Below are 128,062 nucleotides of genomic sequence, written 5' to 3' on the forward strand. Positions count from 1 at the left end.
TTTGCCTATATGGTTGCAGCTTCAACAGAACCCAATCATCGGCATTGAACAATTTCTCTCAACGATGACTATCAGCCAGGCGTTTCATTCGGTTCTATGCTTGTTGGAGGGCGAAACTTCAGTTCCATATAAAGAGACTCTGTTAGGGATTTGGGTATTATGAGTGCTCAAAGTCCCACATCGAGTAGTATGGGATGCTTGATGTTGTATATAAAGAGAGTAGTTCTTTCCCCTTAACAGCTAGCTTTTAAGGTGTGGTTTCCCACTTTCCTTAGATACCTAACAATGGTATCAGAGCGTAGTCGTTGGCGCTATGGAAAGGGCTACCTATAGGCACTGATAGACCGTAGCAAAGTGGCCCGTTGGGTCAGTGTCGATAGAGTGAAGCCGCCGTGGATGTCGGCTCTCAGGGCTGGTGTATTGTTAGGGACTTGGGTATTATGGGTGCTCAAAGTACCACATCAAGTAGTATGGAATGCTTGATGTTGTATATAAGGAGAGTGGTTCTTCCCCCTTAACAGCTAACTTTTAAAGTGTGGTTTCCCACTTTGCACATACCCCGGAATGGTCCGAGCTAGAAACCCATATAATGCTTCATGGACCACATTTGCGCCTTTGTGGTCCAGTACATAAGGCTGCGTTTGGTTTTGAGAACAGAACAAGACAAGACACAAAGGATAGAGACAGAAAAATTAGTATTCTTATATTTTGTTTGGTGATAAACTAGAACAAACTATGAAAGTCTAATTTATTCTCATTTTTTTCATTCAAAAAATTTTGGAAGAAAAATATAATAATAATAAAAAATATAATTATGAAAAACTAACCAGAATAATGAAAGAAAAAATGAAAAATAAGTTGTCTCTTGTTAATGTCTCTGTGTCCTTCCTGCCAGGATAGACACAAAATACACTAATTTAGTGTCTCTGGACACAATGTCTCTGTCCATGTCTCATCAGCCAAACACGATTTTGTGTCTCTGTGTCTCTATGTTAGTATCCCATGCCTGTAAACAAACACAACCTAAGTGTCCACGGAGAAGTTATACCCTTACACCAATAATGAAAAATCTTGGCATTTAGCAGCACAATTAATGGAGTCGCCATTGTCCACCATTGAAGTGTTGGTGTGGGGGTAAGAGGAAAATTGAGCTTCCTGGCAATTGAGTGAATTGACCCTTTAATGAAGTTGTGGGTGCTGCCGCCGTCAATCAAAATCAGCAGGGGTCGGTTGGCGTGTGTCCCTTTCACCTGCAGTCTCAGGGTGAAGCTCCCCGGCAAGGGCGTTGAGACTGATTCGTGGAGGTTGTTCCTCCTCGTCATGTCCCTCATCTTCCAAATCAGAGTCATTCTCCTCTTCAAGTGTTCCGGCAGTGCCATGTAAGAGCTCTTGGAGTTCCTCTTCACCTACGAGAAGCTGATAAGAAGCCTTGCAGCGATACCCCTGGCTGTAACGTTAATCGCAATAATAAGAGGGTGTGTTAAATGCCGGTGGGGTTGTTTATGGTGTTGGGAAAGAAGAGGGTGTGTTAGCGGAGGCTATGGAGCTCGTGGAAGGGGTAGTCGTTGGGTGAGAACTCTTGAGTCTAAGGTTCTGTTAGGAGCAAACCGGGGCAGGTTCTGGGCTACTGTGGCCTTATTGCTACCGACCCGAGATAAGCCCAGCATTGTCGCGTTCTTCTGCTCATGGAGTTTAGCGATGGAAACGGCCTGGACATAAGATGTGGGTTGGGCTAGGAGCAATTCACATTTGAGCTGGTCCTGAAGCCCAACAACAAAGAGGGAGATGATCCACTCCTCATTCAGCCCATTGATCCTGTTGGTCAACTCTACAAATTGGCTCTCGTACTCCTCCACCGATCCACTCTGCTTCAATTCTTTAATGGCGGTGCAAGGGTCATAGAAGAGATTCTTCCCAAATCTGACTACTAGCGCCTCCAGAAATGTGTCCCAGGTGTAGGTGTAGGTGATGCTGTTGTTAATGCCCATCAATACCATGCATACCCACCAAATGAAACGATAACACCCGAATTCTCTGCTCCACGGGTATCTCGAACGTCTCCAAGTGCTGACGGCATGGAAGACCCAATCTTCCACTCTTTCGCCGTCAAACATGGAGAGATCGGCGACTTTCACCCTTAGCCAGGCCACGGCTGTTTAGTGCACATGCTTACTGATCCAACACCGGAACAGCCATCTGCGGCATCGTCACCAATGGGGCCATAATCAGCGGCCTTCATTTTCAGCTTCAAGTTTTCACGTAGCAACTTCTCAATAGATCGCAGTAAGGAGTCCATGTTTGTGAGTTGAATTTGCGTATCGGTGATCCTCTCATTTGCCTCCACCAACCCGCGGCTAAGAGTGGTTACCTCCTGTTTGTTGGACAAGGTGAGTTCCTCCAGTCGGGTCAAATGGATTCCGTCGGCCATGGCTCCATTTCCTCTCAATGAAAGCACTAATTAATAGGCACTATAAACATTCACAGCAATTCACAACAATCACAGTAGCAATATGACAAAGGAGAATAAGTGTACTCAATTGACATATAAAGTACTCAATTGATATACAAGGCAAAAATCAATGAAACAGTATACTAATACCACCCTGAGCTCAAGGGAGGTCTGCAATATCAAATAGCAACATAATACCTATCATTCCTTTTCTTACCCTATAATTTCCTTTTTATATCACAACCCATTTCCCAATCTGTTGTAACTAACTCTAACCTCAGCACAAGCTAATAATTTTTTGTGACGCACTCATACTTACTTCTTGTAGTCATTTATCCATATGGGAGGTTTCCTCACCCTTTTGCTACTTGGGTTATTCTGCATAATTGCTTCATTAGTCCCATCCTCTTGTTTCTTTTGGGCCTCAGCATTGGCATTACTATTACTATTCGCCTCAGACCCCATGGGAACTAAAAGTAATTAAAGGAATTGGATGGGGGACTCAAATATATACTATTTATTCTTCTAGTTAATTCAATTTTTTCAACATGTAACGCCTTGTTACCATAATGCCAACCTTTTCCATAGACACTTACTTTAGGTCGTTTTAGTGGCTGCAAAAAGTGACTCGAATATTTAAGTATCCACAACTTTGTTAACAACAAAAAAAACCTTATCCCACCAAAAAAGAAGAGAAATTTGCTAGAACTTAAAAACAGACATGTTGGACCGAAGAAAAATGACATGTTTGTCACAAGATGATGAATTACTTGTCTGTTTCTCACTTGGTGAGGACATCCTGCTGGAATGAAGACAGCCTCCCCAAGGTGTTGCTCAAAGGTCCATGGTTCAACATCTGCATAAAAAAGGAGGATCTTTAATGTGGAGTGGTATTACGTTTCAACCAAGTCTAAACTAAGAAAACTAATTGAAAAACTTACCGAACTCCTTTTTCAGCTGTTTCTTATGCCTCTCATTTAAAAACAGAGTTTGATCATGAATAGGATGTATAACCTGTAAAAAAAACAGTATATTAAAAAACTGACTTAGCCCTTTCCAGATATGGGAGAGAGCATCAACAATGACTGGCAAAGCTACTCACAGAATCTACAGGATGATTTTTTATATGACGGAATTCATTCTTGTGCTTTCTTAAGTACTCAATTAGCTTAGGGACATCTTGCCGGCGGAAGATGTCCCAAACAGCACCACCGAGGGCAACCTCAGCTCCATCTTCAGTTTGCAAAGTATCTTTCTCCAGGCCTTGTTTTGACTCTCTCAGCTCAGGACCAGCAGGCTCCTTATCATCTAAAAAATCAATCCTCATTCTGTCTTCCTTATTGCTCATATTATTAGCTAAGCTACTTGCAGATAGATCATGTGTTTCTAACTTCTGACTCTTGCCTTCTTCACATATAGATGGAATGCACTGATCCACGTGGCTAGTTGGTGAAATATTACCAATTCCAATGTCTGCCTTCGGATCATGGCTCAATGCTTCAGATTTAGGTCTTTCATCAGCATCTCCTAAAGCTTCACATAAAAGTTCACGAGAGTCTTCTTCGGCATATTTTTTCTGCAATTCTTTTATTATTTTTCTCCGACAAGGATCTATCTTCACTTTGGTTGTATGCATCAACACATTGACCTAAATCACAAATTTATGTTACATTATCTATAGTATTATAAGGTACACAATACACCTAGTTAAAACAATGTCAAAAAAGGAGGCTAGGAGTTTTAACATTGATTAGACTCCATTCATAAACCAAATTCCTCCCGTCCAAATGAACTCAGAAAGACAATAACTATAAACACAAATTCAATAGAAGTATTAGAGGTTTCATTTTGAAACAAGAACAAATTCAATAGAATTATCATGCAGGGAAGATCATAAAGAGTAAGTAAAGAAAAGAAAATAAGTTTTATTTTACCAATCTCCAAGAGGAAAACTTGGAGATAGAAATGGACAAGATTATCAAATGTCTAATAGTTGGAAAATTTTGTAATTATAAATATCACATGATTAACCTAAACCTTTCCATAATATGTGTAAGCAATAAAAGAGGGTACAATTTACAAATAACATTTTTTTAATAAGAAAAATGGCAATATTCAGAAAATAAAATTGAAAGGAGTCCCTAGAGAAGAAATTACTGCATCAGACACATCACAGTGCAGCTTTGTCACAGAATCTCCTCTACCAAGCTCATCAGAAAATCCATAAGCAATATATGTTTTGGGTCCTAAATCCGGCTTTAGTGAGTCATCAGGAAGTTTAGAGGCAAAATTCAAAGTCCCAGATTTTGGATTAGTGTAATCCCTGTAGGGGAGTGCCATGAGGAACTCCGTGCCATGCCTAGGCAAGCGCTCTTCAAAAGTGGTGGATGTGGGCCAATCTTTCAATTTCAGCATTTCTGGCCACCCATTTTTATACATTCGACCTTCTAGGTAGCCTTGGAAAAATTGGTGAATATTGATCTCAACCTGTGAAACTGAACCATGTAAATAAAATAAATTTTCATTGCAATAGATCAAATTCTTTGAAATGATTAACTTGCATGACTTACCCCACACCAATCAAAGCAATCAATAGCTTCTACACTTCGAGTTTCGTCTTTAAACCTCACTTTGGAGCCTGTTTCTCTTAAAGCCCTCCACATAACCATTGGCTCCCAGCTAAGACCCGATGTCTTATCTAGAATGTTTCTCACAACAACAGGTTCTCCCCTCATCCAGTGCCTCTGGAAATGCTCAATTTCATCATCAGAAATATCACGGGCATTTGAGCTATATATGAAATTATCATTATCATCATCTCTGAATGCTGCCCTACGGGCTTCAAGATTGGTTTTTCCTTCAATAGTATTTTTCTGACATAAAGAGCACTTTTCAGTAATATCAACATCAGGCGGTGTGTAGTCTCTGGTGAGGTCCTCAGCATTATTTAGCAATTTCACTACCCAGTTACATTTGAAAGTACGTCTCAATTCTAGCAATGTGGTACCACATCCTCCACGCTGTTTTGGTGGACATGGAATGTTACCATCTGTATTAGCGTTCCATTCAGGGAAGGGGGTGGACATGTCAGCTTGAAAATCAAAATTCGTAGGCACAAGCTGGCTCTCCCATCCATATCTTTTATTTTGTTTTTTACTCTTAGTTCTTGATGAATCATGATTATGAGCTCTCTCAGAAAATTGTTCCTGGGATGTTTCAGCTTCTATGCCTCCAGGTTGGCAACCCTCCCTAAGCTCTTGACAACACATGAGACATAGATCATAAGAGCAACTGGGATTGGGGCAGCTCCGGTAAAACCCAATTATAGACGTATTGCAATTGTCACTGCCATTTATAATGGAGGCAGTCAGTTCAAGACCAACATAGGACTGACACAATTATAGATGGAAGTAATCCAACCCTTGCAGCTACAAAACCTTGTCGCAACGAATTTATACCAAGTGCATCATTCTATACACAAAAGTCCTAGATAGAGTGATAGATCAAAGGCAAATATGATGGAACATAATGGTTACGAAACTCAGAAAACGTACCAGTATAAGCGCTCACGTTTGTCTAGCTCTGTTCTTGCTATGCCTTTTTCTTGCAGTTGCTCACCTAATACCCAGAATCATTAAAGCAAGTAAATTAAAGACAGTATTCAAAGAAACTAAATTTCTATAGACTGGCCCATAACATAATACCTCTTATTTTAGATTCAATCTCTAGTTCTAAGCTTTGCTCCCTGTGAATATGCCTCAGAACAGGCAAGGCTTTATAGAGTAAGTAGCGCAGTCGATGTAATTTGACACTGGAATTTACCTCTCGGTCCTGTTAAAACAAAGAAGATAGTTAAACAAGGACATAAGGTAAGCAAGTTTCAAAAGTTTCCAAGTTTCATCATATGCCATCTACCATAAGCACTGGAACCTCCCGCAAGCAGGCTTTGCAATTGCAATTGCCTGAACAGAATGGACATGCATTCTCAACTTCCTTCTGGGTTTTACCTGGGTACCTAATTCAAGACAATCAGTGAGAGGCTGGAAACTCTAAAGTAGTAAAGGTAAAAGGCTATTCACCTTATATCAAAATGGGAAGATTATTAATTCCTTCAAGATGACTGCATATAACAGTTTTCAAGTTCTCAAAATATTAACATCAGGAAGAGCAAAGCTTACCACCTCTCAAGGCATTCATAACAGTAGCGTTTTCTGTTGCACTTTGAGCAAAAGACAACTCCACTCTTATCATTCCTCTGGCACTGATGACACATCAAACTTCCACCCTCCTTGCTTTTGCTACCCTGAGGAGCCAACATTGTAGTGAAAATAAAAGTTAAGCCTTCATCATTAAAATCAAAAATAATGATCATGAAGATTAATAAATGTGAATTTTCTAAAAAATTAAACACCACCAGTCGCAATTCATAAATGATCACGACATAGCAGTTTCCTCACCATTTGTTTCTTATCTTCAATTCCCCTGTCAGAGTCCTCGTGAATACCACACTCATTTACACTCTCCTGAAAATGCAAACGACTCAACACTGTTGGAAACAACGATGCTACATTTCCAGTTCTAGAGCTTAACAAAATTAAACCAAAATTACAGTAGCAGTCATTTAAAAAAAAAATCAAGCTGAGCTAACTTGATCAAGCAGTTTCTTCTTCTTCGTCACGTTCTTTTTTTTCTTTCTGACGGAGTTTTCAATCAATTCGGACACGGAAACTTCCAATTCGGATCCGGCACTGACGTCATCGGCGGTCGATAGCCTCCTCTTGGTCTTGTTGGACCTGCGCTCCGATTCGTTCCCTTCGTTCCTCTTAATTCTGCGTTTCTGGTCTTGAAGCGCACGCTGCTGCAAGTGTTTCTCGCAGAACGATTTTCCCAGCGACGCCACCCCGCTGCACCGGCAATTTGGGCCGGCGTTGCGCTTACACCGCCTATCCGACGGTGACTCCGTCATCTGATCGGACGGCTACGAGCTGCAGGAGGAGGTGAATTGTGGATTCTGTTGTATATGAATTTCGCCTCTAACCTTACCCCTTGCGTTATCGGTAGAAGAGAATTCATTATAATAAATAAGAGAGATTCTATTATTCTATATAATTAAAGTAATTATTATTTACTATAAAAAACAGTAATTATTATTTTTATTTATTTAATTAGAGTTAAATTTTAATGTATTTTATAATCATTTAATCAGATCTATAATTTTTTTAGTATATATTGGAATAGGTCTCTATAAAATTTTGCGTCGCACGTTTTTGTAAATTTTAATAGGTTAAGATCCGTAAATTTTATAAAAATAAGATATATCGGTTATATTTTTGAGGATTTATTTATCCAAGTGAAAACAATAAATTTAGTTAAAATAGTAATTTATATATCTTACTTTTGTAAAATTCAAAAACTTCAATGTAATAAAAAAATTTTACAGACGAAAACATCCGATACAAAATTTTTCAAGAATCTATTTAAACATATACTCATAATCTTTTAAACAATAAATTTAAAAATTATATTTTTATTAATATAATGATATATAATTTATTTTTACATAAACAACACATAAAATTTAATTCATCTTTAGTTATTTAGTATTGTTAATAAATTATTTTTTCTTTTGCTTGGAAGCACTCTAATAGGCTACACATTTGCCTAATACTATACAATAACTTTTGATATGACTAATTCTCAAGTGTAAAAAGATAATTTGCAAAATTTGCTTTGGATAAATCAAAGGCGTTAAGAGTGGCTAACATAAAAAATATAAGTTAAGAAAAAAAATTAAAAATTAAAAAGAAGCCAAACTAAAAAATTAAAAATTTATACATACAATTTATTGATTTTTAGGGATTATTATTCTCCTTTTCTCTATCGTAACTTTATCATTAGATGAGTTTTTTAAATGACAATTATTTTTTATAGAGAATAAAAACGGTCAAAAATCGTCAAATTAACAATGTAATTTCTACGAAATGGTTAGACACTTTTATAACTTTAGGATTAATAATGACCATTATTAAGACTAATTGGTAGGTTGATTATTTTTTATTTTTTTGTTGGACTTGTTCTCATTTATGTCTTTTTTTTTTTTTCAGGGATATAAACTACAAATTATTTTCTGTAAAAAAAAAGTTTTTTAAATACAAGATTGGGTAAATATTAGTGATGTTATTTAATTATTGAGTCTTATTCGACTATTGATATGAGTCTGTTTAAGACTTTTGTGTTTTTATAAATTCTTCTTATTGAAGTTTGAACTCCTTTATTTATTAAAAAATGTCTAAATAAATGTGGTAGTAATACTTTTAATAATATCTGCCATCTAGTACGTATAGAAAAATAAAATATTTTGCTTCAATAAAAAATACAAATTTTTTAAACAAAAAATATCATTAATAATGGGACTATGATTTTGAAGGATAGTATAATTAAGGTAGTATAAATGTGTATCTTATAACATGAGTTTCTTTTTTATACCGCTCCAATCTTTTTTGCATTAGTGTTAAGCAAGAGGGAAAAATGTTATAATATATTGTATGAAAATGATTGATTGAACCTTGTGGACTGGAATTAAGAGATTAACAATAGTTTAATTATAGCATATTGTCGTTGTTAATATTGATAGGTTATTTTCGAATTGTTGTGTGGCTATTGTTGGTTTAGTTAGTATTCACTTGTTAAATGAAGTTGAGTTTGGTTCGAATTTGGTAGATGGAATATAATTTTCGAATGGAAAAAATAATGGAAATGTCATATGAAGAAAGTGATTCGGGAAAACAATAATCTAGTCAACAAGCAGGAATTCCAGAATGGTGACTTATATTCCGATGAGGATGGCTTTGAGTACAAAAAGGTGATAGAGTTAAACTTAGAGGACATAATGAAGAAGGTATTCGAAGCAAGGAGCGTGCGTATGAATTTTATTTTAAGTGTTGGGAGATGCTATGGATTTAAAGTATCCAAGAGAGGCTATGCGAGGGATGAAGATAGAATTATTGTAAGACAAAAGTTCTTTTGTAATAGGTCCTACTTAAGGGATGAAAAGCATTACAACAGATTAGATAGGAAAAAAGCCCACAAACTTTAAACTTGCACAAATTCTCGGACTTTGATGTCCATATATTTTGACAAAAAAAAAAACGGTATTTGAAAGGTTCGAAAAGTTACACTTGAGCATAACTATAACCTAACACCTAAGAAAATAGTTTACATGATTCTGAAATTTCGTGTGATCTCTCTAAGTTTGCTAAGGCCCACATTGATAGCATGCATCCAAACAGATTGCCGACATCTAAGATACTTAATTATATGGTAGACATTGCATGTGGTTATTTTTTATTGAGATTTATGAAAATGGATGCGTACAACTATGTTAATCATGTTAGACGTGTAAAAGTTATAGATGACGATATGAACACTCCAACTAAATGTCTATTGTTTACTAACCAACCCAAAAATATTTGTCAACTCCAAAAACTCTTGCAACAAAACTAAAAGTTCTTACAAAAATTCTAAAAAAATTTGACAATATGATTTTAGATTTTTCGTACTTTCACAGACCCAATAAAAACATCTAGGAATAAATGACCATTTGTACCCATGAGAGATGAAAACGCTGATATTTGTACCCATGAAAGTTCGAAACTAATCTTGTACCCATGATAGATGCTGTCCGTATGACAAAAGTACCCTGGCTTGGATCTGAGCTTGGTTCGTGGGTTTCCGAACCTACGTGGCACTCCCAACCTCCCCCCCCCCCAAAAATCTGAGCCAACCATTCATCATCTTCATCTTCTTCACCATCACCATCACCATAACCTCCATAACCTCCATCACCGTCACCTCAGCACCGCCACAGCCACCTCCCTTCACCACAACCTCCAGAGACAACCCACACCGCTGCGCCCCTTTCTCTTCTTCTTTCCCTCTTCTCACTCCTCCTCTCCACCAAACAGCCGCGACACCCAACCTTCTCCGCAGCGTCTGTCCGAACCCTACCTCCCCCAAAGCTCCCAGTAGCATCAGACAAGCCAAATTTTTCAAACAGAATTTTCAAACACCAGCATGAATCAAAACAAACCTAAATCCACTAACATGCATTTCTAACTAACCAAATTAAGCAAAATGAACTAAAAGCAATACAATGAAAGAAACAGAACTCAGGGGAAAACGCAGGGGATGGAAGACACAGGGGAAAACGGAGGGGATGGAAGACACAGGGGCTGCACCCTGTTCTGGTCGTTCCATGGGAGAACGGGAAATGGCGCTGGAATCGCAACGGTGCTAGGCTGGTTCGCGATGGTGAGATGGGATGACAGAGAAGGAAGAAGAAAGGGGAAAAGGGGCTCATCGTCGGTGTTGCTGTGGCTCGTCGACGGCGCGGTGGTTCGGCCAGTGTGAGAGAGGGAGGAGAAGGTGGCCGGTTTGTTGGTGTGGCTGAGGAAGACAGAGAACACGCAAAGGGAAGAAAAGGGAAGAGGGTTGCGGTGGCTCGTAGAGGCCAACGGTGATGGTTGGCGGAGCTAGGGTTCGGACAGAGGAGTGGTGACGGGTTGAAATGCCGTAAGGACGCTGCGGAGAAGGTTGGGTGTCGCAGCTGTTTGGTGGCAGACGAGAGGAGACCCAGGAATGGAGAAGATGGCCGCTGCCGCTCTGGGCTTTGGTGGAGAGGAGGAGCTAGCGCGGTGGTTTCTGGGCTCAGCGGAGGTGAGAAGCGGGAAAGAAGAAGAGAAAGGGGCGCAGCGGTGTGGGTTGTCGCCGGAGGTTGTGGTGAAGGGAGGTGGCTGTGGCGGTGCTGAGGTGATGGTGATGGAGGTTATGGACTTATGGTGATGGTGAAGAAGATGAAGATGATGATGGTGAATGGTTGGCTCATATTTGGGGGGGGAGGGGAGGTTGGGAGTGCCACGTAGGTTCGGAAACCCACGAACCAAGCTCAGATCCAAGCCAGGGTACTTTTGTCACACGGATAGCATCTATCATGGGTACAAGATTAGTTTCAAGCTTTCATGGGTACAAATGTCAGTATTTTCATCTCTCATGAGTATAAATGGTCATTTATTCAAACATCTAGGCCATAAATCATCTTAAGGGCACATACTACTATATAATTGCACATTACTTAATTAATGTTAACACATTTTCTTAATCACGAATCACAACGACACATATGGTAGTAGTATGAACTCATCTTTAAACAATAATATTTAGTAATAGATTAGGCAGTATAATTTATTTTTTTTGGGTTAATTATTATCATAAAAAATATTAAATCATAATATTAACAACATGAATAATATTATTTATCTTTTAAGTATTATTATTATTATTATTATTATTATTATTATTATTATTATTATTATTATTATTATTATTATTATTATTATTATTATTAGAGTTGTTATGAATTTTGTTATTTGTACTATTATTAAAATTATGATAAAATATATTTTTTGTTCCTGAAATTTGACAAAAATTTTAAAAATACCCCTAAGTTTTATTTTATTTCAATTTTGTCCTAAAAGTTTTTTATTTACATCAAATATACTCCTACGGCTAATTTTTCAAAAAATTTAAGACCGATTCAACAACAATTTCATAAGAATAACCCTCAACACAAGCAAATTAAGCATAATTTCCATGCATTATTGTTAGATTGGTTTTAAATTTTTGAAAATTTAGCTGTCGATGGTATATTTGATGCAAATTGAAAACTTTTAGGACAAAATCGAAACAAAATAAAACTTAGAAGTATTTTTGAAACTTTTGTCAAATTTCAGAGACAAAAAATATAATTTACCTTTAAAATTATTATCAAAGTACTAATATTTATAATTATTGTTAATATTATAAGTATTAGTAATAAATATTATTATCGCTGTGAATATCATTAGTAGTGGTAGTAATTTATCAAGAACTATCATATGTAACTCGATGTCTAGATCATCTTTGTATTCAAAAAATTTTTTTTACACAAAATTATTTGTGTGTGCATTTATTCATCTTGATCCCAAAAAAAGATATAAATAAGAACAAGCCAAAACAAAAACAAAAACAAAAAATAATCAACCTACTAATTAATCTTGATAATGGTCATCAACAATTTTAAAGTTATAAAGATGTCTGACCACTATCAAAATAGGGACGGAGCTAAAATATAATTTGAGGATGCCAAAATTTAATTTTTTTTAATATAAAAATTAAAATAAAAATTTTAAGAGAGCTAAACCAAATTTTATACATAATTTATTAAAAAAAAATTGAAATTTAGGGAAGGTCATTGCCCCTCCTTAATTTATGAGAAATTTTGTCCCTGTATCAAGGAATTACGTTATCAATTCTGTGGTTTTGACCGTCTTTGTCCCTTACAAAAGCCAGCTGTCATTCAATGACTCATCTATTGCAAATCTATTTATTTACATATATAGATATTTCTAGACAATTTACATTTAATAATTGATCATCTTGTATTTAATCTTTTAATTATCTTGGAACTTGGATATCAATTGTAACAAGGAGTTGATCTTATAAATGATATTTTTAGGCTTAGTCAAGTACTTTTAAGAGATTTTTTCTTTTTTTTTTTTTTATATTTGAAGTTATTTGGATTTGGTCATGATTTTGTGTTTTAGATATAGCATCGGATAATGGAGAGTAAACAAATATCTGGTTTATGAATCATTTATTTTCCTTTTAATAGGGTCTAAACAAACAATAACAATTTAAAAAGAAAATCTTCTTCTTTCTCAGGTTTTTTATTTAAATAAAAATCTTTATTTAACCAAATAAAAATAATACAAAAATATATTATTTTGTGCATTTAATTGCTTATTATTTCACGAGAATGAAAAACAAAGATTTGTATAATAAAGGGGTGATATTTTTACCCCGTAAAAATCCGTATAATACCTGTATGTATGAAATAACTGAAATATCCTTATTATATATATAATACTATATATTGAATTTTGATTATTTTTTATGATTAATTCTCAAGTGTAAAAAGATAATCTGCATACATAGATTTGCTTTGGATGAGTCTTTTAAATAATAACTGCCTTTTATAAGGGACAAAAACTGTCAGAAATCGCAGAATTAACAGTGTGATTTCTGCGAAAGTAGTCAAACGCCTTTATAACTTTAGGATTATTAATGATCATTATTAACACTAATTGGTAAGCTGATTATTTTTTATTTTTTTTATTGGACTTATTTTCACTTATGTCTTTTTTTAGGTATCAAAATGGATAAATGAACCACAATTATTTTGTGTAGAAAAAAGTTTTTTGAATGTATAGTATAAATATTAGTGATGTTATTTAATTATTGGGTCTTATTCGACTATTAGTATGAATTTATTTAAAATTTTTGTGTTTTTATAAATTTTTTTTGTTGAAGTTTGAACTCCTTTATTTATTAAAAAATACAGAAAAATCCTAAAACATGGGCATTTAATATGTTTCATGTAAGGTGCAGAATACATTACGTGATAAAGTGTATAAATGAATGTGGTAGTAATACTTCTAATAATATTTGCCATCTAGTATGTGTAGGAAAACAAGATATTTTGCTTCAATAAGAAATACAAGTTTTTTAAACAAAAAAAATCATATAACAATGGGACTATGATTTTGAAAGATAGTATAATTAAGGCAATATAAACGTGTATCTTATGACATGAGTTTTTCTTTATACCCCTCCAATCTTTTTTGTATTAGTGTTAAGTAAGAGGGAAAAATATTGTAATATATTCTATGAAAATGGTTGATTGAACATTCTGGATCAAAATTAAGAGATTAGCAATAGTTTAAATATAGTAGATTGTTGTTGTTAATATTGATAGGTTATTCTTGAATTGTTGTGTGGCTATTGTTGGTTTAGTTAGTATTTACTTGTTAAATGAAGTTCAGTTTGGTTTGAATTTGGCAGATAGAGTGCGATTTTCGGATGGAAAAAACAATGGAAATGTCATCTGAAGAAAGTGATTCGTGAGAAGAATTTCCAAACAATGATCCAGCCAACAAACATGAATTTGGTGGCTCATATTTTGATGAGGATAGCTTTCAGTACAAAGAGGTGATGGGATTAAACTTAGAGGACATAATGAAAAAGGTATTTCGAAGTGAGGAGTGTGCGTATGAGTTTTATTTAAGTGTTGGGAGATGTTATGGATTTGGGTACGCAAGAGAGACTATGCGAAGGATAAAGATAAGATTATTGTAAGACAGGTTCTTTTGTAACGGGCCGACTTAAGGGATGAAAAGAATTACAATAGATTAGATAGGAAGAAAGCCCACAGACCCTAGACTAGCATGAATTGCCAGACTTTGATATCCATATATTTTGACAAGAAAATGTGCATTTGGAAGGTTCGAAAAGTTACACTTGAGCATAACCATGACCTGATACCCAAGGAAATAGTTCACATGATTTTGAATTCATGCGATCTCTGGGTTTGCTAAGGCCCACATTGATGGCATGCATCCAAATGGATTGCCGACGTCTAATGTACTTAATTACATGGTAGACATTGCATGTGGTTATTCTTTATTGAGATTTACAGAGAAGGATGCGCACAACTATGTTAAGCATGCTAAGCGTGTAAAAGTTGTAAATCACAACATAAACGCTCCAACTAAATGTCTACTATTTACTAACCAACCAAAAACTATTTGTCAATTCCAAAACGTCTTGCAATAAAGCTGAAGGTTCTTACAAAAATTTGACAAAATGGCTTTAGATTTTTTGTACGATCACTAGCCCAAAAAAAACATCTAGGCCATAAACCACCTTGAGAGTCCATACTACTATGCAATTGCATATGACTTAATTAATGTTAATACATTTTTTTAATCACAATTCACAACGTATTCAGTAGCATAATGCTGACACATATGGTAGTAGTATGAATTTATCTTAAAACAATAATATTTATTAGTAGATTAGGCAGCATAATTTAATTTTTTGGATTAATTATTTTCATAAAAAAGTACTAAATTATAATGTTAACAATATGAATAATATTATTTATCTTTTAAGTATTATTATCATTATTATTATTAAGATTGTTATGAATTTGTTATCTATACTATTATTAAAATTATTATCAAACTAGTAATATTTATAATTATTGTTAATATTATAAGTACTATTAATAAGTATTATTATTACTATGAATATCATTAATAGTGGTAGTAGTTATATCAGGAACTATCATATGAAATTGGATGCTTGGATCATTTTTGTATTCAAAAAGTTTTTTTTACACAAAATTATTTGTAAGCGCGTTTATTCATCTTGGTCCCAAAAAAAGACACAAGTAAGAACAAGCTCAACAAAAAGAAAAAAACAAAAAATAATCAACCTACTAATTAGTCTTAATAATGGTCATCAACAATTATAAGGTTATAAAGACGTCTGACCACTATCAAGGCAGGGACGGAGCTAGAATATAATTTGGAGAGGCCAAAATTTAATTTTTTAATATAAAAAATTAGAATAAAATTTTAAAAGAGCTAAACCAAAATTTATACATAATTTATAAGAAAAAATTGAAATTTAGAAAAGGTCATTCCCCCCTTAACTTATGAAAAGTTTTGCCCCTGTATCGAGGAATCACGCCACCAATTCTGTGGTTTTGGCAGTCTTTATCCCTTACAGCGGACATTTGTCATTCATGAGCTCATCCAATGTAAATCTATTGAAGGTTCTTGATGGCCTAGAGAAGGGGGTTGAAACTATGGCCTTCTTTTAAGTTGATTGATTAACCCTTAAAACCAAAAAATGAAACTTTGCTTCTGTATGTCTGCGTGATGGATTATGTAGGAGACAATTTAGTTTTGTCTCATAAATGGCAGAGAGACAAAAATAGTGCAGAGAAGAAGAAGATGGCACCAACATATATCCTGGTTCAGTTGCTTTGTGCAATGCAACTTACATCCAGTCTCCACAACAATGTTGGTAGAATTTTTACTATACTTTCAAGTGTTACAGACACCAATTTTCTAGGACTCAACATAATCCTATCTTGGACAAACCAAACTTCAATATAAGCTTGATTTGGTCAGGAAACATCCTAGACTCTCAATACACTAAGTGTTTACTCAACTTAGTAAGGGATACAACAGATACAAGATGCAAAATAGAAATACAAACAAATACAAATCAAAAATCAACTTTGGCTTTTCTCTCCAGGCTTCTCTCTTTGCCTTTTCTCTCTATTTGGCTTTTTCAAATGCCTCACTTTTATGCCTTTTTTCACTCAAGAGAAAACAAAAAAAAATAAACATTAAAACAGAATAATAAAACAATAAACCATGAAGGAGATGATGATTCATAGCCTTGAACCCTATAAGCAAAACCAACTTCAGTACCCTCTAAGGAAGCTCTCCATCTTAGTTGAATGTTTCTTTGATATAGAAACACTATCCAAAACTTGAACTCTCACAGGAAATGCATTCAATACAACTTAGATTCAGGTTCTCCCTCCTTTTTTTCACTTTGAAGAGTTCTTTCCTTTTTGTATGAGTTTAATTACCACACCTAAGACTTGCTTCACACAGTTGACTTCTTTTTCTCACAAAATCAGAGTAGCAGCGACGTAGAAGAGAGATGGGACTGCAGCAGAGCTTTCAGATTTCATGCATTCATACCTTCCATCTTCTCTTTTATCCTTTTTCTAATATTTTCAAAGATCTGAACCATTTATTCTTGCTTTATCTCTAAGTTCCTTTCTTGACCGTTGATCCATAATAGAACTTAATTTTCTTTATTTTTTCAGAAATGTGTATGAGGGAAAGGAAGTTTTAGCAAGCTACTTTGGGATACCTCAAGTGGAAAGATTTTTCTGATTTTGCCTAAGATAATTTGTACTTTTGTGCCTTAGCTTCTGATTTCTTCTTCTTTCTTCTTTATAGCTAACAACTATTTCTTCTAGGATGTAAACCCTAACAGAGCTATCTTGTTATGCTTTCTTTCTTGGAAGAGATTTATGTGGTTGAGAGAAGAGAAGAGAGAAACAAAGAGAAGAGAGAGAATGGTTTGGTTACTTTGTATTTTAGTTCAGATGGAAAGTGAAGTTCCATTTCTTAGTTAGCAAAAATATGTATGAATGAGTTTGGATCTCCATTATCTCTTCTGGGCCCGAACCAATCAAAGGATTTTACTTGATATTTAAACATTTGTGTCTTGGTCTGATGCTTGCTTTTGTTTTTGATTGGGAAGTTGTTGGTGTAATAAGGGTTTTCTTGAGCCATGACTGTATGTGGCCTTATTATTGGGCTTGTTTTGGTTGCTTTGAGTTTCTACACCATTAACAAACCAAACTCACACCTAATTGGATTTTTAACCTATAATAATAATGTTTGGCTATCATCCAATAATTGTTATTGTTTTCTTAAACTCAACAACTACTTATTTATATATGTAGATATTTTTAGACAATCTACATCTAATAATTGGTCATCTTGTATTTAATCTTTTAATTATTTTGGAACATGGATATCAATTATTACAAAGTGTTCACCTTGTAAATGATATTTTTAGGCTTAGTCAAGCACTTTTAAGAGATTTTTTCTTCTTTTTCATATTCGGAGTTATTTGGATTTGGTCATGGTTTTGTGTTTTAGACATAGCATCGGATAATGAAGAGTAAACAAATATTTAGTTTGTAGACCATTTATTTTCTTTTTAATAGGGCCTAAACAAACAATAACAATTAAAAAAAAATCTCCCTCTTTCTCAAGTTTTTTATTTAAATAAAAATCTTTATTTAATCAAATAAAAATAATACAAAAATATATTATTTTATGCATTTAATTGTGTCTTCGTAATATAAAAAATAGAAAAATAAAAAGGTGTATTTTGCATTTTGTGCCTGCTAAAACGAGACAAAATGTTACTCATTTTCATGCTCCATACCCACGAGGAAGGAGGACAGGGACCCGTATAATCTGTAACTGCAATCACTTATTCTCTTCTCATATTCAACAAAATTCAAATGTTCTCCTCTCAGCAATCACCATCGCTGTCTGCCACTTCCTACCCCCTCACCGCCAACCTCCACCCCTATCATTGCTTTCCTTTTTCACTCTCGAGGTCACCTACTCATTGCAACATTTGTTGAGTTAAGAAATTAACCAAATTAATTAGTGATGACAAATATTATTTTTGGGCATAATAAATAATTAGTGTTGATTAATTATAATTACTTATTACTAATTGTTTATTATTGCAGGCCAGAATTCAATAGCCTAAATGGAATGAAAAGCAATTAGCAAGGATGGTAGGCTGAAAGCAAAATTGAGAGCCCAAGGAAAAGCAAAAAAAGCCAAAGAAATCAAAACGGGCTGAACTTGAGAAGAACCCGATCCAAGCCCGAATTGAATTTCAATTCCCTCTCACTTGCTTTCACCAAATAAACATTCCTTTCTTTTCTGTCTCAGTCAAATCAGAAAATCAGAAAAGTGAGAAAGAGAGAGTGAGAAAGAGAGAAAGAGCTTCTTCCCTAAACTAGTCACCAAAGAAGCAAGAGAGAGAAGGATTAAGCTTAAAACACAGAAGTCTAATCAGAAAATTCAAACCAAATCAAGCTTAGGTTAAAGGTAACCCATTTCCTCGTGCATGCATCAGATCTTCTTCTCTTCTTCCCAACTCTCTACTCTATCCGAAATGGGATACAAAGGAAAGATGATTTCTGTTCTTCTCTGCTGTGTATCCACGGTCTTAAACATGACTTGGGGACCAAGTTGGCTTTCAAGGGCTAAGATCAAGTTGACCATGGGAAGATTTCTATGGTTGCTACTATATGGCTTTCGGTCAAGATAAGGAAGTTAGAAGGAGAGTTTCTACTCTGGGGATTAAGGAGAAAAAGTGTATCTGTGGGTTGGTGAAGCTCAAGGCTCAAGGTGTTGACCTTGGAAGAAGAACCCAGCAACATGCAAGGAGATAAAAGAGGTTTGATGTTCATTCAGAAACCAAGAAGAGAAAACTAGTGAATAGAGGTTTTGTTCTGAGAAAGCTCTTTGAAGAAGTTCAACTAACTGGATAGTGTAACCTAATCAAAGGTGCATTCCGCCAGTATGAAGAACTGAATCAGAGGCTTGCCAATCTAGTTTTTCGCATAGCACAGAGGCTGTTGATAAAATCAAACTCCTTCATGTTTTACTGATTGTAATGTACTTTTCTAAGTTTATCTTTCTGTAATTTCTTGTGAGAAAAGGCATTGTGAGAAAGCTTAAGAAAAAGCCATGAGTGGAAAAAGGCTAAGAGAAACACTTGAGAAAAAAGCCTAGAGTTATTTTCTGATTTCTTTAGGTTGGTTAAGTGTCTTGTATCTTGTACCTGTAAGGTATCCCTTTCTTAGTTGGGTTAGCACTAAGAGTGAATAGTTAGGTATTAGCATAGCTAATGTCAAGTTAGGTTAGAACTTGAGTGTGAAAGGATTGGGTCAATCCTGTGAAATTGGTGTATGTAATACTGTTAACTATAGTGAAATTCTTCCACTGTTGTGGAGGAGACTGGACGTAGGTTGCATAGCACAAGGCAACCGAACCAGGATACATGTTGGTGTTAGCTTTTCTCTTCTCTGCTGTGTTTTGTTTTCTGATATTCATGAGACAAAAATAAATTGTCTCATAAATTTTCGCTGCTTAGTTTAAACAGAATCAGAATTGTAATTTTGTTTAAAAGGGTCATAACAGCAACAAAAAGGAAGGCATAGATTCAACCTCCCTTCTCTAAGCCTACCACAACCTTCAATTGGTATCAGGAGCTAAGGTCTCAAGAATCAAGCTTAACCGCTTGGAGCAAAGATCCAATGGCGAACAACTTGGGCACAACCACAGTTGCCTACACCCTCACTGAAGGCCAGTCAAACAACCGGCCACCTTTCTTCAACGGGAAGAACTACTCCTACTGGAAAGAAAGGATAAGGATTTTCATCCAATCCATTGACTACAACATATGGAAGATTGTTGTGAATGGTCCCAAGATCCCAACAAAAACAAGTGCTGATGGAGTGGTGACTTCAAAAGAAGAAGCTGAATGGAATGAAGATGATAAGAAGAAGATAGAGCTGAATGCTATAGCAATCAACCTTCTTCATTGTGCTATCAGCTTTGAAGAGTACTGGAAGGTGTCTAGATGCAAGACAGCCAAAGAAATCTGGAAAAAACTCCAGGTTACACATGAAGGCACTAAACAAGTCAAAGAAACAAGGATTGATATGCTGCGAAAAGAGTACGAGATGTTTAGCATGAAGGATGGAGAAAGCATTGATGAAGCGTTTGAGAGATTCTCAATCATAATCAACAACCTTGATGCTATGGGTACAAACTATGCAGAACAAACCTTGGTGAGAAAACTCCTTAGAAGCCTCACAAAAGAATGGGAAAATACTACCACTGTCCTAACCGAGAGTAACAACATAAGTCCCATAATCTATGATGAGCTGAGAGGAAAACTCCTTACCTATGAAGTCACACACACAAACACAGACTCAAAGAAAAAGGGAATAGCCCTCAAGTCACAAATAGAACCGAAAGAGAGTAAGTCTAGTGATGGTATTTCAGATGACGAGCTTTTGTTTTTTGCTAGGAGATTTAGAAGGATGATGAAGAACAAGGGCAAATACAAGGGTTCAAGTTCAAAGGAGCACAAGATCGACTTGAGCAAAGTGACGTGCCATCACTGCAAGGAGGCTGGACACTTCAAGCTAAACTGTCCAAAGCTCAAAAAGGAGGACAAAGGAAAGAAGGAAAGGAAGAGAGTACTCATGGCAGCTTGGGAGGATCTTGAGAACGACTCAAATGAAGAAGAAGAATCTGAAGGAGATGACAAAGACTGCTTCATGGCTGGAAACAACAATCTTGATGAGGTAAATTACTATGATTTGACCATTGAGGACTTACATGCTATTATTGATGATCTCACTTTAAACACCTCAAAACTGCTTGACAAGTACAATGAATGCAGATTTGAAAGAGATGTGTTAAGAGCTGAAAATGATTTTTTAAAAGAAAAAGTGAAGGAAACTGAATGTGCTTTGGACATCATTGAAGAAAATATATTTCTAAAATCTGAACTTGAAAAATTAAAAGGAAAGCACATTGTGGATCCTTCTCATGATTTAATTGCTGAAAATGAAAGATTAAATGATATGATTAAAAGGCTGAATGGTGACTTAGCAAAATTTTCTCAAGGTTCTAGTTACTTAGACAAATTACTTGCAAGTCAAAGACCATTGTTTGAAAAATCTGGTTTAGGCTACATAGCCAAGGAAGATGCAGTTTCCAATACTTCCTCTATAAAATTTGTGACTTCTTCATCAAATACCAAATCTATACCAAACAAATTGGGTATTGGATATGTTTCAACTTTTGAAGAAAAATTTGATGAAGTGTACACAAGTGAAACTGAGCCTTCACCAAGAACTGATCCGAGTTCAAACGGGTCAGGTTTGGGTTACATTTCGAAAAATGAGGCTGCTTTCAAGAAACTACCATTTTACAACAAAATCTCATTTTCGAAAGGTAAAAATGTTCAAAGAAATTCTGGTGAAAATGCTTTTGCAAAGAGGAATAACTTTAATAAAAATCAGTTTGTCAAAAGAAATGCATCTCCTCCAAAAACCAGAAAATTTCAACACTTTAATCATTTCAAGCAATATAACTCACCTCAATTTCAACGACACACATCAGAAAATCATTGTGTCAATTGCAAGAAATTTGGTCACTCATATGCACAATGTTTCATTGAAAAGAGAGTTGTAGGAAACAAAGTTTATAATGTTGTTTGTGATTTCAATGCACTTGGACAACCAAGATGGATTAACTTCAAAGGATCCAAATTAATTTGGATACCTAAGGCTACTTGAAACTCTTCATGCAGATTTGCCTACCATCCAAGAACAAAAAGGACATGTGGTACATGGATAGTGGATGTTCAAGGCACATGACTGGAAGGTCAACTTACTTCATCAAACTAAATAAGTATGATGGAGGTTTTGTGACCTTTGGAGATGATGGTAAAGGTAAAATCATTGCTGTTAGAAAAGTAGGTAATGAACAATCTACTTTCATTGATGATGTACTTTTGGTATGTGGTTTGAAGCACAATCTTTTGAGTATAAGTCAGCTGTGTGACTTAGGATATTTAGTAATTTTCAAAAGACTTGAATGCTGTGTTGTTAATGAAAGAACAAATGAAGTGATGTTTGTTGCCAAGCGTTTTAATAATATGTATGGACTTACTCTTGATGAACTAAAGGATCAAAATGTAGCTTGTCTTCACTCTAAAGAATATGAAAAGTGGTTATGGCACAAGAGATTGGGCCATGCAAGTATGTTTCAAATAAACAAACTTGTAAAGAAAGAATTAGTAAGAGGTCTTCCTTTGATAAAGTTTGATAAAGACATCACTTGTGATGCTTGCCAAATGGGAAAACAAACCAAAAGTTCTTTTTAACCAAAGGAAGACATCTCTACTAAAAGACCACTTGAATTGCTACACATTGATTTATTTGGTCCAACAAGAACTCAAAGCCTAGGTGGTAAACATTATGGGCTAGTAATTGTGGATGACTATACTAGGTTTGGTTGGGTTTTGTTTCTTGCACACAAAAATGAAGCCTTTTCGGCCTTTGAACCTTTTTGCAAGAAAATTCAAAATGAAAAGGATTTAAAAATCTCTTCTATAAGAAGTGATCATGGAATTGAATTTGAAAATAATTTATTTGAATCCATTTGTGAGGAATTTGGAATATCTCACAACTTCTCTTGTCCAAGAACACCACAATAAAATGGTGTTGTGGAAAGAAGAAATAGAATCATACAAGAAATGACAAGAGCTATGCTTTGTGAGAGTAATGTTCCAAAATTCCTTTGGGCTGAAGCGGTTAACACAGCTTGCCACATTTTGAATAGAACAATCATAAGGAAATTTTTGAAGAAAACCCCTTATGAACTTTGGAAAGGCTACCCACCAAACTTAGATTACTTACACATCTTTGGATGCAAATATTTTGTTTTGAATAACAAAGAGAATTTGGGTAAGTTTGATCCAAAGGCGTATGAGTGTTTGTTTGTAGGATATTCCACAACTAGTAAAGCCTATAGGGTTTATCATCAAGATGCTAGGATTATTGAAGAGTCCATACATGTTACATTTTGTGATACTAACTTGGTGCAAAGCATTTTGGAAGATTGTGATGTAGGAAATCAAGCTCAAAAGGAAGTTGAAACTGTGCAAAATCAAGAAAATGGAAATTCTATTCAAGCTGAACCAGAAACTGCTGTTGCTGAAAATTTAAGAGACAATTCCATTTTGTCTCATGAATCTGAAGGAAACCCTAAAGCTAACAGCACCCAGATTCCCTTGGTATCTGAATCTGCCTCCAAATCCACTAGACCTCATGAATGGAGATTCTTGAAGAATTATCCTGAGAAATTTGTCATTGGGGATGTTTCTCATGGAGTGCAAACACGGTCTTCCACTAGAAAGGCAAATGAAGGATCAAACATTGCTCTTCTTTCACAAATAGAGCCTCAAAATGTCAAGGAAGCCCTTAGTGATCCATCTTGGGTTAAAGCTATGGAGGATGAGCTTCTTGAGTTTCAAAAGAATCAAGTGTGGACTTTGGTTCCAAGGCCAAATGGAAAAAAAGTGACTGGCACCAAGTGGATATTCCGGAACAAGTTGGGAGAAGATGGTAGCATTGCAAGAAACAAGGCTAGGCTAGTGGCACAAGGATATGACCAAGAAGAAGGAATAGACTTTGATGAATCTTTTGCCCCTGTTGCCCGAATGGAAGCCATAAGACTTCTCTTAGCTTATGCTGCATTTTGTGGTTTTAAATTATATCAAATGGATGTGAAATGTGCATTTTTGAATGGTGTGATAGATAGAGAAGTATATGTGGAGCAGCCTCCTGGTTTTGAAAATAAAGAGCATCCTAATCATGTTTTCAAATTATCTAAAGCTCTCTATGGCTTAAGACAAGCTCCTAGAGCTTGGTATGAGAGACTTAGCTCTTTTCTTTTGAAAAATGGTTTTCAAAGAGGCACCACTGACACAACTCTATTTATCAAGAATTCTAATGATTTCTTTATTCTAGTCCAAATATATGTTGATGACATTATTTTTGGATCAGCTAATGAATCCCTTTGTTCTGAATTTGGAAAGCTCATGACAAGTGAATTTGACATGAGTATGATGGGTGAACTTAATTTTTTTCCTTGGGCTACAAATTAAACAAACTGAAAATGGTATTTTCATTCATCAAGAGAAGTATGCCAAGGAATTAGTTAAGAAATTTGGTATGGAAAATGCCAAACCCATGGGTACTCCCATGCATCCTAATTCAAAATTAGATAAGGGAGAAACTGAAAAAGATATTGATGAGACTAGGTATAGAGGAATGATTGGTTCTCTTATGTACTTAACTTCCTCTAGACCCGATATTGTGCAAAGTGTTGGATTGTGTTCTAGGTTCCAATCCAAACCAAAAGAGTCACATCTTTCTGCAGTTAAGATGATCATTAGATATGTTCATGGCACATCCAATTTTGGTCTTTGGTATCCTAAGATTGATGATTTTTCTGCAGTTGGTTATTGCGATGTAGATTTTGCTGGTGATAGAGTTGATAGAAGGAGTACTTCAGGTCTATGTTGCTTCTTTGGAAAGTCATTGAATGTCTGGTCAAGTAAAAAGCAACCAACAGTGGCCTTATCCACTGCTGAGGCTGAGTATATTGCTGCTTCTTCTTGTTGTTCTCAGCTTTTATGGTTAAAAACACAGCTTGTCGATTACAAATTAAATGCTGAAAATATTCCCTTGATGTGTGATAATATAAGTGCCATTAATATTTCTAAAAATCCAGTTTTGCACTCTAGGACTAAGCATATTGAAGTGAAATTTCACTCAATAAGAGAACATGTCCAAAAGGGGGATATTAGTATTCAATTTGTTAAATCAGAGGAGCAATTAGTAGATATTTTCACAAAACCATTAGCTGAGGATAGATTCTGCATGCTTAGGACTTGTCTAGAAATTTTGAGTTATGATTCTTTATTTGAAAAATGCTGATGTATTTGCTGGAGATTTTTGTCTCATAAACAGGTATGAGACAATTCTGGGCAGGTGATGAACGTTTCCTTCAAATTAGCGTGTTCTGGGCTTGTTTCAAGTGAAAGTTAATCTGGGCCAACCTTAAGTCAGATCTGGGTAGCCCTATGTGTTTCCTTTGTTCAAACCACCTATGGGCCCAACATGAATGTTACAATTTTGTTTGTTATTTTTGATGGCTTGTGTGTTTAAGTTTTCATAAAGGGTTTTCATTTAATGTTTTGTGGCCCAAAAAGGTTTTCAAGTGGATTTAATTTTTTGGTCCAAAAAGTGTTTCAGTTTAATTTTGTTGTCTTTCAAAATTTAAAATTAATTTCCTGTTTTATTTTTAAATCAAATAAAATCTTTCTTGTATGAGGTCATGTCTTTTCAAGTCTTTTCAATAGATGATGCAGTTGCATGGTTTGAGAAACTTTCTTTTGGGTACGGTTACCAACACTCCCTCTCTTTCCTCCATAACTCTTCGGTTTCTTCCCACTCACTTTACTGCTTATCTTCCCTCAAAAGACAGAAACCAACTAAATGAGAAAGAAAACCATTGCTAAAAGGCCTCCTCGTGAAAAAGTGTACAAACTTCCCACAAAGCCTTCCACTCGCTCCCAAGACCGGACCTTTACTCCATCTCCTTCTCCTCCTACCTCTCCTCCTCGCACTACTCCCATGGCACGAACTAAGACCACGCCAAGGTACCCTGCCTCTGCCAAGCCAACACCACCACCGAAGGTCACACCTTCCAAGCCAGGCTCCTCAAAACCTGGTTTTGCGAAGCCTAGCTCCTCCAAGGGCAAACGTCCGACGGCTGAGGAACCTGTTCCCGAACCAACACAACCCAAATCCAGGTCGGTTCCTGTGTGCTCTCAACGAGGTAACTCTCGAGTTCCTCTCAAAAATGTTAAAGAACCAGACATTGGACCTTTTGATCACAATGCCCATTTTCTGACCTCTCATTCGAACTATAATCCCTATAGATTCAAATCTGCCATGAATAATGACTTTTATGATGGGGTTATCAAGTACTGTACCTTGTGTCCCTCTTTCCTCGCTGATCTGCCATCTTTGAAAAGAAAAGATTTTCCATTTGTTGATAACTTGATTTTTTTGGACTGGAATCATCTTTTTGATATCAAAAAGCCTGTTTATCCCTTATTGGTCAAAGAATTTTATGCAAACATGACTTATCATGAAGGTACTGCTCATTCATATGTAAAGGGCCGAGACATAGTTTTAAACAATGAAACTATCAGTGATGCTTTGAAGTATACTGATGTTGGGCCTTGTGCTTACACTTCGGTTAAGTGGGATGAAAGTGTTGGAATTTCTTATCATGATGCATTGGCACACATCTGTGAACATGTTTCTTTAATTGATGGCATTACACCCACTCACAAAGCCCTAGGGTATGAGCGTGCTCAGTTGCACCGAATGGTCAACCACATTATTCTTCCTCAAAGTGGCTCATATCAAAGAGTTTCCTACACTGATACTCTTGTTTTATATGCCCTTATCACCAAAACTGAAATTTCATTTGCATACTTGATGGTTAGATATATGTTTGATACTGTTAGGAGTGAAAAGGACAAAGCACTTCTTTATGGCATGTTTCTAACTTGCATATTTGAGTATTTTGGTGTTGACTTGATCAATGAGGAATATCAAAATAGACATTCATACCTAAAAGGGGGTGGTTCAGTGAAACAGCAAAAAGGACCTACTAGATCTGAAAGAGTTGTCCTAGATGATGAAGATGATGACTTTGTCCCTGAGGATTCTCCTGCTCCTTCCACTGAGGGTACATCCATCTCTACTGGGAAGAAATCTACCTTGCTAAATGTGGTCAAAGATGTTGTTCAGGAGTTTGTTTCTCAATCAAATCACTTGATTGCTATGAGCAAAGAGCAAAGGAAGCTGGCTAGCAAGCATGAGAAATTCCTAAAGAAATCAAGGGATAGAGTGGCTGTGTTCATGTCCTTCATCGATAACCTTCAAGAAGATGAAGACCCTGTCACTGATGTTGAGGAGGAAGCTAATTCGGAAGGGAATGGTTCTGATGCCTAGAAATTGTCTCATGAAAACTGCTGCTGCTCTCTTTTTGTCTCATGAATTCTGTTTCTTTTGCTACTATTGAACTATTTCTTTTTTTCTTTTTTCCTTGGATGACTGTAATAACTCTATATACTGCTGCACTTTTGTCAGTTTAGTTAGAACTTTGGACTGTGATCTAACCTTTTCTTGCAGGTTTTGTATTGGTGTTTTTGTTGATCATGCTTATTATTCGCCCTTGATGACAAAAGAGGAAGTAATAGCACTAGGATAATAGGATGGTAAATGTGTCCTAGGAATTTTTTGGCAATGCTACAGCTACTAGTACTTCTTTTGGGATTTTTGTCCAATTGCTGCATTAAAACTTGATTTCACAGGCTGAATCCTTTTGCTGCTGATATTAGCTTGATGTTGGGATGATTATGTGATGTTGCTTATTTGATATCCCTTAGCCAAGATAAATATATGTAGCTCTTTATTGTGCTCTATTTAAGAACAATGAAAAACAGGAACAAAGAGGAAAGCATAAATCTAGGGGGAGCTAATCTTGAAAAGGGAAGGGGGAGCAACATAAAAGCAAATGACAAAAATCAAAGGGAGTTTCTATACCTTACTTAAATTCATTTCCTTTTTAATTTTTGCTTAAATCATGTTTGTCATCAAGGGAAAAATTGTTGAGTTAAGAAATTAACCAAATTAATTAGTGATGACAAACATTATTTTTGGACAAAATAAATAATTAGTGTTGATTAATTATAATTACTTATTACTAATTATTTATTATTGCAGGCCAGAATTCAATAGCCCAAATGGAATGAAAAGCAATTAGCAAGGATGGTGGGCTGAAAGCAAAATTGAGAGCCCAAAGAAAAGCAAAAAAAGCCAAAGAAATCAAAACGGGCTGAACTTGAGAAGAACCCGATCTAAGCCCGAATTGAATTTCAATTCCCTCTCACTTGCTTTCACCAAATCAACGTTCCTTTCTTCTCTGTTTCAGTCAAATCAGAAAATCCAAACCAAATCAAGCTTAGGTTAAAGGTAACCCATTTTCTCTTGCATGCATCAGATCTTCTTCTCTTCTTCCCAACTCTCTGCTCTATCCAAAATAGGATACAAAGGAAAGATGGTTTATGTTCTTCTCTGCTGTGTATCCACGGTCTTAAACATGACTTGGGGACCAAGTTGGCTTTCAAGGGCTAAGATTAAGTTGACCATGGGAAGATTTCTATGGTTACTGCTATATGGCTTTCGGTCAAGATAAGGAAGTCAGAAGGAGAGTTTCTACTCTGGGGATTAAGGAGAAAAAGTGTATCTGTGGGTTAGTGAAGCTCAAGGCTCAAGGTGTTGACCTTGGAAGAAGAACCCAGCAACATGCAAGGAGATAAAAGAGGTTTGATGTTCATTCAGAAACCAAGGAGAGAAAACCAGTGAATAGAGGTTTTGTTTTGAGAAAGCTCTTTGAAGAAGTTCAACTAACTGGATAGTGTAACCTAATCAAAGGTGCATTCCGCCAGTATGAAAAACTGAATTAGAGGCTTGCCAATCTGGTTTTTCGCATAGCACAGAGGCTGTTGATGAAATCAAACTCCTTCATGTTTTACTGATTGTAATGTACTTTTCTAAGTTTATCTTTCTGTAATTTCTTGTGAGAAAAGACATTGTGAGAAAGCTTAAGAAAAAGCCATGAGTGGAAAAAGGCTGAGAGAAACACTTGAGAAAAAAGCCTAGAGTTATTTTCTAATTTCTTTAGGTTGGTTAAGTGTCTTGTATCTTGTACCTGTAAGGTATCCCTTTCTTAGTTGGGTTAGCACTAAGAGTGAATAGTTAGGTATTAGCATAGCCAATATCAAGTTAGGTTAGAACTTGAGTGTGAAAGAATTGGGTCAATCCTGTGAAATTGGTGTATGTAATACTGTTAACTATAGTGAAATTCTTCCACTGTTGTGGAGGAGACTGGACGTAGGTTGCATAGCACAAGGCAACCGAACCAGGATACATGCTGGTGTTAGCTTTTCTCTTCTCTGCTGTGTTCTATTTTCTGATATTCATGAGACAAAAATAAATTGTCTCATAAATTTCCGCTGCTTAGTTTAAACAGAATCAGAATTGTAATTTTGTTTAAAAGGGTCATAACAGCAACAAAAAGGAAGGCATAGATTCAACCCCTCTTCTCTAAGCCTACCACAACCTTCAACATTGCTGTCATGTGCCCAAGTCCCATCCCTTAGAGAACGTTGTCGTCGCACTCTATGCGCTTAGCCCAGTTAAGGAGAATATCGTCATCGTTGCCTGACCCAGCCGAGACAGAAGCGTCGCCGTCTTCATCGTCAGAGCCTCTTCATTGTCTAGCAAGATCGTCACAAGAGAATCGTGTTCATTGTAGTGGGGTCTCTGTCACTACCTCCATCAAAATCGTTCTTCATCACCATCATCAGCCTCTTCATTGTTGGCTGCTCTTCCTTCTAGTAAGTTAACCTTTGTGATTTATGTGATTTTTCTTTTATCTTGAAGCATGTTTGTGAATCTATGATTTCTATTATTTCTTTCATTAATTATTATAACTATGTTAAATGTAATACCTTATTGTTTCATTTTGTTTCTTCTATATGCATGGAAAAAATTTGAGAGACTTTAATTTCTCTGAATTTCATATGGCCGAAATTTTAGGCAAGAATAATTGCACCAATTTGCATGCAAAATTAGCGGATGATTCATTGCATAAGACCGGGGTCAATGTCAATGAGGCATGTAGAGAGGAAGATGTGGGCTGTCATCAAGTCCTGAGGAAAAGAAAGGCTAAGTTGGTCTACAAGCCTACACTTAAGGCCCAAGAACCAAACACTCTACTACTGGTTTGGGCAAAGCCCAATCCACAGACTCCATGCGAATCCAGGGAACCGAGATTCTGGGTCGGGCAGAATGTAACCTAGTTGTGTGCGTTACAAGAAAAAAGGCCTATGACCACGCTTTTATGAGGGTGGCGATTGATTAGAGATTTGGCTACGTATTTTCTTGCTACGCTTAAAAAGCATGGTGAAAGGGGTCTACAGCCATGCTTTTATGAGGGTGACAATTGATTCGAGATTTGGCCACGCTTTTTTTGCCACGCTTACAAAGCGTAGCCATAAAGAGAAACATGCACGCTTTTAAAGTGTGGCAATAGAGTTTTGTTATAGTGGCATTTTAAAAGCGTGGCCATTTCCTACAACTCTTTTGGCACGCTTCAAAAGCGTGGCCAAAAGATTCTCATAAAAAAACAAAACGTGTTTTACTTCATAATTTAAAATGCTGCTTGTCTCCTTCATAATTCAAAACACCCTTTCTCTTCAAAGAACCTAGAAGGCCAGAACCCTAAAAGCTTCGAAGAACCCCAGCTCTCACCCCACCGCTCTGTGAATAACCCCACATCTTCATGTTTTTTTTTGCACGACTATGTGTTTGGATTCAAATAGAGCTTGTAATCATTTTAACTATTATTTGAACTTGAGATTTATTTTGTATTTGAATATTAGTTTTTAAATGTATAAAACATTTATAGCAAAAATTATATATATCATTAATTACTGTTTGATTTGTCTTATAATTAAAATTGCATATTATATTTATAGGTTTAGTAATAAAAAAGGATTGAAAATTTATATTGTGCAGCGATGAAGATAAAGTCAGAAAAATGAATTTTTTTTTTTTAATTTGATAAGGCTATTCCCATGCTTTTAAAGCGTGGCCGTATCTCTCTATTTCCAGGCTTTGAAAGCGTGGCCGTATCTCTCTATTGGCACGTTTCAAAAGCGTGGCCATATCTCTCACATACGGCCACACTTTTAAGCGTGGCAATATGTAAAATGCGTGGCAAAAAAAAGCATGGCGATAGGTCACCAAAAGCGTGGCGATAGAGCAACTGCCCTGCTAGCAGATGTGACCCTTTCAAAAGCGTGGCAGTAGCTCAAAAAGTGTGGTAAAAAACTATCGCCACACATTTTTTAGCTTTTCACCACATTTTAAAAGCGTGGCAATAGAGGTATTTTCTTGTAGTCGTGCCATCTTCTCTACATATGCCAACGACCTGAGGACCCTCCATTAGGAAATGACCGTGTCTGGCCTCCTTGTAGAACTCGCCAATTGGAGGCGCAACGGTGGATGCGTATATGCATGAGAGTCCAGCCGAGAATTCATCGGGGAAGGAGTTACACCGCCACTGGTATCTGCGAATGGGGTTCGGGAGGATAATGTTTCAACAACAATTTAGAAGGAAGGGGTGCAAGGAGTTCCGAAGGGAGTTACCCCGCCGCTTGTCTCTGTGATTATGGCTCAAGAGAAAAGCGCCTCGTCAATGAAATCAAAGGAAGTGGTGCATGGAGGTCTGAGACGTTCCGTTCTAGGGGATAAGTCTTCTCCTGAGGTTGGTGGTGCAAGTTAAATTAACTTATTTTGATATTCTCTCGTCACTTTTTTTATGGATAGTTTAAATATCTTAGTTTGGAATATTAGGGGTACTTCTAATAAGTTAGCTTAGGTGAATTGTAAAGAACTTGTTAAAAAATTCAGGCCTTTTTTTTATTGTGCTTGAGACTCATTCTTCCTTTTAATATTTGAAATTGTTCTGGAAAAGACTTGGATACTATCCTATTGGTATAGTGTAAGCATTAGGGCATAAGGGTGGTATATGGTTCCTTTCTTCAACGCAATGTACTTGTTGTAAATTGGTTGATGCTTGCGATCAGTGTGTCACAATCGAAGTTCAGCTTGAAAATATGGTTTGAAGGTGTAGTCGTATTTATGGTAGTCCGCAGTATAATACAAGAGGTCTTCTTTGGGATTACCTGGTAGCTTAGTCATCGAATTTTCAAGGGCCTTGGATTGTCCTTGGTGATTTAAACGAAGTTCTTTTCTCTCATGAAGCTAAGGGTTGCCATCTTTTGAGTCGACGTGCTGATCAGTTTGCCAATTCTTTAGGGAATAATGCTCTGTCTGACTTGAAGACTATTGGAAGACATTTTTCTTGGTACATGAGGGTGAAAAATAATATTGAGGTGGCGAAAAAGCTAGACCAAGTTTGTATTAATAGTGGATGGTTATCTATTTTTCTTGAGGCTTGTGCAGAAATATTGAATAGACTGCAGTCTGATCGTTGTCCTATCTTTGAGCGTTGTAAAGGGCGCCTGCAGCCAAAAAGGAACAAACCCTTTCATTTTATGGTGACTTGGGCTACTCATCCTGTTTATAGAGATATTGTGAAACAGTCTTGGTGGTCTCACTTTAGAGGGGTGCAAGGAAAGCTTTCGGAGATGTAGAAGAATTCTCTTGAATTTAATTCTACAGTATTTGGTAACATCTTTGTTAGAAAATATGAACTTGAGCGTCAAATTAATTATATTCAGAAGATTTTGGAAGAGAGGGACAACTCTTTCATGCGTCAAAAAGAGCAACAGTTGGTTGAGGATTATAATAATACTCTTGTGCAAGAGGAACTTCTTTGGTTTCAAAATCCAGAGAACGGTGGGTAAAATTTGGGGACAGAAATACTAGCTTCTTCCATGTTCAGACTCTTGACCGACGGAAGATAAATAAGATTCATGGTCTTATTCTCGAGGATGGCGTGTGGGAGACGGACCTGGAGGTTCTTAGCCGGGAAGCTGAATCTAAAAACAAGCAGATCAGGACACAAATTTTGATGTCTTGGGTCACGAAAGCTACGACGACGACAATGTCGTGGTTGACCTAATTGCGGCGGTAATATGGCAGATGCTATAGCCGGGGTCTTGCTGGTCCTGCGTAGGAGAGGATGAGGATATGAGAATACAGTGGCTATGAAGATGAACATGCAATGGCAACTCACATGCCTCGCGATGGCTACGACGACGTGGCGAACCTGGCACCGACGATGCAGAGGCTGCAGCTGGGGGTCTTTGATGTTGGTCCTGCATAGGAGAAGATCAGAGGATGAGAAGTGGAGAACACGGTTCCTACCAAGGTAAATGTGCGACGACGCCTCACTATCTCACGGTGGCTACGGCGGCGACGACGTAGCAGTGGTGTTCTGGTGAATGGAAGATGCACGAATGAGAAGAAAAGCTGCCAAGAAGCCCTAATTTGATTTGCACAAAGGGTAAATTTGGAATTAATTGATTAGAATGAAGGTATTTTAGTCAAAAAATATTAGTTAGATTTTAGTCACCTGTGTCCCCACCTTTTAGAGATATTAAAATATTGAAATTTTGGAGATAGAGACTGAAATATTAATATTAATTTATAGACCAACAAACATAATACTAAGTTTTAGTTCTTCAGTTTTCATCTCAATACCTCAAAACAATGCTACCAAAGAGATCCATTGCCATTCTTACTAAAGACGAATAAGAAAAGTTCTTTTTAAAACACTCATTTAATGTGACCCAAATAATTTTTTCTAATTTCATGTAAACTGCATAATTTGAAGCCCACACTATTCTTTCCTCCACCGAATAAGTCTTCTTGATATAAAATTTACCTTCTCGTCATATTTCCTTTTGCTATGTAGAATTTTGGTAATGTCCATACAAAAATAATTTTGAATATTCCACTTCAGTATAAAAAATAGGTACTTTAAAAAAATATCCTAAGTCAACTGATTAAGAATTTGAATAATCTTTTAGTCGAAATTTAATCTACCCCTTCATTTTCCCACCAAAATCACTCAGTATAGATTTAATTTTTTTAAAATAAACATCACCAGTTTTTGAAAAAAAAAAAAAATCATCATGAACTAAGCAACTCATTTTATTAGTAACCACCCAATTTGTGATAGAACTTTCTTTTCCTGATCAAAACTCTTCTTATAATGAGAAAAGCCAGCATCTGTCAGCTTGGTTCCATGGTCTAGTGGTCAGGACATTGGACTCTGAATCCAGTAACCCGAGTTCAAATCTCGGTGGAACCTACTTTTTCTTTGTCTTTCTAACACACTTCCACTCATAACAATTCCATGCCTCAAATCTCAATGAAACCACAAGAATATCAAAATATACTAGAGCATGTCAACATTAACTTGTTATCATTATCGTTTGCTCACTGTGTTTCAAAATTGCGCTTCTTCTTTCGTTTTTTCAGTAGCGTAACCTAGGTCTCTTGTTTTTTTTTGCGCAATATGGATTTGGAACCAGAAACTCGACGGAAAATCGAGGACATGGTGATGGATTTACTCAAGCAATCCAACATAGAAGAGACTACTGAGTTCAGCATCCGAGTCGCCGCCTCCGAGCGACTCGGCATCGATCTCTCCGACCCCAACCGCAAGCAGTTCGTCAGAAACGTCGTCGAGTCTTATCTTCGAACCGTCGCTGCCGAAGACGCCACCGTTGCAGCCGAACAGAAACCGCCGGAACTGATCGCTCCTCCGGAGGAGCCCATAGAAGCGGCGTTGCAGTTGCCGAAGCTAAGTACGGAGGTTAAGGATGACTGCGACCAAGTCATTTTCCAGGTGAAACCCTGGTCCCAAAATTCGATTGGTAACTTGGTGAAATGCAATCAATTCCATATGCATAGTCTTAAAGTCCTATTTTCTTTTTTCTTTTTCAATCGAGAAAGCGAAGCTACTAGTTGTTTTTTTTTTTTTTTTTTTTATATATATTTTGAAATATCATATACTATTATTAAATTTTAAAATACTATTTGCACACCAAAATCAGCCACTAATATAAGCCACTCTGTATATTAACTCATTTTTAATATATATTTTGCATTTCAATGTGTATTCTAAGTGGCTAATTTTGGTGGCTGTATTAATTTGCATGTTAAATTCCTGGTCATTGGCCTCAGTAGATGTTGTTTTGGTTGATGTAGCTGTCAAACAAAAGGAATGTGGTGGTTAAAAAGTTCAAAGGGACAACATTGGTATCAATTAGAGAGTTTTTCCAGAAAGATGGAAAACAGATTCCCACTTCCAAAGGTGATTATTCTAAGCATAGTTGTATAATTTTTTTCCTCTTACAGAACATGTTGCTTGCATATTACTTCCTGCTTTACTGTAGTGTTCTATTGAGCTTGCAAGTGTCACCGGAATTTGAGCAAAACGGCCACACGGACTATACCTTGGGACCGGGCTGTCATGATGTCAATATATCAATATCTCATTTCCCTTCTACTTGTACAAGTTTATAAATTCCCTTGACAGCCATTAATGAGTGGTTTCCATATGTAACAATCTTGATTAATCTTTGTGGCTGATGCTCATGCTTAGTAATTCACAGTAAGGTAGTCTCAGTATAACGTGAATAACTCTGTTGTTGGTTTTGCACTTTGCATAAGTTGTAGTGTTTCACGCCCCTGATTTTGTTTTAGGATTAATTATTCTATAATGCAATTAGTGTGTTTAATTTTATGTGGCTCAGTTTCCATCAGAAATTGATTATCTAAACTCCAAAAAGGAAAGACCCTTTGTCTCTAACTACTGCCGATTTTTAGGGATAAGTTTATCATCTGAACAATGGTCAACCTTCAAAAAGAATGTGCCAGCTATTGAGGAAGCTATTACAAAGTTGGAAGGAAAGATGAAGTGAGTATTTGATGTTTACTAATGAGCTTTGAAAATAACATGCATATATTTGACTTCAGAATGACATTAATTGCTAATTGTTGGAATGTGATGGAGAGGAAGCCACTTGTATGCAATATGAAAAATTTTGATCATATTATTTTTCTTTCCATGATGGTTTCGTAACTGCCAATTGTATGATACCCCGTTGTACTATAGTTGGAGAAATTTCATCATTCTTCTGAACAAATAGACATTACTTTTTGGCTAAAAAGATAGCATGTTTGTAGGTAATTAATTGGGTGTAAATTCATTGATTGGCCTAACCTGGAGTATTTAATCAATGCAATGTAGATCTGAGCTTCATGGTAAGCAAAATGGAGATGCCTATAATTCAGTTGTTGATGTGGCTCCTCCTCTTGAGCATGTCCCTGTTGAGGTCAGCCGTTTTGATGGGAAAAATTATCAATTATGGGCTCAGCAGATGGAATCACTTTTGAAACAGTTAAAGATTGATTATGTGCTTGCTGAACTAAGCCCAAATGCTGTGCTTGGTGAAAATTCTAGTGCTGAAGAAATTGCTAGAACCAAGAATGCAGAAAGGAGATGGGTGAATGATGATTTAATGTGCCGTCGCAATATCTTGACTCATTTATCTGATAGTCTATTTTGTCTCTATGCAAACAGAAAAATGAGTGCTAAGGAGTTATGGGAAGATTTAAAATTGGTTTATCTGTACGAGGAACATGGAAGCAAGAGAGCGCAGGTGAAAAAGTATCTTGAGTTTCAGATGGTTGATGAGAGAGCAATTGTTGAGCAAATCCAAGAATTTAATAGCATTGCAGATTCACTCGTTGCTGCTGGAATGTTTCTCGATGAAAACTTTCATGCGAGTGCCATCATTTCAAAGCTCCCACCATCCTGGAAGGACTTCTGCATCAAGTCAATGCGCGAGGAGTATCTCCCTTTATGGAGGCTAATTGATTGTATAAGGATGGAGGAAGAATCTCGCAACGGATTCAAACGAGTTGGTGAACCCTATAGTAGGATAGGATTTAACCATTCCAATAAAGGTGGACCAAGGGAAAGTGACAATAAGTTCCCAGGTATGCATAGGAATAAGTCAGAGAGTAATGGCAAGAGCATAGCCTGTTATATTTGTGGCAAGAAGGGGCATCTTTCTAAACACTGCTGGAGAAGATATGACAAACAAGGTAATGAAAGAAAGGCCGAAGATGTATGTATACCTCAAGAAGTTAACATGGTGGGGGGTTGTTAGCTGTTAGGTAGGTTTCCCTGGCAAGAACTGCGGCAGGCATAGCAAATATATTTTCCCAATTAGGCAGGGTACGATCTTCTGTTAATTATGGGGTACAGGTATGATCTTTGTCATAGACTCATAGCCTTCTTTTTAGAATTTTTTTTAAATTACGATAATCGAAGCTGTTACTGTATATGGTATATATCGAGGGTCAGTGTAATTTGCTCTTTATATAGTCTAATGCTCATATTCTTAATTTGTGGTTTTCACGCCATGGGCTAACTGATTTATGAATTTACCAATCTGTCTATGCTTGGACTGATTGGACGAGGTCATAGTAAGTGCTTAAGTCTATCTGTGAAAGTTTCTGCATTGGAGGCTGAACATGAGCCGGTAAAAATGTCCGGATGAACTACATATGGTCTGATACCTATCTTCTTGTTGAGTTGGAGTTATCCCCCAGAGAATCCGACAAGAAAGAAGATCAAAGACTGGATGGGAACGGCAATCTCATAATAAGATATTTCGGCGGATCCCCTGGAACTCTATTCTACTTCATTTCCCCCAACCGTTTCTCGTACAATGATGTATGTGTCATTGTCACATAAAGCAAATGATGTACAAATGATTTATAAACAAGCACTAACTGAACAGATGAAAAATGTACGTCATTAAACAATATAAAATTTTGTAAAAGAAAATAAACCGTTATATAATGTAGCATAGCTGTAATCCAAAATAAATACTACTGCCACAACAAAGTTTTGTCTTATTAGATGGGGTTGGCTACATGAATCAAACGACGCTATTGAGTTTTATCATGTATCATATCTATAGAAAGACTATTTACAAGTAGATTTTGTTTGACCACCTCATGGATGGTCTTCTTAGCTCTTCCTCTGCCTTTCACCCCTTATTCATCTTCCATCTCATCTATTTTCTTAACTGGGTGTTCTGTCGGTTTTTTTCTCACATGTCCGAACCACCTGAGATGTGATTCTATCATATTTTGCATAATAGATGCTGTTTCAATTCTCTCTCTTATATCTTCATTCTTTATCTATCCAATCGCGTATGACCATTCATGAATCTCAACATTTTCATCTCTGTCACACTTAGCTTATGTTCGTGTTCTCTTTTGATTGTCCAACACTCCGTACCATAAAAGCATAGCCGGTTTGATAGCAGTGCGATAGAATTTACCTTTAAGTTTTAAAGGTACTTTTTTGTCATATATAAAATCAGACGCACTTTGCCATTTTGACCAACCTGGTTGGATCCTATGATTTACATCCTGTTCAATTTTTCCATTATCCTGTATGATGTACTCAAAATACTTAAAATTCTTAACTTTTCGTAGGATGTTATCTCCGATCTTTATCTCTATATTAGGGTTTTTCCTTGGCAAGCCGAACTTACATTCTATATATTCCATCTTACTACGACTTATACGAAGACCATACATTTTTAGAGATTCTCTCTATAACTCTAACTTCTTATTTAGGTCTTCTCTTGACTCTCACATAAGGACGATATCATCGGCAAAAAGTATGCACCATGGTACAGGCTCTTAGATATGTTTTGTGAGTACTTTCAAGACTAATGTGAAAAGGTATGGACTTAAGGATGATCCTTGGTGTAATCCTATACCAATAAAAAAATTCTCTGTCCCACCACCTTGAGTCTTCACAATAGCTGTAGCCCCATCATACATATCTTTAATTGCACGAATATATGTGATCCTTACTCTCTTCTTTTCTAAAACCTTCCATAAGGCTTCCCTTAGCACCCTATCGTACATTTTTTTTCAAAACAATAAACACCATATGTAGATCCTTTTTATTACTACGATACCTCTCCATCATCCTTCTTAACAGGTATATTGCTTTAGTGGTGGATCTGCTTGGCATAAAACCAGATTGGTTCTCTATTACTTGTGTCTCTTGTCTCAACTTCCATTCTATCACCCTTTCCTATAACTTCATGGCATCGCTCATGAGTTTGATTTCTCTATAGTTTTTGCAACTTTGTATATCCTTTTTATTCTTGTAGATAGGTACCAAAGTGTTCTTTCTCCACTCATCTGACATCTTCTTAGACCTTAAAATCTCATTAAAAAGTTTGGTTAATCAACTGACGTCTTTTTCTCCAAGACCCTTCCAAACTTCAATCGGGATATTATCGGGTTCTACTACCCTACCATTTTTCATCCACTTTAGAGCCTCTTTTACTTCGAAATCTCGAATCCTTTAATAGTAGTCGAAGTTTTGATCTTCTTCCCTCATGCATAACCGACCAAGACTCAAAAGAATTTTCTGTCCTTCATTAAATAACTCATAGAAGTAGCTCTTCCACCTTTCATTGATCTTTTCCTCTTAAGCCAACACTCCCTGTCTTTATCCTTTATGCACTTAATCTGATCCAAGTCTCTCGTTCTTCTTTCACGACTCTTTGCGATTCTATATATACTTTTTTTCTCCTTCTTTCTTGCTTAAGGACTAGTAAAGATCCTCATATACTTTTGTTCTTCCTTTGCTTATAGCCACTTTTGTTTCTTTCTTAGCTGTCTTATATTTTTTTCAATTATCTATTTTTTTCAATTATCTGTATTACGGCACAAAGACCACTCTTTAAAGCACACCATTTTTGCCTTTATCTTTTCTTGTAATCCAAAATAAATAAATTAAAAAAAATGTAGCAATGCTTTTATCCCTTGTGATCATCACAATCCAATGTGTTAATGCACCGTTGAATCTTGAATCCATACGACCTTTGTTCTTTCATTCCTTTCGGATAATTTCACGTGCCAACTTGATTTGTAAATCCTTTCAAGGTAACTCTCCAAAGGACCAGAATTTTAACAAAGAACCAGAATTGGAGGATAAGTGTATAATTAATGAACACTGGACATGGTAAGAAGTCAGGTGTTGGTTCATTAGCAAATGTTAGTACAACTTCAAAAAGAGAATCTAAATACAAAATCATCATGCGGTAAACTTAACTGCTAATGCACACACAACTGGATGTGGTTATATGCAACCACGTAGCTCAAATAAACAGCTCTATGTAATAAACAAGAGTTTTTCAAGCTACTTTGTCTGCGGACTTTGCCTTCAAATGGTCCAATAGTTGCTGCTCTCTTTGTATGTCTTCAGCAAGCTTGGTGCTTTCCCATTTCAGCCTCCTCACCACTTCTTCAGCTTGACTATAATTTGGAGGAACCACACCACTTCTTCCCGAAACTATACCAAACTTCACTTCTACATCTTTCCTATAGCCACACAATGTTGTGTTATCACAAAGTTTCTATGATCATATGATCCAAAAATAAAAGGTTAATCATATGATAAAGCAATATAGCATATGAAAGTTTACAGAGAATAACATAAGGCTTTCACCTAGAAAAGTAATAAATGAACACAATTACACAAGTACTAGTATAGGACATGATGGAGGCGCTAGAAAAAGGAAAGAGTACGATCAACCTCAGACATACATTAAGAAGGTAAAAGGATAATTTGATACTGACCTACTACCAAGAACAAACATTCCATTTTTCTTGATCATTCCACCATCTAATGACACAGCTCCTTCATCAATGCATGGGAGAGCAGACATCATTTCATTTCGGGTTCTGTATACTTGTAGGCCAGAGAGAAGGCCATAAAATAGTGTCTCTCTAAGACCGTGACCACTAGAAGTAACAAAAGATAAGTTATTGGACTCTAAATAGAGCATGTTCACTGCATAATCAATGAACCCAGCCGGGCACTCCTCGTTTGGAAATCTTGGCTTTGGAATAGCCAACTTCTTTTGTGGATCATTGGCTACAAAACCTCCAACATATGGTCTGAAAAACAAACAGTGCTCAGAAAACTATAAGCAGAAATTTCACTTCTCACATTTAACCATGATGTAGCAATGCTATCATGTAACTTTCTCAGCCGTCCTATTAGGAGAGACATACATAGAAATAACCTGAACAATGCCCCGTGAATTGTATCCTTACGAGGTTTTGATGTTAATTCCTATCTAAAGAACCCCATTGAAAAAAGCTTCACATGAAGTGTACCTAATACACACATACACACATTTATATAACCAAACTTGCCTGAAAGCTTCAAGACATATGACAGCAAATCGGCCATTTACTTTCCTTTTAATTGAAGATCCAATTCCATGTAAGCCTGCATTACAGTTTATTGTGCCTTCAGGGTTGTACTTCTCCAATGCATTAACACCTTCATTAGTACTGCAGACAATTGCAAGCATGGTCTGCAATCCCAAATACTCAGAGAGGATCCTGCACTTAGACAACAATGCTGGATTATCTTAACACAATCTATAATGAAAATAATAGCTTCTTTCTCCAATGTATGCTACTAAAAATTTAAAACAACTAAGAGAACCACATTCCAATATCTGGCAAATTAAGCAAAACCGTAAGAGATAGTGCCTGCTGCAAGATAAAAAAAATATCAAAGGACAAAAAGGGAGTTAAAGATTTGGGGAGAATGAAAGCTGATATTGACCTGCTAAGTTCATCGCTCTCAACCCTGGCAAGGGTTGCCACAACTCCCACAGCATCCTTTTCCAAAGCCAAATTCGATGTCTGAGCATTGGCTTTCAGCCAACAGAATATGCCAGCAGCTGAATTCTCTTTCTTCAATATCTGTTCTGCTGTATCGTCCTCGGTATTAGATGAACCACTTTCATTGTCTGGTGTAATTACACTACACGAATGGTACCTTCCAAGACTCACTATAGACACATTGTTAGACAAAACAAATCAGCTAATAACTTTTACAGGAACTACTTAGCTGAAGTAGTTGGTTTTGGTTTATTCAACCAATGAGTACTGATGTCATGTTGCATTAGTTTACCAGGTTATCATTAATTCTAGTCACCTGGTCCCTATGGAACAAAATAAGTAAGAGCAAAAAAGATTGGTTTATGAGCACACCTTGTAAGTCAAGTATTGATTCGGCTAGTCGATTTGATTGAGAATTAAGGAATTTAAGGTTATCTTCATGTTTCTTTATCTCATTCTTAATGCTCTCATGATTAGCATCATTTTGGTTTAGCTGAAAAATGATAAACAAACAATAGTTTCAAGATTTAGTAGGGGGATAAAATAAACAAAATCAAGTAAGAAAATGTACTCCCTGGAACACAAAGACTCATGTTCATGATTCAAAATAAATTAGGGTTATCAATCACATATGCAAAACTAATAGCAATGATATAAGTTCCTCCATCAAATTGGAAACAGATTCCTGAAATTAGAGACAGTATAAACCCCAGTGGTAACTGGCGTTGTTAGAGGCAGAAACTTGTGCCCTACAAGCTGCTTATGAGTACATTACATAAAACTGAATCAGTTGCTGCCACATGGTTATCATCCAAAATAAAGCAGAACTAAATGATGAATAGTGAGGAGTGATGATGACATAGTTGAGTTGTTGCAGCAAATTAAGTTTATGTAATAGTAGTAGGTGGGGAATAACCAACCACAAAAAATGTCACCGCTTCATCCACATACATTCAAGATATAGTTTCTTTTTTGAAAAAAAAAATAAGCATTCAATATATAATTAACTGGTGTAGTGTTGAAAGAAGAAGAAGAAAAAAAAAAAAAAAGAAGTGAGGAGTAAAATATGGGAGCAAAGAAGGAAGAGAAGAGAGAAGAGATATCACCTTAGACATTAGAGCGAAGGGAAGCGCAGTGAGAGAGAGGACCAAAATTAGATACGCTAACTCTGTTGCACGCTCACTTATGCACTGAAGTGGTACTTTCGTAATTCTACACAACTGTTGTACCTACCTTTGTTTATCTAGGACAAAACAGAGGTAAAATCTCCTTTGTTTGGGGTCTGATTGTAAATTCACTCAATTCTATGTTTTTTTTTTGGCAATAAGAAAAGAAAAGAAAAAGAAAAAAAGTTAAAAGCAGCTAAATATAAATCTTGCTGCAAATGTGCAGCGAACTAATAGGAGGATGATTCTCTGTTTTTGAAATATTTTAGTACATTTTTTTGGTAGTGATCAGCAACCTCGTTTGAATCTCTTTAAATGAGACCAAACTGAATCATAGGAATCTGTTGTTTAATCCCTTTTTTGTGAATGGAGAAGAAAAAGAGATAGAGTAGGAAGAGAGAAAATGAGAGGAATCCTTTGTTCTAAAATTATTTTATTTTAATTATAATGAGACATATTTTAGTTATAAAATATTAATATATAATAAAAAAATTTATGATGTAGAACTGTAGATGATATTAAATATTCACATTAGTGGATATTATTATAATTGATAAATACGTTTGGGATTGTCTATATTTACAGGTTCAGTTGATGGGACAGCATATCAAGTAATATCGGTATTTTTGCGAATCTACTGCATAATGTACGAAAATTAATAAGCTAATGAAATACTAATTATTTTTGATAAGTTAAAACTAATGAACAAGTTGTGTTTTTTTTTGTTTGTCTATGTGGTTATGACTATTTTTGGGTTTGGATCCCCATATTTGGTGCAGTTAGACAGAAATAACTTTTTTTTTTGATAAAAACAAGTTAAGGTAGCATTAAAAAAAAAATGAACTGACGTGTTTTTGGATTTGTTTAGGATAACGGATTTTTTATTTGTAAATATTAAAAATATTAATAAAAATAAGAACAATAACAAAAATAATAATAAACAAACTAATATTTTTATTCATCAAATGAGGAAAAAGTGTTAAATATCTTTATTTATTTATTTTTTAACGTCTTTCATAAATATTATAATAAATTGCATACTCTTAAAAATTTGATTTACATTATTAATATAACATATGTGATGTTTAAAAGAAATTCTCTATTTTTATAGTACACTAAAACTATGAAAATTTAAGCTATATTAATAATTATTAATAACAACATAATAAAGGATAACATTAAAAAATAATAAAAATAATATTTTTCTATCTTAATTTTTTTGTTTTAGATATAGAAAACAAAAATATCTTTAGCGGTTATGATTTTTGATGTACAATTTATCCTATATAATCTTCAAATTGATTTTAAAGTCGTTCTTTAATAATTTTAGTATAATAAACTTAATTTATTTTATGGTTTATTTTAACAACGAAATATATCCAATTTTTACACTTAATGTTTTAGGAGAAGATTAAAATATTTTATATTACATAATCATTATCATCGTATTAAGTATTAACATATTAAGCTTTATGAATGATTAATTTGACTGTAGCAATACTAGATATATATTATACATTATTATTAACATACATCACAGATTTATTTTTTTTGGTCAAATATCAAAACCATGCACCGCATTTTCTTGTTTTTTTTTATCCATTTAATAATATAAAATCCTTTCCATTTTATGAGAACACCATAACAAAAAAATCAGAAAAGTATAGTCACATTTTTTGAAAAATAAAAAATTCGATAACCCTAAACAAATCAAAAAACATATCAACTCATTTTCTTTTCAATATTATCTTTGACTTGTTTTTATCCACAAAGAAAATTATTTCTGCACAGCTGCATCAAATATAGTGATTCAAGCTCAAAATTCAGTCATAGTCACGTAGACAAAAAAAAAATATAACTTATTTATTAGCCCCAACTTGTTAAAAATAATTAACATCTCATTAGTTTTATTAATTTCTTGTACATTGTGCAATAGATCTGCAAAAGTACTGGTATTGTCTGATATGTTGTTCATGTTAGGAAATTATTTTGATTTCCTAATTTATTTGTGGGCAATACATATATTAATTATAATCACAAATGATGTTATTTCAAATTAAATGACTTATATAATGATGATCTCATTTATTGTTATAAATGCTAATTGAATAAGTCATTGTTACTTTTGATTTGGAATTAAATGAGAATAAAACCGGATATTATCTTTTGTTCCTTAGATAATTATCTTTTTGGATTTTAGATATATTATCTTTTGGGCTTTAGATACTATTTTATTTGGGATTAAGGGTTTAATGGGTGCCATGCTCAAATATAAATAGACCTTCAGGGTTTCGGTCCCCAATATGCCAAAACCGCCTTTGTTGCTCTTTCCCCATCAAAAGAGTTGCAGTTCAGCCTCCTAGGAATACATAAGGCTTTGATTGAGGAAGATCGAAAGAACCACAAAATCCAAACTCTTCCGATCGTATGATTCATGTTTATGAATTCAGGTACGCTTCCGCATCATGATATGATATATTTTTGATGATTCAATGTGGATAATCTGGGTTAATAAAATTTATTCCAACAAGTGGTATCAGAGCCATCCATTATTTAGTCATCGAAAATATTCGATTTTTGCTTTTCTATTGTCGAATCAATATATATATATATATATATATATATATATGCATGTTGTTTACGTTATAAATTGTTGCACACGCATATGTATATATATACTTGTTTGAGTTTGTGTGTGCGTCAATGTATATATATAAATTGATACGTAGATATATATCCATTGATATGCCTCCTGTGTGTTTTTATATATATATGATTTTAGTATTGTTTCATATTACATGTTATTACTGCCACTTGGATATATATAATTTTGGCTGCTTATATATATATATTTTACCGTATCGATATTCTTATTTGATATAGTAATTGATTTATTCTGAAACATTAGCACAAAGAATTATTATAATTGTCTCGTTTCTCTTATTTTGTGCGTTTTTTAATTTGATATAAAGTTAATTGATTATCCTTTTAGGATATAAGGATTATTATGTATATGTAACTTATGCGAATATTAATCGATCCAAAAGGAGATTTATATTTGGCCAAATTATGTATACATATTAATAATATTTGAATAATAGAAAATATTATTTAATTGTTACATAAAGAAACTAGTAACAATTTGAATTATTATACCCATTTATTTTATAAAGATTTAGTTTTGGAATAAATTGATTGAACATTATGCTGCCAAAGTAGCCTCTTTTGTGAAAATTGATTTATTTAAAACATTAAGAATATGGTGATATGTAATTCATGCGAATATTCGTCGGCCCAAAGGAAGGCCTATATTTGGCCGAATTACATACACATATTAATGGTAAATAAATATTTGGGTAACTAATTAAGAATAAAGTAATGTTTATTATTTATGCAAATAATAATCGGCCCAAAGGAAGTTTATTGTTTGGCCAAATAATAAGCATTGCATACTTCTGTTTATTTTCTATTAATTATGCGGTCAATAATCGGCCCAAAGGAAGGTTATTGTTTGGCCAATTAATAGAAAATATATGCGGTAATAAATAGGTTGCGAAGTTTAAGTTTCCATGTGCGCATTAAGTCGGTCCAAAGAAAGGCTTAATGTGTGACAGGAATTTTGACAATATTTGATTACTGCAATGAGAGTATCACTTACAGTTAATTTTTCTATCCAAAGATTGAAAATTAATGTTGTGCTAGATATCTCAATATGGATTTTTTACCCATTAATAACTAATATTTACTGCATGTTCCTTTTGTTCTGATCCAGAAACTATGGCTTTAGCTACCAATGTTTCTGCGCAAATTAGCAGTATTCCTATGCTGAATGGTTCAAACTTTAAAGTTTGGAAGGATACCGTGGAGATTGTCCTCGGTTGTATGGATCTAGATATAGCTCTTTGAGAGGAGAAACCCACTTCCACTCCCAAAAACCTCAATGAGGTTAAAATAGAGAAGTGGGAGAGATCCAATCGAATGAGCATTATGATCATGAAACGCTCAATTCCTAAGGCGCTTCGGGGTTCAATTACTGAGGATAAAGATGCCAAACAGTTCCTGAAAGATGTTGAAAAATTCTTTACTAAGAATGAAAAGGCGGAGGCAAGTAGCTTTTTGAGCAAACTTGTCTCCATGAGGTATAAAGGTAGAGGGAACATAAGGGAGTACATTATGAAAATGTCTCATCTTGCTTCAAAATTGAAAGCACTAAAGTTAGAGTTGTCTGAAGATTTACTCGTGCATTTCATTTTGATTTCCCTTCTTGCACACTTTGGGCAATTCGAAGTGAGTTATAACACTCTGAAGGACACTTGGTCCTTAAATGAGCTTATATCTCACTGTGTGCAAGAAGAAGAGAGGCTGCAGCAAGATAAGACTGAAAGTGCTCACATGGCTTCATCTTCTCAGTATAAAAGAAAGCGTGATACTACTGCGGATGTGCCTTCTCAGCAGAAAAAGGCTAAGAAACAAGATCAAGTTTCAACTTGTTTCTTCTGTAAGAAGGTGGGACACATGAAGAAGGATTGTACCAAATATGCCAATTGGCATGTAAGGAAAGGTATAATTCTTACTTTCATTTGTTCTGAGTCTAGTTTAAGTTATGTACCTGTTGATACTTGGTGGGTAGATTCTGTTGCTACTACTCATGTAAGTGTTACTATGCAGGGTTGCCTGTGGAGCCGACCGCCAAGTGATGCTGAAAGATACATCTATGTGGCAGACGGCAATATAGTTGCAGTCGAAGCTATAGGAACCTTTAGATTATGTTCCACGAGTAGATTTTACTTGGATTTATTAGAGACATTTTATGTACCGTCATTTAAGACGGAATTTGGTTTCTGTTTCTCGTTTGGACAAATCAGGTTATTTTTGTTCGCTCGGAGACAAATAAATTCAGTCTCTTCTATAATTCGAATAATATTTGCTCTGGTCATTTGGTGGATAATCTATATATGCTTGAATTAAAGTCCTATAATAATGAAATACTGCAAACAGGGACAAAACAAAAAACTAAATGAGAATTCAGCATCATCATGACACAAGCGCCTAGGTCACATCTCTAAACAGAGAATTCAGAGGCTCGTGTCGGATGGAATTCTCGGATCCCTAAATTTGGCGGACTTTGAAGTCTGCATTGAGTGCATAAAGGGGAAAAGGACAAACGAAAGGAAATTAGGTGCCGAGAGAGCTAAAGATGTCTTAGAACTGATACATACCGATATATGTGGCCCATTCCCTACTGTCTCTTGGAATGGACAACGGTACTTTATTACGTTCATAGATGATTACTCTCGTTACGGGTATCTATATTTAATTCATGAAAAGTCCCAAGCCTTGGATGTTTTCAAGTCTTTCAAAGCTGAAGTTGAACTTCAACTTGGAAAGAAAATTAAAGCTGTCAAATCTAATCGTGGTGGTGAATACTACGGAAGATATGATGGTTTAGGTGAGCAATGTCCCGGGCCTTTTGCTCTTTTCCTAGAGGAGTGTGGTATTGTTCCGCAATACACCATGCCAGGCAAACCTAGCATGAATGGTGTTGCAGAGCGAAGGAACCGAACTCTTAAAGACATGGTGAGAAGTATGATTAGTCATTCTTCCTTGCCTGAATCACTCTGGGAAGAAGCCTTAAAGACCGCAGTGTACATCCTTAATAGGGTGCCAAGCAAAGTAGTTAACAAAACCCCATATGAAATTCAGACTGGGAAAAGGCCTAGTATAAAGCATTTGCATATTTGGGGATGTCCAGCTGAGGCGCGACCTTATAGGCCGCATGAAAGAAAATTGGACTCAAGGACAATTAGTTGATACTTTGTTGGTTACGCTGAGCGTTCACGGGGGTACAAGTTTTACAATCCTACATTAAGGTCCATTTTGGAACGGGAAATGCGAGATTTCTTGAGGATGTTGAGTTTGGGGGGGAAGGAAATATTAGGAATGTTGCTTTTGATGAGGATTCTATAACTGACAATGATCAGGACCTTGTGCCTATTATTGTTCAAGATACAGTTATAGTACAAGAGTACAATGAGAATCCTCCTCAACCCCAACCCATACAGCAAGCTCAACAACCTCAAGAAGTGTCATTAAGGAGATCCAATAGAAAAAGGAGAAAATCCATCTATGGTCTCAAACAAGCTTCCCGTTAATGGTATCACAAGTTTAAATTGAGTCATTACCTCATGGTTTTGAGGTAAATATTATAGAGAAATGTGTATACCGCAAGTTCAGTGGGAGTAAATATCTTTTTGGTCTTATATGTTGATGACATTCTACTTGCCAATAACGATATAGGCTTGTTGCATGAAACTAAGAAATTTCTATCGGACAAATTCGAAATGAAAGATCTTGGTGATGCCTCTTTTGTATTAAGAATCGAGATACTAAGAGATCGTTCTCAAGGTATTCTTGGATTATCACAAAAGAACTATATCGAAAAGATTTTAAGTAGATATGTCATAGAAGGTTGTAGACCAATGGACACACCCGTAGCTAAAGGAGACAAGTTCAGTCTCAAGCAATGCCCTAAAAATGATTTTGAGAGGACAGCAATGTATGATAAACCTTATGCATCAGCACCAGGGAATTTAATGTATGCACAAGTTTGCACACATCTCGATATATCATTTATAGTGGGAGTGTTGGGTAGATACTTGAGCAATCCGGACATAGATCATTGGATAGCTGTTTAACGCGTAATGCGTTATTTAAAGAGAACAAAGGATTACATGCTTATTTATCGGAGATCAGAAAATTTTGGAGATCATTAGGTACTCTGATTCCGATTTCATGGCATATGGTTGCGAAACTTTGTCACTAAGCTTCATATAGTAGATGACATTGAAAGGCCATTAAAGATATTCTGTGACAATAAGTCAGCAGTACTATACTCCAATAACAATAAGAGCTTGACAAAATCGAAGCATACAAACATTAAGTTCTTAGTTGTCAAGGAGAAAGTTTAAGAAAAACAGATTTCTGTAGGACATATAGGAACAGAGTATATGCTAGCAGACACATTACCAAGGGATTGACCCCCTAAAGTTTTTCATGAGCACACTGCTCGGATGGGTGTCAATATTTATGATGCCTTGGTTTAGTGGGAGTTTATGCTGTATGTCCTATGACAGATATTGAGTTATTTTTTCTGCAGAATTAAGTTGATGGTTTATTTCATGTTATGTGAAATGTTCATTTTGCAATATTTATATTGTGTTTGATCTCAATAAAGTTGGACCAGCTGGAAATAGACATGCATGAGATCACTTGGCATGTAATTTCCATATTACTCATCCAAATTTGATCTATGTCGTTGAGTATATTAGGATGGTGATTGGCGTGGTTTAGTCACGGCATTTAATGTGATAAAAGCTGCGGTAGTTCCATATCTAATGTATGAGACGGACCAGATTGTTAAAGTAATGAGAGAAATAACATTCAGATGCGCGCATAAAGTTTATAAGATGTGATTATGTCAAGAAAGAATATATGTATAGCCCAAGTGGGAGATTGTTAGGAAATTATTTTGATTTCCTAATTTATTTGTGGGCAATACATATATTAATTATAATCACAAATGATGTTATTTCAAATTAAATGACTTATATAATGATGATCTCATTTATTGTTATAAATGCTAATTGAATAAGTCATTGTTACTTTTGATTTGGAATTAAATGAGAATAAAACCGGATATTATCTTTTGTTCCTTAGATAATTATCTTTTTGGATTTTAGATATATTATCTTTTGGGCTTTAGATACTATTTTATTTGGGATTAAGGGTTTAATGGGTGCCATGCTCAAATATAAATAGACCTTCAGGGTTTCGGTCCCCAATATGCCAAAGCCGCCTTTGTTGCTTTTTCCCCATCAAAAGAGTTGCAGTTCAGCCTCCTAGGAATACATAAGGCTTTGGTTGAGGAAGATCGAAAGAACCACAAAATCCAAACTCTTCCGATCGTATGATTCATGTTTATGAATTCAGGTACGCTTCCGCATCATGATATGATATATTTTTGATGATTCAATGTGGATAATCTGGGTTAATAAAATTTATTCCAACAGTTCAATCTCAACTGAACCTGTAAATATAGGCAATTTCAAACGTGTTTATCAATTAGGGTGTCCACATAATATTTACGAGTGTGGATGTTTAATGGTATCCACACCATAGAACTTTTTATATATAATAGGTATATAAATGAAAAATTGATCTTTTTATTTGATAATATAAAATAAAAAAATGAAATGGACAAAAAAAAGGAAAAGATAAAGAATGAAAAAAAAAATAGAAATCTCTAATGAATATTGTAGAGATATAAAATGAACAATTCTCTCAAATAAGAAAGCTTTATTTTCATTTTTTAGTGAGTATTGAACTCAAAGGAGATGGTTAAGAGACTCATCTATATCAAGTGTCAACTTGCGTTGGTGTTGGTAATAAGGTTTCTTTTAATCGGGGATGATTACAAAGTTTGAAACCCACCGTCATGCTCTTTCGATATTTCCAATAAAAACAATCTATTCTGGGCCTTTAGTCAAAAACTAGAAATCGGACATATGAGTTTTAAAATAGCCCAGAATATAATTGGACTGATTACCAAAACTAAACCCATTAATCTTTTGCCAAAATTGGTAGCACTGATCTCAGACAAAAAAAAAAAAGGAGTGTAAACTGAATTCCAAAATAAATTATTTATGGCAAAGAAAGAATTATATATCACAAAATTATATTCTAAATTTGTTTCTTTTATTGAGCAGTGTTGTGAAAAGCTCGACCACTTAAGTCTCTGCTTCTCTTTAACAAATATCTGAAAGGGTTTTTAATGACATGTGGAGGAATCCGAAAAACTCATGGATGGAGTGACACATTCAATTTCAAACGTTTAATATCATTATTATTATTATCCCCACATAGCTAAAGCCCTTTAAAGGATCCTCCGCATTAGCCACTAGTGTGTGTACCTCTAATTTTTTTTTAATAAATAGTCACTGAACTGTGTGAACAGATCCACATATTCGAGCCGATGATAGCACTGTTGTCTATTGAAAAGGGACAAGTAAGAGGACCATGCAGATAATTACGGGAACTCTTAAGATTTTTCTTTTCTTTCATTTAGTACTCTGTATTTGTAATTTAATATTTTATAGATTTTGTATATTTTATTTGTATTATTGATATTTTAATTTATTGTTCTAATAAAAATATTATTTATTTTTAAATATATTTAATGATGATTAAAATATAAATTTTGACAACAAAATAATGAATATTTAAAATATTTAATAAAAAATAATTTTAAAATTGGTCACACATCTTATCGTCAGAGTTATAATGAGATAATTGTTACGATAATTAATTTATTTTTTAAATAGTGCATCAATTGTTGTCATATTTACAGTGAAAAAAATTCCACGATAACATTTTATCAATATGTCATTCTTAGTGCTATTTAGTATTTACCATTGATTAATCCAACGATCATGTATTTCCGTCAAAAAAATTTTTATCGGATGGAATTCGATAACGAAGACTGATTTTTTTTTTTTTTTTTTTTTGTAGTGATAAAAATTTCTCCATTCGACTTTAAAAAGCAACCATGCCACACGACATATCCAAAAAAATTTGTCCCATCAATTTTGTTGTGCAGGCTATAGCCACACGTCAGAACAAGAAATAATTTCCCCAGATCATCATAAATATGTAGTTCTCCAAATTGCACCATTCTAATGCAATTCACCCACTGTATTAAGAAAATCAACCAATGGAAAGAAATAAAATAATCATAAAATTTAACGTATTTCATTTCATTTCATTTCTTAGTACATAATAAAGTTCATGATTAGAACTGTTGGTAATTACTAGAAGCAGGAAATGATGATTGTCTTATTACACATCTGACTTAAAAACGAGAAACACATGCGAGTTTATTCCTTATTTAACCCATGATAATATGTTAAGTTATGTATGTGTGGCCCATTTGAGGTCTCTAATCTAATCTTATTGTCTGGAGTGGTCTCTAGTATCTAAACCAATGGGAGTGGTGCGCATGCCATTCCATGCCCATGCATTCACTTCACCATGCCAATTATAAATGTAATTCTCCTATTATTGGCTTTCTTTCTTGGTACCTTATCCAGTCAACCATGTCAATCCTGCCTTATATGTGGAATTGAATTGTTCTTATTTGATATTTTTCTCTAATGGATCCCACAACTTACTTTTCGGCCTTAATATCGACGTGGATATATGCATGCACCCATTAGTGCACAACCAAAAAAAAAGTACATTATTCAACAATGACCAGTGACCCCCCACATAACACATGATATGTTTGGAAATTGTGTGTTTATAAGACAAAGGAACCCCACATTACCATTGTTAGTAATTGGAATGGATCCCTTCACTACCTCCAAAGGCCAAATACGGAGGATCCTTTTGTAACATCTGAAATTCGGATTTTCTCCCACCCAATCCAAAGTGGAATAAAGGACCCCCATAAAAGTGACCTTGTTCAACGTAATTAGCTAGTTGTTACGATTCGTTCCTAAAATTTTAATTTAACGCCAAACACTAGTATAAGAAGTTTTAATTGTTTTACTATGCCGAACATACGAAAAATTGAATTAAATATAATAAAACAGTCGATAAAATACTAAAACATGTTGTTAGTCAAAATAATTACTTTTGAAAGTTAAGCCAATTCAAAATGGTAAAGTTTAAAATAGAAGTAGAGACTAAAAGAGATACACGTGCAAGTATTAAGTGAAAATTGTTTGGCACGGATTCAATGAAAACGATAAATCAAACAGTTATTCGAATGAAGAAGATCGAAGACCTTCTTTGAATTAAGGATTTGTTAGCAACGCTTTCGGAGAAAAGAGCGAGAACAGTTACCCAAAATTTCGCACATAAAGGGGCATCATGTCATTAATGAGCGGTTATAGAAATGGGTTATAAATATTAGAAAGTCTTGGAAAATCGGGGTTGAAACTTTTCTTTAGAAATACACTCAAGCACAGTCATATCCCAGAGAATTTTTGAGTCTGCATTCGAGTTCGATTTCTGTAGGGTTCCTTCCATGTCTTTATCTTTTCAATTTACAATTTCAGCAAACTTTACTTTTCTTGTTGAATTTACTTTTCAAGTAATAGTTAATTTCTTTGCTCAATTTATGTTCCAGTTTAATCTTCATTTCAAAAGTCCTTTGATTCAATCGGAGGCATTTTTATCGCTTTATTTAAATTTATTACAAACTTTTTTATTTTTTATTTCAGTCAGTTTATCTTTCAAAAATCTTATTTTACACCTTTTGAACCTTTTACTTTTCTAAATGCTCGTCTAATTCAAGGACCTTTGATGCACTTATAGAAAAATTGGTACCTGCAAAAGAGGAGTAGGTTTCGCTCTCAGATCATTAGAATCGAACCACCATCAATCGACAAAACAAATTGGCACGCTCAGTGGGACAATTTGAAACTGAAGTGTGTCAAATGATTTTGGTGTCATTTGGTGATGCGATTAAGAAGTGGAAGAATTATTCACATGGCAGATGAAATGTCGAATGTGAATGGTGGTTCGTCCACCAATAACAGTATACCAGGAACTGTACATCCTTTGGACGTTACTTCGCGTTTAAAAGGCATGATTATAAGTGAAAACATAGTAATTACTAGTGTTCAGACTCGAAATAATGGACGCAATATTCGTCCACGTGGTAATTTACCACCAATATAGCCTCCAGTAACTATTAGTTGGCCTCTTTATGGCATTCCTCTTGGTTATACTCCACCAATGGGTGGTTTTGTTCCTCCTATTCATGTTGGAAGTATGATTGGAGTAAATAATTCTCAAAATTCACAACAAGACTCCGAGTACTCTCGTGATTATAATGTGGGTTCTACGTCGAATACTTCTAATTCGGTGGCAGTATTTTGACAATAGTTAGAGGAAAGTCATCATGATTTGGTCAACTTATAGACTCAGCAAATGACCACAATTTTGAATCCTATGATGGCTGATCACGAATCAAAATTCGAACGTCTTGCAAAGCAAATCGAACGAATTGCTCGAATCGTTGATTATGATGAAGGAAAAAGGCATGATGCTAGAGGGAATAACGAAGGTTTCGAAAATATATTTCCAAATGAAAATAATGTTTTAAGAAACAGAGATAATCCTCAGTTAATTCTCCGAGGCTAAAATTCGGATGATGTCCTGGCCCGATTACACGCTAATCAGGGGGTGAACGTTATCAAGTTACGAGAATTTTGGAAGATGTGCTAAATAGAGTCGGTTTGAATGTTGGGTTCATGAATAGACCCCATTTTATATCTGTTTTCCCTCAAGTTGTTCAAATGGCTGAAGCGCCAAGAGGTGTAGAAAATCCAAAAATAATTACAAAATTTACGGAGGAAGTTGGAGAATCGACCACTGAACATGTTGCTCGATATTTGGTCGAGATTGGAAATCTAGCCAATAATAAGAATTTGAAAATGAAATTTTTTCCTTCCTCATTAACGAAGAATGTATTTACTTGGTTTTCGAATCTTAGACCAAATTCGATAACAACTTGGACTCAGTTGAAAACTGCTTTTCATGCCCAATTTTATCGAGAAAAATTGAACGTAGCAGTTACTGATCTAGTAGCTTTGAAACGAGAAGATGGTGAAACAATTGATAACTATATGATACATTTCAAAAATGCTAGAAGTATATGTTATATGTCATTGCCTGAGAGTGAAGTGGTGAAAATAGCAATTATGGGGTTAGGATTTTATATGCGTCGAAAACTGCTTAATGTGCATATTCTTGATTTAGCCCATTTGGCTGAAAGGGTTCGTCAGGTTGAACTCTTGAAGAAGGAAAAAGAGAAATATGAGAATGAAAAAAGGTTAAAGAGTAGAGCCTTTACTAAAAAAAGAAAAAGTTACTTATGTAGCCATGGAATCCTCCGAAGAGGAATCCGATTTAGAAGCAGAGATTGATTTGGCCGAACTTAAGAAGGGTCCTCCTTATGTTTGTTCTTTGCTTAAAAAACTCCCTGGTAATGAAAAGTCGAATGATTCAAAACTGAAAAGTGGAAAAAGATACAGTTTTGACATTTCAAAATTTGATCAGATTTTTTATGTGTTGCTTAAAGATAAACAGTTAATTTTGCTTGAGGACAGAACTTTACTTTCGGTGAAAGATTTGAAAGGAAAACCTTATTGTAAGTTTCACCAAGCAACTAGTCATTCAACTAATAACTGTGTTCGTTTCAGGGACCTTATACAGGAGGCTATTATGGAAGGGCATTTGAAGTTTGATGAAGGGAAAAAGGAGATGAAGGTTGATTCTGATCTTTTTAATGCTGAAGCCAATTTCGTTGAGCCATTTTTCGGTGTGAATATGGTTGGAATGTCTTACGATTTCAATGTGGTTTTGGGTGATTTTGAATTGGAAGTCTGATCTGTATACCCTCGTGTGAGGGATGGTTTGTTGGATTTCTTGGTGTAGGATTATACAAGGGGTTGTTCCTTGTCGTGGTTGTACCTCCTATATATCCCATGTTGGTTCATTTGGAGGCAATCCGTATGGAGGCTACATACTGGGTACAGTTGAAGGAACTCCCTCTATGATAACAAGGTGCGTCAATCGACTTGATGGGCCAGTTTCTGCCTCTGAGCCTCTTGTATTTTCACCAGCATCATTATTCGATGTATCTGTCAAAGTAGAGGCTTTATCGGTCATTATTAACTTGCTACTGTGTAATTGCATACAAATTTTGACACGTTATTTAACCCAGTATTCTACTGGGCGCGCCAATTTGTTTCACTTAATTTTTGGTAACCTCAATAGCGTGTCGAATCAAGCTTGTATCAAAATTTCAAGTATCAGGAAGCAGATATGACTCCTCTAGAAAAGAGTGGGCTCGACCCAGAAATTATCTAGCGTTCGTGTCGAAATATATGACATGCTCGAATTGTGACAAATGTTAAAGAATTGCAAATAAACGGATGAAGCTTTAAAATTACAATTGACAAAAAGCAACATGTTTGAAGAACAGAAGTAAAAGATAAAATGTATAAAGCAAATAAATGAAAAGAAATGGAAAAAAAATAAAATAAAAGTGGACTTCCAATACTCACATACACTTATGCTCCATCGTCTGCCGTTGCGTCGCTGGGACTGAAAATTTTGGCAGAGGCTTATCTATGATGATCTAGTATTTTTGAAGAAGTCTCAAAATTCTTTTGAATTTCTACTATTTATAGGTCATGGCGATGGCCTTGTCATGGAGCATGTTGTCCACTATCTTACTTCTTTCTTTTTCTCAATTATGACCTTGCCTTGACCAGAAAAAATCTTAACCCCTAAGTTTTGACATCCACGTTTTCCTTAGTATTCACGTCCCACGTTTTTTTCAACTTGTTTCTCAAATCTCGCATCCATGTTCTCCACTTAATTTGAAGGTCGAGCAACAAACTTTGATGCTCAAAGAAAGGCACTAGCTACCTGTGGACTTTGACGTTCTTTGTACCATCTTTCTTCAACTTTAACTTGTCCATTTTTGCTTATTGTAGTCAAAACTATTGTTTTTGTAGCCGAAATCATTAACAGTCAAAATGCCTTATTTTTTTACCAATAATAGGTTACATGTTTAAGTTCACGCAAGAGCCTATCATCAATCTAAAAGATTAATTTACTATGTGGAAGAGTTTTATGATTTAAATAGCATTTAAATTTTTTTTATTTGTTCCATATAAAGTTTACAATTTTACCACGGATTTGACGGACAAAGTGCACAAAATAACTTCACTCTATTGTTTATTTTTAATTCGGTTTTGTTAGGTAGACAATGACTTTTGTAAATAATGTGAACAATGAATTTTAGAATTGACCCAATAAAGTAAAAAAATACTCCACCCTCAAATTACCTCCTAAACCTTAACATTAGGATAACCATCTGTACACCTAGTGAATTGAACATCCAACTCATTATTACTCATAGACGCCACTTAATTACAATGGAGCAAAGCAGATTCATGCATGTAATAACCACCAAGAATGTCAATGCGGATTTAATGAATATGTATTTTACATTGATGGTTCATGCACTAAGTAATCACTTAAAACAAAAGTATTTTTCTTTTCCTGGAGAAAAAAGAAAGGATATTGTAAATTGTAAAATGAAAGAGGGTTCAGTATTAATCTCGTGTAAAAAATTATTGTTACCTGCTCCCTGCCTCCCATTAACGACTACATGGGTTTTCTTGTCACGCCTTTCATTCCCAACATTGTTTCATATTCTTTTTGCAAAGTCCAAGCTTCAATCACTTTTAAAAGGAAACACATGCACCACATGATTGTTGTCATTGCAGGAGGTCATTAGTTGAAAGGACCTCGGCACGTGAACGTTTTACGTTTTACGTTTTACACAATTCACAATCAAAAATTCAAAATGGAATGGAATATGACGCGTATGCTGCAGGACCACTCAAACATTTTTTGTTGCCATTTCAGTTTGTATATTTTTGCGTTTAATTTCTTTGAATTCAAACTCTATTCAAGAGGGTGTATCCGAGAGATCGAGTTTGATTAGATTTAGACCAGATTTTAATATTTTATTAAATTTATTTTAAAAATTCGAATCTAATTCTTACATTATGTTAAATCGAATTAACTCCATGTATAATTACTATATATAATTTTTTAAATGTTATAATATTTATACTAAAATAAATTATTTTAAAACAAAAATAATAGAATAGAATATAAATAATATTAATTAAAATATAAAAACATAATATTTCACTGTTAATTTCATTGTAAAGTATATTAGTTGTAAAATTTCACTTTGAAATGGACCAAGTCTATTGAAATATGATTCAAATCTGACTCAAAAGTTACACAAGATAAAAATGACAAATTTGAATTTGACTAACTTGTTTTGGGTTTGGACCGAGGTTCTTGAACACCCTCTAATATCCAACATTATATAATTTTAATGTCTATGCTCAAAAACGATTTCTGAGTTTGTGTAATGTGCATGGATGATATGATCTCCTATTGTTCCCAAGATTGTTCCCAATATATATAGTAAACATAAGGTAAAAATGTTAATAGCGGTACTAGTACTACAGTATAAAAATCCTTTTTCGGCTCCTCTATTTAGTTGATGCGAAAAAAACAAGGATGTTCTGTGCAGAAGAGTGTTGCCATATTTTGACTTCTAGACTAGCGAAACAAAATGCAACACCCGTCATTTTCTTTTTCCTTTTTTCATTCCTTTTACAAGCAAGTAGAAAAACTATGGATAAGTTGTGGGTTTTTTTAGGGGGATAAAATGAAGGCAACATGAGATGAAGCTATTCCCTTTTAACCATAAAGAACTATTGAAATGAGTATGAAGAGTGGCTGACAGCATTATTTACAAGAATTATACATGTCCACAAGGAAATAAAAAACATTTTAGCTTCTTTGTTGGTTGGATAATCATAGTTATTAAATGAGAATACCATATCCAAGGCAAAAATGTATATAAACGTAACAAATCATAGTATGGAGCATCCAGGTCCAACAAAATTAAAGAGCAAGACTATATATACTGCAATGTTTCATAAGGCCTAAACATGAAAACCAAGGTAATAATATAATAATAATGCTACAACTTTTAATTACAATATAAAAATTTTTATAGACAGGATTCTCTCTATAGGTGACAAAAACATAACTAATCACTACTTTCCTCTTATGCACAGAAATTGATAGAATACAAGAAAGAAAGAATACGAACTTGAGATTTGAGAAGGCATATGGGATATAAGAAAAAAGAAGACAGAAAAAATAAACCCTATGATCATTAAACTAGACAACCAAAAACCAAAAACAATTTGACAATTGCAGGAATAATACTTATGATAAACTGTGTATACTATAAACAAACATTAATAAATAGGTTGTCCTACACAGTTAATAGGAACTATTATTCTACTACCCTAGTTCCAAATGCTTCTCTTTTTAGATCCCCCAACAGTATAACAAAATTTCTGAGGAAGCTCTTTAGACTATGAATCATTGCCTATAAACTATGTTAATTGCAACTCTCTTGATCCTTTGCGCTACCCACCAACAGATGACAATTGCTGTAAAGAATTGGATTCTGGGGAGAGTGCTGCAATCAACATGTCCTTTGTGAGCTGTTCACATCCTTGTTGGGACTTAATTACAAAGGTGTGAAATATGGTGTCATTTGCAGCTGCGAGTTTTGAATCAATAACATTGATTTGTGCCTCTTTGAATGTTTGGATCACTCTTGAAACCGGATGAGAATCAAGAGGGCAACTCACCCTAACAATCACCTCATCCTGTGCTGCTTCAATATCCACATCAGCATTTCCACCACCATGGTGATTTTCTGACGCTCTTTGCATTGCCTCCGGCTCCCTAAAAGATGTGCTTCCTCCATGTCTCTCCCTCTCAGATTCCATCATCTTGAGCTTTGCTTGGAGCTCATTGATGTAGGCAATGGCATCACCAAGCAATGACGCCTTGTCCATCTTGGATATATTGGGCACCACAGACCGCAGCGCATAGAACCTCTGGTTGAGCTTCTCGCGCCTCTGCCTCTCAGCTTCCACGTGATTGAGGGGTTCCTCCCTACCATTAGCAGGCTTCCTTCCCCGCTTCCTGGGCCTTCTTTCGTCAGCCATGCTTGGCTGCTCCTCCTTGCACGAGGCCTCAACATCAGAAAGCTCCGACTCAGCAACCACAGGCCTCACAGAAGGTCTGGAAGTGGCTCCGGAGAAATCAATCTGCATTTGCACCTGCCTTTGGGGTTGATAGCTGCTAATCCTAAAATCCTGCGGCCTCACACCACCATTGGCCAACTCGGCAGACACATTGCTCGCTGACGACCTAGGAGCGAAAATCTCAGCAGCGCCACCAGCAGCAGCCTGCCTCACACCACCTTGAGTATGATTATTACAGTTACTATTATTATTATTCCCTCCTCCTACTGCTGCTGCTCCACCAACCCAAGCAGACCCGTGATGAAGACCATTGCGAGGAGGACCATTGGGGAAGTTAATGGCATTGGCATTGGCATTATTATTCCCATTGGGTTGGTGGTGGGGTACCCAAGGCCTCTCCTCCATCTTCCTAACAGCAAGCTTCTCCCTGAAATGGGACCTACCAGAATTCACAGCGCTTCCAAAAACCTTTGGCACTCCCTCAACAACCTTGTTATTGTTCTGGTGAGTATGGTCCCCGATTACCAAACCAGGAAAAAGAGCACTATTATTCTCATCCCTCTTTTCACTCATCACCGTCAATGGCATAAGAGGCTTACTATTAGCCATGGGGTAGGTGGTTGTAGCCTGAGACGAAAACACCGATTTGATGGCCTGCAAGAGCTCAAAATTCTCCGGCAGAGTCCTCACTGAACCCAACTCCAACACTCCCAAATCGGTAGGAACCAAAATAATAGTCTGAAAGCCAGCGTTTTTAGCCAAGAAAGAGCGCACGCAGTATTCAGAGTTGGATTTCATGGCGTCCGAGAGCCACAGGTGCTTCCCGGACGCAAAGCACTTACCTGGGCCACCGTGGCCGCGGGGAAACGAGAAGTACATGGAAGCAAGAAAGAACATCTCCGTGTCCGTCACGCGGTCGAGGCCAAAAGCGTAATTGTCCTCGTCGGAGCCACCGAACGTAGTGTGTAGCTTCTGCAAGACCCTCTTCCTCATCCTCTGCTGCATCTCGTCGTCGATTCGGAGACTCAGAATCCCTCCCCTAACACCACCTCCGCCGCCTTCTTCGGCATCGTTGGGCTCCCTGCAGGAACCGTCGCCCCATCCGAGAACCCAGTCGCCGGATTTGGACTGAGATAACTGCCAGAAAATGGCGTAGTTCCAACTGAAATTCGAGAGGTTGGGACGGTCCACCAGATCGGAAAGCTTGTTCTGGAGAGTCTCGTCGCTCCCAACTGCCACTAACAGGTTCTCATTGGATACCGCGTTTGTCACCAAGAAATCCAAAGCGCGTGCTCCCAAAACCGCCGCTACCGTGGCTTTATCGTCGTCGTCCCACACCACGCGCCCCATCCCCACCTCCATGTTCTTCGCTCCCAACACAACACTTGTTCTTCAAAAATAATAATAAAATTGTAAATCCCTAAAAACGAAATCTAATATTAATCCTCAAAATCCCTGGATCCAGCCCCGGCCTCTACACACCCACCCAATCAGATAAATCCGGTTTTCTTTCTGCTTCCATCTCATGAATACGGTTTTCAGCTCTCAGATCTCGGAGCAGTTTCAGCTCTGCCCAAATTATAAGGAAAGAGGTAAATCTAAGAAGAAGCTGGTGGAAGGGGAACACAAGAGAGGGTTACCGGGTGACATGGGAACACGGATATGGACATGGACATTTCAGAGTAAAAGAGAAAGTGCAAGGAAACCAACACGAATATTGAGTCTGTGTTTTGTGCGAATGAGAACGAAGAAGAAAGAAAGGCTTTTCTTCCTTCTTAGCAGAGTGAAAGGAAGGGTCAGTGTGAGAGAATTGAAGATTGAAGAAAGAAGGAATGTGAATGGGAAGAGGAAGAGAAAGAGAAAGGAATGAACCCTACGCGTTACGCTCCCTAACTTCTAACTGCAAATGCCTAAACCATGGTTGGGTCAAACTAGAGTTCAGACTTTAACTATAGTTATTTTGTGTTATTATACTTATTAGAGTTTAGTCGGCAACAATTATCATATGCTTTTTTCCTTGTTTTTGTTTGCCTCTCTTCCCACCTATTGGACTATTGCTATATTCTGCTCAACACAAAACACCAGATTTCATTTTTTAAAAAACACAAATTACTTATCTGTCACCGATTTAATTATACAAACGAAAGGAAAGTATTATAATAATATTATTGTATACCAAGTTCACGATACTCGTGCTTAATAGTGGCCACAAACAATAACTCGCACGCAAGTCCTGTGCCATAAATGTGACACACACATTTGTTGTCTCAGCACGTTAAACTCGCCTGGCTATTTACTTTTCATATTGGTTTAATTAATCAGTGCTCTAAATATACATAGTAGACTAGTAGTTAATGTTTTAAAAGAATCGTGCTAATATAAATTTGTAAAAATAAAAATAAAAATTTAATTAACAAATACGTGTTTGTTTTGTGTATACTTTAAAACATAAATATAAAGAGGTTTAATTATTCTGTTGGTCCTTATAGTTTCGCAAAATTTTTAATTAGATTTTTATACTTTTTTTTTTCTTTTAATTGAGTCTTTACACCAAATTTTTTTTAATTGGGTCCCTACACTTTTTTTTCTTTTATTTAGGTCTCTATACCAATTCTTTTTTTTTTTTTAGTTGGATCCCTATAAAATTAAGTCAATTACTACTAAAAAGGACTTAATTGAAAAAAAAAAATTTTGTGTAGGGACTCAATTAAAAAGAAAAAAAGTATACGGACCTAATTGAAAATTTTATGAAACTATAGAGACCAATAGAATAATTAAACCATATAAAGACAAACACTAAAAATATAAACACAACAAAACATAACTTTTTTTAAAAGTATTTATCCATTTTGTTCTTCAAATAATTTCGAACCAGACATTTTAATCCTCAACTAAAATTAATTATTTGATTAGTCCCTAACAATTAATTCTGTCAGTCACTTAGGTCCTTTGTTACGTCAATTCTAACAGGGGATAAAATGGTCCCTGACAACTCTAACAGAGGACAAAATGGTCTCTATTCCCTCTGTTCAGAAACGATGTTGTTCTCCCCCAATTTCCATCGAACAAAATAGTCCCTGACAACTCTAACGGATGACAAAATGGTCTCTCTTCCTTCTGTTCGAAAACGATGTCGTTCTCCCCCAATTTCCATCATATCTTGATTATCTCTGATATTCATACTCTCCTTCTTTACCTTCACAGTCTTCTTTTTCGTATTCTCCATCCTCCTCTTCAACTCCAAAATCAAGTCATGGTGTAACTGTCACGCGTGTTGCATCTACCTCAACATATCATGGACCACATAATTCCCAAATTTCTATAACTAGTACATCCACCTTCTCCGCACTTCACCCACCAGAAGTATCCACCTCCAACCCCGACAACGTCCACCACATCCTTAATAACAAGTTCCACAACTACTCCAAGGACACACATTTCTCCACTCTCTGGCAAACAATATAGATTGTTGGACATTAGAGCATCATGAGAAGATTCTCCTTCGACATCACATGCAAATTCTCATTTGGAATGGACCCTGAGTGCTTCATTCCTTCTCTCTCGGAGTTCAAGCTGGCAGAAAACTTTGACCTTACATCCAAACTATCAATACAGCAAGCAATGTCGACGTCACCGCTCATATGAAAACTGAAGTGATTACTGAACATTGGTTCAAAGAAGAAGCTGAAGGAAGCGATCGGAGGGATGGACAATGTGGCCATGGAGATGATAGGGCGGAGGAGGAGGGAGATTGTGATGATGAAGACGACAGATCTTAACAAATCGGACTTGCTGTCTAGATTCATGAGATTCATCGAAGACGACAAGTACTTGAGAGACATAGTCATTAGTTTCTTGAGTATGAGTTGGTTGAGAACAAGTTAAGGGTTTTTCTTCTTGTGAACATTGAAATCGTAGAGTGTGCATTGTGTAGTTTGAAGTTGTAGTGTTAGATTGTTAGGGTTATGCGAGATATGATGAAAATTAGGGAAGAACAGTGTCGTTTCTGATCAAAGGGGTCAGGGACCATTTTATCCCCCGTTAGAGTTGTTAGGGACCATTTTATCCTCCGTTAGAATTGACGGAGTAAAGGACCTAACTGACGGAGTTAACTGTTAGGAACCAATCGAGTAATTAATTTTAGTTGGGAACTAAAGTGTCTCGTCTGAAATTCTTTGGAGACCAAAATGGATAAATACTCTTTTTTTAACTTATTTGGTATTTGAATACAAGACAAAACACACAAATCTCAGTCTTGTTAAAATTTTAATATTATCCTTATTGTAAACTACTACAGTACTACCAATGCCACCATTACACATTTACTATCTCAACTAAACTACCACCATCAACAAATTACCATTAACAATCTAAAACTAAATAACAAACTTAATCTAACAAATATCATTAAAAAATTCAATCCAACAAAATCAATACAAAATTATGTTAACAAAATTTAACCAAAATTCAAACAAATAAAAAATTAAATTATAAAAAAAATAAGCATAAATGAAGAAAAATGGTGACAGAAAAGAAAGGCAGAAAAATACGAATCTGCAAATAGAAAAGTAGACGAAAGCAAGAGAGAATAGGCATCAGTGATTTGAGGGAAGGAAAGGAGGAGGAGAGGTGGCAGTAGACTAGTGACATGACAGGAAGAAAGGCGACGATGGCCTTTGTGGCAAGAAGAGAAGATGAGAGGTCTCTATGTTTTGGGAGTGGAAGAGAGGAAAGGAGAGGGAGGAAGGAGAAGATAAGTGGGAGTATAATTGGAAAATAAATATTAAAAATATTGTGTTTATGTCTCAATATTTGTGTTTTACCCTTCAGTGTCATATACAAATTTTGTGTCTTTGTGTATTTTTGTGTCTTTCTATATCTTTTAAAATTTTATGTCTCACTAACTAAACAGTGAACGTATATTACCGTATCTATGTTTTAGATAGACACATCCATCAACTAAATGCACACTTAAAAACAGATATTAATATCATCATTTTCAGTAAAAGTTTTCAAAATTTTGACAAATATTAAAAATTTAAATTTGACATCTATTTTTATAAAAAAAATTGATTGATAATTTTATTATATGTTTTTAAAATATATGTTAAGTAAATTCTGCAAGTAATTAAAATTTGGATTATATTAAGAAATATTCTAAAAATATTTTTTAAAAGATATTATGCATAAAAAATTAAATAGAAAACTTTAATTTTAATTTTCTCAATATTTTAGACTATTTAAAAATTTATGTTTTAACTCTTTTAATTAAAAACTCTATGTCCCTCTTTAACTAAATTCTTCAAATTTTAAAACTTTGAATTCATTAAAAAACATGATTTAATACCTAGCTAGATCTATAAGCAGATTAGTTTCCTTATATATTCATTCAGAACCCCACTCCCCATGATTTAATACCTTATTATTAGGGTTTAGGGTTTAAGTTAAATTTAATTTAATTCTTAATTATTTTAGATATTTTATTTTAATTTTAAAAAAATTTAAATGAGTTTAATATTATTTTATAATTAAATTTAATATAAATAATTAATATATTTAAAAGTTAATATAATATTTAATTTTATTATATAAATAAAATTAATTTATTAATATCACTAATTTACAAATTTTTTGTTAATTATTGAAGTAAAATTTAACAATAAAATAATATTAGATTCGCTTAAAATTTTTTAAAATTAAAATAAAATATTTAAAATATTAAAAACTAGATTAAGATTTAGTCTAAATATTAAAAAATTAAAATAATAGTTTATTCTAGTATAAAATATTCTCTCATATATAAAATTATTTCTGTTCTGGAATACCATCGTATTATCTTATTTATAATATTTTTTTTATGTGATATTATTTTTTCGTTTTTTATTATCAATCATGATATGACTTTAGTAGGGGAAAAATTGTATCTATTATATTAATTTAAGATTATGTTTATAAGAACAATTTCTTCCACTTACATTTTTTTATTACAATCAAAATGTTTTTTACATTTTTCTTTTTATGTGATTTTTCTTTTGGAATAAGTATGCGTAAAATTTTCCAATGCTATGCCAAAATGAGAATATTTGAATAAGATATCTTTTAATAAAAAATTCAAGACGAATAATTTTAGTTTATATTAACTATTATTTTTAATTAATAATTTAATATCTTTAGTTTAATAATTTATTATTATATTTTTAGTTAAAATTTTTAAATATTATTGATTAATTACGATAAAAAATAATAAATTATATTGGCCTTCTAATATTATTCTAAAACTGTTAATAATATTTAAAAAAAAAAAAAAAGAGTTCTTGACTTCTTTTGTCCTATTTCGAATAAATTTATCTGAATTTTTAATTCAAATATTATATTTCGAATAAATTATTGTTATTGTGTAATATATTCCTATTTAAACTGTCTGGCGTGCACTCCTAATTGTTACATCAATAATACTACATAAACAATTCTAAACCAACTCAATTCAGTATAGTTGTTATTTGAGTTGTTTAAGATTTATTATTTATTTTTACATATAACATATTTACATGGTATTATGAGAAAATAAATTTTTCAATAAATAATTCTTTGCTATTACGAAATATTTAAGTGCTAATAAAATTGAGTATAAAAACTAAAACTAATTCATTAATAATAAAATATTGAACTTGTTCAACAAAATCAAAAGAATAATATGATAACAATATTAACAGTTAATAGAGTTTGTCAACAAAATCAACCTTAATTAATATTATGTTAATTTTATTAAAAGAAATTCAATTTTTATTATTATCGAATTAGTTTTAATATTTACTATTGGACAAAACACACACTAAAATAATTTGAGAATAAATTTACACAATTATAACATTCTAAAAGAACTTACATTTCGATCCTAACCCTAATTTATGTAAACTGCGACACCCTACAGGGTTTTACACATTTTCATGTAAACTACTGTACCATAAACTCTAAATTGCGGCACCCTATCGCAAATTATAATAAGTCCATTGAAATTACCATTGTCAGCTACAGCTTACAAGTAGCAAAAGACATGCATAATCCGCTATTTATAGCCATGAATTATGAAGAAATCAGCAACGTAAATTGCTACTGACGGTCTCAATTTACGCTTTATAATGTTATAAAATTGTGATCGTCAGTGACGGATTTTTCATTCGAATGAGTTGAGAGATTTGTAGTTTATAGATTTTGAGAGAGAATCACGCGAGCACCATACTTTGGTGGAGTCATAAAAAAATTTTTTGTACCAAATAAATAACATTGCTCACGTTGTTGAAAATATCAATAAAGAGGTTAGTTGCTTTTTTAAATATAAGACTTGTCATTGGAGCAAAAGATTGGCGATAGTTTATTATATGTTAGTCTTTTACATTTTTTTTTATCACATTTCATTAGTGTAATTTTTCGCTGCAGTGAAAGATTAGATAGATTATTCTCTTTAAGCATTTGTATTATTCAAATCTGATTGAAACATTTGTATAAATGTTATATGTTAATCTTTTATCTTTTTTATCACCTTACATTTGTGCAAGTTTTGACGGTAGTGAAAGATTAGATAAATTATTTTCTGTAAGCAATTGTATATTAAAAATTTGATTAGGACATTTTATAAATAATTTATGTGTTAGTTTTTTATCTTTTAAAATATGACTAGTACGTATTTATTTATTTTTTCATTTGATGCAGCTAGGTGTATTTATAGTGTTAGAAGATTGAATTATATCTTAGTTGGATCCGCTGATTTTTATCGCTTGGCTAGGCTGAATAACCATTGATTTTGACTGGATAAACCTATGGTGAGCGCATTTGTTGAGACGTGACATCCTGAGATGCACACCTTCCATATGTTGTTTGGAGAATACACTATCACGCTGCGGGATATGGCGTATCAGTTGAGGTTATTTGTTGATGGAGAGGCCGTTAGTGAGGACCTCATTGACTTCGAACAATTCATTCTTGACGAGAAGCCAACGTGGGAGTGGTTAATTTGAGGATCTATTCCGTGAGTTGTTGCCGCCGAATAAAGTCGGGCAGATCAATACAAGAAAGTCGCTGGATATCGTTGAATTTACCAAAAAAATTTTGTCGATAATCTGTCTATCATCGGATTTAGCAGCAGAATAAATCATACGGTATAAACCGTGCCGATAACTATTTACCGGTGGATTTTTTCATTTGTCGCTAATTACCAGCGGATTTAGCGCCAGATATAAAGTTTTAATTAGAAAATTTTTGGAGTTTGTTACCGTCGAATTTTCCCTCGATAAATCCGTCGATAAACTTAAATTTTATTTTTTTAAAAAAAATTGTTTGAAAATTCAATATATAATTTCAAATATTTAAATTTAATAATTTCTAAACTAATAAAATAAAATAAAGCAGAAAAATCAAATTTGAAATGCACCAAACTCTCAATTACAAAAATTGAACTAAAATTAAACCAAAAATCAAAAGAGCAATACTAATAAGTATTAGAGATTAGGCTATAGTAATACTACTACATTACATAAAGAATCAACTAAACTAAACTATTTATGATACTAAGGCTATTATTAGTTTTAAGAGTGCAGAAAACAGTTAAACAACTCCCAAAACTAAGGCTGTTATATTTGTAATTTGTATACATTTTATAGGCTTAAGACAAAAACATGAAATCCATATCAAATTGAAACTACAGCACAATGTCTCCCAATCTCGAGTTTATTGTATATAGATTTTATGGGATTGGTCATAGATTTAAAACATTATTTAGAGACAAGAGCAGAACCAAATGATAAAATTATGAACAAGATCCTTAGATATGTTATCATATTGCTTCTCCTCAATATTAGGATGTCCAAAATTCAATAATCTTTTTCCTAATATAATGAGAACTCGATCAACTAAATTTGATTTCAAAAAAACAAATATTTTTCATTCCTTTTGTGGTAATCAATTATTATATGAATATAAAGACATAGGATGGAAACTAAAATTAAAAATTTGAAGAAATAATAAAAGAGGATACATATAATATACATGCTTGTTACATAGACCTAGAGAAGCTTACCGTATATGCTTAACTGAACTAAACAGACTTAATGGAATTTATAATAAAAAGGAGACTTTAACAAGAGTAATTGCAGCAAGAACATATATGAATGGAAATCTGAATAGTGTTAAACAATCAAGAAGAGATTCACACTCGATCAATTCCGCTGAAAAAATAAGGGAAGATCTAAAGCGTTAAAAAGCCCTCAGTCACCCAACAAACAATAACAAATGTATCGTCATCCTATTAAATACTCCAAGAATACTCAAACAATAAGAGGTTTAAACACGACATAAAATATATCAATCAGAACAAAAATAATAACAAATGTATCATCATCCTATTCAATTCATTAAGTAAAAGAGACAAGCAACATATATATGTATGTATGTATATATGACAATTAAACAAATCCTAAACCCCCAAACAAAAAAGTCGACAATAATTGCACAAATAATTGGATAAATAGACATATAAACTCAAAAGATTGACAATTTCAAAAAAGTTTCAAACAATTAAACAAACCCTAAACCCCCACATGTTGAAAAAAATTCAAAAAAAAAATTAAACAGAGAAAGGGATTTAGTACAGAGGTGGCAATAAAATGAGAAGTGGCAACGATAGAATGAAGAATGATGAGGTGGCGATGACGAAGCTGTGGGAGGCCTCGGCGAGGATGACACTATTGGTGGTGTTGACGATTTTAATGGACGTGGCAGCAATGAGGGAAGACTGATTGGAGGAGGCCGCGACGATGATGAACGAGTGTGGAGCAGGAGGCGCTGACGCTGTTGAATGAACGCAGTGCAGGATGCGGCAACGTTGAGGCGACGACAATGACTGAGTGATAGTGACCAGCGATGAGAGCAAGTGAGGGTGGTGGTGACCGGCGAAACGGTAGCGAATGATGGCGATGGGGCTGATAGCGAGAGAGAAAGAGAAAGTAGAGATAAGTGAGGTTGATGATGTTGCAGAAATAAAAGGAAAGGGTTCGCAAATTCAAATTTAGAGTCAATTTTACAGGTGGATTTATCGTGAAAAAAATTTGCTGGTAATGCATAGTTTGCGACCAAAACGGTGCCTTTCATTTAATTACGTTACCGTTGGATTTTTTTGCTCATAAATTCGATGGTAATGATTGTGCCAATTTTTATTTGCTTTTCCTCCAATTATTACCAGTGAATTTACTGTTGAAAAATTAAATCCGACAGTGACTTACATACCCGACGAATTTATTGCCAAATCCGCTGCTAACCTCCAACGATATTCAGCATTTTTTTGTAATGCAGATGACAATCCACTTCACATGATTCTATTAGAGGTTCAGGGTGCTCCCAGTCGATGCTAGTGAGGACACAGTGTGTATATATGCTCAGGCTTACATTTTAATGCTACTATCCACTCAAATGTTTAGTGAGAAGAATGGGAATCGAATTCACCTTCGGTGGGTGGTGTATGTGGCGATGCTTGATAAGTTGAGCAATTATAACTGGGGTTCAGCTACATTGGCATGGTTGTATATATCCATGTGTCGAGTTGCCAACAGAATTGTCACTAACCTGGCTAGACTGCTTCATCTACTACAGTTTTGGATATTCTTATTCCAAAACTCTATGGTGGAAAAATGTAGGGGATATTGATGTGTGCCAGAACTTAAAGGACCATGTTGTGTATGTGGATTTCTCTTTGTATCCTCATCACTATCCCCAACTTTGTTGATAGGCTCCGCGTCTGTATCATCTTCTCAAGTTGCATTTTCAACTCGATCTGGTTTTCTGTCGCCTGCACAATCAGAAATCATGCGAGGAGAACCAGCCATCGCAACCACCAACTCGCAGAAGGAACGACTGTTCCCACAACACAAGCATCTTTATCCTAGCGATTCAAATCAACCGCAAAAGATGGAGATGCAACCAACGGACAGACTGGTATAACCATAGGCATCAAACTGGAAGCTCCCTCCAACACAGTTGATTGAAGATTTGGAGCTGATGCCGTAGAACTGTTGATAACATCCACTAACTTCGCATATAACCTGTGTGCTCTTACCTCCGAAAAACTTCTCCGATAATAAAGTAGAACCTGTAGATCCTCATTGAACCCTATTACAAACATATTATACTTCACACCGGTTGACATAATAGTAATCAGAATCTTGTAAAATAACTTCTTCACTTACTTGATCCCACACACTCCAAGCTTTTGCAATATACTGTTTTTTAGATATGAGAAACTGTTTGATGAACGGATAAAGACACTCAACGACTCTTTGTTAGTAAACTTCACATCATCTCTTTTGCTTTTTTGAATTTTTCCTATATAGTGAACAAGAGCTAAGAAATTATCCTCATCATACATTGTGAATTTGACACTCTACTTGATGTGTACCCCGTTATTCTCGGCAATAGGTTCATAACTGACGAAACCGAACATAAAGCCCAGAAACAAACAAAGCAACAACGGAAACCTCTGACTAAGTCATCAACAAGTCTGTGCTACCTTCAATAACGGAGCCCATTACCAAAACACGATCACAACTCTGCAACAGTCAAAGATGCCAGCAATGGCACCCACCAGACATATCGGAACACACAAATCTCAACTAACACCTTACTCGCCTATAAAACCAAGCCAAATAGCCCATGAACAGTCAGGTTACATTTACTCGCTCTAGTTTACTTTTCTTATTCTCTGATAATCCCTTTTCTTACTTGAGCGTTGGAGTGCTTATTGCAGGTGCTCCCGCCACCGTGTTTCAAGGTGTCGAGGTCCTCTTGCAACGCTGCCCCCTAGACGACATATAAGCTCTTCTCAGAACGCAAGCAGCTAACTTTGGCGTCATATACTTCGGCTCACCTAGGACGGAACATTTGGCGCCCACCGTGGGCCCAGAAGTTACACTAACCCCACTCTTTTTCCATATAGTACATTGTATCTTCTTCCTACGCAAGGTTTCTCAACCTTCACACATGGCCGACAATGGAGTTCATCAACCCACCCAGGCCGAACTCATGGCCCAGATGGTCGAGCTACAAGCAGAAGTCAAGAGACTCACCGAATTATTAACCCTGAACAACGCCAGTAAACAAGAGGATAATTCCAAAGGCTCAACCTAAGGCGGCGTAGACCTTTTGGGTGTCAACCCTCCAAAGGAGAGGCTGACCTTAGACAACCCGTTCTCTGAAGAAATCACAAATTACCAGATGCCAAAACACTTTACACTACCTTCCTCGCTCGAGCCATACAAGGGGATTGGTGACCCCCGGACTCATATTAAGAAATTTCAGTCTATGATGTTTTTTAACGGACCTAGTAACAAACCTGTGCTTTGCAGAGCTTTCCCTACTTACCTTGACGGAGCTGCTCTACTTTGGTTTTCAAAATTACCTGCAGGGTCAATCTCTTCCTTTGAAGAGCTAGCAAGGTCCTTCATCGACTACTTTGCGGCAGCACGAATTTACGTACATGGATCGGATTACCTCAGCACCATTCGTTAAGGTCCCCAAGAAAGTTTGAAAGATTATATGACCAGATTTACAGAAGCAACCATGGAAATACAAGACCTGAACCCCGCCGTCCACCTACACGCCCTCAAGGCCGGCCTGTGGCCCAGAAAGTTCAGAGAGACGATTGCAGTCACAAAGCCAAAGACGTTAGAGGAATTCCGAGAGAGAGCGGCAGGACAAATGGAGATCGAAGAACTACGTGAGGCCAACAGAACAGAAAGAAAACCTAGAAAGGAGGAGGACAGGATACCAAGGTCGGCAAACAACAAAGAGCTCGGCAAACCATTCAAGCTCACTCCAAAATTCGACAAGTACAGCAGATTCAACACAAGGAGGGAAAAGATAATCAAAGAAATACTCAACGCTAAAATCATAAAACCACCAGCAAGAGCTGGGAGCTATCAAGACCAGAGTTTTGTTGACAAAAGCAAGCACTGTGCCTTCCACCAGAAGTATGGACACACAACCGATGAATGTGTAATAGCCAAAGATCTATTGGAAAGACTAGCTCGGCAAGGCCTCCTGGACAAGTACATCGAAGGAAGAAAATATAAAGAGGGCGATAAGGACAAAGAAGATCGCTAACAAACCTCGGGAAGCAAGGAAGCCAACAAATGGTCAAACAACGCCCCACCTAAAGGAGTTATAAACTGCATATCTGGAGAATTCGCCGGGGGAGGCGAAACAACTTCGGCAAGGAAGCGTAGCTACCGCGCAATGTTGGCAATTGAAGGAACAACACCACCTAACAACACAGATGCAACCGACCTAGAAATCACTTTCAACCAGGATGACATATGTTCGGCCGCACCACACTCAGACGACCCAGTGGTAATTTCCATCCAAACAGGCGAGCTATTGGTAAGAAAAGTCCTTCTGGACCCAGGTAGTAGTGCCGACGTTCTTTTTTACACTACTTTTCCAAAAATGAAAATATCGAAAAGACTCATACAACCCTCAGCCGGAGAATTAGTCAGATTCTCCGGAGAAAGAGTTCCAATTAAGGGTTATATATGGTTAAAAACGATAATGGGAGACCCCCCACTATCTCGGATCATCGACATACAATATCTTATAGTTGATTGCCCTAGTCCTTATAATATTATCCTCGGAAGACCTGCTCTGAATATGTTCAAGGCAGTAGTTTCAACTTTTCATCTATGTGTCAAATTCCAAGCGCAGGACGGAAAGATAGCAACTCTCCATTCAGATCGTCAACAAGCTCGGCAATGCTACAATGCAAGCCTAAAGAGGTCGGCTCTAGGAAAGAAATTCCAACAAGAGGTCAAAGCAATTCATAACACAAGTGAGGTGCTGTCTCTAGCAGAGCTCAACCCTCGTGGGGATACCCAAGAAAGGCCTCAACCAGCAGACGAGCTCCAGGAAGTCCCGCTGACGACGAAACCAGAACAAGTCACATACATCGGTCAAGCACTGCAAGGGAAAGAAAGATCGGAGCTCATAAAAGTATTACAAGACAATGCCGACTTATTTGCCTGGACCCCAGTAGACATGCCAGGAATAGACCCAAACATTATCTGCCATAAGCTCGCCACCAACAAAACAAGCCGACCTATAGCTCAGAAGAAGAGAAATCTCGGAGCAGAAAAATCAAAAGCAGCACTCGAAGAAACCGAAAAGCTTCTTAAAGCTAACTTCATCAAAGAAATCAGATTCACCACATGGCTCTCGAACGTGGTAATGGTAAGGAAAAACTCAGGTAAATGGCGCATGTGCGTCGACTTCACGGACTTAAATAAGGCATGCCCCAAAGATGCCTATCCTTTACCTTGTATTGATAAGCTCGTAGACAACGCATCAGGTTTCAAAAGCTTGAGCTTCATGGATGCATACTCTGGCTACATCCAGATACTCATGCATCTAGAAGACCAAAGCAAAACAGCATTTATAACTGAACATGGAAACTTTTGTTATAGAGTAATGCCATTTGGTCTAAAGAATGCAGGTGCAACTTACCAACGACTGATGGACAAAGTGTTCCACCACCAAATAGGCCGGAACATGAAAATCTACGTGGATGATATGGTCGCAGAGACGACTCAGGAAAGGTCACACTGCGATGACCTCAAAGAGATATTTGAACAGATCCCAGCATACAAGATGAGACTCAACCCAGAAAAATGTGCCTTTGGGGTGGAAGGAGGCAGATTTCTCGGATTCATGCTAACTTCACGAGGAATTGAAGTAAACCTTGAAAAATGCAAAGCAGTACTTAACATGGCGAGCCCTAAAACAATAAAAGAGGTACAACAATTGGCAGGAAAGATAGCAGTACTATCTCGGTTTCTACCATCAGCCTCAAGCCGATCATATCAATTCTTCCAAACAATAACAAAGAATAAGAAGTTTCAATGGACAGAAGAATGTGAGAAAGCGTTCGCCGAGCTCAAAGCCATTTTGTCATCACCACCCGTGCTGCAAAAACCAGAAGTCGGTAAACCTTTATACTTATATTTATCAGTTTCTAATCATTCAATAAGCTTGGATTTAGTAATTGAGACAGGAAAAACACAACAACTGGTATACTTCGTCAGTAGAGTAATGCAATCAACAGAACAAAGGTATCCGAAGATAGAACAGCTAGCTTTAACACTTGTAATAACAGCAAGAAGACTCAGACACTACTTCCAGATCTACACAATAATAGTAAGGACAAACCAACCATTAAGACAAATACTGACAAAACCAGAACTGGCCGGACGACTGACCAAATGGTCCATCGAGCTCTCAGAATTCGATATCCAATTTCAACCAAGGTCGGCATTGAAGGCGCAGATCCTCGCCGACTTCATATCAGAACTAACCTCGGACGAACACAACAGACTCTGGGAACTACACGTCGACGGAGCATCTAGCCGAGGAGGAAGCGGAGCTGGGATAATCCTAAAAGAAGGAGACAACGTGGTGGCCGAACAATCCCTCCAATTCCACTTCCTGGCAAGTAACAATCAGGCCGAATATGAGGCCCTCATAGCCGAACTCAAATTGGCCCTCAACCACCAAGTACTAAGCCTCACAGCACACTGTGACTCCCTCTTGGTCGTTCAATAAATCCGAGGAGAATATCAGGTAAAAGATCCATTGCTAGAGCGATATTGGCTCGTAGCAAAGGATCTCATCTCAAAGTTCAGTTCATTTATTATTCTACATGTGCATAGAGAAGGGAATGTTAGAGCAGACATTTTATCCAAACTTGCCGCCACTAGGGCAGACACACAAACATCGGCATTATCACAGCTCACACTTAAAAAGCCCAGCATTGAATTACTATCTATAACAAGGATTAACCACCTCCATGACTGGAGAGCACCTTTTCTTGAGTACGTTAACACAGCTACCATACCCAGGGACGAGCTCAATCCACAACAATTCAGACGAAAAGCAAGTCTCTACACAAACATAGCGAGAGAGCTATACAGACGCGGTTTCTCACAACCATTGCTAAAATGCCTAGGTAATGATGAGGCAAGGGAGGTGATAGACGAAGTGCATGAGGGCGTATGTGGAAACCACATCGGTGGACGAGTTCTTGCCGCAAAGATCGTCCGAACGGGATACTATTGGCCGACCATGAAAAGAGATTGCATAACAAAAGTCAAGACATGTGACAAATGTCAAAAGCACAAAGCCATCTCTACAAAGCCAGCCGAGGTATTACACAACATGGAGGTAAGCTGGCCTTTCCACAGATGGGGGCTTGATATCCTCGGCCCATTCCCAATAGCGCCAGGTCAGGTAAAATTTCTTTTAGTATCAATAGACTACTTTTCAAAATGGATAGAAACGCAACCCTTAGCAAGAATAACAGCCGAAAAGGTAAGATCTTTCATATGGAAAAATATAATATGCCGATTTGGAATACCAAAGGAAATAATATCAGACAATGGTAGACAATTTACAAATAACAAGCTCGGCTCATTTCTAAAAAATTTTAATATACAGCACCATTTTAGCTCGGTCGAACACCCACAAACCAATGGGCAGGCCGAGGCTGCTAACCGAGTTATATTGCAGGCAATAAAAAGAAAGCTCGACAACACGAAGGGTGAGTAGGCCGAGCTAATCCCAGAAATATTATGGAGCTACAACACAACAATACAAACCACCACGGGAGAAACACCCTTCAAACTAGTGTACGGGTCAGAAGCGCTAATTCCAGTAGAGATCGGAACTCCCACAATCAGAACCAAGCTATACGATGAGCAACACAACACATACATAAGGAACACCGAGCTTGTCCTCGTCGAAGAAGACAGAGACATCGCGGCAATCAAACAGAGAGCCATGAAACAATTGGCGGAAAGAAAACACAATAGAAAGGTCGTTCCAAGAACATTCACTAAGGACGAACTAGTCCTCAGACAAACCGAAGACGCGAGATGACCTCCCTCGCACGGCAAGCTCGCCGCAAACTGGGAAGGACCTTTCCGAATAGCAAAATTACTCGGAAGAGGGGCTTACCAACTCCAAACATTACAAGGCAACCCAGTATCAGGAAACTGAACGTTTCGTCATTAAAAATGTATAGATCATGACTTGTACAATCAGCGGATGAAGGTACTCTTTTTCTCCCTTAGAGCTTTTTTCCCAAAACAAAGAGGATTTTGCCTAAGGAAGGGTTTTAATGAGGCCGAACGCCCAATATATTCAAATAAACGTGATTGGTTCTTTCAAACAAACACAATCCTAACAAACAAAATGCAAAAACAAATAAAACGTATGCCAGAAAAATCACAAGAAAGTGATATAGTCAACTTGGCCATAGCTCGGCCAAAACAAACACTATCCGAGTTCAAAACAGCAACAAAACAGCGAACATGACCAAACCTCGATCAAACAAAACTAAAGTCAAACAATAGTTAAAAGTTAACAATACATAGCCAAAATACACAAGGCAAAACAAACTAAGAGGGGGGAGCATTCTCATCATGCTCCTCCACAGTGCTATCTACGATTAGCTTCCCATCAATCACAATCACGATCTTAGTCGAATCCAAATGATCACAATCAAAATCAGGGGCCAATAAGGAAATCTGGCTAACCGCACGATCAAAGCCAGAGACAAACATCTCCATTCCCGCTTCCTCCAGTTCATGAACCCTTGCAGTCAACTTCCCCTTAGAAACGTCACCCTCTTTTATATCAACCTGCAGCAGCCGAACTTGGTCCCTCAATCGAGCCACCTCCTCTTCAGATTCCTTTGCCTTAGCCACTGCACTAACAGCAATATCATCTTTTTCCTTTGATAACTTCTCAAGTTCAACAATCCTCGCCTTATATGACCTCTCCAGGTCAGAGACCTTATCAATAGCCTCACGCTGCTCAGCACCTATGAGCTCGGTGGTGCGGCCAACGCACATCAGACGAGAAGCAACGATCTGCAAAATTAACACCATATAAGAACAGAACAACAAAAGGAAACATAGAAGAACACAGAATTAGCCGAACATAACCTGAACAAACTTTCCAAGCGCCTCCATACCAACCTGACGAGTCATCAGCATATCCCCAGGATACTGGGATGCTCTGTCTACTAGCTCGGCAAAATTAAACTGATCGCTCCACAAGGAGTAGAAACTAGATCCTGAGATAAAGCCATGAAGCCTTTTTTGACGATCAAAGGCGGCCGTATCACCAACAACGACCTCTTGATCACTCTCTGAGATGACCTCCATAGACTTATCAATATCACCTCTCTTCCTCTTATATGAAGATGCTGGCTGAGCAGCAAAATAAGCTAATTGTCCACCATCATCCTTCTGAGCTCCTACACCACTAGTATCCTTCTCCTTTTTCTTTTTCATAAAGGACTGAAGCCGAGAAGGATCCAAGAGGGGAACCCGCCCACCTACAAGAGCAAACCAACAATTAGAAGATATTACAACATCAACACAAACAAATAACAAAGCAAAGCGTTACCTATATACACTTTCAAGCCCTCACTGTCACCAGAATCATACAAATGCAAAAGCTCGGGAATCGATAAACACACTCCGTCAGCAAAACTTTCAACAAGAAAATCTAAAAGGGAATCCTCCTCCTCACTCCGCTCAGCAGCCTCAAGAATTTGACTCGGCTCAGAACACCAATAAAGAGAAAACCTTTCGAAAAGCTCATCGTCTAAATAAAAGGGATACTCAACCTCAACCGATCGAATTTTAATAAAAAAGAGACTTGAAGTTTTTAAAAGAAGATTTATACAGAAGAAAAAGAGAACGACCCGGAAAACTACTAAGACAAACCCACAAACCCTTTCGAACCCCTTTGGCTTGAAACAGTGAAAAGAACAACGACAACGAGCATGGGAACGAAAGAAAATCCATTAAACACTGAAAAGCACGAAGAAACGCCCAAGAATTCGGGTGTAACTGCGAGGGCGCACAGTTAAGTTGAGTAAGAACATCACATTCAAATGAGGAAAAGGGAAACTTAACGCCAAGTTCAAACATGCAGGGAGTATACATGTAGAAATACCCCCAATCACCTCTCCTCTCACACACCCTATCGCTGCCAGAACAAGGAAGAAACTCAACAGCGACGTTGGAACCACTCTTCACAACATTCAAACCTCTCAAATCGGCCATGGACTCAACACTGGTAAACGATAAGGAATGAGTCCTCACATCGTCATGAACCCAATGATATGGGTCATCTTCTTTAACCTTAACAGCTTTCGATTTCTCTTTTCCTTTCTCTCCCGCCATGAACAAACAACTACAGTAACAGTGAAGAATAAGGGCAGAAGTACTAACCTTTGGAGGACATAATGAAAGTAAAAGTGTAAGAAATTGAAACAGTAGAATTCCGAGACAAGAGAAAAATTATTGCAAGCCCACTATATAGTGGATCCATCATCCATGTACTCATAATTTGCTATAGCCCACCATAGATTATTATAACGCATCTCTTTATAATCCATTACACCCTCATGCATATTAAGTCACTAGTTTTCACATAATCCACTGTAAGATTTTGCGGTTTTTTAGATTTATTAGGTTAACTATAATCCATGATAGGATATTGCGATTTAGGTTTTACGAAAATTTGCACGTAATATGCGATAAAATACGATGATTTACATAAAAATGTGTAAAATCTAGTAGAATGTAATAATTTACATAGATTAGAGTGACCAAAATATAAGTTTCTTTAAAATGTTGCAATTGTGTAAATATGCTCTCCAATTATTTTAAATATGTAAATTGTCTTTTATTATTGCTAGGCAATTATTCTGGTAACATCTAAAAAAATATAAAGGATAAATTATGTTTCATCATACATTATTGTATTATAAATTTAATTGTATATGTATTTAATACAAAATAATTTTATTGTATATTTTATTTGAATTCATGTATTCAAGTTAAAAACTAATTAATTAACTCATCATATAATATTTATTCATGTAATAGTATAAAATTTGAAAATTATTAATTGTATAATCTTAAAATATATTATTTAATAATTTATTTTATCCAAAAAAATTTTAACTATAAATTTTATTTTCTAAAAATATCTTTATTTTTAATATATTAAAAATATAAAAATATATGAATATATCAAAATTAGTAATTATATATTTATATATAATTATATATATTATTTAATTTATTTTTAATATATATTTTATATTTTAAAATATATTTATATTAATAATTAATTTTAATGATTGTTTTTAATATAGATCCAATGTAACTGTTAAAAATATACAATAATTGTCTCAATTTTATTAGTCAATAAATTTTTTATGAATTTAGTTAACATGTATTTTTAGAATATATAATAAAATTATATTTAAAATTTTTTATAAAAAATAATATAAAATTTAAATTCTCTATGTATTTATTATGTATTTATTAAAGTAAAATATTTAAAAAATTTTATTATTATTAATCTTAACTTTGTATTTTTAAAGCACAGACTAAACCTATTTTTTATTAATTTATTCCCTTCTTTAATACTACTGCACGTTTAATTGTTTATTTATGGCGTGGCAAAAATTCAAGGCATCCTTGACACCTGTCACATGCTTTGTTACTATTATTGTACGACACACAAGACAAGTGTGATGACCAAGAAAGTAAAAAGTAGATTTGACCAAGCGTGGTTAGCGCAATTTGCAAAACTCGTAACTCGATTAATCAAAGGAAACATAGGTTAACCCGAAAGAAACCACACTCAGCTACCTCTGAATGCATATTAATTTATGTGGAATCATGACGTCGAAAGGTAAACCCAAAAAGGATTCCTAGGAACTCAACATATATTTTTTACTCTTATTAGCTAGTTATAGTACTGTTAAAGCCTAAACTACAATATTTTGTTTCCTTTTGTCTGATCATACTTTATTGGAACACCAGCTCATATTCCTAATAAAATGAACGAATTAAACATAAGGCATACCAATTTTTATACAAACCTGGAGTTATTCAAAGCTGAACTTGCCTTTTTTTTTTTCTATATAAAATTATTTTCCTTCAAACAAAAAAATGTTTAAGAAGTTATCTTCGGAATGGAAGCAGTTTGTCTTGATGGAGCCCGCATTGACTCCTGTTTTTGAATCTTGACTTCTTGAGTGACCAAAAGGAAGATTTGTATTGTTTTTAACTTTTTATATGCTTAAGAGCTGCACAGAAAACCGGGATCGAGAGATATTATGAGAAAAAATTATTATTATTAAAAATAATAGTATCATATTGTATATTAGTTGTGATACATTTTTTATATAAAAGAATTTTATAGTTTATCATATCCATATGTGTGATTTTTGTAATTATAAACAAGAGTTTAATATTTTTGCTGATATAACATTGTAAAATTTAATATTTCGTGAAAAAATAAGAAGGATAACATTTATTTTCATATTTTTTTCACGCATGATAAGATCAGTGTAACAGCGAATTATGTCAAATGTGGCGGCAAGTATTTTATTTGTTATTGGCTTGTACTTCATTTACTGAAGTATCTCGCCAAAATTTCGATACTTCATATATATATACACACAACAAAGTTATATATGCTGTTTTTTTATTGGTTCAATTTTGAAAAATACATTTATAGTTAATTTGTTCACTTTAGTTAATAACATGTAGCTTTTAAACATCTATTTTTTTAGATTATTGGATTACTGCTGTTGTCCGTGAAGGAGCCTAGCTTTGGTAATGGGAAGTCAATGACCTTCTCAAAGATTTTATATAAAGAATAAAATATTATTTTTATTTTTCTTAATATTTGGGATAAATTTTATTTATATTTTTAATATTTAAATTATTTTATTTGTATTTTTAATATTTAAAAAAATAATTTAATATTATTTTGTCATCAATTATATTAACAAATCAAATTATATTTTTTAATTATTCTCATTTAGATGTATTTATTTTTAATTAGATCTCATTTGAGTGTGTTCGATTTTAATATTGTACCCACTATTTGTGTTTAAGTTTAACTATATTCCTAAAAAAATAAATTATATAAATATTGTAGAGATTAATTTTAACTTTTGATGAGCTATTATCCAGAGTAGATCATCAGTTTTATTTCAGATATTTGTATTCTAATTTCAAAAAGAAATTTTCAGAACTCCAACTAAAGTTCATGATGTGTAATTGACGGCAGGATAATATTAAATCACTTTTAAAAATATTAGAAATACAAATAGGACAATTTAAATATTAGAAACACAAATAAAACTTATCCCAAATATTGTGAAAAAAAACGATACTTTACTCTTTATATAAAAATTAGTAGTATTTTATTATTTTAGGAATGAAATTGATTCAATTAGCTAAGTCTTGCTATTGGTTGTTATAATAATAAAATCACTACAAAAATATAGAACAATTATTACACAATACAATAATTATTAGTTGTAAGGATCAATTTAGTAGAAACGTGACATTGTGTGTTACGGTTAATAAAAATGTTACGGGTAACATAAAAATTAAGCTATTATGTATTAAATTATAATATATGTATATTAAAATTAGTTATTAATTAATTATTTTATATATATATATATATATATATATATATATATATTACAAAATTGTATTATAATCTTACAAATAAATTTAATTATTTATTTTGGTTATTCTATAGTAAATTTAATTATTTTAGTAACTAATTATTTAATTTAAAAATTTATAAAATAATATTTATAAATATATAATAATTAATTTAGTATCTAATTTTTAGTATAATTAAAATATTTTTACTTATATATAAACTTTTACGTATTTTTAATATATTTTATAGTTTAATTATATTTTATATAAATAGTTGATTTGGCTATTGATTCCTTATGTCGAATAATTAAAGCTTTTCTCTATATAATAATAGTACATTAGTACTCAACTCAACTCTCATGTCTTCTGAAATTATGTTTTATTTTATTAATGATTCATAACGGTGGTGTTAGTGGATAAAAAGCCTTTAAAAGCCTTGGATTGCATCACCGTGCCTCTTCCAACGCTCCTGGAGCGCGTGAATGGAGGAGTGATCGATGATCGATCACGCGGTGGGCCAGTGGCAGCTCCGGCTTCACGCAATATGTGCGGCTCCCATCATTGCACTCTCCGAAAACAAACACGTTTCCGATCGTCACACGCATTCCACGTGCCACATTTGGACTTTATGTTTTCCACGTGGCGTCATCGCATGCATCCTCCATCTTCATCCAATAAAATCTGATCAGGGATGTGGGGCCATTTCGTGTGAGGCACGTGAACACGATTGGACCGTGGTGGATGAAGCACGTGAAGTACATTTAAGCTTCATTTGGCTCCTTTAAATTTGCGAAAAAGATTATCGATTATATATCTGGTTAGTAACGTGTTTGGCGTGTGAATTAAAGTTTCGCGGCTTGCTACTGTAAGCCGCCACGTGCCCAATAATGGCTACTTTTTACAGGAACCCATAGAAAATTACTCTTTTATCATCAACCTTGTCATCGTCATTGTCTGGTCTACTAATTTTTATTCGCTGTCATCGTAATTAAGGATTGAATTTATAAAATGTAAATATACTTGTGTTTTTGTCGATTTTTAACAAATCGATGGCGATTCGATTCTAATAGTTTGGGAGCAAAATTTTTTCTTTTTGCAGGTACTAGTTCTATAAATGTATCAAATTTTTTTGAATTAGACGAGTATTAAAAGGGGAAATAAGTTTAAAAAATGCTAAAAAAATAAAAGAAGTGTAAAAGAAAAGATTTGAAAAGTAAATTTACTGAAATCAAAATGGGTTGCATTGAATTTAAACAAAACAATAAAATGCATTCGACTGAATTAAAGGACGTTTGACATAAAAACTTAAAGATGCTGAAATGTAAATTGGACAAAGAAATCAAACATTACTTGAAAGATAAATTGGACAGGAAAAATAAAGTTTTACAGAAAGTATAAATGGAAAATTAAAGACAATGGAAGGAACCCTATAGAAATCGAACTCGAATGCAGACTCAGAAATTCGCTGGAGATGTGAGTGTGCTTGAGTGTATTTCTGAAGAAAAGTTCCGACCCTTATTTCCTAAAACTTACTAATATTTATAACCCAAATCTGCAACCGATCCTTAATTGCACTATGCTACCTTGTATGCGCATTTCTAGGTAACTGTTCTCACTCTTTTGTTAATGAACGTTACCAACAAATTTTCGAGTAAAACCCCTCCCCGGTCCTTAACCATTTACGAAATTGACCTGGCGCCCCCTCACCATTGGAAATTAACAATGCGGTCCTTAACCATTCTCTCCGTATGAACAAAAGGACCCTCTTACCGGTACTTCCGGTTAAGAAGGTCCTTTCGGTCACACGGAGAGAATGGATAAGGACCGTGTTGTTATTTTCTAATGGTGAGGGGACCGTGGAGGGATTTTACTTAAAATTAGAAAATAAATAAAAAAAAACATTGTTTTAAGTTTTGCATATAATGCATTCTGCCATATTTTACATGTGAACGGAGAGCAAACAACGTTAAACTTAATAGATAGTACGAAATCATTAACAACGAAACTTAACACAAAAGTGATAATTATTTGGGTTGATTAAGCATTATTATGTCTTGGATTTAGGGTTTTAAGAACGACATGTATGTTCTATATTGTTGAACCTAAAAAAAAAGTTAGTTCAAGATTATTATTCCATACACCTTTTTCTAAAAAAAAATAAACTGTTTTTCTTATTAGTGAAATTAAATTCATCAACCATAATTTTAATAGTAGGGTTACACGTAGAGACTAAATATTCTTTTTAGATTTTTAGAAGTGATATTTGTTTCATTCAAATGTTCGTGATATGACGAATTAATTTTAATTTAATTTTACATATTTTAATTTTGTTTATTTAGTTACTAATTTGAATTTTATGTCAGAGGATTTAGAGTTTTCTTTATTTAACCTAAAGTTGAGTGAGTTTCTTCGATTTATTTTCAAACCAATGAACAAATTATATTGAGGTATTTCTTTCTTGTTGCATCAAGAAATTGAATACAAAGAGAATCAGTTGATTTTTTATTCAATTTCTTGATGCAACAAGAAAGAAATACCTCAATCTAATTTGTTCAATGGTTTGGAAATTAAATCGAAGAAACTCACTCAACTTTAGGTTAAATAAAGAAAACTCTAAATCTTCTGACATAAAATTCAAATTAGTAACTAAATAAACAAAATTAAAATACGTAAAAATAAATAAAAATTAATTCGGCATACCACGAACATTTGAATGAAACAAATATCACTTCTAAAAAGAATATTTAGTCTCTACCTGTAACCCTACTTTTAAAATATTTAGTCCCTAACCATCTAGAAAAGGACCTGGCGCCTCTTGACTATTAGAAAATAACAACACGGTCCTTATCCATTCTCTCGTGTGACTGGAAGGACCCTCTTGTCGATTTTCGGGTAAAAAGTAACCGGAAGTACCGGTAAGAGGGTCATTTTGGTCACATGGAGAGAATGGTTAAGGACCGCGTTGTTAATTTCCAATGGTGAGGGGACGCCAGGTCAATTTCGTAAATGGTTAGGGACCGGGGAGGGGTTTTACTCTAAATTTCCAACTCAGAGAAAAGCCTTCAACTTCCTTCTCCGTGTAACCACTCGATTCTCCATTTCGAAAGCGCCATTTGATCCTCTATTCGAATTATTTTTCCGATTCGCTAAGATATCAAAATCGAGTACACGTCAAATAACTTCCACTTAACACTGGTACGTGTGTCTTTTCGATTTCTGCTCCCTTCTTAACATCTCTCCAGCATTTCGAATTAGCTTATCCTTTTGAAAGTATTTCTCGACCAACAAATTGTCCCTAGAATTAATGTGTTTATTTTCGAAGCCACTCGTTGGAAGATGAAACACTTAATCCTAATTCAGTTTTCAATCACTTTAACTAATCATAATTACCATTTACCTTCTCCATTAATTCTGACCCGTTTGACACGTTTCCCACGACTTGCGCTTTCTCTCTCCACCACTTCGCCTTCTTCGCAAAGTTACCTCCTTCCTCTTTGAATTCCCTTTGTAATAACGGCTACAGTAAAACTCCCTTTAAATTCAACACTTCCGTCTTTGTTCGACTTTCTCGAACCCTTGTTTCCTAAATTTCTCTTGCATTCACCTTTCTTGTACAACTTTTACTCTTCAATCTTCATTCTTCTTTGCTCTTCAATGGCTGCTTCCTCATCTCACGCCGCTACACAAGACAAAGGCAAAGACCCCATGGTACAACTACCGGCTCCTCCAGCTGTTCACATTTTGAATCAAGTTAATGATGAAGTTATCAATGACCCACAACTTCAAATTAGCGATCCTAGAATCCTTATTCCCTTTACTGTGGGTGAAGACATCCATTGTTTCATTGGTCCCATCGAGAATCTGAAAAGGGCAAACAAAAAACTCCCTTTCTTCTCCAGTGCTCAAGGAGAAGACTTGCTGACCAATCAAGACCTTGATATCTCCTTCTTCACCAACTAAAAACCCTTTCGGAACAATCCTAAGATCACTCCTCGAGGAACTGGCTTCACAGCCTGGTATGAACGTCTTGCCCCATTGAAGAGCGCTGCTTGGGGGCTCTCGGGATTCAAGATCTTTTGAGACTTTCTCACTTTTCTCCTTCGACGCTCCCTTGGATGATCGGAGCCGTGACCTTTTTCTGGAACAAGACTACTAATAATTTCCACCTTTCTTGTGGAATGATTGGTATGCCACTGCTAGATGTAGCTGCTATTACAGGACTCCCGATTAGTTCTCCAGACTTCACCTCTGATATGCAACCTAGGCATCAATACAACGTTGCCCCCACAACTTCTTACAGTAACTTTATTGCTCATCACATGGGCGCAGAGGGCACTGCCATTACGGATGATGAACATGTAGCATTTCTGTTCTACTAGCTAAATGCAATTGTCTTCTGCTCTCGAAGTGTTCAAATGTCAAAGCTTTTCCTCCCTCTTGCCGCTCTACTTCATGAAGGGAACAACTTTAACTTGGCCAAGCTTCTTCTAGGACACATTTTTAAAGAACTTAGCCAGTTTGTCAATTGTCTTAGAAATAACTATTTAATCAGTACAGGTGGTCCTCTCTGACTTCTTCAACTATGGCTCAATGCTATTTTTGAAAAGTATATGACAAAGCCTAGTGGTGGTGCTATAGATAAACAGCACGTCGAAGGCTTCCGATTGGCTAATTTCAAGCCAAATTTTCCAAAAGCACAATCGAATGAAGACCGATTTTAGGCTGTCTTTTCTCTTTTTCATTCTTGCAAAGACTTCCACAATGAGGATCTCAATTTCACCCCTTTTTTGCGTCGAAATTGTGGTCCTGCTTGGCTCGAACGCCTCCTCTTCCCCAACGATACTGAAGAAAATGAGCTTGCTAACAGGGGTTAGAAAAATTTACTGGCTGTACAAGTAATTCCTACAGGGCTACCTCAACATAAAAAAGAACGTTTCAAGGTAACTCTGTATGCCCCTCATTACACAGCCAGGCAACTTGGCTTCTCACAAGCCATCCCAACTCCTCTCCCCAGAAGCAGCAGGCCATTTTGCCATATTACTTTGGCCTCAAAGAAAGAACTTGATCTCTGCCTTTCGAAAGATCAACAACAAAAAGAGAGCTACAATCACCTTGTTTACGATTGAAGCTCTTACATCACAAAATCTTGCTTTGATTGGTGGACTGCTTACTACACTAAGTACAGTCGCACCCTGGAAGAGATTAAGCGCTCTGTTGTCCAAGCGGTCCCTGCTGCTGAGGGTTCTCCAAGGAAAACTCAAAAAAGAAAAGCTGAAACTACAGCTTCTTCACGCCAACCACTAAGGAAAAGTCGACGAATGCCTTCGAAGACTTCTAGGAAGGTAACTATATTCATACGCTCATTCTTTAACTGAGATTCTTCGATAATCACATTCACTTGCAACTTTTTAATTTCAATCTTTCTTTAGTTATAGTTGCAACCGTTGAGTGAAAGTTCTGATGAAAGCGAGCCATCTATTCAGAATATCCTTGCTGCCTCCTCAAAGTCAGAGGATACAATCGATTCAGATTCGGGCTCTCAATTGATTAGAAGGACAAGACCCATTCCGGTAACCATATATTATTTTACATATATTTCGATTTAGCCAAAATAAATCTTGACTTATTGTACCTTGCATTTCAGCCCGTTACTGCTGCTCAATCAATCACCTCATCTCTAGCACCTGATCAACCACATCAACAACAACAACAAGACCTAGGATAAACCACCTCTTACTCATCAATCCAAGTCACAGAGTCTGTTCAGCCTCTCCAAGTCGCTTTTCCAATCCCGACTGGGACACAGGTAGTTGACTTAACAAAGGAGCACACCCATTACTCTCCAACAAACACTTTGATCATTGAACAAGTCTCTCCAACCAACCAGGCTGCGCTTTCTGCTGAATTTCAAGTGGCCCCTGATTCCGACTCTCCTTCTCGAGTCGCTGAGACTATTGCTTCAGATTCTCCATCTAGAGTTCTGAAAACCCTTCCTTCTCCTCAAAGAACCTCCAGTCCTCCCCAACAAGCTGAACTTCAACCTCTCCTTGGTCAAGGATCCGGAGATTTGGGTGTTTCTACCGGATCCACAAATGTCACCTTGGTTAACCTGGTCACCATTCTAAATCAAGCTATTTAGGAAGACCAAGTGCCTATTTCTACCCCTGTACTCATTGGTCCTTCTACATCTGGTCCTTCATCCGAGATGAATGTTAATGCTCAAGAACAACTTCTATCACTTCTCAAACTCCTGGACCATCCACCCATCGAATGGACCAATGATGCAGCCTTGAACAAGCTTTTGTCCGATCTTTTGAGTTCACCTTTTAAACTTCAGGTTCCAACCCCACACTCTGCCATAATCAATCAATTCAAAAAAATTGCCAACAGAAGTGTAACTACCCAGGAAAAACTTCAAGAAATCAAAGAAGAAGTAGTTAAGATCATAACTGAGTCAGAAAGCTATACTACGACCCTTCAGCCAATCAAAGCTTCTCGTGAAGAATTCGATTTGAGAATCTCTCAGGCTATTTCTGTTCAAGCTCACTATGATAAGGAAGAAAGAAAACTTGAAGCAGAATTGGCTCAAATTACTGAAAAACTTGCCAAAATTCAGAAGAGAGGAACTGATATAGCTACACCTCTAGCCGCTGCCCAGCAAGAACATCAACAACTTGTACAAGAAATCGTTTCTATTGAGGCCAAACATGAAGAATGTGAGAAACAACTTGACAAGGCCCAATATGAAGAATTCAGGCATGCTGAGACACTTTCAGTTTTGGACAATGAAAGGGTAAAGCTACGCTCAGACTTAGCAAAAATTATGGCACCTTACATTTCTTTACCTTAGACTTCAGTACTTGTAATGGTTTTCTTTATTTTCGGACTTATGCACTTTAATTTTAATTCAGCAAACAATGATATTACTTCAAATACTATCCATTAATCGAATTGATTATATTTCCTGATTCGATATCCTTGATTCGATATGCATTTTCCAAATATAATCCTATCACTTGGAAAGGGCCTTCCCAAGTATGGGACCATTTGCCAAGAACTCTCGATTTCTTTTCCATTGGCAAAATAACTTTCAAAACCAAATCACCTATACTGAAGTATTTCTCCTTTATTCGATGATTGTAATTTCGAGCAACACTTTCTTTTTGTCGAATCATATTTTTGAGTGCCAATATTCGCTCTGAATCTAATTCATTCAACTCATCAAACATTGCATTCCAATAATCATCAACTGGCAAATCATTTTGTTTTGACACCCTCAAAGTATTCAGATTGATTTCCAATGGTAGCACAGCATCATGGCCATATACTAATTTATAAGGCGACGTATCTGTTGATCCTCTTGGTGAATTTCGATAAGCCCATAGTACTTGACTTAACGTTTCATACCAAGTTCGAGGTCTATTTCCGATTTGTTTTTTAATCAAACTTATCAGAATTTTATTTGCTGCCTCGACTTGTCCATTAGCCTGTGCAGAATAGGGGGTTGAAGTGACCATATTGATATTCCTGGAAGCTGCAAAATTTTTGATTCGCTGACCAGTAAACATAGTCCCTTGATCAGTGCTCAAAGTTTGAGGAATTCCAAATCGATGGATTATATCTTCCTCAATAAAATCTATTATTTCATTTTCCCAACTTCTATTAAAGGAACTGCTTCGACCCACTTTGTAAAATAATGAATTGCAACCAGGATAAATTTATGATGTTTCGATGAAGGAGGATGAATCAATCCAATTAAATCCAAAGCCCAACCTCTAAACGGCCATGGCTTTATAATTGAATGCAACTCGGATGCTGGGATCTGTTGTATCGAACCATGCTTTTGACATTCCAAACATGCCTTTGCATATTCGATACAATCTTTGATCATGGATGGCCAATATACATGATTGCGATTCAGTACCCATTTCATCTTCTTCCCAGCCTGATGAGCACCACATATCCCTTTATGGACTTCACCTAAAGCAATGTCTTTATCATCTTGACTTAGACATCTCAACAGACTTCCATCGATTCCCTTCTTATACAACTTATCAGCCATTAAAACAAAATTTATTGCTCGTAATTTTACCCTTCTATCGACTGGGATGCTGGGATTCTTTAAATATTCAGCAATAGGCTTTCTCCAATAATCATCTTCCCATTTGCCTATACACAAAGCTTCCCTTTCATCCGCAGGCACCAAAATTTGACGGATACTGGTCAACTTTCTTAAGGTTTTCTGGCCGATTCTATATCTCGAAGCAATTTGGGCTAACACATTAGCAATCTTATTATGAATACTTGGGATATGAACCAAAGAAACTTTTCGAAAGGAGGTTAATAACTCCCAAGCCGTTACCAAATATTTTTGCAACTTCTTATTACATTTGAACTCCTTCGGTAATTGTTTCAGGATTAACTGAGAATCCCCTAGAATTTGGACTTCCAAAGCCCATTTTCTAATTAAGATTTCAAGGCCCAAAATTAAAGCTTCATACTCTGCCATGTTATTCGAGCAGGGATATTTTAGCTCAAACAAGAATTATAATGGGATCCCTTCTAGCGAGATAATAAGAATTCCAACCCCTGCACCATCTTTGTGCTTCGATCCATCAAAATATAATTTCCAATAATTGACATTAATGACGAGTACATTTGCCCCCTGGTCATTCATATTACTCGAATTATCAACTAGAAAATATGCAATGACCTGACCTTTCACAGCTTTTGCCGGGACATATTGCAAATCGAACTCTGTCAAAGCAAGCATCTATTTTCCTAAATGACCTCGTAACATTAGAAAACTCAGCATATATTTGATGAGATCAGTTTGTGCTACAACTTTTATTGATTTAGCCACCATATAGCACTTTAATTTCATGCATGCATAGTATAGGGATAAACACAATTTTTCTATTGGGGAATACCTTGTCTCAATATCAGTCAAAACATGACTAAGGTAATAAACTGCCCCTTCATGCCCATTCTCATCATCTTGGGCTAGCATACACCCAATTGTGTTTGCAGATGCTGCAATGTACAATTTTAAAGGTTCATGTGGACGAACATTTGCCATAATTGGAGCCTTAGATAAATAAGCTTTTATTGAATCGAATGACTGTTGATGCTCATTCGTCCACTCGAACTGTGAATCATTCTTTAATTTCACTAAAGGCGCAAACACTCGAGTTCGATCAGAAAGATTCGAAATAAACCTTCGAAGATAATTCACTTTTCCCAGGAACGATTGCACTTCCTTTTGTGATTTAGGCGCAGATAATGCTAATATTGCATCAGCCTTGCTCTTATCGATTGCAATCCTTTTTTATGAACAACAAAACCTAGGAAGTTACCAGTCGATACACCAAAGGCACATTTTAAAGGATTCATCTTTAATCCCTTCTTCCTCATGGTAACAAATGCTTTTCTTAAGTGATCAATGTGTTGATTCACCGAAATTGATTTGATCATAACATCATCGATATACACTTCCATAAATCTTCCAATATACTCATAGAATATAGCATTCATTGCTCGCTGGTAAGTTGCACTAGTATTTTTCAAACCGAAAGGCATAACTACCCACTCATAAGTGCATAATGCCTCGGGACAACGGAAAGCAGTTTTGGATACATCATCTTCTGCAATGAAGATTTGGTTATATACTGAATAACCTTTGATAAAACTTAAAATTTTATTTCCCACTACAGAATCAATCAAAATATCTACGACTGGTATAAAATACTCATCCTTTGGGGTAGCATTATTCAAATCTCTAAAATCAATACACACTCTTAATTTTCTATTTTTTTTCATCACAAGAACAATGTTCGAAACCCATTCAACATAACATACGGTTCGAATAAATTTAGCTTTAATCAACCGTTCAATTTCTTCTTTAATCTTTAGATTGATTTCTGGAGCAAAACGTCGGGGATTTTGCTTCACAGGTCGAGCATTTGGTTTCAATGCTAATCGATGCTCTACGAGAGAACGATTGAGACTAGGCATCTCATAATAATCCCAAGCAAAATAATCTTTAAATTCATATAAAAGATGAAAAAGTTCAGTTTGAAAAGGATCCGCAAGATTCTTACAGATATAAGTAATTCGAACATCATCAAAAGATCCTAAATTAATTTCTTCTAAATGATCTTAGGATTCAAACCCCATGAAATGATTCTCATTTTTTACTGAATATTTTTCAAAACCCAAAGGTTCTAAATCATAGATGTAATCAAAAGAGAAATCAACAGATTCATTATAAACAGAACGGGCTTGATCATTTGCTGGATTAACATCAGCTTTATTTTCAACACAATGAACTTCTGCTATTAAATCAGCAGTCCGACTAACAATATCATTCACATTACATAATGAAGAAAAACTTAAGCCATGACCAAATTCGATTGAAGACATCAAATTGTAACTACTACAAGCAGACAACACATTCCTAACTGATTTAACTTCATCAGAAGAATCAACTTTATTCTCTATTGAAGGAAAATTACTTATATAATTATTTAAAATTACCAGGTAATCCGAGACATCTTGAACATAGTCCATGGAGCAATGCCTCAGATTCCTTAAGATGAACAATCCCAGCAAGTTGGGATCACATTCAGATGTGGATAGCGCAACTTTACTGTTAAACCTTCTGAAGACAACTAGCAACCCTCACAGTTATAAGAATTCAACACCCTATCAACATTTAAAGGCTTTAGTTTTGGGCTATACACCCTGAAATCAACATGCAGCTGTTCAACATATACATTCGAATCTGCCTTAACAACTTCAGGCTTGCCATCCTCTATCCAAAGGAGGACACTTTGTTGCACAGTAGATGGTACAGCCCCAACTCCGTGAATCTAGTCTGGACCTAGTAAAGCATTGTAACTTACTTTTGATGGCACCACCACAAAAACAGTATTTTGCTCAGATGACCCCACTTTTACCCCCAAAGTAACCAGACCTTTTGCAGGAGTAGAAGAGCCACTAAAGTCTGTTACAGCAATATTGGTGAGAACCAAGTCATCAAGATGCTTACCAACCTTCATCAACATCCTTTTTGGCAAGAGACTAATTGCTGCTCCACCATCAATAAGACTTTATTCACTTTAATCCCACTCAAAGTAGTAGTAATATGAAGCGGGCGGAGATGAGACTTTTGCTTTTCAGTGGGCCTCAGAAAATACCCTGGTTCATCCTCATATCGGATGAAAGAGAAGGCTTCTTCAGCATCCATGTCATAATCTTCTTCGGGATCGCCTTCATACTCGCCCAAATACTCATTTGGAATAATCAAAATAGTTCCAACCATCTTATCATCTCCTTCCTCGAAGTATTCTTCCTTCAAATCGGCCTCTTTGCCTTTATCAGTTCCTGGAGAATAAGCTATTGCCTTACCTTTCTCCAACTTTGCAGGAGACAAAATTCCCTTTGGGCATGTCTCTCCATCAGAAGGAAAGACTATTTGGGAATGCACCAAAGGTGTTGCCCCTTTGCCTTTGTCCGACTGAGGCTTCTTATTCTGATTTAGATTCCTTCTTCCTCTACCCCTTGGGTATCCTCTGGCCCGACCACGTTGATAGGGATACTGATTTTGAGGAAGTCCTCGATGTCCCCATTGTTGATTTTGTCGATAATGAGCATCTCGATTCTGGAATTCTTGACAATTCCGAATCTACTGGACACCTATAGCCTGAGAACGGCTCAACGGTGCAACAACATTTTGCTGAGGGACCTTGGAACTTTGCCCCTCTATACGCCGAATTGGTTGCCTCTGACGAGCTTGCTCCTCTCTATGAGCTAACTCCTTCTTCATCCTTTATTTTTCAAAGATTGCTGCAGCTTCAACATCGAATATAGCATTACACTGTGGACACAAAGATACATCACAATCTTTGATCTTTTGCTGCACCTAGAAATTTAGCAGACCATCTCCTACCCGAGGATATACTGATCGAACTTGTGACTCGAAATCATCTAGATCCATGTCAAAATCATATGACATTCCGACCATATTTACTCCAAAGTATGGTTCAACAAAACCAGCTTCTGCATCGAAAGGATCAACATCAACTTTCATTTTCTTTTTCCCATTATCAAATTTCAGACGTCCTTCCATGATGGCTTCCTGAATCAGGTCCCTGAAACGAACACAACTATTAGTCGAATGACTGGTTACTTGGTGAAATTTACAATAAGGTTTCCATTTAAATCTTTCACCGAAAGTAAAGTTCTACCCTCAGACAGAATTAATTGTTTATCTTTAAGCAACACATAAAAAATCTTATCAGATTTCGAAATATCAAAACTATATTTTTTTTCACTCTTTAGTTTTGAATCATTCGACTTTTCATTACTAGGAAGCTTTTTGAGTAAGGAACAAACATATGGAGGACCCTTCTTAAGTTCGGCCAAATCGACCTCTGCCTCGAGATCGAACTCCTCCTCTGAGGACTCCATGGTTACATAAGCAACCTTCTCCTTTCGAGTAAAAGGTTTACTCTTTAACTTTTGTTCCTTCCTATATTTCTCCTTTTCTTTTTACATAAGTTCGACTTGACGAACCCTTTCAGCCAAATGGGCTAAATCAGGGATATGCACATTAAGCAATTTTCGACGCATATAAAATCCTAATCCCATAACTGCTATTTTCACAACTTCACTCTCGGGTAATGACACATAGCATCAACTTCTAGCATTTTTGAAACGTATCATATAGTCATCAATGGTTTCACCATCCTCACGTTTCAAAGCAACTAGGTCAGTAACTGCCACATTCAATTCCCGTCGATAAAATTGAGCGTGAAAAGCAGTTTCCAATTGATTCCATGTCGTTATCGAATTCGGTCTAAGATTTGAAAACTAAGTAAATGCTTTTTTCATTAACGAAGAAGGAAAAAACTTCATTTTTAAATTCTCATCATTGGATAGATTCCCGATCTCGGCCAAATATCGAGCAACATGTTCAGTAGTTGACTCTCCAACTTTTCCTGCAAATTTTGTGATTATTTTTGGATTCTTCACCCCTCTTGGCACTTCAGCCATTTGAACAACTTGAGAAAAATCAGACACAAAATGGGGTCGGTTCATAAAACCAACGTTCAAACCAACTCGATTGAGCACTTCTTCCACAATTCTTGTGACTTGATAACGTTCACTACCATGATTAGCACATAATCTGGCTAGAACATCATCTGCATTCTAGCCACAGGGAATTATCTTAGGATTCTCTCTATTTAAAACATTGTTTTCATTTTGAAATACATTTTCAAACCCTTCATTATTCCCTCTGGCCTCATGCCTTTCACCTTTATCATAATCAACGATTCGAGCAATCCGTTTGACTTGTCTGGCAAGGCGTTCGAATTTCGATTCGTGATCAGCTATCATGGGATTTAGAATTGTGGTCATTTGTTGAGTCAATAAGTTGACTAAATCATGATGACTTTCCTCTATATGTTATTGAAATACCACCATGGAATTAAAGGCATTCGATGTAGAGCCCACATTATAATCACGAGAAAACTCAGAATGCTATTATGGGTTTTGAGAATTATTTACTCCATTTACGCTCTCAAAACGAATAGGAGGAGCAAAACCACTCACCGGTGGAGTATAACCGGGAGGAAGACCATAAGGAGGCCAACTAGTGGTTATTGGAGGCTAGACTGGTGGTAAAGTACCACGTGGACGTAAAGTACCACGTGGACGAATATTACGTCCAATATTTCTAGTTTGAACACTAGTAACCACTATACTTTCACTTACACCCAAACCTTCCGAACGTGAAGTAACGTCCGAAGTTTGCACAGTTATCGGTATGCTGTCATTGGTAGACAAACCACCATTCACATTTGACAATTCATCAGCCATGTGAATAATCTTTTCACTTCTCAATTGCATACACCAAATGACACCCAAAATATTAATCTTTTGACACACTTCAATTTAAAACTGTCCCATTGGGAGTGCCAATTTGTTTTGTCAATTTTTAACAAATCGATGGTGGTTCGATTCTAATAGTCTGGGAGCGAAACCTACTCCTCTTTTGCAGGTACCAGTTCTATAAGTGCATCAAAGGTTCTCGAATTAGACGAGTATTAAAAGGGGAAATAAGTTTGAACAATGCCAAAAAGATAAAAGAAGTGTAAAAGAAAAGATTTGACTGAAATCGAAATGGTTTGCATTGAATTTAAACAAAGCGGTAAAATGCCTTTGAAGAACTGGAGATTGATGGTTTAGAAGTTATAGTAAACTCTCGTTGCAAGTATAGTTACTAAACCAAGCAATCAACCTTTCGTACAAACGTTTTGGTTGTCACAAGTAACAAACCCCTTTAAAATTGATAACCGAGTATTTAAACCTCGGGTCATCTTCTCAAGGAACTGCAGGGAAGTATGTTCTTACTATTGGTTATGAAGATTGTAAATCGGGGTTTTGAAGATGAGAAACAAGTAATTTAAATTGCAATTAAAATAAGTAAAAGACTGTAAAGTAAACAAATAACTGTAAAACACACTTTTGGCAAGGTATGAGAAATTAGAAGTTCTATCCTAGTTATCCTTATCAATGATGATGAAGGTTGAATCTTAATTCCACTCAGTTAACCTTTACTAGAGCAAGGAAAGGTCAAGTGACTAATTAAGTTGATCCTCAAATCCTAGTTAATTCCTAGAGAAAGATTGGGATTATTGAAGTTCAATTCAATTAGCAAAGATAACAATTATCAATCACGTTGAGTTTGATAACTCCTGAGTTACTGATTTCTTAACCAAGACCAAAAGGGAAAAAGTAAATCTACTGGAATAAAAATGTCTTCAGATTGGAAGCAACAGTAACATAAATAAAAGAAAGCAATAATAAACTGAAATACCTCAAATAACATTAATTCAAAGAGTAATCTGTAACATAGAAGAATTCATAAACTAAATTGAGAAGATAAATAAAAAGGAATGTTTAACCTGATAAAAAGAGATAATCCTAAAAGCAAAAGAAATCCTAATTCTAAATCCTAAAAGAGAGAGGAGAGAACCTCTCCCTCTAAACTACATTTAATTCATGAATACTAACTAATTGGAGACTCTTTTTTGAATGGATGCATTCCCCCACTTCATAACCTCTGATCTGTGCCTTCTGGACTTGGATTTGAGCCAAAAAGGGCTTCAGAAATCGCTGGGAGCATTTTCTATAATTTCTGGTGCGTGGCCTCTGTCACGCGTCCGCGTGAGTCACGCGGTCGCGTCAATTGGAGTTTTCTTTGCCATGCGGTCGCTTCAATCATGCGTCCGCGTCATATGCGTTTCGCTCAAGGCGCGCGATCGCGTTAATCACGCGGTCGCGTCACTACCATTTCACGCTGGCATGCGGTCGCGTCGTCCATGCGATCGCGTCACTGCCAGTTTCTTCAAAAACTCCGTTTTGTGCTTTCCTTCCATTTTTTATGTTCCCTTTCCATCCTTTAAGTCATTCCTGCCTTAGAAGATCTGAAACTACTCAACACACGAATCACGACATCGAATGGAAGTAAAGGGTAATTAAAATAATTACTTTTAAAGCATAGGAAACATGTTTTTCACATACATCACATAATAAGGAAGGGAAAGTAAAACCATGCAATTAACATGAATAAGTGAGTGAAGGATTGAATAAATCACTTAAATTAGGCACAAGATATATCATAAAATATGGGTTTATCAACCTCCCCACACTTAAACAATAGCATGTCCTCATGCTAAATCCAAGATAAAGAGTAAGGTAAGGCTGAAGTGGTGGAATCTCATGCAATGCAATCTATTCTAAATGCAACTACCTAAATGAATCATGCAATTCTAATTTTTATTCACTTGTATATAAAACTTACATGTAGTCAAATTAATTCACATTCTCAAGGAATCATATATGCATAGCCATACCTTAGATAATGATAAAGTACTTTTACAATTGAGATGGGAAAGGAAAAATATTTTATAAACTTGCAAGACAATTAGCAATTTAAGCAGAGATATATGTTGATGAGCTATTGAACCCTCACTGGATTTTGTGTTTACTCTCTAGTCACTCAGTGTTTATTGGGTTAATCACTCTATTCTTCTTTTTATCCTTACTTTCCATAACTTTGTTCTTCATCTAACCAATCAACAATTATAGAATATAGGCATACAAAAATCATGAGATCTTTAATTAAGGTTGTAATGGGGCCAAGGTAAAGGTAAGGGTATATGTATAAGGCTAAGTGAGCTAATTAAGTGAATCCTTGATTAGTCTAAGATCTCACCTAACATACATATTTTGTAAAGCAAAGCTTCTTTACCTGTTTTCCCATATTCTTCCCACTTTTTGATGTTACATGCTCATGCATTAGTTTTTAATTTTGTCCCATGTGCATTGCTTTATTTTGTATTTGGGGAGTTCTTTTGTGTCCCCTTTATTCAAATACTGAAAAATAAATATTTTATTTTATTTATTTATTTTTATTTTTTTATATGCACATGGTAATTCAATTATTTTGATTTCACATGAGCATGCTTCCCAAAACTTTTGAAAATAAAATTTTTTATTCTTTTTAACTTTCTACCCTTTTGTTTCTATCATCCATGTTCCCATAAGGTTCCCACACTTACACAATACACAATTTCTATCTTAAGCTAACCAATGATTCAACTTGGGATTTTTATTTTGTTTTTCTGCTTAAGACTAGTAATGTGGTTATAAAACAAGAGGGGATTTAAAGGCTCAAGGGGGCTAACAAGGGTGATGTAAAAGGTAGGCTAATTTAGGAATAGTGAGCTAGGATCAAACAATGGCCTCAATCATTTTCTTGATATGTATCTATATTTTATAATCGGACATATAGATTAAAACAAAGTAAAGAACACCAGAATAAATAAGAAAGGCAAAACACACAGGAATAAAATATTATGGCTTAAATGTAACCATGCAATTAAGCTCAAAACTCACAAGCTGTTTATTCTCTAACTCAAAAATCATATATCAGTTATATATGTCATGCAAGTAAAAATTAAGAGTTCCCATTATTCTCAATGTAAATCTTAAGGTGGCTTTAAAGTTCTAATGTTTCTCCTTGATGAAATGTTGTTAACTAACTAACATGTAGTGCTATATATACAAGGTGTGGGTTGTTTTTATTCTGTTAAAGTCTCTAGTTTACTTCTTTTTTATATTTTTGATTTAAACTAAGTTATCTTATGCTAAAAAGGGTAAACTATACTAATTAATCCATATTTTCTATAACTAATAAGTTAGAATTGCAACTAAACTAAATGACTAAAATATGAACTAAAGTGCAACATGCAGAAATATAGTAAAAATACATGAAAATAGTAATGTATAAGTACTGAGAAAATAAAAATAAAAATAAAGAGAAAAATACAGAAAAGTAGCAAAATAAAGTAAAAGAGTCTGTAGTGGTTCACCAAAAAAAAATATACGCCAGAGATGGCGACCTCCCCACACTTAATATGAAGCATCGTCCCTGATGCTCACTCAAGCAAGGTGTGAAGGGGTGTCATCACTGGAAGGATGGGTAGCCGGAGTCTCTGTGGTGGTGGTCTGAGGATCAGCCTGCTGCAGAGGAGGTGCTGACTGAATAGGAACCTCTGGGTCTGCAGCTTGAATCTGATGCGGGGCCTCCTGATGTGATGCAGCCTGCTCTGTGCCTGCCTGCGCCGCCTCTCTCTGTGGATGGGTCTCTGCCTCGTGGTCATCCGCCTCCTCCTCAGATGGCTCTGATGGGGTGTCAGGCTCGGAGGGGATGTCGCTGCCAGAACGGATCATCAGCTTCAGGTGCTCATAGCGTCGCTTGCTGCGACGCTCAGATCTCTCGTAATGCCGCTGGTTGCGGCGCTCCATCTGGTCTAGCTGCTGAAACAGGTGGTGCACTAAGTGATAAACTGGCTCAGAGGCAGGTGGAGGTACAGTGGTGGTAGCAGGGGTAGCTGTAGAGGAAGAGGGGCCGGCAGATGGTGTGGCTGTCTCATCAGTAGGAGTGAGGAATGGAGGTCTGTAGCCCAAAGCCAGAAAATTCCTGCTGTGAGGGATAATTTTCTTGCATTCTGCAGCAGGTGGCTTCTCATCAGCATCCTCCCAAGGCACGTCAGCTCGACGGCCAAGCTGTGTAATCAGATACGGAAAGGGGAGAGTGCCTCGAACGTGGACCCTGACTATGTAGTACCGAATGAAGCGTGGCAGGTACAGGTCCTTACCCTCCATCACACACTATAGGAGGGTGATCATAGCGGCAGGTAGCTCCGTCTCGTGAGTACTCGGCATAATAAAGTTGCTTAGGATCTGATGCCATAGCCGAGCCTCATCATTTAAGTAAATCCGCTTGATTCCCTTAGGCATGGTGGTGTTCTGACCCATGACCCATGAAACAGTCGGGTCAAGGGCTATCCTTGCCTTGACGGCATCCCAGTCAAACTTCATGAAGCGCATGTCCTCCTCAGCCTGTTGATAACCATCTGGCTGATCAGGTTTAGGCAGGAGCTTCAGAACATCCTCTATGGCCTCTTCAATGACCAGTATCTGCTTCCCTCTTAGGTTTACTACATCTAGGGAAGTTTTGAAGTAATTGCAGTAAAATTTTCGTACCCAAGATGCATTGACCTCAGTCAGGTTTCTCTCCAGGAAGAACCAGCCTCTTTGTTTGATCTGATCATAGGTGTATTGCTGGAGTTCTTCTGAGATCTTCAGAGTCCTCTCCGGGTATAGGTTCCTGGAGGTTGCAAGCACCGGATACTTCAGCTCGCAGTATCGGTTTGCAAACTTAATGAGATCAGTAGCAGGGAGTAGCTAGTCAGCCTTCTCCTGCGGGGTAAAGTGCTTCTCCTGCCAGGAGTCATCATGCATGATGTCCAGGATGGACTTGGAGGATTCTTCTCTTTTCTGTTTGCCAGTTGTGGCCTTTCCTTTTCCTTTTCTTTGTGTGTCAGACATCTTGAAAAGCAGAAAACCAGGATATAACAAAAACAGAAAAAATAAGTATGCAAATTACAAAATAAGCATATAGTGGCAAAGGGGCAGTGGAGTAATGAAAATAAGTTAAGTAAATGTGCATTAAGGATCGCATAGGAGGTAAAAGTCCGAGAAAAAAAATTAACAATCCAAAATATAATAGAAATCATGTTAATTAGGAAAAATTATCATCATGCCTTGGTTAGAAGGTTAAAGAGAATAGTGAAAAACCAGAAGAGATGTTTTGAAAGGTTAGGTTGGTAAGGAATGAAAAAAAAGAGTTTAGGTGGTTAAAATTAGTGAATTAGTAAAAAGTGGGTTAGAGTAAGTGGCATGATGAATATTTTCTAAGTAACAAGCATTCTCAATTAGAAGCTACAGTTAACTCATATCCAAACAAGGGAATCAGGTTGATGATGAAGCAAAAATTGGAAGCTAAACATAAAAAATGCAGATTATGAACCAGGAAATCAAAAAGAATAAGAAAGCTTGCCCTGGTATTCATGAATTGGTTTTGGTAAAAGCAGAGTAAAGCAGAGTTCAAAGTGCCAAAACCAAGACGTGAATGGAAACAAAACAGTTTACAGAAAATTGGACAACATTCCGGCTAAAATTGGATGTTCCTGGAAAATAAACAGTAAGCAAGACAGTTCATATGAATTAAAACAAACTGTAATTAGGTATGAACAAGAAAGAACATTCGCAATAGCACCATGAACAGTAAGAACAACATATGAACAATACCAACATCACAGCAACAGCAAAATTTCAAAAATTATAAAACCAGAAGCACGAACAGCGCAAATTAATCAGGCCTAAATCCACTAACCACATCCTAAGCTACCTAACCACCTAGAATCCACTACAATATGCATATCTAACTAGCCTAATTATGAACATAAACAGAAAAATATGTAATTAACTGGGAATTGAAAGAGGGGTGGCGTTCGGCGGAACCTGGTAGGCGTATGAATGAAAGTGGGGCAGAGAGATGGATGGGGGATGGTGTTGGCGGTGGCTGACGCGGCGGTTGAGGGTGATTGGCGCGGCGGTGGTGGCGGCGCGGTGGGGGCGGTGGTCGCGGTGGAGGCTGGAAGGTGCTGGTGGTGGCTGGTTTGCAGAGAAGAGAGGAAGGAGAAGGGGTTGCGGGGCGCGAATGGGTAGGGTTTCGCGTGGCTGGGGGTTATCGAATTTGAATCCACGCGATTGCGTGGGGCACGCGGTCGTGTGGCTGGGGTGGAATGGGAGTTGACGCGATCGCGTTGTTGGAAATTGTGCTAAACGCGCAATTCCAGCATCGTTTCAGCGCAACTCTCTGTCTCCTTTAGGTTGTTGTGCAATGCACGCGACGCGATCGCGTCGCTCACGCTGTCGCGTGGGATTGGTGTTGTGCAAGTGACGCGATCACGTCAGGGACGCGATCGCGTGGGTCATTTTGTGCGAAACGCACAGTAGCCGCACGATTCCAGCCCAACTTTCTGGGCATTGGATCCTTACGCCGATTTCTAGGTCACGCGGCCGCGTGAATGACGCGGACGCGTGGGGGGTTGTTTTTCGCAACTGACGCGATCGCATGAGTGATGCGGTCGCGTCGCACGCCTACTCTCTTTTTTTTCATGCAGGTATGCAATTATGCAGTATGCAATGCGAATGAATAATATCCAGGTTCAATTGAAAAGGAAAACAAAAATAAATAACACGAAATAAGACTGAAAAAGAAACGACCATACCATGGTGGGTTGTCTCCCACCTAGCACTTTTAGTTAAAGTCCTTAAGTTGGACATTGGATGAGCTTCCTGTTATGGCGGCTTGCGCTTAAATTCGTCCAGAAATCTCCACCAATGTTTGGAATGCCAACAGCCTCCGGGGTCCCAAACTAGGCATGTAAAGCTTCTGAGTATCTTCAAGCAGATTGTCAGGCTCCCGGGGTGACGAATGTCAGAATGGATTCCAGGACCCCAAACTTTGCTTTTAAATCCGCCTTCGTCTTGATCTATATTTTTCCATCCGGGCGGTTTAGAAAGTAGATTCTCACCAAGATGACCAAACGTTTTTCGAGATCCATTCGATTGACCATGATGCCAATCCGTGCACTTCGAATTGAAGCGTGGAACCTTATGGAACCTTGTGCACCAGCTCTGAGTGCGAGCCATTTTCCTCTTACTCTTAAAGCCGCAGAGAGCTCTAAGCTGGCCATCTGTTTCAAGCAAACTATATTCAAGTGGGAAAATAAAGCTAAAGGTTAAGGATTGTACCCACTTGAAGCTTGTATTGGGTGGTAATGGCCTTGGGATAGGTGTTTCCAGTGGTTCTGTAAGTTCTATTCCCTTGTGCTCTGTGGTGAATTTCTTCACTTCCTTGCAGACTTCTTCAAATGCATCCATGTCCTGATCAAAGCTTTCTATGTCTTCCTCGTCACTTAAGTCATAAACGGGAGGTTGAGAGAAATCTACCTCTGCATCATCTTCGTATTCACTTGGGGAAGATTCTTCGATCGCAGAGAATTCACTTGCTGATGCAAGTTCATTACTGGGAGAACTTGACTTGGGATTATCATCATCAAGGAAACTTGCTTCTTGGATTATTCTGTCTAGTTCTTCATAAAAGACTTGCTTTGGGAGTTGTGCACTATCCTCCTTAGCATCAATTGTAATGTCCTTGACAGAATTATCCACAATTCTGGATTCCCATGGAAGTTCAGCGTCTCTTAAGTCTTCAACCAACTCTTCTTCTTTTACAATGACAGCTTCCTCTACTTGTTCCAGTACGAAGTCATGCCCTGTTCTGTCCACTGGAGTTTCTAGTATCTCATTCATGCTACGCTCTTCTTTAGATTATCCGCATGGGGCTGTGGAAGGTCCTTGAATGTTCGAACGTCTAGAAGATAATTGACTTACAGCTTGCTCCAGTTGATGAAGGGTTGTTTGAAGTTGATCTACTGTTTCCTTGAGGTGAACCTCTGATTTTCGGGGTGATGGATTTAGACGTGGTACATGGGGAAGTGGTGGTGTTTGGGAGTAATTGGATTGGAATTGGGGTAAATGGGGATCATATGGTGGTGAATGGTGAAAAGGAGCTTGTGAGTGTGGTGGTTCGAAGTTATGTTGAGAGGATGGCCTATAAGCAGAGGGTAGGGCTTGTTGGTAACTACAAGGTTGTCCACCATGTCTATTGGCTTGGTATGCATTGTAGAATGGTCTTTGTCCATGATATCTGGGAGGGTGTTGTTGCCTAAAGGGTTGATCAGATCCTCTTGGCTCCATCCATCTTTGATTGCTCTGACCTTGATGCATGTTCCTGTTATAACTTTTACTCCTTTCAACAATATTAGAACCAAACTCAAAGCGAGAAGGGTGAGAATTCATAGTAGCTAATAAAAGTAAAAGGAGAGAATAAGAATAAATAAACAAGTAAAAGAGAAATATTTACAATAACCAATAATAAGGCACACGATTGCAGTTCCCCGACAATGGCGCCATTTTGAAGAACTGGTGATTGATGGTTTAGAAGTTATAGTAAACTCTCGTTGCAAGTATAGTTACTAAATCAAGCAATCAACCTTTCGTACAAACGTTTTAGTTGTCACAAGTAACAAATCCCTTTAAAATTGATAACCGAGTATTTAAACCTCGGGTCGTCTTCTCAAGGAACTGCAGGGAAGTATGTTCTTACTATTGGTTATGAAGATTGTAAATCAGGGTTTTGAAGATGAGAAACAAGTAATTTAAATTGCAATTAAAATAAGTAAAAGACTGTAAAGTAAACAAATAACTGTAAAACACACTTTTGGCAAGGTATGAGAAATTAGAAGTTCTATCCTAGTTATCTTTATCAATGATGATGAAGGTTGAATCTTAATTCCACTCAGTTACCTTTACTAGAGCAAGGGAAGGTCAAGTGACTAATTAAGTTGATCTTCAAATCCTAGTTAATTCCTAGAGAAAGATTGGGATTATTGAAGTTCAATTCAATTAGAAAAGATAACAATTATCAATCACGTTGAGTTTGATAACTCCTGAGTTACTGATTTCTTAACCAAGACCAAAAGGGAAAAAGTAAATCTACTGGAATAAAAATGTCTTCAGATTGGAAGCAACAGTAACATAAATAAAAGAAAGCAATAATAAACTAAAATACCTCAAATAACATTAATTCAAAGAGTAATCTCTAACATAGAAGAATTCATAAACTAAATTGAGAAGATAAATAAAAAAGAATGTTTAACCTGATAAAAAGAGATAATCCTGAAAGCAAAAGAAATCCTAATTCTAAATCCTAAAAGAGAGAGGAGAGAACCTCTCCCTCTAAACTACATCTAATTCATGAATACTAACTAATTGGAGACTCTTTTTTGAATGGATGCATTCCCCCACTTCATAACCTCTGATCTATGCCTTCTGGACTTGAATTTGGGCCAAAAAGGGCTTCAGAAATCGCTCGGAGCGTTTTCTGTAATTTCTGATGCGTGGCCTCTGTCACGCGTCCGCGTGGGTCACGCGGTTGTGTCAATTAGAGTTTTCCTTGCCATGCGGTCGCTTCAATCATGCGTCCGCGTCAATCACGCGGTCGCGTCACTACCATTTCGCGCTGGCATGCGGTCGCGTCGTCCATGCGATCACGTCACTGCCAGTTTCTTCAAAAACTCTGTTTTGTGCTTTCCTTCCATTTTTTTATGTTCCCTTTCCATCCTTTAAGTCATTCCTTCCTTAGAAGATCTGAAACTACTCAACACACGAATCACGACATCGAATGGAAGTAAAGGGTAATTAAAATAATTACTTTTAAAGCATAGGAAACATGTTTTTCACATACATCACATAATAAGGAAGGGAAAGTAAAACCATACAATTAACATGAATAAGTGAGTGAAGGATTGAATAAATCACTTAAATTAGGCACAAAATATATCATAAAATATAGGTTTATCAGCCTTCGACTGAATGAAAGGACTTTTGACATAGAAATTAAAGATGCTGAAATGTAAATTGGACAAAGAAATCAAACATTGCTTGAAAGATAAATTGGACAGGAAAAATAAAGTTTTACAAAAAGTGTAAATGGAAAATTAAAGACAATGAAAGGAACCCTACAGAAATCAAACTCGAATGCAAACTCAGAAATTCGCTGGGGATGTGAGTGTGCATGAGTGTATTTCTGAACAAAAATTTCAACCCTTATTTCCTAAAACTCACTAATATTTATAACCCAAATTTGCAACCGATCCTTAATTGCACAATGCTGCCTTGAATGCACATTTCTCGGTAACCATTCCCGCTCTTTTGCTAATGAACGTTACCAATAAATTTCTAACTCAGAGAAAAACCTTCAACTTCATTCTCCATGTAACCGCTCGATTCTCCATTTTGAAAGCGCCATTCGATCCTCTATTTGAATTATTTTCCCGATTCACTAAGGTATCAAAATCGAGTACACGTCGGATAACTTCCACTTAACACTGGTACGTGTGTCTTTTTTATTTCTGCTCCATTCTTAACATCTCTCCAGCATTTCGAATTAGTTTATCCTTTCGAAAGTATTTCTCGACCAACAACCTGTTCTGGACAAATAAAAACATAACGAATGAATAATTAAATAAAAATTAACGTTACGAGATAATGCCAAAATTGTCGTAATAGTTGTACCACCAAAGCTTATAATAATCGAATCTTAACAATAATAATGCGACATAAAAGCGTTAGAAGCCGGAAAAATAGCAGTCCCACATAGCAAAAATAAAAGGGAAAGGCAACCAACAAATAAAGACACGAAATCCCATACTACTTAATACACTACTGATTTTAGCATCGGAGTGTTTTGTAGGTTGCTTACTTGACGTGGTTCTGTACGTGCCAAAATTAGGAACTCCAATTTTCACCCTTTCAATTTTTAATCTCTCCGCAAGTATGAATATTTAGCACCCACCGTGGGGCAATTCTACTTCTCCAAAAATCATGGCTGAATATCGAATTCACTCCACAATCAATTTAGAAACTCCATTGAAAGGCCAACACCAGGAGGACGGACACGAAACTGACGTTACACCAAGTCAAGAAGAAGCTCTCTCTGGCTATGAAAATCCGGAAATCTGTCACACAAAAATTCATCATTTCACTGGCCTTGGAGATGACTATCACCACGCCATGCGTGAAATGTGACATCGGGTACAAGAGTTGGAGCACTACCAATTGAAACTTGAACGACGGTTGTCCGAGCACTCATTGTCTAGACAGTCTCGTTCTCAAAGTCGTCCAGCTAGGGAACACGAAGAGCATAATCCCAAAACTCTGAACAAGGGCGAGACCATCGGCGGGGTTCAAGCTCACCCATCGTCAACGACACAATGGCGTGGCGATTTTTGAACGCGGGAAGAATCACGATCTGTCCACTTTAAAAGGAGGCAGTCTCCGCAGAGGAGTCGTAGCCCTAAAAGGCACAGGGAGTCTCGAGAATGCGTGATAATGGGTCAAATCCCATTCGCTTCCCACGTCCTTCAGGTACAATTGCCAAAATATTTTGACAATCCTACTGATTTGGAATATGATGGAGCACGTTGATACCTTTGAGGTAAGGATGAACTTAGAAGGGGTCGAAAATGCATTTCAATGCAAAGCTTTTTCGGTCGCTTTGTCGGGACCAGCTATGGCGTGTTTTAACACGCTACCTTCCGGATCGATCTCCTCATTTGTTGACATTAAAGTCAAGTTTTTGGTCCACATTACCACTAGAAGGACCCAAGCAAAGCATCCAATTTCCCTATTGGAGATGGAACAAAGGGTAGGCGAGAGCATCCGAGATTACCTGGACTGATTCAACAAAGCACTCCTGGAGGTAAACACTCGAACCCCAGAGGTCGTGTGCCTGTGCTTGATTGCTGGATTGCTAGAAGGAGACTTCCGTAGGCACCTGACTTCCAAAGATGTAAAGTCCATGGAGCAAATTCATCAAATCACTTTGGAGTATAGGGGAGATGAAGACGTTTGAAACGTGCTCTCCACAAAAGGGAAGAACCTAGTGCCGCCTCCCTGAAAAGGCGGAAGCTCGGGGCAAACCTCATCACCACAACCTCCAATTCTGCGAGTCTGAAAATTCTCCTCCTACACTCCTTTAGTGGCTTCACTTGCTGAGGTATATCAGCAAGTTTTTTGTCGAGGTATATTACTAAAAGCAAAACAGATTCGACCTAGAACCTCATTAAACAAGGCTCAGTATTGTGATTACCACAAATATTATGGTCACAAGACTGAGGATTGCATTGATTTGAAAGATGCTTTGGAACAAGAAATTCAAGATGGAAAGCATTCCGAATTCGTTCAGCACGTACGGTTGCCTAGACGGCGTAAGAATGATGAAGATGGAGAAACCAGAAACCCAAGAAACTCCAGACCCCCAGAAAACATGGAAGATATAGCTCAAGTTGTGGTCAATTTGGTTGTTGAAAGGAATGGGTTGCCGAGATCCAACAATGCTGTAAAAAGGAACGTTAAAGTCGCAACCTCTGAAGTTCTCAAAGTAACTAGCCTTACAGCCGTACAGTTCTCGGCAGAGGATTTCTAGACCGCCACATCGGACGATGATGAGCCCTTGGTTTTCACTGCCAAGTTGGGTAATGGCATTATGAAGAGGATCCTCGTTGACATGGGTGCAGATTCAAACCTTCTTTTCAGAAACGCATTCGATGCCCTGGGGTGCATAAGCGCTAATCACATGAAAATCAATATTCAAATCCACTTGCGGTGCATAAGCGCTAATCACATGAAAAGTACCTCCTTCCACCACAAGTTTGATAGAGATGATCTGATCACCCACCTTCTTGATATCCACTACGTCCTTTGTCTACTATTTATCAATAATAATACCTACCCCATTCCTATTCTTCACCTTTTCTGCATACCAAAGTTTGAACTCAGAGGTATCCAACTCCCTAGCCTTCACATTGACCCATTTTGTTTCTTGTAGGCACATGATGTTAATCTTCCTCCTTGTCATGGTATCCACCACCTCCATAGATTTTGCTGTTAGAGTGCCTATGTTCCATGTCCAAAATCTCAACCTTTTGTCGCTCCGACCTTTACCTTTTTCTTTATGAACTAGCTTATTTACCCTCGTCCATTTACAAAAATGTGGGAACCCTTGCTCATTTAACACAACATCCAAGAATCGATGCAACGGCTTTTGCTCATTTGACACTGTATGCGAGCCATACAACACGTTGCTTCCGAGTAACGACCTAGCTTTAGCGTAATAATGTCTTTGATTCATGTCTTGAAGATTCTACTAAGTTTTTATGTTGGCTGTCGAAAGCCTAACACAACCCTCCTCCTTTATCAAGGCTTGGGACTGGATATGTACCGTAGGTGTAGCATAGGCGGAGTTAGCTATCTAATATTGTAATGGTAAAAAATCTAATGGAAAATAGCGTATGTTCGTGGATTACACGAATTTAAATAAGGCCTGCCTAAAAGATTTTTTTCTTTACCCAACAATGATAACATGATTGATTAGCTTTGGGATATCGGATTTCATTTTCCTAAATGCTTACAGTGGGTATAACCAAATACCCATGTATAGACCTGATGAAAATAAAACTGCTTTTATTACCCCTGAAGGGATCTATTGTTATACTGTAATGCCTTTTAGTTTAAAAAATGCAGGGGGCACTTATCAAAGATTGATGGCCAAGGTGTTCAAGCAGCAAATCAGAAAGAACATAAAAGTCTACACTAACGATATGTTGATAAAGACTAAGGAAGATTCTAACTTGATTACTGATTTATAGGAGATTTTCAACTAACTTTGACTTCACTAGATGAGGTTAAACCTAGCAAATTATGCATTTAAAGTCTGAAGAGGTAAATTTTTAGGCTTTATAGTTACCCAAAGGGAATAAAAGCCAAACTTGAGAAATGTCAAGCTATACTAGACATGTCAAGTCCTTAGAACCTTAAATATGTGCAAAGACTTACAGGTCTGTTAGCTGCGTTGTAAAGATTTTTAGGAGCTTCTGGTGAAAAGGCAAAGCCAATTTTCAATCTGATGAGGAAAGGTGTGGAATTTGCATGGACAGAGGAGTGTGAGATAGCTTTTCAACATTTTAAAAATTTGTTGTCATCTCCTCCTGTTCTAGTAAAACTAAAACCTGGGAAGCCCTTGTACACGTACTTGTCTGCAACCGAGGAAACTGTGGCTTCAGCTCTGGTTATAGAAGATGAAAATAAACACCAATGACCTGTATACTTTGTTAGTAAAGTCTTTCAAGATCCAGAATTAAGATATTAACAGTTAGAAAAGTTAATTTTTGCTATACTTATATCGGCACGTCGGTTACGTCAATATTTTCAAAGTTATTTCATCATAGTACGAACCGATCAGCTAATAAAAAATGTGTTGCAAAAGCCCGACATGGTACGTCAGATGATAAGTTGCTCTATATAATTGTCTCAAATTGATATACAATATGAACCACGCTCAGCCATTAAGGCTCAGGCGATGGTTGACTTCTTAGCTGAAATGACTCACCCAATTTCTGATGTTCCAATAATCAAGTTGAATATGAAGCTTTGTTTGCAGGGTTAACGCTAGCTCGGTATGTCGGCGTAATAACAATTGTTGTATTTAGTGATTCTCAACTTGTAACGTCCTAAGTTAACGGCAAATACCAAGCAAGGGATCCATTCCAGCAATAGTACTTGAAGAAAGTACAACAAGAGGTACAATTCTTTTATTCCTTTTGTATTAAACATGTGCCAAAGAAACAAAATATACGAGCTGATGTGTTATCAAAACTAGAAAGTAGTAAGCTTGGAAGCGAAAATCCTAGCATAATATAAAAAGTGCTCTTGGAAGTCAAAACATTCTGTTAACAAGTCCGATGTTACAATTTTGCATTCTGGCGATATTAGTACTTGGATGGACCCTATATGCATGTATCTGGAACATAGAATTTTGCCCAGTGATGTTAAGGTATCTAGGAAATTGCGATTAAAAGCAAGTAAATACACCATGATAAATGGGCAGTTATACAAAATAGGGGTGTCACAACCGCTATTAAAATAATTAAATCCTCAACAAACAATGTATGTGTTGCAAGAAATTCATGAGGGCTACTGCGGACATCACTTGGGTAAAAAATTGTTAGCTTAGAAAGTTATCAGAGCAGGATATTATTGGCCCCACCATCATTAAGGATGCCATGGAGTATGTAAAGAAGTGTGAGAAATGCCAACTCCATAGGGACCTTCATCAGGCCCCACCTCACAAACTCATTTCTGTGATTTTGACAATACCATTCGCAAAGTGGGGTATAGATTTGTTAGGACCGTTTTCACAAGGATCTAGTTTGGTAAAATACTTAATAGTGGCCATAGACTATTTCACAAAATGGATTGAAGCTATGCCCTTGGCAAGTATTACCTCATCCCAATGTTGGAAGTTTGTATAGAGAGAGGTTCTCACGAGATTTGGGATTTCCGAGGCAATAGTTATAGATAATGGAACACAATTCACATATTCCAAGCTTCGTGAACTATTTAGTAGATTATGAATTCGTCAAATCTTTGCCTCGGTTGAACACCCTCAGGCAATTAGACAGGCAGAAGCTATGAACAAAGTAATTTTGAAGGGATTGACAAAATGGTTGGAGGATTCTCCGGGATCATGGGCTGACGACTTACGGTCGGTACTATGGTATTTTTGAACTACAATTTAATCCTCGACCAGAGAAACACTATTTAGACTCACCTATGGTGAAGAAGTAGTAATCCCAGAGGAGGTCGGTGAGCCTAGTCCAAGAGTGCTTCTAGGGAGTATCATGAGGGCATCGATCAAGTTGATGAGGTGAGGGATGCAACTAATTTAGCTGAACAAGCTTTGAAACAAAGGGTGGCTAAGAGGTACAATACCAGAGTTAGACCAAAAAGTTTTCAAATAGGGACTTAGCGTTGAAGCAGGCTAACACCGGAATCTTGGTATCTCAAAGGAAGTTAGCTTCGACATGGAAAAGACCCTTTAGAGTCAGAGAATTTGGGCAAAGGATTAGAATGAAGGCACTCTTTTTCTATAAAATTAGGTTTTTAATGAGGCCTTGTTATCTTGATTTGTTGTATTTGACATTACCAATAATACATGATATGATTGTCATTTCGCGTCATGCATTTATCTTGCTATCACCTTAATGCAAATTCGTACTGTTTCTGGTAGTATGTCACAAGATAACATGTTTAAATATTGAAACCAAAACAAATGATCAAGTAAACAATAAAAGGCATTAAGTAAGTGCATTAAATGCATTAAAGGGTAATATCCTGCAAATGGTAAAAGATTAAAAATGCAATTATGGAATTTAATAAAAGGCAAATAAAGGTTGCAAGGACTTAGCCTAATTAAATTTCAACAAAATGTTTGTAAAGAGCTAGTTAAAGTCTCGACAGAACGGGAAAAGTACTTGTTTAGGAAAGGTATTACGAACTACCAAGTTCACAACACTTAGAAAATATTAGAAAGTGAAGCTACAGAATAGGAACAATCTTCCCATCTGCTACTTTCTTAAAAGCACTAACTTTGGAGACGTCAAAGTCATGAGCTATGAGTCTGATTTGGTCAAGGACACTCCATTTAGCATTAAAAACTCTATCCATAGCAGCATGCTCAGCATTTTTTACTGAGATATCTAATTCCTCAATCTTTGCTTTGAGCTCAGAAACTTGTTTCTTCGGATTTTCTACCTTCAAATCAGAGGAAGCTTTTGCATTTTTTAAATCCTTGACCTTACCCTGAAGGGTAGTTTGCTCCTTTTAAAGGGTAGTAATTGAATTGTTTAGATTCTGAATTTGAGTGTTGGCATTTGCAATTTCTTTGTCCTTCACCACAAACTCAGCATGAAGATTTGAGTCCTTAACCTCGGCATCTTGAACATAAGTAGTCGGCCGAAGAAGCATCCTCTGAACTCGAGATAAGGCATCCTCCAAAGGCATCTTAGCAAGCCCCAACTTGGCATCTTTAGTTAGGAGGAAAGAATCCATAAAACCGGAGCCACGAGACTCCTTCTCCAAAACACAACCAAAAGAAGCTGGAAAAAGGAAATTAGAAGGTTTCTTACCTTTGTTCTTTGGTTTCTTCTTTAAAGGGGAGTTGGTGTGAGAATCTTTTTCCAGATTATGAACCTCGGGACCTTGACCTTCTCTGCCTCCTTCGAGCCTGGGAGTAGGTTCTAAGTTACTTATTATGGCTGAAGAAGATACTCTGTCACCACTTGGATTGATCAGAAGATTAGGTTGAAATTCTAGTCTTTTCTTCATGGCAGAAAGTCTTCCACCCATGTTAATTGTCAACAGGAAAAAAGGATTCAATAAGATTATTAAGTCGGAAAAGGGAAAGAAGTTAAAATGCACATAAAATAAACAAGTCGGAAGTTAGAATTTTGAAAATTTACCAATAGCACTCTAAGCAGCATGCTCATCAACTATGATATCTCTCAAACTAAGGGGACTCTTGCTCCACAGTAACATGACCATGTTGATGATCATGAGCTCGAACTTGTTGATTCCCTTTAATTGGATCTTTGGCGATGAAACATTAAAATTCTAATAAAGGTTGAAACTTTTTTTTTTATCTTTTCAAGTCATGAAAAAAGGAATCTTATCCTTTACTCTTTCAGTTTGAAGAATTTTTCTTTAAACCCATGATAGGACTCCCAAAAAAGATTAAAGATTATTTTGTTTTAGTTACCTCAGAAAGAGATAAACCCACTGCCTTGGAAACTAAAAGGAATGGTTAAAGTAAAGAAATAAACGAAAACTCTAATGGAAAGTTCAAGATCTAAGAAAGAACATAAGAGTTCAAAACAATGAATGATGGTCCATGTATAACGTGAAGTTGTCAGGAAGCACATCCAGTATGAGTCAGTACATTTACTTCAAAATCGAAAAATGGAAGTCGGACTCCAAGTTGGGAGAACAGGGTTTCATGCTTCCACAGCCATTCAGGAACATTTTCCCCGTGCTCATTTATGTGGCATAAGCAATCATCAGGTCCTAGCACAGATAGTACGTATAAATTACCCAGGTTGGAGTTCAAGATGACCCCAGCTTCTCATAAGTTATCAAGTTCTTCTCCGGTAATGGAAAAAGGAGTCAACTTCACTTCCTCAGAAACCCACAAATAAATATCTACTTCAACGTTGCCAGATGGATTGACGAGAGGAACAGGGGCAGCTTGAGATATCGGATATTTGGATGACCCAATGCCTTCACGAGCTGTAATGATTTTCTTCCTCAGCATCTCAGAAAACCTACAGGGGCACCACTACTATGTTACAAAGGAGATTTCTTGAAAATCCATCAAGAAAATTTAGAAGCAATGCACTAATTTTTGGAAAACCCAGAGAGGGGCGAGAAATTTTAAGAATGGACTACCTAATTAGGAAAAACTAAAATAGTGGTACCCCTACTATGTCAACCTAATCATAGCTATGAATATGAAAACAAAGACCAGAATCAGGGGAAAATGTGTGTGACATTTAAAAAAAGGGGGAGGGGGACGAGAAAAAGGAAAAAAATTTCAAAGAATAAAAACTCCTTAGATAAAGCATGTATGAATTACAAAAAATGAATGGCGAAGGTATAAAACTTACTCTATTCGTTGAAAGCTATTCAAAGGTATGCTTGAAAATGGTCGTAAAAAGCAAGCTTTTGGTCACTGGGCAGAAGTGAAGAAGAAAAAGGAAGTTTTAGAGGAAACCCTTTGGAAGGAAAGAAAATTTTCAATAAAAAAAGGAAAGTTAAATTAGAGTTATTAAATTAAAAACTAATGTAGCATTAATTGATGGAGAGAGTAGTTGCAATTACAGCCTGACGGTTCACAAACTAAGGGAAGTTACAACTGCACAAAGAAAATTGAAAGGTTTCTTGATGGTCTTTGGCGCTTTAAAAATGCAAAAACTTGTTTAGGCTCGATCTCGCAAAACTCGGGCTCTTGTGAGAAAGTCCTTAAGTCAGGAGACCCAAGTTGGGGCACTATGCTAAACAAGAATGATACTCATAATTACAATCAAATGAGAATTCAACGTTACTAGATAACGGACACAACTCAATGACTAACAAAGTTACCAACTCATAAAACTACCAAATCATGGCATTAAAAGCGTATAATAAATGCAGTAAATGCTTAAGAAATGGTTACTCTAGAATAAGGGAATAAAAGGAGAGGGAATCCAACAAGTAAAATCTAATTATCTCTAACACCTAAGAACACTACTGACTTAAGCATTGGAGTATTTTGCAAGTTGTCTTTTCCGCTTGGTTCTATAGTCAACTAAATTAGGATCTCCCATTCCCTGATCTCACAAGCTCATATCCTCTACCAAAGGTACGAATAGTATCATAATTAAAATTATAATTCTTATATTCTTAAAATATTTTTTCTTTTGTTTTATTACACATATAAATGTTTTGGATTTAAAATATGTTGAGATTGAGAAAAACAACAATAATAATTTGATGATGACTAACATTATAATCTTGAGTTGAAAGCCCAAAAATATTTGTGATGTGTGTGTTTTGTGCATAAAATAAAAAATAGGCCCAACTACAAAAGTCAGCACTCACTCTCTTCTCTAGCCCATTACCATGATACCCTAAACTCCAACTAAACACTCACTTTTATCTTCTGATTGTACCCACGTGAATAACCTTAAATCAAGATTGAAAAGTTTCAAAAGCAAGCAAAGAAAGGGAAGCTCAGTTTAGGGTTCTATCAAAATGAAAAAAAAAAATCAACAAATCCAAGTGATAAAGAGGAAAGAAGAAGAAAAGTCAGATGCTAGTGCCAAAAGCAAAAATTAAATCAAAGGTTAAATCAGAAGAAAAATCAGAATAGCATTTCCATCTTTGTGCTACCATTCTAACTTGTTGAAGCTGTCTTCCTCCTGCATGCACCATTTGAGTAAGATGAAGAAAATAGAGGTTGTGTATCTCTGTTATAAATCAAAGATCAAAAACAAAACTTGAGCCAAAGAATGGATCAATGGTTTAGATTGTTGAAGCCAAAAGAATAAGGAAGAAAGAGAAACAACTAGGTAAGGATTCAAGCCACTCTAATCACTACTGCTATCCCATCTCTTTTCTACGTTTATGCTTTGAATTTTGGAGAAGAAGAACAAAGTCAAAGATATTCAACCAAGCTCAAGTTTTGGAAGATTTACTCTTATCTAAAAGGGTAAAGGCCAGAAATTGGAGCAAGGATAGTGAGCAGTGTTTGGGTCTTTATAGCTTTCGAGCTTAACCTTCTTCTCTTTCATGGTTTTACATTAAATTTTCTGTTCTTTAGCTTTTATCTTTCTTTATTTCTTATCAATGAAAAAAGGTATCAAGTGAGGAATCAGTAAAAGCCATTGAGAGAAAAGGCAAAGAGAGTATTCATGGAGAAAAACTCGAAAATTATTTCAATTTCTTTTGTATATATTTCTATTTTGTATTCATGATCTTGAGAGGATTTTCTTGCTAAGTTGGGTGAGCACTTAATAATTGAAAGTCTAGAGAGTGAATCTAGCCAAATTAAACTTAGATAGAAGTTTGGTTTGTCCCGAGTAGAAATGGATAGAATCTTGAAAAATTGGTGATTGTAATCTTTGTGAAAGATAGTGAAAATACCACCACAACTGGATGTAGGCCACATTGCATGCAGTGGTTGAACCAAGATATATGGATGTCTCATTTTCTCTTCTCTATTTTGTTTCTGTTTTTCATTCGATATGAGACAAAATGAAATTGTCTCCTACTTAATCTATCTCATAGAATCACAGTAACTGAGAGTATTCAAAAGTAACGAGTTTGTTCTGTTCCTGATCAATCGTGAAGAGACAAAATAAAATTATCTTCTCTATTATCAACTTGGCAAACTCAACAGCAACTCAGTTCTGAATCCAGTTGAAGTTAAAGTGAACGAGTTTAAAAGAGGCCATAGATTTAACCATCCCTTCTCTAGGCTATTGATAACCTTCAATTGGTATTAGAACTCGGTCTCAAGGGATCAAGCTTCACAATTTGGAGCAAATATCCAATGGCCAATAACATGGGTGCAAACATCGTGTCTTACACACTCACTGAGGGTCAGTCTAACAACAAATCTTTATTTTTCAATGGCAAGAACTACACCTACTGGAATATAGATATTTGTGTAGTCTGTTGATTACAATATTTGAAAGACCATTATGAACGGTCTGCAAGTTCCAACAAAAATAAGTGCTGAAGAAATGGTGACTTTAAAAGAAAAAGCTGAATGGAACAACGAAAATAAGAAGAAAGTGGAGTTGAACGTAAAGGCAATCAACATGATGCATTGCTCAATTAGCTTTAAGGAATACTGGAAGGTATCAAGGTGCAAAATAGTAAAAGAGATTTAGAATAAACTTTAAGTCACTCATGAGGGCACCGAACAAGTCATGGAAACAAGGATCGATATGCTAAGAAAGGAATATGAGATGTTCACAATGAAGGAAGGAGAAACCATCGATGAGATATTTGAAAGATTTTTTATCATCATCAATAGTTTAGATGATGTGGGGATGACTCACACCGAATAAGTGCTAGTGAGAAAAATACTTAGAAGTCTCACCAAGGAGTGGAAAACAAAAGTAACTGTCATCTCTGAAAGTAGTAATTTAAACAAAATGTCATATAATGAGTTGAGAGAAAAACTACTTGCCTATGAATCCATCCACATGAACCGAAACACGAAAAAGAAAGGAGTGAACTTGAAATCTAATATTGATTTATAGAAAGAAGATTTTAGTGACAGTTTTTCGGATGACAAAATTGTGTTTTTTATTAGGAGGTTGAGAAGACTCATGAGAAGCAAAGGAAAGAGTAAAGGCTCCAACTCAAAGGAACACAAGAGGGACTTCAGCAAGATTATTTGTCATCACTGCAAGAAAGCTTGTCATTTCAAGTATGATTTTCCTAAACTCAACAAGAAGGACAAGATGAAAAAAGACAAAAAAAAAGTGCTGATGACAGCATGGAAAGACTTGAAAATGGTTCTGATAATGAAAAAGAGTCTAAATATAAAGCACAAGCTTGTTTTATGGTTGACCAAGATCAAGTGGAAGAGGCAAATTATTTTGACCTATCTAATATTTAAATTAAGTCTTTGATTTTGTCTTTAACATTTGAAACGTTTTATTTTTATCATAAATATTTTATTTTGTTGTATTTTAGTCTTCTGATAACAATAAATATTTTTTTTTCAAAAATATAAATTTTGTTATTATTTTTTTTCTCTTATTATTCTATTATTTTCACCTTTAAATTACTATGACAATCACTGTAACAACTACCATTATGATATTTGCTATTATGTAAAAGAAAATGATAATAGAAAAATAATATTTTTAATTTTTTTAATTTTGATTAAAAGTTAAAATAAGACGAAATAAAACGTTTAGAATAAAAATAGAATGCTTCAAACATTAGAAATAAAATTAAAATTTAGCTAAAATATTTGGAGCTAAAAATATCATTCCCTATGGATTAAACATTTTTTTCATCTCTTAAAAAAAATTGAGAAACATTTCACATCATATATACTCTCTTTAATTTTATCTCAAATATATAATTATTCTTTTGAATAAAATGACATATTAAAAAAATTACTTGAGAGACAAAAGAAAATTTAATATATCCGTGCAATAGACCATTATTTTGAACCAAAACAAAAATTATATTAAGCAACAATTTTAAAAAATATAGAAAATTAATTTTTAATTAGTTAATATAATTAATGTTTTATAAAATTTATAATTTAGAATCTAGAATTATAAACTTGTAATTTAAAATTTAAAATAAATAAAATAATTTAAAAAAATTTAACAGTTGGCTCTTTAGTATTATTTTTAAAAATAACTAAAAATAAACGAGTTTAATAACTGAGTATAAATCTCACATATTTGAACTGATTTCTGCAAACTTTATCTTATTACTTTGATTAAAAAAAAAATCCATCATAAATTGGTGTATTCTTTTGTGTTGTATTGGATTGGAGTTTCAAGGATTGCCACCCGGCAGGCTGCTGTGGAGGAGGTAGGAACTAGGAACCAAGCTATGAATTGTTTGGACTTTGGATAGATCAGACGCAACATTGTATTTAATTTCTTTCCAAATAAAATAAAAAATGTGAAATTTATCAAAATTCAGGCTAGACTCTGACTCGTGAGTTTAAATAGGCATGTGACTATATCATACGTACCACTAGGACCTCGCCACCTAAACCTCCACGGACCATAGCTAGGTTTGACTAGTTACCTACTTACCATCGTTATTTAATACCTGCTTTTCACTACAAATTTATATCTACCAATCTCAATGGATAGAATACGGTAGGTTTTGGATTCTATCTTAATCCTATCTGCGAATTGAAATTTTTTTAAAAATTTTATCCTATTTTACTCATGCGAGTTAAGAATCTCTCAATTTTAACTCTATCCGCACCTTAAAATTCTAAACTTATCCTACCTGCAGAAAAATAAAAAATTTTTAAACAAATATAAAATTCAATCATTCCAAATTTTATACATATTAATAAAATAAAAAATAAAAAATTAAGTTCAAATTAAAATTAAAAACAATAAAATCTTAAAGAAATCCAACATAAAATTACAAATAATATGATCATCAACTAACTTAGTAGTTATTTCAAGTTTTTATAAAAAGAAGATTGTGAGTTTAACACTCACTTTCTTCACTACATACATAACTTTTATATATATATATATATATATATAGGAGTGCGAGTAAGATAAGATAGGGTAGAGGAGAATATACCCTAAACCCGTACTCTACCTTACCCACAAATAAATTTGTACCCTACCCTATTCTATCCACAGCGAGTAGGATAGACAACCTTATCCGAATAGATTGGTCCGAATTAAATACTCGCAGGTAGAATATATATTACCAGTCCTATCTCTCATTCATTTTATATGGAATATATATTCTTGGCTCATTTTAAGTTCAAAGTTGGAGAATGTAAAATTTATGGCAATATTTGTTTTTTTCTTTCATCGGTATTCGTCTTTAATATTCCTTAATATAAAATAGTTGTCTCGCTTCTTGAGGTGAACAATTTTTTCTTATGTTTACAGAATTGTCAATCACCATCATAGCCGTAGCCATTTAAGTAGATAGGTTGGGTCTCTTGAATAATTTTAGCCTAGCCAGCTTTAGGTCTGTCTTAATTTTTTTTTTCTCAAAGTTAAGAAGAAGACTCCTCGTTGGCTAAGTCTGTCTTAAATTAGCCTATTTAATACTAAATAAATAAATTGGACTATAAAAATTATATTTTAAAAGATGAATATGTAATGAGTTCTGATAATCTAAATATTTTATTAACAAATTATTTTTTAATTAAATTTAATTAAGTATTTTTTATTTTTTTTATATTTTTTCATATTTTTCAATTAAAATTTGTATTTATTAATTCTTAAATTATTGAACTAAGTTAGTCAATTTTAGTTTTCAAAATGATTTAGTCATGTTATGGTAAAAAGGTGTGCTTAATTTATTGTTTGAGTTATAAAACTCACGTTCAATTGTGAAAAGTCTCAATTTTTTGGTTTTTTTTTTTTTTTTTAACGCAAGCATATATATGTAATTCTATGTTTTAACTTTTTGTTTACTTAAAGCAATAAATTATAATTTTTGCAATCAATAGTTACGATTAGAGAAATGATTGAAAAAATTTATTTTATTTTTATCAATTTTATCTTTTATTCTTTTATAATGTATACTGTTATCTTTTTTAATAAAATTTTTATTCCTCATTATTATTGATATAAAATTTTAATCATTTTTACTCATACAACTTTTTTTTGAAATTTTTTTTTTGTTATTTTTGTTTAGTTTTGTATAATTTTTATCAGGAGTTTTTGAATTAAAGTATACTTTATTTATCGTTGCTAATTTTTTATAATATAAATTATTGATTCTATTAGAAAAATCAAATTAAATTAAAAAATACTAAAAAACTACTGAAAAATAGGTTTACACGTGTGGGACTGAATCACTAAGAAATAATTTTTGATTTTTTTTAATGAATATACAACTCATTTTTAGTAATTTTTTTAAAAGATTATGAGATTCTAAACTAAAAAATTATTTTTTTAATTTTTAATATTTAATTTTATAAAATTAGTTAATTTCTCTGTTAATATTAATATAAGAATTAATCAGTTTTATAAGATAAAAAATTAAAAAATATATTTTTTGTGGGGATTTCGTTACCTTTTAAAATAATTATCAAAAGCTATTTAAATTTTTTTTTTTAACTCAAGCAACAAAACCTTGTACTTCTTAATATACTGTACTCGGATTCAAAAAGTGGCATCGATAAAAAAAAATATGAAACCTTTCAGTGTTGGATATGTGAGTGTGTGTGAATTTGTTCGCGATGAAATGCCTAAGATTATAAGTTGTCTAACGTATGAAAAAAACAATCTTGATGTTCCAAATTTGCCCTTTTATGCGAAGATGGTCCACACCGATAAGTATGTTGATTGGGCCGTGAAATTAGGATGTCACACCGTTCACGTGCTGAGAAGACTGCATGTTGGTTGGTGCAAACTGGTGGGCCCTTCCCCCATTCTCTCATCAAACCCACTTTATACGTATTATATACTAACATAGCGTATTCAAACATTTCTTCTCTTTCTTTTTAAGCTAAAAATATGTTCATTTGATCACCTCCCAAAATGTCCAAGTCACAGACAACGGATTTGCATCTTCTCTCTTTATTCAACAAATAAATTACATGAAATCATTCAGGAAACATATGGATTTAAACACGTGTCAATAACATGAAATGGCCAAATTTTCGGTATTTTATTTTTAGACACTGATTTTTCTGCCAACAGTAAACAAAGGATTTTTTCACTACACGTTATACTTTTACAGAGAGATATGTAGAAAAAAATGTGTGACACATGATAAACTTTGTTTGTTATAGAAAAGTTTTTTTTCTTTATACAAATATCATTTTCCCTATCTTTTCTTGCCCAACTGTTTTGGTCGATATTTCAGTTTATTTTTTTCGGTCCAAAACACAAGCTCACCTCTTTGTGATTCTTGGACTGATGTTAACGTGGGCTTACTTTAAGGCCTAAGAAATTATGGGGGCATGTTAGTTTTGATAATAAAAAAAATCTACTGACGGTGCATTATTCGTAACGATTAAAATAAATAAATAAATAAAACTGATGATGTATACGAAAGTTGAAAGAAGAAACAAAGAAAAATACGTGATAGTGACACACAATTCCATTCATCCCCATTTTATTTTATATATAAAAAAATTTGATACATAGTTTATCCTAGGTTTTGCCTCTAACGAAACATATACATATTTTAAGGCATCCCTCATCGTATGCAGTTACAAGTTACAACCTAGTTTAATTGAAAGCGTGTCTAAAAGTGGATATTTTATTGTTTGTTTATTTTTACCTTCGTAATATTTTTTGTTGTTTTTGTAGTACAAGAAATAAAATAATATTCAATTTGATCTCTGAATTTGTATATTAATTTTAATTGTCTTTATTTAGTTTTTAAATTTTGCGAGTATGACTTATGTTACTCCTTAAAATAATTTTCAATATATAGATGTTAATCAATGGTCTGAAAATCGAACCGAACTGGTCGGTTTGACCGAATTAATTGAAAACCGGTCATCTAACTGATTCGATTGATGTTAAAAACCATCCAACAAAAAATTATTAAAAAAATTGGTCGAACCGATGATTAACCGGTAAACTGATAAAACTGGTCGGTTTTTTGACGGTTTTCAAAGGTTAAAAAAAATATATAATAAAAGCCCAGCTACCCCTTTCTCTCAGAAGAAAATCCTAATACCACTTTCTCTCTTCTTCTGAGTTCCAACGCCGCCACCACCCCTTTGAGTTCCAGCGCCACAACCACCAACAGTAGCGTCACCTTCTCAACTTCTTTGTCCTCGTGGTGTCGCCAAGCTTGCCTCTGTCCTCGTCGTCGTTGGCCGCCCCTCTTTTCCTCCTGGATCCCTTCTCCTCGTATTGCCAGGTCTACTGAGAGCTGTTGTTCTCGTCGCTGTTTCTGTCCTCGTCGTGTCGTCAAGCCACTTCTGTCATTGTCATCGTCGGCCTTCCTGAACTCGTCTCTGTCCTTGTCGTCTTTGCCCTTTCTCTGTCGAGCTCACGGCGCAGTTCAAACGTTACTTTCTGCCGCTGTGGACTCTTTGCCGTCTCACTCTGCCACCATAGAAAATTACACAGTTTGATTATGTTGCTCTCCCTCTTTCTTGAGTTATTCGATCGGTAGTTCAATTTATTTTTTTATTTTGTTAATTATAATGATTATGATTTGCTGTTTTTATATTCTGAATTCTGATAGTTGGATAGATTAAATTCTAATTGTTATAATTGTCAAAAAATATTTCAATTGGATTAACTATTTAACTCTGTTGATTAACTGAAGAAAATATGGTTGCTGCTTCATTTGATATTCATCTTTTTTTATTATTTTCGGAGTATTTTTGTTAATGGTTGCTGGTACTTTGTTGAACTTTTTTAAAATAATTTCGTTGATTTTAACAAATTAAATTGTACATTGATGCCAATAACTACAACAAGCTTTTTTTTTTTTGAGATAATGTACTTCATAAGAATTTAAAGATATATTTTTTATGGCTGAAGTTTTATTTTGTTATATGTAATTTATACTGTTTGTAATTCCAGTGTTTATTTAGTTGAAAATTTATTGAATTAAATATTAAAAATTATATATTAATTTTTTATAATTTTATTTTATATTTAACTAAACCGATTGAATTCCGGTTGAACCACGGTTAGACTACTGAATTCCTGAACCAGTAATTCTATTGGTTCATTGACCGATTCGGTTTTCACAACCTTGACGTTAATAGAATGCTATCATGAATAGGCAGATGTCGCGTTAGATTCTGTAAAATGATGTCGTTTTGGTTTTGACACTCAAATAACCCAAAAACAACAACATCATAAGTGGTATTTATTGAAACTATACCTAACAAAATAAGTGATACGACATTATTTTTGAGTTATTTAAATGTCAAAATCAAAATTACATTATTTTACAAGTTTTAGTGTGGCATTTAATTGTCTATTTCAATGTTTTATTAACGTTTTTTAACTGAAAATCATCTCAAAAACTAATGTAAGGTACATTTATAAAATTTAAAAATTAAATAGAAGTAATTAAAATTTTACGAATTAAATTAAAATTCGCATACAAATTCAGAGACTAAATTAAATATTAAATCACGGAAAATTGTTTCTAAAGTTTTGGTTGAATGTGAGCCGCGATTGCATAAAGTAACAAAATATACAGCGTTTCTTCAACCATTCGTTGCATATAAAATAATAAATACTTCTGATAATACCAAAAGAAAAACCCTTCTGATGTATATCATAGATGATAGATCATATAGCACTTCGTCTTAATTGCTACTATATGAGACACCTTTACTCGATCCACGTATTAGTTTTCCCATTTAATTCCTGTTGTTGATCAGATTACAAATGCAGTTAAAATCCTTTAAAATTTATTCAAGAGACAACCTTTTATGCTGTTTTTTTTTTATAAGTCAAAGTTTTATCTAACAATTTGTTATTAATAAAAAAATTATTATATACTTAATACAAAATTTAAATTTTTAATAATTATTTAAATAGATTAATAAATTAATTATTAAACTAACTCAAATTAGTTTATTTTATGTTCTTTTTTTAGCTACGATTTTGTATAATAAAATTATCAACTCTAACACATAGGTCTATCCAAACAAAAATGACAAACGAAATTCTGTCTTGTTCTAGCTCGTTCTAAAAAAAATCTATCATTTGACAAATTGGTCCGTCCCGCTTCACCTAATGAGACGGTCTTGAAATTTCACCTTACTCCTCTTATGATGGACTGACGTTGACCCGTCAAATTTTTTTTATTATTAAATATTAAAAAATATATATAATTTTATAACTATTTTAATAAGTTTATAATTTCTAACAACATAAAAAAAATTATAATTTTTAAATTCACAAAAAAATTATAATTTCTAATGACATAAAAACAATCTCTTATCTGTTCCCTTCTTCGTCATGATTAGTAGTAGAAATGTAGAACCACTTTAATTTTATGGCTTTGTATGATATATATGTTTTTATTTATCTAAATTCATTCGACATTATTCTTTTATCCACTCTAATAAACAAAAAATAAAAATAATGGTCAATTCACTATGAATATACAAGTACTGCTATATATATATATATATATATATATATATATAGAATTTAAATTAATAAAGATATTAGGTAAGAATTTGCTTCTACCATTAGTAGAAATTAAAAATAATAATATGAATTGAAATTCTATATACCTGCTCGATTGCTCTATCTCAATTAAACCAATTTATATAAATACTTAAAAATATTAAAAAATTAAATAATATTTTTTATTTTCTATTTTGATATTTTCATTGTATATATTAATAAAACATCTCAAATGCTACGAATTATTAAATTTTTATTTTTATAAAAAGATCAACCGTTTCATATAAGTATATGTGTGATATTTTAAATAAAAATATGTTTTTAATAATATTTATATAATTTTATGTTACATAATAATATTTTTAACAAAAATAGTTATTTAAGATATTTTTAAGTTTAACATTTAGGATAATTATTTACTTTTTTGAACAAAATAGTTATAATACAAAATAATTGTCACGTAGTGTGCAACAAATTTTCAGGTTCACTTTTTATTTTTTTCATATTAGGTGATAAATATTAAATATTAATTAAGGGATTATTCAATTTACATTTAACGACTTAGAACATATATTTGGCCAAAACAATTTTTCCCTTACAGCTATTGAAATATGTTTTAAAAAACAGATAATTCTTGTGATATAAAAAATTAAAAGATATCACAGTTCGCATCAACTTTAATCAATTATGCAAAGAAAAAGTATTGGAACCAATATAATATGGTGTATAATGGGTATAATGAATTAAAAAAAGATAAAATTAAAATTAAAAATTAGATTATTAATTAATTATTTAATTTTAAATTTTAAAATTTGAAAATTAAAATTAGTATTTAAATTCATTCACATTATGTACGGTTATTTTTTAATTTTACCGTAACCTTCAATACATGTCCAAAACTCACCATCATTTTCTCCAGTTCTCACCTCGCGTCACTGAATTTCTTGCCGGCCATACCGACTACCGAGGCCGCCGCATCCTCCCACCGACACCATCCTCACCTCCGTCGGTCAACCCGATGCGCCTCGACCTCCGACGCTCAGCCTAACGTTGCTGTTGTTTTCGTGCCTCTCTTCCGAATCGGCTTCGCTTTCTCTCATTTTTTCAAACTTCTTCTCACCGATGATACCACCATGCTTTTCTTCTTTTTCAGATCCAAGCATGGTTAGCTTTTTTCATGATTTGAGCCCTATGCTTTACAACAGTGCCCCTTTTGTCATGACTAATCTTTCAAAATTATGTTTCACCACAATAATAATTTTTTCTGTTTATTCATCTTCT

The 128,062-nt window shown here is 35.5% G+C and overlaps 7 protein-coding genes and 1 non-coding gene across 14 annotated transcripts in view; 3 read left to right on the forward strand and 5 right to left on the reverse strand.

Annotated features, from left to right (window-relative positions):
• Positions 1 to 7,528, reverse strand: part of LOC107645693 (Transcription factor jumonji (jmjC) domain-containing protein) — an 8,716-nt gene extending 1,188 nt beyond the window's left edge. Inside the window, exons 1-12 of one of the 7 annotated variants that reach the window (XM_021104177.2) lie at positions 7,098 to 7,528; positions 6,907 to 6,972; positions 6,628 to 6,752; positions 6,365 to 6,464; positions 6,154 to 6,280; positions 6,004 to 6,067; positions 5,020 to 5,794; positions 4,607 to 4,936; positions 3,552 to 4,097; positions 3,391 to 3,463; positions 3,220 to 3,305; positions 833 to 2,439 (exon numbers count right to left, since the gene is read on the reverse strand). In XM_021104177.2, coding sequence (XP_020959836.1) covers positions 2,407 to 2,439; positions 3,220 to 3,305; positions 3,391 to 3,463; positions 3,552 to 4,097; positions 4,607 to 4,936; positions 5,020 to 5,794; positions 6,004 to 6,067; positions 6,154 to 6,280; positions 6,365 to 6,464; positions 6,628 to 6,752; positions 6,907 to 6,972; positions 7,098 to 7,415 — 2,643 coding nt within the window. In that variant the 5' untranslated portion in view covers positions 7,416 to 7,528 and the 3' untranslated portion in view covers positions 833 to 2,406. Of the gene's footprint in view, positions 1 to 832; positions 2,455 to 2,775; positions 3,306 to 3,390; positions 3,464 to 3,551; positions 4,098 to 4,606; positions 4,937 to 5,019; positions 5,795 to 6,003; positions 6,068 to 6,153; positions 6,281 to 6,364; positions 6,465 to 6,627; positions 6,753 to 6,906; positions 6,973 to 7,097 lie in introns of those variants that run through there. The other 6 variants (XM_021104178.2, XM_088492171.1, XM_016349767.3 and 3 more) reach the window with 6 other exon arrangements.
• Positions 7,529 to 34,403: 26,875 nt separating this feature from the next.
• Positions 34,404 to 37,646, forward strand: LOC107645692 (uncharacterized). The gene is made up of 4 exons (XM_016349765.3): positions 34,404 to 35,076; positions 35,439 to 35,544; positions 36,060 to 36,150; positions 36,484 to 37,646. Exons 1-4 carry the CDS (start codon positions 34,744 to 34,746, stop codon positions 37,406 to 37,408), a joined length of 1,455 nt encoding a protein of 484 aa, XP_016205251.1. The 5' UTR covers positions 34,404 to 34,743; the 3' UTR covers positions 37,409 to 37,646.
• TRNAQ-CUG (transfer RNA glutamine (anticodon CUG)) lies at positions 34,465 to 34,536 on the forward strand. Its single transcript has one exon. It is a non-coding gene; the product is annotated as a tRNA-Gln (tRNA).
• A 2,618-nt stretch (positions 37,647 to 40,264) lies between the features above and the next one.
• LOC107645691 (protein DEFECTIVE IN MERISTEM SILENCING 3) lies at positions 40,265 to 43,496 on the reverse strand. The gene is made up of 6 exons (XM_016349764.3): positions 43,088 to 43,496; positions 42,354 to 42,474; positions 41,923 to 42,151; positions 41,502 to 41,693; positions 40,920 to 41,240; positions 40,265 to 40,661 (listed from the first exon to the last, which is right to left on the reverse strand). Exons 1-6 carry the CDS (start codon positions 43,094 to 43,096, stop codon positions 40,475 to 40,477), a joined length of 1,059 nt encoding a protein of 352 aa, XP_016205250.1. The 5' UTR covers positions 43,097 to 43,496; the 3' UTR covers positions 40,265 to 40,474.
• Positions 43,497 to 59,974: 16,478 nt separating this feature from the next.
• Positions 59,975 to 62,984, reverse strand: LOC107645690 (transcription factor MTB1). Its single transcript, XM_016349763.3, has one exon. The coding sequence runs from the start codon at positions 62,245 to 62,247 to the stop codon at positions 60,256 to 60,258; it is 1,992 nt and encodes a 663-aa protein (XP_016205249.1). The 5' UTR covers positions 62,248 to 62,984; the 3' UTR covers positions 59,975 to 60,255.
• An 11,179-nt stretch (positions 62,985 to 74,163) lies between these two features.
• On the forward strand, positions 74,164 to 76,518 carry LOC148554799 (uncharacterized). The gene is made up of 2 exons (XM_088490502.1): positions 74,164 to 75,150; positions 75,250 to 76,518. Exons 1-2 carry the CDS (start codon positions 74,164 to 74,166, stop codon positions 76,516 to 76,518), a joined length of 2,256 nt encoding a protein of 751 aa, XP_088346628.1.
• Positions 76,519 to 78,371: 1,853 nt separating this feature from the next.
• On the reverse strand, positions 78,372 to 78,971 carry LOC148554800 (uncharacterized). Its single transcript, XM_088489775.1, has 2 exons — positions 78,921 to 78,971; positions 78,372 to 78,845 (listed from the first exon to the last, which is right to left on the reverse strand). The coding sequence occupies exons 1-2, from the start codon at positions 78,969 to 78,971 to the stop codon at positions 78,372 to 78,374; spliced, it is 525 nt and encodes a 174-aa protein (XP_088345901.1).
• An 11,438-nt stretch (positions 78,972 to 90,409) lies between these two features.
• LOC148554801 (uncharacterized) lies at positions 90,410 to 91,983 on the reverse strand. The gene is made up of 2 exons (XM_088490503.1): positions 91,248 to 91,983; positions 90,410 to 91,110 (listed from the first exon to the last, which is right to left on the reverse strand). Exons 1-2 carry the CDS (start codon positions 91,981 to 91,983, stop codon positions 90,410 to 90,412), a joined length of 1,437 nt encoding a protein of 478 aa, XP_088346629.1.
• Positions 91,984 to 128,062: the final 36,079 nt, after the last annotated feature.

Source organism: Arachis ipaensis, chromosome B6 (assembly GCF_059453495.1).
Source record: "Arachis ipaensis isolate K30076 ecotype BB chromosome B6, ASM5945349v1, whole genome shotgun sequence".
Taxonomy (NCBI): domain Eukaryota; kingdom Viridiplantae; phylum Streptophyta; class Magnoliopsida; order Fabales; family Fabaceae; genus Arachis; species Arachis ipaensis.

Coding starts and splice junctions, on each gene's coding strand:
- LOC107645692 (XM_016349765.3), top strand. CDS start 34,744: ATGGATTTGGAACCAGAAACTCGACGGAAAATCGAGGACATGGTGATG. Junction 35,077..35,438: donor GCGACCAAGTCATTTTCCAG/GTGAAACCCTGG, acceptor TGGTTGATGTAG/CTGTCAAACAAAAGGAATGT. Junction 36,151..36,483: donor AAGTTGGAAGGAAAGATGAA/GTGAGTATTTGA, acceptor AATGCAATGTAG/ATCTGAGCTTCATGGTAAGC.
- LOC107645691 (XM_016349764.3), bottom strand. Junction 42,152..42,353: donor ATCAATACTTGACTTACAAG/GTGTGCTCATAA, acceptor ATGTGTCTATAG/TGAGTCTTGGAAGGTACCAT. Junction 41,241..41,501: donor ATATGTCTTGAAGCTTTCAG/GCAAGTTTGGTT, acceptor TTTGTTTTTCAG/ACCATATGTTGGAGGTTTTG.
- LOC107645690 (XM_016349763.3), bottom strand. CDS start 62,247: ATGGAGGTGGGGATGGGGCGCGTGGTGTGGGACGACGACGATAAAGCC.
- LOC148554799 (XM_088490502.1), top strand. CDS start 74,164: ATGTTGGCAATTGAAGGAACAACACCACCTAACAACACAGATGCAACC. Junction 75,151..75,249: donor GGCTCTCGAACGTGGTAATG/GTAAGGAAAAAC, acceptor TGTATTGATAAG/CTCGTAGACAACGCATCAGG.
- LOC148554800 (XM_088489775.1), bottom strand. CDS start 78,971: ATGCTGATGACTCGTCAGGTTGGTATGGAGGCGCTTGGAAAGTTTGTT. Junction 78,846..78,920: donor CGCTTGGAAAGTTTGTTCAG/GTTATGTTCGGC, acceptor TTAATTTTGCAG/ATCGTTGCTTCTCGTCTGAT.
- LOC148554801 (XM_088490503.1), bottom strand. CDS start 91,983: ATGGCAGAGTATGAAGCTTTAATTTTGGGCCTTGAAATCTTAATTAGA. Junction 91,111..91,247: donor AAAGCCATGGCCGTTTAGAG/GTTGGGCTTTGG, acceptor ATGAAATAATAG/ATTTTATTGAGGAAGATATA.